We start from the raw sequence: 144179 nt of genomic DNA on the forward strand, positions 1-144179 counted from the left end.
CATTATTGATTTTTTTAACATATATATATATATATATATATATATATATATGTATGTATGTATATATATATATATACAACTTTATAAATGACAAAATAATTAAATAATATTTTTGTATACATTTTTATAGTTTTCTTTGTCTTTTTTTCCAAAGTACTGTAAATTAAATAATACTAAAAACAGATAGAAACTACAGTCTCTGGTCATCCAAGTCATTAGGTGGCGCTGTTAAGTTAACGTAAGGCCGCCTGAGACTGCTTTCTTCGGTACTGCAGACACGCAATTACGCTGTGGACGCATCATAACTGCGGGTGGGCGGGGCTCTACATCCGGGAACTGCCGCTGACCCCAGACGCGACCCAACAGGATCGCAAACATGACGGAGGTAAGCCAGAGAAATAAATATTCGATTAAATAAAATTTTGATTTGTTTATTCAATCAAATATGCGCATCGTTTAAGTGCTATAACCCGAATGTACTAAGTTGAGTTACAGCTGCTTGCATAGCTAGATAAAAGCCATTTCGCGGCACCAACATGTTTGGAAAACTTCGGATTTAGCTAACGTTAGCTGTGCTAGCCCTGACGACAGAAAGACGCAGCGTTAGCAGCGCTACTTCGCGGTTTTAGTTTAAGAATACGTAACTATTCGCACTCACGTTTCATATTACACTGGTACGACACGTTCACACGTTATGTTTTGGTCATTATTTTGCAGGCTCTTGATATCAATCGTAACTTAGACGCGGTAGTCAAATGTAATAAGGAGAATTAGCTTGCAACTTCTAATTTGAGTTAGCCAGGAAAGAGCTTAAACACGGCGAGCGCTCGCCTGTTGTGCTACGTAAATGTGAGTGCAGACCGTAAACAACACAGTAGAATAATCATTCACATCATATTGCTGCTGTCTGTGAAATATCTGCGCAGGAAGTGGTCACAGTTCTTCTTTGTTTCTTGTCTTGTTGAACTGCGGTCAGCTCTTTTTTAAATGGCTCAGGGTCGAGCGCGCTTTTTCTCAGCTCCCCTCTTATGTCCTCTTTCCCCTCGTTAAGTTTTATTCCAGTGTTTCCCCTCACTGCTTATATGAGTAGCCGTGTTATAAACACGACAAAACTACCTCAACAATTGTGTCGAGAGCAGATTTGTGCACAGCAGGACTATTTTTTATTTACACGTTCGTTTGTGGGTTCTGATATTTTAATTAGAGCCGCAGCTAACGATTATTTTCCCATTCGACCAATCGAGTAATCTTTTGGTCCATTAAATGTCAGAAAATGTTGACCAGTTTTCCCCACAAACACAAATTATTGAGGTTTAATGATTTATTTGTTTACATGAAGCAAATAAACCAGATACTATGCACTTTTAAGATGCTTAAAATGTTATAGCTCTAATTGTGATAGTATAGCTGTATGTGGTTCTTATGTTTACAACATATTTACGTTTTATTCTTATGTTTATTTGATCTCCTATTTTTCAGTTTTAGCTATTTTTGTTTTATAGTTCGCTATTATAAAATATCTATCTTTCTATCATTTCTGTATAACTTAATATCATATAGGTAAACCAGCCATTTGATGAAGATGTGCAGTATTTTGTCAAAATGATCTTATCTCATTTGTCTTAATGACAGCTTAGACCCAAAATCTGGCAAACAAATAAAGACCCCTTTATTGGTTCCTATTTTATGTGGTGATTAACAGTGTCTAATTGTACATGTGATGACATGTTTGCTTCTGAAGCGGTTCTTAAATTGAATTCTTACTCCCTTTTTTTTGTTTTCCAGCCCTCCCTGGAGAATTCGAGCCCAGGTACATATTGTTCTTACATTTGAAACATGTTCAAATAAATAAATAAAAAATGTTAAGCAAATGCCATAACAGTTTTCTTGTAGTTTGTTTAACTATTTGGGGTTCCACATAATGTTACAAAATTCTCAATAATTATAATTTAAAATCAAGGACATTTGGGGAATGCAGTAAAACACTAAGTCTTGGTGCTTTCTGATAATGCCCAAACATTTTGAATGAAAAGACACTTTAATTGATGGTGTATTCCCTGGATTTGTTCATAACACATGTTCCTTGTCATGTCTTTAATGAACATTAATGACATTTTAATAGTTTAAAGACTGTTTTTCCATTGACTGTATTACACATCTAAAGAGCATCTCTTACTAAGCTCATATAAGTCCATGTGCTCTTACCCAATGAGTATTCTAAGTTTACTGATCATTAGATTGGACACCTTACAGCCTATCTTTAAATTTTGGGCCTACTTTTTCTAGGAGGTTCAGCGGGTAAGGATGACCGTGATTTCGACCCATCGGCAGAAATGCTTGTTCATGACTTTGATGATGAGCGCACCCTGGAGGAAGAGGAACTGATGGAAGCATCGGATGAGACCAACGTCAATGAGATTGAAGATCTTGCACGGGTCCGTTTCAGGTTTTCAGCACGTCCGGGTTTGTCAGCCCCATGTCTTTTTCAGAGTTCATTGAGAAGTGTAATTTTTCCATTTGTAACAGGAGGGAGAGATGCCCATTCACGAGCTGCTGAGTCTGTACGGTTATGGCGGTGGATCGACAGCAGATGAGGACGAAGAGGAGGAAGAAGAGCCCGAGGAGGAAGAGGATGACGACGAGGAGGAGGATGAAGAAGAGGATCTCGACAACGATGAAAGTAGCAGAAGCACTGGCGAGTTGAAGAGGAATGAGGTGCGTTTGTGTTGACAATCGTGTTCTTTTGGAATCGTCATAATTTGTGTCGTGTTGACTCAAATGTTTGTGATCATGTGTTTTAGGGTAAGAGTGTTAAGATCTCTTCAGGACCTGAGTGTGAGACACAGGCAGCCCCTGAACCCCGCACACGCTCGGTCAGGTCCCTCGGCACAGCGGAACTTATTCGTGCTCAGAAGTTAATTTATTTTGAAAGTACGTTCCTCTTCTTTCCTTCTTTATTTCCCTTTTATATTGTATGTTTTGATACACGTTTCATGTATTTTCAGGCAATAATGATGCAGAGGAGGAGTCGGATGAAGATGAGGACTATGTTCCATCAGAGGACTGGAAAAAGGTATGCAAGAGCATCTTGTAATTTATCAGTCTTGAGCATGTGCTGTTACAGAGATAGGATTTTTACAATACTGCAATACGTGACAGCTTTGACATTGTTTGGATAAGAAATGCAAGAGACCGGGTACTGCACTCGTTATAATAACAGCAGAAAAGGCAGATATAGCTTGCGAAACGAGGAATGTGTGGACTGATCACACTACATGACCACATTATCCCCCTTTGTGCAAAGAGTACATTTATGCCACAAAAATAAATTGTAGCAGTAATGAAATGCCACCATATATCACCAGCTGCTGGCGCTTATCGTCAACTCGCGCCTACGTATCCTTCTGTGGTGTCATAGACTTTGGAGCCGCCCACTGCTTTTCCCAGCGAATGAACAGTCGATCAAAACATGTACATGCATATTTTCCTTTACCAAGTCTTTGAGAATTGGGTGGAACCATCTGTGATGCATTTATCGCACTCATCAGAGCTTGTCAGCAAGAAGAGCGAGATGTAGCAATTGGTCTCCGCGAGCGGATTAACAGGGGCACCACGTGAAGGTTTGCCACTCGCCCCCACATTTACGGCCCTGAAAATATACTCTGCAAGATAATATTATATTAGATTGAACTAACCTAAAATAAACCTTAAGGGAACAACCAGACATGTTTAGACCCATGTTAGATTATGTGTCATTGTAACCAGTTTAAACTGTGCATTTATTCCCTACAGGAAATTATGGTGGGTTCAATGTACCAGGCAGAAACCCCTGTTGGCCTGTGTAAATATAAAGAAAATGAAAAAGGTGAGATCGTTGTTCTGTTGATGTTACACAAGATTACACGAGGCAAAGAGATAGTAAACAAAGTATACAGTTGACATAACGTACATACGGATAATGCATTTTCTGCTGTTTGTGAATTTGACCTGCAGTTTATGAAAACGACGACCAGTTATTGTGGAACCCCGAGAGTCTACCTGAAGGCAAAGTAGTGGAGTTTTTGACGGAGGCGTCACGGCGAACAGGAGAGGAGAAGGGAGTGGATGCTATTCCAGAGGGATCTCACATCAAAGACAATGAACAAGTGAGACGAATGCACCTGTAATGTCTGTATATAAGGACATGTTATTCTCATTGTCATGAAATCACCTGAAAAGACCAACATATTAATACTTTATGGGGCTGTTTAATTTAGCAAAAGCCTGGTTGTGCCTTATAGCTTCAGAACAATTAGCAGTGATCAGCGTCGCGATGCAAGTGTTGTCATTGTTGCATTGAGACAGACTGGAGACTTAATATTTTAACATGTATGATTGTCTGTTTCCCTGCAGGCATTATATGAACTAGTAAAATGTGACTTTGACACAGAGGAAGCTTTAAGAAGACTCAGGTTTAATGTTAAAGCAGCCAGAGGTAAGACGACTCACACAGCTTTTCACATTTTCTCATCATGTTTTCACACTTGCATAATGACTGATGTGCTGTTCTTAACCACTATAATACAGATGTTACAGTAACGTTTATGTTATTTGTAACAGAGGAGCTGTCTGTCTGGACTGAGGAGGAATGTAGAAACTTTGAACAAGGACTAAAAGCTTATGGGAAAGATTTTCATTTAATACAGGCCAATAAGGTAAGACGATCAGCTCATTCAGATGAATATTGTTAACATTAAAGAATCTCGATGTGTTTGCTAGTGGCCATTTAAAACTTGATGCACGTTTAGACTCATCTTTATTTTACTATTCTTCTATGACTTTTGTCAATTTTTTGAAGTTGTGTTGAGTCATATCGTCAGATGATGGTAATAATGGTCATTTCATGTCTGCTGAATTAAATCTTTCAGGTGAGAACTAGGTCTGTAGGAGAATGTGTGGCCTTTTATTACATGTGGAAGAAGTCTGAGCGTTATGATTTCTTTGCACAGCAAACCAGACTTGGGAAAAGGAAATACAACCTTCACCCCGGTGTCACGTAAGTTTGATTGATTTTTATATTTTTATATGTACAGTTGTGAAAGATGTCTATTGTTAATGTGAAAACAATTGAACTCCTGTTTTGTGTTGGTGGACTGCTAAAGAAAATGAAGGGAACACTTCAATCACCACTGTGTCACTTTGTACGAGTTTGAATTCGGCCTTAAATGGGTTGGTGATTTTGGTTTTTATTGATGGATATTTATATGGCTTTATATTGTTGTCATAAAAATATTAAGCAAAGGTCTTTCGTTTAAATATGTAATTCATCACATTTTTGTGTGTGTGATTTAAGGGTTCCCTTATTTTTTTTTTTGTTGAACAGAATAGTTATATTTGTTGTTTGTAATTTCCCAGTTGAGTTTTACTAACACCATAACAGACTCATTTAATTTATGACATAAGTAAACCAGTTCTGTTCAGATATGCAGGTTTTTCTATAATTATAAGATTATGTTCAGTGCTGTCTAATATAATTACATCTTATGTCAGTGGATAAAGTAAAACTATTTGTATTCATATTGTGTCATAATTTATGATTAAAAGAACCTTGTTTAAGTAAACTAGCCACAGGGATGTAGCAGTAGTGAGGCCACAATTAAATCTTTAAAAATTTTTTTACGAAAAAGTCGTAGTTTCAGGTTTTGTCACGAAGGCTTTTTTTGTATTATTATTATTATTATTATTATTGATAACCCCTAACCCCGAAGTGAGAGCAGTCAGCTACTCTGTTCTCACTCTAAGTTCATGTTACTCTTCACTTAGACGCGTCTTCAGGTCATGAAAATGGACACCGATCAGTATTCAGCAGTACCGACGTAATTTAGTTTGTTCCAATACGTGCCGTTTCCTACCCTAACTGTAACGAACACCAATTTCACAGCGTACGTTGAAACGAGACACTCGTACAGCGTGACGCTTCCCGTATCACCGCATCAGGGGTTTGAGGTGATGTGTAACAGTCTGTGTCCTGCCATCATCAGAGACTACATGGACAGATTACTGGACGAGACAGAGAGCGCCACATCCAGCCGAGCAGCGTCGCCTCCTCCCACTACGTCCAGCAGCAGCGCCAGTCACTCAGAGAGGGAGGACAGCAGCAGTCAGAATGGTGAGCTGACGAGTGCTTTTAGAATGACACGCAAAGTTTTGAGACTTTAAAAGCTGCACAACCAATATGTAAAAAATAAAAATAGACAGTCTTCCAGGTTCCTCTTAAAGCCAAACAGGAAATGAGAATACCTTGAATATTCACTGGGATTCTCTATAAACGGCAAAGTTGTAACTGTAGTTTTTCATGCTACAGATTTTGTCATTTGTGGGACCTCAGTTTTCATCCCTCTTTTACAGGTATTGGAGGTCATAACCCAAGCAACCCAGGGGATGGCGCTCCGTTGCCCCCAGTAAATCAAGTCAAAGTTGAGTCGGCTCAGTCCAACGGTCCCTCCGTCCCTGTAGCAGAACCTCCTCCAGTTTCAGACAACAACTCCAACGGCTGCAGCCAACCCACAGCGCAGAGCCACGACAGAAACGGTTCTCTGGAGCCGCCGCTCGACCACAGAGAGACGGCGGTGACACACAGCGACAGGCCGGCCAAGGTGTGCAGGACGGAGGCCGAGCCTTTGGGCCAAAGTGAGGTGGAACCATCTAGAACTCCAGAGAACTGAAGGAGCCAGAGCCTGATGGTGTTCACTAATAAACGCTTATATGGGGTGGACTAAAATGTCCCTATGTCGGGCTGAAGAGCCCCTTTGCCCTGTGAGCGCAGCATCTCCTGAGAGCGAAGACTCACTCTAATGAGGTCAAAGGTTTGAAGAACGCAGCCGGTCGTCCAGAAGGGACAGCGTCTGTCCCTGTCACCCTAACCCATCCGTACACTGACTGTCTGCAAAGCTCATCCCAAAGTTCCACAGCTCCATTACAAGTACGAAACATCTCGTCTCTCATAGTTCCTATGATCTTATTCCCTTTTTCTGGAGACTTGCCAAGAATTTCCTTTTTTTCTATTTGTTCTCAATGGAAAAACAAATATATCAGCAGTGATATTTTTTTACACAAATAAATATTTATATTTTTTAAACAAAGGAAATCTATAATGGGTAATTACTGTTCAAGCCATTTGAGCATTTGATGAATCTGATGACACTTTTTAAGAAAAACAAAAACAATAACAATGTGCTCAAGTTATTGTCTTAAAGAGGCAATACAGGACAGATAGGCTGGTGCTGTCGCTGGCTCACTTTAGTTGCACTTTGTACGTTTTTCTCATGGTTGGTCGATCAGGAGTTTGTGACGAAAACCCAGCAGACTCGACATTCTCACTCCTTCATTTGTGAGCCGGCTCTGGCCCTGTATCATGGCTGTTAGTCTATGATGAATAAACCCATGGGTTTGTCTCCCTCAGCAGGTTTGTTTGTGTAAAGGAGCTGACATCAGTGATGTCCTGTATTATAATTCACGTAGAAGATCGCTGTATTTTTGGATTTTCATAGTCAGTGCTTTGCTCGCTTTGACGCTTTGTTTCTACTAGACAGAACGTTCATGGTTTTTAATGTAAAGTTTGTATAGATTTCTTACCTTGAGCAGTTGGTACATTTTTTTAAACGTAACTGTATGTTTATCTCTGTATTTTCTGGTCTTCCTCGTTGGCTTCGCTTATTTGTTGAGAAACTTTTTTTTTCCCTTTTTGCTTTTGCCTGAGATGGATGTAATAAAGTAGCCATTCCTCTTTCCCTCTCTGTTTGGCAGCACTTGTCATTCCTGTGTGACCCTTGCTCAGTCTTGTTGCAGAGCCTCTTCTGTGCATTAAAGAGACAAAAACAAAGTGTTGCTGCTTCGTTTCAACCAGTGTCCACTGTGTCTCCACAGTGAGTGGCTTCAGAGCAGTGAAAGACACCACGTTGTTTTGAAGCTCAACTCTTTTTACTTTGTACTCCTCAACATTCACACATTCAAGATACGTTTGTCTCCGATAATGTTGATCCATGTAGTTCTTCTCTCTCTTTTTAATCTCTGTTCTCTGTAAATGACGACATGAATAAAAATGAAGTATATTCCGAGACTGGCTATGAATGGAATAACATTGGCTATATTTAATAAATGTATTACTGAAGTTGCCATATTGTCGAGTCTTAATTCAGACTCTTGGTATCGTTTGGTTACACACACAAAAAAAAAAGCACTTAGTGACCAATCAAATAAGTTTTTAAAGCTATTTTATGCTAAAAGTGCTGCTTTAAATATGTAAAAAAAAAAGACCACAAAGAAGTTAGAGTGAAAGATATAAAAATATGTATTCATTTCTCAGATGTAAACGATTATAAAAGATTGTATGAGACAATATAAAATCATTTAAACAATTAAGGCACTTGATCACAATTGTAAGAAAGCTAAAATTAGTGTTTGTTTCATTATTAAAAATAGTGACAGGGTTGAGGATGTTCTTCTTAGGCGCAGAGTCGGAACTTCGATATTTACGCCTTTTCTGTTAAAATCAGCACAGGAAACAAACATGTTTAATCTGTACTCAAGTTAATATTATTATTATTTTGGTATTATTTTAACGCGTCTTACTTGTGTGCTCATGTGTGAACGTGATATAGGAGTACACCAGACTCCCAGCAATGCTGTGGAGGAGGGAGGGGAGGATTACATAATCTGATACCAGACAGAAAACAATTAAATTAAAGAGTCTCTCTTTACTTACCTGATGTTTAGACCAACGAAGTTAGTCCATGTAAAGATGTAATCTCCACCAAACACCATCCCGATATAGGTCACGACAACATTCTGCATCAATCGCACACACACACACAGAGACAGAATTTAGTTACATTCATGTGGCTGCATGCCCCTGAGGAGCCGGTGCAGTGTTTGTTTGAAATGACCCACCTTAATGCAGCCGATGATGGAGGTGGTGAGCGCTGAGTTGTACTGTGTGCACAGCATGATGGAGTACATGAGAACAAAGCTGTGCCACAGGTAAAAACAAGAAGAGTCAGACACTGATCGGTGTGGGATAACATAAAAAAAAAAAAACTGAGCTGAGTTACCCCATGACACAGGAGAGGACAAACTGGAGGAGGAACAAGTGATCAGACCAACCAGGATACTCCCAGCCCTGCAAAGCAGATCGTTATATTCAAAATACACTCACCTGCCACTTTATTAGCGACACCTGTTCTACTACATGTCTCATCAGCCAATCACAAGGCAGGAACTCAAACCAAGCATCAGAACAGTTTTTGTGCAACTTATTGTAACATTAATGCTTGTTTATTATAATGTGATATTGTATAAAACATCACTCCAAAACAAGTCCCTACACTAAAAATACATCACATCACATACTAAATTATACTAATAGTCTAGGCTCTAGATCTAGAAGCATTTTTTGGTACAAGTAAACCTGATTTTATGGCTGCCTTATTGTCCATTGGTATACTTTATTTGCATTTCAGGAGTGTCCCTTGATTCATAAAATGCCAAATGTACATTATTATGCTATTTGACTACTGTCATTATATTAATCATTTCTGGCATAATCATTGGGCATAAAAAAAAACATGATAAACACGGTGTCTATACCAAGGAAAATGACTTATGAATATGAACATTAGTAACCACAATTGACAAATCTTATTTTCAACTATAACTAATTAACAATTAAAGCATTTCCTTTAATGTATGAATTGATTTTTCAATATACATTTGGCATTTTGCACATTTTTATAATCCTTAACCTTTGAACTATTAATTAAGGGACACTCCTGACTCCTGGATTGCACATGAATGGTGTAAGGCACATGTGTCAAACTGAAGGCCCACCACGTCATTTTATGTGGCCCGCGAGTGATTAATTGGTCTTAAAAATCTGTGTTAAAATAGGTCTATGCTGCTTTAAGGCGTGTGTTGACCATAAACACCCACAAAGTGACGGCATCCTGCCACTAGATCGCAGTGTATCATTGTGTATGAATCATGAGACGAGTGAAATTAAAAAAGTAATAAATACAGAAAGTTATTTATCAATATGTTACGCAGTAGTTACCTTTATTTTACATTATATTTGGTTACATTTAGTAAAAAAAAATTGTGTATTGCAGTTACATCTGGCCCTTTGAGGTTAACTATTATGCTGATGTTGCCCTCAGTGAAAATGAGTTTGACACCCCTGGCACTGTAAGGTAAAATAATAGTGCCTGTCCAGAATTGACATTTAGGCAGCCGTTTTGTTTCTGCTTGAGAACAGGCCATGTCAAATACCTCAATTATGTATATGTTAAAAAAAAATCTGTCTCACCTTTTCCAAATCCCCAGAATAGTAAGCGTATGCCATGGTGGGTAAAATCATGATCAGAGCGTTGTAGTAGAGAAGACCGTATTTGCCCAGCTCCTGTGGAAACAGCAGTACATGATGATGATGATGATGATGATGATGATGATGATGATGATGATGATGATGATGATGAAGCGTCAGGCGGCGCTGCTCACCCTTGAGTCGAGCTTCTTCTTCACGTACGCTCCGTTGGCTGCTGTCAGCACGTTGTTCAGCATGATGAAAATGTATCCTTCGAGGTCAAAGGCTAAATCAGCGCTACACAACACACACACAAAAACAAGATGAGCGACAACGACAAACACACAACTTCCTGCCCAGTGTGGTTGTACGTCGCCGTTACCTGGCGGCGATAAAGGCGCCAAAGATCATCGTGAACACGGTTGCTTTAATAGACGTGGAGAAGGTCTTTCTGTGGACAAAATAAACGCTCGGTTTATTTAAATCATTACATGTGACAACGTGTTTTTGGGTAAAATGGAGTTTAACTCACTTCAGCAGGAGTCCCTCAAACAACATGGTGAGAAGAATACTGAACCTCCTCAGAACTGTAAACATAGGTAAACTAGAAAAGACATTTTTATTTTATTTTTTAATTATAATTATATATGATAATAATATAATAGTTGATATTAAAAATCGTCTCTCACTTGAGTCGCTGCGTCCCAAACAGTCCTGATATTTGATTCCCGACATACAGCAAAGGCAGCGGGAACATCTGAAGAGGAGATGAACGTGAAAGGTTATCATTTTAAATATGAGGAAATACATTCTGAGGGAATCATATTTAACCATTCACTTCCCCACCTTGCGTGGTATACTCAGATCCATGTCTGGAAACGAGATGATGCCCAACATCTTCCCCGTCCTCAGGACTACAACTGTGGCCAGCATCTGAGGAGAGGAGAGGAGAGGAGAGGAGAGGAGAGGAGAGGAGAGGAGAGGAGAGGAGAGGAAACACTGGAGCGTTTCAGCGTTTCTTTAAGTCCACAGACAGGAAGTATTTCCACTTACCTGACCAATTCCTACACATGTTGACGATGGAAATCTGTGTAGACAATGAGGGAAAATTACCGTGTGCAAATACGTATTACTTAGTAGACGACATGGTTCTATATTCCTCATTTTAACTCATACACACTCACACACAGACAGTGTAACATCAATGCAACCAAATCCACCGTTACACCGTTTTCTAGGGCTGTGTATTGGCAAGAATCTGTTGTGTGTCTGTTAGAAAATAACTTGAAAAGTAGCGGACAGATTTGGATGAAATATTCAGGAAATGTCTGCAACAGGACCAGGAACAAGTGATTACATTTTGGGTGTGATCCATAGAATTGATGAATCTTGTTTGGATTTAGAATAATTGAGGTTGTTGTTTACTTTTAGTTATTATTGCTTTGTTTAATGTGGTGTGTTTTCACTTATTCCCTGGTTATTTATGACGCTGAGATTGTTTTTTTTTTCTTATTTTTGTTTTGTTTTGTTTTTGTTTCATTGATAGAGTTGTCTTGCTTTTGTTTTATGATATACTGAGATTTCATTAGTGTTTGTTTTAATTGTTGTCGCTTCCTGTGAGGACCCCAGGAAGACTAGCGACCACTTTGTGGATGCTAATGGGGATCCAAATAAAGAGTAAAGATGCTATCACTATTTTTATAATTAATTTGTAGGCACTGAGCTGCCTTGGCGGAGGTCTGCGCTCTCCGAGTGCTTTTCTAGTTTTAACTGCAATGTATGCACTTTGGAGTGAAACATCTGTATTGGCAACGTGACACAGGGAACAGAGCACATACAAAGGACACAATGCATATATAAAATACAATGATGATGATGATTAACGAGATCATGTGACCTAATGTTTAAAAACAGACTGATGGGACGAATGACTATAAATAATCCATTTGATCAGAGGCAAACTTTGTTGACACAAGTCTTAAAGTCTGAGAGATGAGAGGATGCTGAGGGGTCTCCCAGGGTGACCTTTGCCCTCTGAGTGGCTCCTACAATAACTTAATATGTCCTAGGCTGTTGTTGTTGTTCACAAGGCTGAGGTTTCCAAACCAACGCATCACTGGGAAAGTTAAAAGTGACTCAATAAAAGACGAATGAGAAAATTTAAAAAATAACAGTCAAGAAGCATCTCTTTAGTTTTGGAGACATTAAGACGCAGGGAGTCCTCAGCATTTAAGGTCAAAGACAGATTCTTAAACAAATAATATTTACCTCTTGATACAGTGACGCAGCATTCAATTTTGCAAATATTTCAAAAATATTTATATTTTCTCTGATTTAATCTGCGCCCGTGTTGTACTATGTTCTGGTTAAACACTGTTTTCAATATAAATATTTGCACAGTTTTTGCCTTGTCTTGTGTAATAATATTCTTTATCTTTCATGTGTCACCATGACACAGCACATTTTTCAATAATCTAAACTATGCAACTCTTTTCAAAAAAGTCGACCTGACATGGACACACCTTCTGCACACTGTCAAAACACACAATCAGGATTATGTAAACTCACTCAAAACAATGAACTGCATATTCTACACAGTCTGAATAATGTACTGCACATATACAGTTTACTTGTTTACTCTACTTACGATAATAACACAACACCAGTGAAGAAGCAACACTGTTCTTACAAGTTTATACACTGAGAAAAGTAAAGTTATATATACTTGAGGTGGTCGCATTAAAGTAAATAAAACGAGCTGTTGCTTGCACTTTGCACCTTTACCTGTAGCTGGTGAGGACGCTTTTGTTCACAACGACGATGAGGAACGAGCTGATTCCGTACATCGCCGCCGCCAAGAGTTTGGTGAAAAGGGCAGAGGACGCGTCAGCTTCTCTGGAGCTTTCCTCCGCTGACAGCGCTCTGTCCTCGGCTCCATGGCGACGTTTCTGCAGCTGAGCCATCGAGCTTTCTGCCAAGCTTCCAAACGGAGGTCTTCGCGTCCTGCTGCTGCGCATGCGCACAAAGAGTCAACGACACACGGAAAGAGCAGTCGGCGAAGGCGGAAATGCAAAGGCGTGATTTATCTTGATACACATACACTCTACGATACTACCATTTCGACAATTTCTGGTTGTTTTGAGTTCTAATTACCATACAAAGTAATGCATTTCAATTACTTTTATGTATTTCCACAATATTCACACACACTGAAACAACGAGTCTAAAAACTCACCAAGGAAACGACAGCACAAGTTCACAAATTACTTTTTACGTATTTTACCGTTAATGTACGTCTCAGAGATGTCGGTGTATTAACAACACGTAGGCTATTAGCTTTTTACTATTAACAACAGTAAATCCCACCTCCATTAAAGTAGTAATATTTCTGTAATTTTTACACAAATATGGCTGAATTCAGCTCCATTATCCATGAAGCAGATTTTTTGGGGGGCAATTTCATAAAATAAAATGAATAAGTTCAACCATAGTACAATTTAAGTCAAGCTTGAATATCATTAAACTAATAATGATAACTACAAAAGAACATGAATGTAGCACAGCACTAGATATTGTCATCGAGTGATTGTGAGTTTCAAACTCAGAAGTGTGGACAGGTTTAACTCATGTACGCCACCTCCAGTCCAAACCCTTCTGGAACAATCAGTGTGGCCCTGAAATCAGTACATCAGCGTGTGGAAATCAACGAAGAGTCATCAGCATATTTGTTTACACCTTTAAAAATCACACTTTTGATTTTAAATACCCCCAACAGCCACTGGCAGAGTACATGTAACACCTCCAAATCAATTTATTAGAACAGGGATGTTTGCAGAGAAAGTTTTACGTCATGTGGTTCAACAAAGTCCTACAAAGAAAACCGCTCCAGCCGTCTGTGTCAGTGCATCACAGCACATGTAAAGCTTATAATTCACTCCTAATGTCTTCAGTGTAATCCCCAACCCACCCCCCACCCCCCACACCCACCGCCCCTGTCCCAAATGTAAATTCTACCCTTTCATAAGCGCTCACTGGAAACACTGACACAGGTGGCTAAAAGCAACATTACCTTACATTACATTCTGTAGCTTGTGATTGCTCCACAATGACTACCGGCATTTTTTTTTCAGACAAATTATGCATGGGTGCTGCTGCACTGATAAAATACTTAAAAAAAAAAATACAATAAAAACAATAAAACAGCAATTATGATTCACAGAAGGGGAAGTAAACAACTCTTAAGAGGACTGGTGCAGATATAACCGAGTGCTTTGAGATCTGAAAGATATCACAGATTCTCTAAGGGCTAGATATGTCCATGGTCTACCGATTATTCTCACCGCGGTTTCAACAATCACTTCTCAAAAGACAGAAGGAACTGCATCAGGTGAGAACTTGCCGTCTACCATTTGAGGGGGAAAAAAATTGCAAGTTCATAGCAGAGGAACACTTAAATCCTAAGTAACTAGCTGTCAAATTCATACATTCATCCTCACACGTTCACTTGCACGCACGCAAACACACGATCCTACCTAAACACAGCCATACTCAACAAGAAAATACAATATTCGCTTAGTGGTCCTTAAGTTACAAGTAGTACAGTCTTTATGACCTAGCAGGACCAGCCTAAAGATATACACTGGGCCCCAGGAAACCCTGAAAACTGAACTGAAAAAAATGGTAGCACATCTGGATCAGGGAATAGAAAGCATTACTAACCACTGGTCCACCAAAAAAAAGGCAAGCTATCAAAAACAAAAAAAACATAAGAGGCATTTACTTTCACTGCACAACAAGCAGAAAAATACCAAGCGTAAGTACTAAGCCTCTTTGCTGAGTTTCCCATCCTGAATTTGTGACTTGCAAAACGGATGGGTCGTCAGGATCGGACTAATTACACTTCAAATGGGTGTTAAGCCATATTTCAGATATCTAGTACAAGATTCCTATGTAGTGAAATACTACCACATCAGTGTGTATTACTGGAAAACAAAAGCTCCAGTAGAAAGTCTTTTTTTTTTAAAGATGACCCCATAATACTGCACTGAAGTCAAAGTGAAAAAAACATAACAAAAGCTTCAGGGGAAGAGATAACACACACTTCAACCTAATTCGCAGAAATGCATCAATTCAAGCAGCACAAAAAATATCAATGGAGTATGCATAATCTCTGAAAAAAAGTATGAAAACATCCCTGCTTTCATGTTCCTAAATACAAAACTTCAGTGTAACAAGAGGTCCTTTTTCTCTGCCATTTTTGTCTTTTCTTCTCCTTTAAAACAGGTAAAATTTAAGTCCTCTGTTGGTGCGGGTAGTATGGGATGACAGTCTCTCTTTTTTTTTTTTTTTGTCATTAAAATCTTTTTTTTTGTTTTCTTATATACTTGGAAGATGTGGTAAGCATGCAAGCCTCGTAGAGGAGGGGCCCGGAGGGGGCTGATGGGTGGGCTGGTGGTGGAAATGAGCCTTCAGGCCAGAGCTGGGAAAGCTTCAGGATCATCCACGTTAGGGACTGACGCTCCACTCACCTGGAGGAGAAACACAGGACACAGAAACATGGTTAACTGACCAATGGATCACACTGTGATCCACAGCTTCACAGGAACATTCAGGGTCATCTTATGGTTTTTATGACCTGCATTATGAAGAAGAAGAAGAAATTTCATGTCACAGCGGCAGGAAAATACACAACAAGAAAGCCGCTGCATCGGTGACGTGCGACATAACAATAAACATAATAAAATTATATACATATATATATATAAATAAATACAAATATATATACACATATCTATACATATACACACACAAATATATATATATACACATACGTACATACATATATACATACGTACATACATCTATACAAATAAAATATATAATATAATTATTAAGTGACAGAATTGATACATTTTGGAGTCATTAACCCTTCTGTCGTTGCTAACAGTCGCATACTTTTCATTACTGTAACTCCTGGACTGTTTGTGACATCTCGCAAATGTAAAAACTATGGACTGGCGTGGACACTAAGTCGCTCTATGTCAGCTGAGATTGGCAAAGCGCGCCCCCCACGACCCGCACATAGAGGATAAAGTGGAAGATGGATGGATGGAAGTATACCAGAATGCAGAGAAACAGCTTGAGTTTCTCTGCTTTGTGCTCATATACTTGTCATTACAGTCGCTCTCAGGACTTCCGCGGAACAACCGTCCAATCACAGACAAGTTTCACACATTTGTGACGTCAGGGTCAAACTGTACCGCACCTGTTTAACGGTTGAATAACTGCCGGATATTAAAGTGAAAATTATCTTGGAATAATAATGATTTTTTTTTTTTTACAATTTTACAGCCATAAAATCTAAATAAATCTGCCTGAAGGTCATAAGAGGGTTAAAGGACACCTTTCTCCCATGATCTCATGACCTGTAAGTTTCACATCACATTTTGCAGTGCAAAAACATTTTCTTCCTGTTGTCTTCTGATTGGTTGAGCCAGATAATGATAAATGTTTACAACACTGCATTTAAACTCATCGCATAACTATGCCCTGTTACGACACACATCTACATCATCACTGTTATGAGGTCAGTCTGTGAGTTTTCCATGACAGAGCATGTGCTCGGTGTTGTTATTTCAGGGCCTCTGTGATCCACCACAGGTTTTCCATGTCAGTGATTTTACAGCCAGTGTTTAGTCAGTGAGCTAAATCTAGAACGAGAGACACTAAACCCTTGTTGTCGTAGCATTTATTGTTACCTTTTCAGAGCGTCCTCCCCCGCGTGCCGTCCGGCTGCCTCCCCCACCGCGGCCTCCCCTGCCTCCACGTGCTCCCCCGCGCCCACGGCCAGGGCGGCCCAAGTCTCCGAAGTTGATCTCCAACTGAGATGTGATGTCATTGGCTGGTTTGCGGAAATGGTGGTCGGCGGACTCATCGGTAGGGCCGTGCGGCTGAGAACAGAAGATGGACACAGATATGTTCAATTATGTTCATCATGTGCGCTTTCATGGACGGTGTGAATGAAAGAGCTGCCGGCACCTTTTGGAGCACCAAGTTGGGGTCTGCTTCCGTTTCTGGGGCGTCAATCAAAGCACCAACAGGCCTCTGAAAGTTAGACACAGGAAGTATTAACACAGAAGTGTTGAGCCCCCATTGGAAAAATGTAGAAATGGAAGATATAGAACTGCAGTTGAAGATAGATAAGTGTCAGCATAACATTAGCAATGGGCAGTGTAATCGATTAATCGATTACTAAATTAATCGTCAACTGTTTTGATAATCAATGAATCGGTTTGAAGCTTTTTTTCATGATTAAAACAAGATTTCTGATTGTTTTAGCTTCTTGAATGTGAATATTTTCTGGTTTCATTTCCCCATAAGAAATCATTAAAACTGAATCATTTTGGTTTGTGAACAAAACAAGACATTCAACAAGATCATCATTTCCAGGTTTGACAAACACTGATCAACATTTTTTTTTAGCACTTTCTGACATTTTATGGACCAAACGATTAATCGTGAATATAATCAACAGATTAAACGATTATGAATATAATCGTTAGTTGCAGCTCTAGTGTAATGTAAAAAAGATTGCGAGTGAGAACTAAAGGAAGACACTCCTCCATTGTCTTTTGATTTTGTACTTCCAGGTCGGAGGTCAATGACGTCAAACCCAAAGTACATACGTTATATTGCTATATATATATATATATATATATACATATTTAATATAAGACATAGGTACTTCATGTACTTCAGTGACACAGATCTGATTTCTGTTTTCATGTCAAATCCAGACTAAAAAAGAGCCGCCAAATTTAAACACGGGTCCTTTTTTAGTCCAATCAGTTAAATCAGATTTCTGTCAAGCACAGAAGCCTCAAAGTGCACAAAAGAGCATCAGTTTCCAAAAGTTCATCTTCCCTTTTTTGTCATTGTGGTCCAATCCAAATGTGAATGATAATAATAAAAATGGGTGTAAACAAAGTGACAATAATAGCATTGAGTAAAGTGTTCTGTTGGGCATTAGAAGACAAACCTCTGCACTCACATCTTCACTCTTGGACTTGTGCAGCACGTATCCTTTCTTCCACTGGCTGTCGGCTCCCTCGTTGGGTTTACGGATGTTGAACTCCACCTTGGTGCGTGCCTTGTCCTGCATGGCCTTCCACTCGTCCAGGGTCATTTCTTTGGGGCCTTCGGTTTTCACTTCTTCGACCTCGTTCTCCCTGGAAAGCCAGCGCGCAGCAACAAAGCAAACGTAAACTTCAACCTGCAGATCCCTCTTAGCCCTACGCCTGCTCTCTAATCCCAACAGCATTGTGTACTGTAGCTTCACACAGTTCGTGTTAACCTCTAAATATCACTTTGGACAGGAGATGGATACTCACTTATTCTCAGAGCCAGCAGGTGCATTTTCCTCTCCCTCTGTGGTCGTTTCAGGAGCAGGAGTCTGTTCACTGGCCTCGCTGGGAACAAAGACATCAGGACACCTTGTCAGGGAGTTGCACCACCTCAGCTTAAATCTCACACAGGGAGTCTTATTTCCAGATAAACATATGGTGCTTTCACCTAAAAACAAACTCTCTGGGCAAGCAGCACCTTTCTAAACAGCCTCTAGATCTTTTTTTCTTTCTGCATTTCCAGAAACCACCAATATAGAATGTGCAGTAGACTTAGCGCAACTATAATTGGAACTGATCCCTAATCAATATCTCAGTGATGTCACAGATCCACGTTCCATACCCTGATGTTTTTACACATAGACCAGACTGATTGGATGCTGCCAGAGAAATACAGTACTGCACCCAAGCCACCATTAGATGTGCTGATTTAGCAAAGCTATAATGACCATACAGTAGACTCATTTCTCAATCACTTTATTGGAACACATCCAGAAAATACGGGAAAGCGGGGTCAGGTTGCGTGAATGGATGAAACGGTGAAAACTGGCTTGCTTTAGTGTGAATATCAGATGTGAACAGAGCTCTGATAATCTGTCGTCTCTCTGAGAGAACTTACCTCACTTCATCCTTCACGTTGCCCCAGTTGTGCGAGCCACTGCCACTGCGCTTCTCCTCGCTTTTCTGATTGCTGCAGCAAGAACACACACACACACACACTGATGTATAACACTACTAAAACACTTGTGCCCACAATGGGAGCAACTCTGAAAAACAGCAACAATCCACTAACATGTAGTGAAAAGTAGGTTAGTGTACAAGACCTTGGGGGGAAAAGTTTATTTTTTATATTGAGAAACATGTGAGGTGCCATTTAGGGCAAACTGGTGCTCAAACTAAGGTGCAATTATAGTATGAGTAAACTCAGTGAGTCTTAATTTATAAATCAAAACAAAGCATCGCTCAGTTTTAGAGACTCTGGGCCATAAAAAAATATATATCTCAACAATGTGTCTTTGAATAACAGTCAATTCTATTTTGGGACTCACTGGGCTGCTAAGGCCTCTCACTTCAGGACTGACTCACGATTTGTCACTGCCGCTGTGCCTCTCGAAATCTCGCTTCCCACGGGATTCAAAGTCTCCTCTGCCCATGCCCCGTCCTCTTCCACCACGCCCACCCCGGCCGCCACCACGCCCTCGCGGGGGCCGGTCTCCAGAAGGCCTGATGGAAAAAAAAGAAGAAAAAAAACTCAGTCAACCTTGGTATTAACCCAATCATGTGTGTGCAAATAATAATCTAATTTCTGACCATGTGATTTGGTTTTAGCCTGCACTACAATTATATACACACAACATCCTCCCTCATGTAGGGCCCTATGATTTCCGTGTTAACGGAATCGCGGACGGAATCGCGGAATTGGCCAATAAAAACGGAATCTAATGTTAAACGCAGAATTTCGCGGAAATTGACATAATGTGACTGAAATGCTGTCATCGTGAGGAGAAGGAACGTTTGTCTGGAGAAATTTTCCGGGGAACGCTCATTCGTGGCACCACCCGTGCATCTCGTCACAAACACTCACCCGGTCAGGGTTTCCCCCAGTGCGTGTTGCTTGTTTATTTACTTAATCTACACTTTTTTTTTCTACACCGCGGAACAAGTGCACTGCGCCCGCATGTAACCGGCGAGCGTCCCCTTGTCCAGGTGCCGATTGAAACTCAGTCACATACGCCATTATTACGGTTATATTGTTATTGTCAATAAAGATGTTATATTTAGGAATGCACCGATAATTCGGCGGCCGAAACACGGCGAGTAAACTGTGGAACATCACCTGTTAAATGCTGGAAAGTCTCTGCGCAAAAGTGAAACTTATGAACTCCCCGCGACTTTCACTTCACAGCAGAGAACATTCTCTCTCTTTGAACAGTTAACTAAAGAAATCGGCTCATCTGATGCATCTGTTATTCCCTTAATTGCAGAGTTGTAGGGGTAATATTGCGTGTAGAGAAATGATCCAGTCGGATACGGAGAAGCGGACGGAGCAGGAGAACAGTACAGCGCAGGGGCGGTGCGCAGAAATCCGTCTGCACCAGATGAGGGGGCACTACCACTTATTTATGTTAATTATTTTACTTTTAAATGTGACCAGCATTGCATGGCTTGTTTTAAGATTCACTGGCATTTACTTAATTAGGATTTAACTTAAGTCAAAACAATTGAACAATTGAGAAGTCAGTGGATTCAAGAAGAAAGTTGCATTTCAGTGGACATTTTATTCACTGACACAAATAGGACACATTCTATGGTGGTAAAGTAAGTATAAAAGGTAAAAAAACAGAATAAAAAAAAATAAAACGGAAAAAACGGAATTCTAAAAAATTAAAACGGAAAAAACGGAATTTGGAAAAAAATAAAACGGAATTTGGAAAAAAATAAAACGGATTTCATAGGGCCCTACTCATGCGAAACAAGGAAACAAATACCATATATATAAATATATAATGGGTTACTGAGTGGCATCACACTCCTGCCGCTGATCCAAGTGCTAGGGAATGCTAAATAGAGCTATTTTAAACCCTCCTTATCAAATTCACAACCTGTTAACTCTCTCCTCCTAAATCCTGTAGCATTCACCACATGCAGCAATCAACGATGAGTAAAGAGTGGTAGAAAGAAGAAGGAGATTCAATGGATTTACTTCCAAAAAAAACACATTAGGCTCAAAGGGCTTCAGACATGGAGGGAGATAATACTGGTCTAACATTTCTGTGATGGAGGAAGCTGAACTTGGGGGTAACTTAAAGCATACAACATGTTACACGTGGCACTCTTGTTTGAAGTCGAGGTATGATATTGCGATTAAGTGAGCTGAGATGATATCAGTAGCTGCAAACAGCTGCCAGACAGTCGCGTGATTGTCAGCACAATTAAACAAGATCGTCATCCTTCATCACAGATACGCACTTGTCTACGGAGAATTCTCCACCTCCCTCAGGCTTGTCCTCGGCAGGCTTCTCGAAGCGGCGCTCTCGAGGAGGTCTCCTGTCCGGCCTCTTGTCTGCAGATCGCCCTTCGCCCTGCCCGCCCTGGTGCTGGGAACCAGGCTGGCCCTGCTGGTCCGGTCGCCGACCCACTCGCCTGATTCCTGCGTATCAAAAGAGCAGGAAAATCTAGTAATTCTACTGCCATTTTAATCGTTACTGTTGACACCGTTTGCTGGAAAAGGATGTTATTTAAGAACGAATCGTCACCTCCTCTCAGCGGCTTTAACACCGGCTACTGCTTCACACTTGATTCACAGTGGGGTTGTTGTTTTTCTTCATAAATCCAGTTCTACTGTAATCAAACTATTCAAAATGAGGAGCTTTCAAAAGAGTCGTTTGTAAACCACGTTTTGGTGAAGCCATAAATAATATGTATATTTTCTAGTGCAGTGACAAAGGGTCAAAAGGGCAAGACTGGTCCATCAGTCACTGCTTTTCCTTCCATACACTTGTATTCGAAATGACAGGAAATAAATGTGAAAGACTGTTTTGTACTTTTGACGTTAAAAACATTGCATTTTGATGGCGCTTTTACGTTACGCTGCTTTTACATAAGGGACAACACAACAGCATCACATGAAAGATAAGTGTGTGTATCTATCTATATATATTTTAACCACTTCTTCATGTCTGATAACATCAAAAATATTGCGTAACTACTGATCTCACTGCAGTACAGTAGTTTTATAGCTTTGCCGACTGATGACACAAGCCATTTAAAAAAAAAAAAACAATAGGCTTCAACTGTGTAATAGATATATTCTACCCTCAACATTACACAGTGTAAGTTTAAGTGCCGTTGTCAGAGTTCCTAAACATTTTCCATTTCAAAATTCCATACTTTTCCAGACTCAAATTTCCCGACTTCTCTGAGGATTTTTCAGTCAATATTAAACATCTGAATACCAATTGTTAGATGCTTATTATGTAAATAAATGATTTAAAAATCCTTCACTCGAAAACTTGCATCGACCCATGACACTGTGGCGGCCGACAATAGGTGGCTGGCTCGACGACACGTATGGAAATAATAAATAAATGAGAATCACAGTCAGTAACAGTAACCATGGTAACACGACACCATTCTACAGCCAGATGGTTTCATATCATCTACAGGTAGGCTATGTTGTGTTAGGAACTTGTTTTGATTTCTATATATTAATATATTTAAAAGATGCCATATGTAAGAATGTGGCCAAAAACGGTTACTACATTCAAATTCAAAATACAGAGGTCTTTAGGGTTTCTTTTTCTGACATAACTGGCAACCTGTGGTTGTTTGGCAGCTGAGACTGACTGTAATGATTGGTAGATGGCAGTAGGTGGCGCCACATGCCAAAACATGATTTCAAAACATTAACATGATTTGCAGTCTGCAAAATATTTTTTTTAATGCAAATATTTTGTCTGTACTGTTGTTGTTGGTGAGTTCAGTTTGTTATATGAACATTATTCCTGAGTCTCTGTGACATAATAGGAGGATTTTATGGCCAGTTGCTTTAGATTTATTACATAATGCACCTTTAATTTTAGAAAGTGAGATAATAGCCTGAAACAACACAAACATTTTCCATACTTATCTAGACCCGGAAATTAATCAAATTAAATTCCATACTTGTCCATGCTGAGTAGGAACCCTGTGTTGTGACTGTTTGTTTACATTTTGACAGGATGATATTTGGGACTTTTTGGATCATATATTTTTCCTATAATCCTTTAATCATATAATTTTTTTCCCCAATATTTGATCTAGAGATTTTATTAGTATCAGCTCTTCTGTGACTAAGAGTAAAATAGGATAGAAATGACTAAAATGAACCTTTCAATTAAAGGTTAACGGAATAATGAAATAAGTGCCTAATAAGTGAACAATGTGCACAGGTATGTGTGCAGGTGAAAGCCCGTGGAGCTGCTGAAGCATCACCATCATCACCATCAAACGGCAGCAACAACATTACACCTTCCTAACTGGATGATCGTGGAAACATTTCTGCGACACAACACTGGCTCGTTTACACCTGAGCGTGACTGTGTCTCCCCTGCGCTGCTGCTGCTGCGAACACCTGCTCAGGCTGCTAACTGTCCGTCTCTCCTCCGTGTGTGAGGAGCATCCTCCGGTGTCCTCTAATAACAACAGGACAGGGTCCATGTTGACCTCACGCTGCGTTTGTTGAGCTAACTGCTAACAGACAGAAGCTGCACATAGTTCATGTGAAACAGAGGGGGAAATGAACGAGAGCGAGAGAAAAGGCGGGTTGTAAACAGCGTCTTACCCTCTTTCTTCAGGGGGACTGGAGGCTGCGACTCCTCCTTCTTGTCCAGCAGCGGGTTCTTCCTGTCCTTCTGTGACTCCTTCTTCGGCTGCTTGGCGGCTTGAGCCGCGGTCTTGGTGGAGCCAGCGGCGGCCCCCTCCTTCTTCTTGTTCTCGGCGGCTTTCAGGATCTCGAACGGGTCCGACTCATCGTCCAATAACTGGTCGAACCGGTTGGTTACGACGCAGCCGAAGCCTTCCTGTAGGTGTCCGGGCATGATGGCGCCCCTTCAGCGGGATTCACCTCCGATTCTACGAGGCTTGATGCGAACTGAATCGCTGGATGCTGCCACAAGATGGCTGGGAGAGTTGCACCTTCTCTTCCGGCGCAAACACCATCATCCGGGACATCGAGAGCGCGCACCAATGTGAGCACGCGGCGACTGTATTGTTGTTTATTTACATTACGTAACGTCAAGGTCTCGTGTTCTCTTAATCAGACTTCACTTCCGTATTTACTATTTTCAGTATGAATATATTATTAGATGTAAATACAATTATTGGCAGCATGTTTATTTCTTTTTTTTTAAACAGGCCATTCATAGCAGATATTATCATATTCTGACTCATCACAGCTGATGTTGATTCAGGTGTTGAGTCACTGACCATAAATAAGATTATCTGTTGTAATCTACACCACATTACTGGTATGAATCTCACATGACGGCAACATTACTGTTTGTTAACTATAAAAGAAAGTAAAACATCTGTTATTACATAACTATTCACGTACTGCACTAACCACTTTACTCAATCTTGTACCCATACTAGCCTACTAGTAGTAACACTGATACAGATTCATGTTCACATTTAAGGCAGTTTTGTCAATGACACACCTATTAGAGAGAAAATATAACGTATAATTCTAATAATAATAATTAGGGGCCTTTACGTTTGCATTTTAGTAGTTAAAACACAGTTGTAACTGACCACATTAACAATGGCTCAGTTCAGTTCATGTGAAACCTGAAACTGAGGAAGCTGTTACATACATTATGGAACGCATCCATAATGTGTTTGGCCCTGTGAGCGTCAACATGTTGTAAAGTTCTGTTGTTTACCTACAACTTGCAGTGTTTAGTTTACTTTATTAGGCTAATTGACAGGTTGTACAGGTCTATACCAGAGTTAGCTAAATAGATCATTTGCATCTGTGTTGTTAAAAGACAATAAAACACTTAAAGACAAAATAAACAATGTATGCAGGTAGTTCAAGTGACTGACCGATCATAAGACAACAACGCGTCCCTTTTATTAAAAATTACCGTGTTATCACATGATCAGTTTCATCAAATGCAGACTTTGACCAAGGTAGGTCAAAAGTATAGTCATTTCATTCGCACAGAGAGAAAACACACATAAAGTATTGTGAAGCATGTAATCACTGTTGCATCACAACCTGTACATTATCCATTTACTACAAAACACAGACTATCTCACTGTGTTCTCTCTCTCACTCAGTTTCCTTCGCACTTCTTTCTCCAGTTTAAGGAGTTCTGAATATAGGGCATCAGACATTTCCTCGTCCAGGTCCATCTGAAACAGAAATGCAGTATATTTATGTAAATTAAGTATAAGAAACACCAGAGTTCAGCAAAAAGTAGACTTCTCTTGTCACTCACTTGTTGAGACTTAGTGTAGTTTCTTCCAAGTCCTGATGTTAAACTGTGATACTTGGCCCTTGCATCGAGAGACTCTGGCTTTTGAAGAAACATCCAGTGCTGTGCAAAAAGACCAGGGGCCTCATGTAAAAAGGTTGCGTTCGCACAAAACTCAACTCAACTCAACTCAACTTTATTTATAGAGCGCTTTAGGCAGCTATAGCTGGTACAAAGTGCTTAACTGTACAATAACCTGGCGTACGTCTGTTTCCACGCTCACGTTCAGATGTATGAAACGTGAAATGAGCGCGGAAATGTGCGGTGCCCACGCCAACTGGCGTACGCCCGTTTCTACAGCTATTGTTCCTTTGGCGAAACTTAGTGGTGATGCTGTGAAACTGTTAATAATGTGAAAACAAGCAGTCATCAGAGTGATGTGCACATCAGAGACACACTTATGAACAATTAACAATAAGCCCCAGATCAGGGAAAACCATGCTTTACATTCCATTCATTGGAGCGATGTATAACTCTACAGTGTTTACTGATATCAACAAAAACAGCACATGCACCGACAACATACCAGTGCCTCTGATCCATTATATGGCGTGAGTGTGAAAGTGTTAGCGATGATCCTCATCTGTTTAGCACATCAGAAGAATATAATAAAGGATAATGAGACATTTCATACATATCCAATTATGTGTGACACAGACAAAGACAATGCATATATACATACTAAAACAAATACAGCACTCACCAACCACAAAATGGGCATGATGAGAGTCCAGAAGAAAGGGGGAAAGATTCCATAGGTTAGATTAGTCATCACTAGTCCTGGACATATCACAGAGGAGAACAGGCCCTGTCACAAGAGCAGAAAGAAAACTGTATAAAGGAAAGGTCATGTATAATAATTGGACAGATGTGGTTACAGCAGTGTGTGTGAGTGTGTGTGTGAGTGTGACAGACAAACCTCGCTGTTCTTGCGTCTGTTAAGTGCCAGGCTGAGCAGGTCTGAAGCGTACTTGGAGGAGCTGTAGGGCTCTGTCCCATTCCTGTGCTGCACGTCCTCTATGTTGAAGGCAGAGCTGGAGGCGTTACTCGAGGAGGTCCACACAATTCTAGAACTGTTTCCTGTCAGACACAGCAGAGGCTCCAGCTCCCTGATCTGGAACACGGAGATGTGAGAGATCAGACTGTTCACAATGTTGCCACAGTGTATTGCAATAAAAAATCATTATGTCATGCCACTTTATTGTAAGTTTAACATATCTAGATTTGGGATGTAAATGTGTGCCATGTGTCAGTGAGGTCTATACCAGAAGAAAATGACCAAAGAGGTTGGTGGCGAAAACTTCCTGCAGTTCGTCTGAGTTGAGACGATCCTGTTGTGTTATCAGTCCCTCTGCTGTCACTAATATGTGGATGGCATTTCTGTAGGGACAAGGTACAAAAAAATGAAAACCCGGCGTCGATTTGGTGATACATCGTTGTCCTTCCTCGTGCAGTGCGATAATAGATACGCCAGGGCAAATGTCGACATTTTAATTAAGAAACTAGAAAAGCACTCGGAGAGCGCAGACCTCCGCCAAGGCAGCTCAGCCCCCCCACCCAACACGGATCACGCCCAAAATTGAATCACTTGTTCCTGATCCCATTGTGGACATTTCCTGAAAATGACATCCAAATCCGTCCGTGATTTTTCGAGTCATGTTGCTGACAAACAAACAAACCATGGGGGAAATTAAAGCTATACTAAAGCTTTCTTGCATTTTTACACTTTAAAATTGTGCCTCGGAGGTGTTAATGTTCAAATGTTTACCAAGTGCTAGGGGCAAGAACAGTTAGTATAGCTTTAAGGCTCTAAAGTAAAAAGTCCCTTCCAGTTTTACTTGCTGGATGTCTTAACTGCTCAAATTAATGATACATTATTCACTTTGTTCTCCATGTTGTGAATAAATAGAGAAATCCTGCACTTTTAACATTTTTTCGCGGACGTCTTGTTTTCTTCAGTTCGACAGATATGATGTGTAGCTATATGATTGTCTGGCAGTATCATGGACCATGTCTTGTGTACAGCCCTAAAACACAGAAAGGAAAACTTACTTGGAGAACAGTCCCTTGAAAAAAGCTTTAAAATCAACTCGTGGATTTGGCATGATTCCTGCATTTAGATAGAGAAAGTCAATCCTGTTGTACCTGTAAAAGCACACAAATATGGCGCAAACATTAAACGGTTTTAATATCATACTCCCAGATACTGAAGACAGAAGCGAAGAAAGAGGTCAAAGTTCAAGAGTCACAAAGCTCCCTCACCTGGCCTTGACCTCATGAGCAGCAGTGAGCACCGACTGCACAGAGCCCACGTCCAGTTGCAGCAGGTCCACATGTGCACCGGGGTGTGAGGCGAGCAGGGCGGAGCGCGCGGCCTCAGCCCGCTGCTGGTTCCTGCAGGCCAGACACAGATGGAGCTGACTGTCCTCAGTCAGTAGCCTCTCACATAACGCCTGGCCAATTCCACTGCAGACACACACAGAGAAACACAGTCATTCAACTATTTTTTTTTTAAAGTTATTTACAGCATTTTATTTTTTCTATTTATTTATATTGTCTTATAATGTGGGTTTTTTACAATGTAAGGTTAATTTGTTTGTTTGTATGGGTTTTTACAAGTTATTTACAGTATTTTATTGTTCTTTACATTTATATTTTCACATACTTTATTTATCTCTCAGTTCCTACAACAATATAAAGAGAAAATTAGAATTTTTTGGCATATTTACGAATGGTAATTAACCATGATTAATCGTGATTAATCCACAGCTACCCTGTGATTAATCTGTAAAAATTTTAATCTTTTGACAGCCCTTATATATATACATGTATATATATACATATACATATATATACATATATATATATATATACATATACATACATATACATATACATACATATATATACATATACATATACATATATATACATATACATACATATATATACATATATACATATATATATACACATATACATATATACATATAAATACATATATATACACATACATATATACATATATATACACATACATATATATACACACATATATATATACACATATATGTACACATACATATATATAAATATATATACACATACATATATATATATATACATACATATATACATATACATATATACACATATATATATACATACATATATATATATATATAAACATATATATATATACACATTAATGATATTCATGAAACACAGAGCTTACACACACGTTCATTTCCTCCACTCTAACGCTAACGTCGTGACAAAGCGAACGTCTTTACGTTATTAGCGCGTGATTACGTGGACTCACCTGTTGGCTCCGGTGACGATGACCACTCTCTGCATGTTTGACCACAGCTGTAGACGAACTCAGCGGCAGAATAACTTCAGAGACCCCGGTAAGAGTTTCTCTCCACATCAACGCCCCGCCCACCGGACTGCGGTCAGAGCTCAGCAGCCTATGTGCGCGAACCTGCCGAGCGTGGTGTGAATGGATGTCAGCGAACAGCCGACCAATCAGCGTCCACAGCGGCGAGAGAGGCGGTCCAAATGGCAAAAAGTGACAAATATTACATTAATATTATTATTAAAATATAATTATTAAGGAGTTTAAACTTAAAACTTATTTCAAAACAATTATGGGTAACTATTGATCATGTAACAGCTAGTATAGATACACACAATTCTAGACTTCCTGGTCAACACAAACATTTTGGGTTGAATTTTCAGAAAGAGTAAACCGATAAACAATTGTGCATCTAAATTATGACAACCCACAATTTGAAAAAATAGATACAATTCAGTTTGTAACATATATATATACATACATATATTCAAAGCTTCTGGGCAGTCAGTGGTAAAACATTAACTTTTACTTACATAGCTCTTTAATTTCACTAATCTTTAAAAAAATTAAACAGTTAATTTATTTTTGTAAAGTATGCCAGTAAGATTATTGGTCAAAAATAAAAAATCTCATCATGCGTTTGTTAAAAATAAAGCAAAAACAGATGATGAAAAGTGCTGCATGTTCGTTTATATCCAGTATGTGACAAACAAAGCTTGACACACTGTAAATGTTCATTTTTTCTTTAATTTACAAAGCTCTTTGGTGTAACTCATTCTTTTAAAAATCTTTAACAATAAGGTTAACTTACATCTGCAAACATGTTTGTTAAATAGGTCAGGATATATAAAACATTCTCATCCAGAAAACAATCTTTAAAGGTTCATTTATGCTAAAAAAACAATGCAAAAACAGAAATGCTCACAAGGGGGACATTCTTTTATAAATGTGCAATAGAAGTTAATGTTTATTTACATGTACTCATTTAGTAGGCACTTTTAACCAAGGCCACATATACTGTATATATGAAAAAATTAAATAAATCACATCTGTGTTTCAAAATCTAGGGATTACTTTTAAGTACTCTATAAATAAATATAAAAATGTAATTAATAAATATACAGAAGTGTAAATACACTGATTGAAGTGTGCTAATCTGCATGGTATCTACAATAAAAGGCTCATTCAAGTGTACACGCTCTCCATTTACCGCAACATTTTAGCAAGCAAGTATTAACAATAAAATTTGAGAAGTGAGAAATTCTGTCACATCTACTATGCCAGACTCTCCATCAGCTGAACGTGGATCTCGTGAAAGCTTGGCCTCTCCTTGGCGTTCCTCCTCCAGCAGCTCAGCATCAGATCAGTGTAGACTCTTTCAGGACAACATGGCGGCTTTGGCAGGTACACCTGTGAGGAAGCACCGTGACACACAGATGTAAGTAAAGTCCTCTGTGCTCAATTAACCACACTCTGGATGCTTACCTGTTTGCCCTGGTCCCTGAAGAACTCCCCCGTGTTTTCAATGACCTGCTCATCAGAGAGCTGGGAGTACGGCTGCTCCTTACACAGAGTCAGAATCTCCCACAGAGTCACACCAAATGCCCACACATCACTGGCCATGGTGAACTTACCCTGAGAAAGCAGATAACGTAATACGCGTCAGTGTTATCAGCAGTAATGACGTCCTCTCGCTCCACACGGCACTCACCAGTAGGATGCTCTCCCAGGACATCCAGCGAATGGGCAGCACAGCCCGGCCTTGAATCCTGTAGTAGTCTCCTCTGTACAGATTTCGACTCATGCCGAAATCGGCTATCTTGATTGTGTAGTTCTTACCCACCAGGCAATTGCGAGTGGCCAGGTCACGGTGGACAAAGTTGAGGGAGGACAAGTACTTCATGCCAGATGCAATCTGCACAGCCATCCTAATAAGTTTACTGCCGCTGAGAACACAAATGAACAGAAGCCATAAGTAGTGCATACATCTGTTTCACTACTTACAGAATAAAATGTACGACAAAGGGATCACATCAGGAACTCTGACTCATTACAGACCTTCAAATCACTGATCAAGACCCACCTGTTTAAAGTGGCATTCCCAAAGCTTTCACTACTATCTGCCCAAACTAAAGAGCACCAGAGGGAAGATAAGTACTGTAGTTAACCCTCCTAATGTTGCTTTTTGTATTTGATCTTTAGAATCCTTTAAAGAGCCCATATTATACCCCATTACCCTAAGTTAAACTAATCCCTGATGCCTTAATGAACATGTCTGTGTCATGCTTTAGTCAAAATATCATAAGGATGAAGCACAATAGCAGTTCAATAACCCTGCCAAAACAGCCCTTTTCAGAACGCTCGGTTTTGTGCCTGGTCATTTACATGTGAATGAGACCCAGGTAAAAACACACCCACTGCTTCCAGGGGAGTGTCGACGCCGGCACTCTCATGTTACCATGACAACAGTTGAACGCGAACCAAGAAGAAGAAGCCACAGTAGAAGTTGTATGTAGACTGCAACAGGACGTGTCAGAATGGTTAGTTATGATCTCTATTTGAACTTTTCTTAAAAATTTTTGTGTTTGTACGTCGGTTAAAAACAGTCGCGGACTTAATACTGTGATCGCTGGCGGCTGTTTGTGTAACTCACTGCTTATAAAACTCTGGATTTGTTTGAGTAACGAGCATGCTACTCCCGTGTTCTCCACACCAGCGGGAATGTAATGGCACCCTTTTTTATTCTCAGCTCTAAACTCAACTTTATTTATAGAGTTTTTTTTTCATTACATGCTGTGTTTTGGGCAATACTGAAATGTTTTGGTTTTATCTCTGATTGAAATCAGATGTAAAGATCTGAGCCTACCTGACCATACTGTCTTCCTCCTCTTGTTCCGTCTGGTCTTGGTCAGCGTTCTGCTTCAGCCTGAGGTTGCACAGGAACTGGTTCAGGTCTCCGTTCTCCATGTACTCAGTGATCATGCACAGAGGGTCCGTGTCCACACACACGGCCAGCAGACGGACAATGTTGGGGTCTCTGAGACGGGACATGATGCGGATCTCCTTCAGAAAGTCATTCCTGCAGCACAGGAGTAAAATGACAACACAGATGGTCAAGTTGCCTTAAATGTGTTGAACAAAAAAAACTAGTCGTTTTTACCTTGCGTTCTTATTGGCATCTTCTCGCAAGGTTTTGACGGCAACGAGCAGAGGTGACTCATTGTTTCCCTCTATAGACATATCCTCACCCAAAAAGTCCTGCATGCCCTCTGCCTCACACAAGTGCACCTGAATAGAGACACATTTCATCGGTCCATCAACTTGACACCACTTGGAACCGGCTGTTTAATATCGCTAAGTGTTTCAGCATGCTCTGTATAGTTACTGCAGTTCACGCTCTGGTGCTTTTTATCACAGCAATTCCTATCATTTATTTTTTTTAATGGAAATATATGAAGAAACATGAACATAACTATGGCAAAGGAGAACAAACGATCAATTTAATAACGTCACTGTGTGTATTTCTAGGTGATAAAATGAATGCCAACAGAGATGAGAGCTAAAACAAAACTGCATATACTTCTCCAAACTGGCCCTCTCCCAGTTTCTCCTTGAAGGTGAGCTTGTGTCTGGGAAACTCTTTCATGGATGAATCTGTGCCAGCAAACAGATTCATGTTGACAGCTGTGATGGAATGGCTGCTGCCGTCTGAGGACTCCTGCAGGCTAATGATGTCTGCCTCTGCATAGTGGGGGGCACTGTCTGAACCACCTGTTAAGGTGCCTGCTCCTAATTGAACCACACAGAAATAATCAAACAGGAGCGACGGCGCTGGCAGCTACGCAACACAAGAAAGACTTCCCTTTGGTTACCATCTTACCAGCGTTCTCTGTGGCCTGAGCAAACTCGGGCAGCTTTCGGATGAGACGTGAAGGCTCCTGGTAGTCAGCGCACAGGGGGAAGATTCTCTCATAGGTGGAGTTGGAGGTTGAGCTGTCGTCAGTGGACAGGGACGAGTGGTGGAAGGAGAAGGCCTGGGTTTGGACAGCGAGACGAGCTGTGAGTTCATCGTCCAGCATGCGCCGAGAGGCCTAAGAAAACATGCAGATGTTGAGGTCTGCTGTCCAAATTGTTGGGCAAACAGAATAACACTATCATTACTAATAATAACTTTATATTAGAAGATAAACTAAACACGCAAAAGTTGAGACGAAATAAAACAGACAAGACCAACAGATGGAGTTAAAAAAGAAGAATACTGAAAAAGATGTCTGAGGTCATAATAGGGGGATTGTCATGTGGGGTAAAGTAAGTAGCAATTATGTGAAGGAAAAAAAATCTTCAATCTCCAACTGAATTTTTGTTAAACATTTTACCAAAAGAAAAAACAAAAATACAATATGGGGTAACACTTTGTATTAAGAAATACATATTCACAATTAACTAGGTGCTTACTAAAATGCATACAAGTAGCATACTAGCCCTTTATTATTAAATATTAAGCACGCTATTTAGGAAAAATCTTAATTCATATCATAATAGAGGGAGAATAAGGTCTGGTAGTATAAGGTGTTAATACGTGCTTAATGATTACTAACAAATGGCTAGTATGCTACTTATGTTAGTAGGCACCTAGTTAATGATGAATATGTGTTCCTTAAGATAGATAAAGTGTCACCTCAGTTTGTCCTACGAGTGGTTTTTATAAGGCCTACATTACATGAACAAGGGTGTATGTAACATGAATACAAAAATAACACAATATAATAGGAGATCACACTGTATTACTCTATGACACAGTATTTTATCCGCAAGAAATACAATCACCGCACACATAAAAGCAATGGCCTTGGGTTTTAAGGTCAAATCATCTTTTAACAGAATTTTGTGCACGACTCAGCTGTACCACCGTGCTGCCATCGCCTCATGTGCAAATTTACATACAGTACTTTCCCAACACAGTCCTCTCCCCTCACCTTCTCAAGCATCTTTTGCCACACCTGCCGCCACAGGATGATGACTATGATCGTCAGAAGGATGGCTATGATTGCCACCAAGCAGCCAATCAGTATCCTGGTGTTGCTGTCATCCACTTTATGAGTGGGATCATCCCCTGTCAGCAGGACAGGAGAATTTGGACAGATTTAATTGAATGAAATGCATCACAGTTATCACTCATGATATACCACAAAATAACATTGATTTTCACAAACACCAGATGTCATTTCACACATTATCACTAGGGGGCAGTTTTAACCCAAAAATCTAGATTTTACTCAAGCAACCTTTTAAAACACAAAATATAATACATAAGAGATCAGAGTTGGAAGCATGAAACTAAACCAGTTTTGTAAAAACAATGAAAAACCTTCTGAACATCTAAAAAAAATGTGTTGAGATAAGATTAAAGTAGAGTATATTAAATAACATAAAGATTATATAAGATAAACTTCATATACATATATATAGTTATTTTTGTGTGTTACTGAAGATTATAGTCATTCCATGTTTTATTTACTGCCACATCACTTCCCAGCAGCCTCGCATTCTTGCGTCTGCCAGATTTTTCAGATTTTTTTTTTTCCCCAAACACTGCCTCTCTGTCACTTCACCAAAACTACAGCCACTGCAGAGAGAAATAAAAACATCAGAAGGTTTTGACGCTGACCTGGGAGTATGTTTGTGGGATGTCCATGTTTGCGAGGAGTCAGCGATGTATTGTACACCGCCGAACCTGCGAGTGAAAGAAACGAGTTTCTGACGTCAAAACGAGGAAAAACAAGGTCAAACTATAAACGCGTTGGCAGTGAGTTAAAACCCAGCCACCCTCACTTGTCTTGCTTTTACCTGACTGAAAGGCCACTTCACTAAACAGCATCCAAAGGTCACCGAAGTGGAAGCGGCATTTGATGGCAGTGGCTGTGCGGTCTCCGAGGGGAACGGTGACAAAGCGGGCAATTTGGCTTACACGGTCAGCGGTGGGCCGAAAGGTCACCGGGTCAGTCTCCCACTCTGATCCTGACCGAAAGTAACAGGTGGCCTGTTTGAATATCCTCACCCCGCGGCTAAACAAGTTGTTGCAGTGAACCTGAGCGAGTGATTAAAAAAAAAAAATGATTTCAGAAGTACTGCATCATACAAGGAAGATGGAAATTTTTCTCGCAGACAAGATCTGAAGGAAAGATGATGTAAGAAAGTGTAGTGATGACTAAAATGTCCTGCTGTGCTGTCAAAAACAGGATCTTTTCTCTGGCTGTAGTTCAGCCAAATACTTGAGAAAACACTGGCAGATTCCCAGTGTAAACACACTCACATAGTCAGAAAACATGTATAAATGGAGTTCCATTTAGTTTCAGGTTGTATGCAGGACACATTGTTCAAAGACATATTTTCTTCCTTTGGCTATAACTGACATCTCCAGAAATCTCCTATTTACATCCAAATCTGTCTTTTCTGTTTTTTGAGTCATGCAGACAAACAGACAAATGTGGCCCAAAAAACCCTCCTTGGCTGCAGGTAATTACACACAATTTCCACGCTGCTATGCTATTTTGCATCATTCTACATTCCGTGCCTCCATCAAGATTCGCTGCAGCCTCGTAACCCAGAAGCAGGCCCTCTGCATGACATTAGCTCAGACATATTTCACTGTTCGCTGAAATACCCAGTACAGTTTTCCCCCTGGAGTCCTTACCTTCATGGAAGTAAAGTTTCGGACGTGGTCGAAGTCAAAGATGATCTCCACATAACCTTTGGTGAAGCTCTTGTTGCTCCAGCCCACATAGTCGTAGCCAGGCCACATATTGTAGATGTGGCTGTGGAGGAAATCATCCAGACCCCAGGTGCCATCTGTCAGCTGGCCAAGGCCCTTTGTCAGTCTGAGGGATAGATTAAAAAACTCCATTTATTTAATCGTTTCATTTAGAGAAATTATCAAATCAGTTCAAGCTCCACACAATTCTCTCTCCAGCTACACAAAGGAGGTGATTCGAGGCAACATTGCTGCAGACAGTTTGGAGTATGAGTATAATAAATAAAAACAATATATATTCAATATATTCAGTTAGCTTAGTAGAACATTACTGCAGAAAGGTTTTGTTTTGTCTTCAGAGCCGGTAATAGATCCCAACCTTTCAGCTGAAGCTCCATCGTACACGGAATCATTAAAGTAGACATCCAGGCCTCTGTAGATCATTTGGTGACCGTCTGGAATACTATAAGACATCAGGCCATCTGTCCATAAAGGACACGTCCAATATTGTTATTACTTTTAATTGAAGTTTTTGAAGAGACATTGCTTTAAAAGTGACAACCAACCCAGCCATTCACAGCCGTAGAGCTCCACTCTCATACACACGATCATGGAGTGATCGGTCACAGGCATGAAGCGGACAAAACGAGCAATGATGGGAGGCTCCAGATCCTTCAGCACCACGTCATATGCGTTCCTGTTCCCCTCGATTACCTGGCAGAAGAGAGGCAGATGACATCAGACCGACTGATCAGTGGTAGATATGAAACCATATGAGTGAGCATGGTGTCAAGTGGAGTAGAGCTGCAACTAACGATTATTTTCGTAATCGATTAATCTGTCGATTATTTTCTCGATTAATCGATGAATCGTTTGGTCCATAAAATGTCAGAAAATGTTAAAAAAACGTTGATCAGTGTTTGTCAAAGCTGAAAATTATGATACTCTCGGAAGTCTTGTTTTGTCCACAAACCAAAATGATACAGTTTTAATGATTTCTTTGTTTATGTGGAGCAAAGAAACCTAGAAAATATTCACATTTAAGAAGCTAAAACAATCAGAAATCTTGTTTTACTGATGAAAAAAGCTTCAAACCGATTATCAAAATAGTTGGCGATTAATTTAATAATCGATTCATCGATTAATCGTTTCAGCTCTAAAGTGGAGTTACTGAACACCACAATGGCTGCGTGTCACCAGCTTGAATATGTGGCACGTTACATCAATTATCAAACCAATTTGGAGCCCTCTAATTTATGATCACGCTTCCCAATTCTGACACATCTTGCTGCAGACAAAGTTTGGTGTCTAAAATGCAAAGATTATATCCCTCATCTCACCTTTCCTTCCCAGATGGCATCAAAACTCAAACTCTTTTGGTGGTCCAAAATGGCGACCTCTGGTAATGCTCTGCAGATTTTCTCATAGTATTTTTAAAAATAAGTTAATGATTCTTGCCCCAGGCCTACTTAACTTTGTCCCTTCCGATTGCGTCCACCTATCAGAGTTTCCTCACTGCCGGTTTCCTCACTGCCGCTCCCCCTCCCTCACACACTTGTTTCCTCATTATCCTGACCAGGAGTTAAACCTTCCTGTCCCACCTGCTGCCGGCCAGACTTGTTCCTGGCACCTTTTCTCTACCAGCCCAACATGAGAAGACTCAAATTTGCACTCATGAGCAGGACATCGGAAAAAGTGAAATCATTTTTGTTACGACAGTTATGACACTGTAGTCTGTAAATAAACATTGAACTGAACAAAACAAATATGTCTGGGTTTCGTTAAGAGTTTACCCTACCACTCAAAAGGTTAGGGTCACTTAGAAACGTCCTTATTTTGAAGGAAAAGCATTTTTTATCAATACACTTTATGCTTATTAGAAAACCCTTGAGTAATTATGTTAGCACAGCGGAAAACAGTTTTGCTGGTTCTTTGATGAAAGCAAAATTATAATTTTGAATAGAAATCATTATTTATTATCTTGTCAATGTCTTGACTATATTTTCTATTCATTTTGCAACTCTTTTGATGAATAAAAGTGTGACTTTTAATGGAAAACAAAACAATTGTATAGGTGACCCCAATCTTTTGAACAGTAGTGTATAATGAGTGCTAATGTGTTGATTCATAAACACTCAATCAAGGGGATGACCTGTCTGAAAACATCTATAAAACAGTTGTCTAAATCTTTAAGCCCATCTGTGCACCTGATACAGTACATAAAGATGCAGTGGATGACATTTTGAACATGTTTGTATATGTGAATAATTGTATGCAATTGCTGTAAAAATAAAAAAAAGGAATTTCATACTCTTTCACTGCTTACCTGCCTTCCCTTCCTATCCTGCCATCCCACCCAGTTCTTGCCGTCACGGCTGTACTTGATCATGTATCGCTGTGCAAACTCATTTCCCATCCCATCAGCATGGCGACCTTGGGTGCCCACCAGTGTGATGAAGTGCAGTGAGCGCAGGTCCACCTGCAGATACTCTTTGAGGCCGTCTGGCTCTGACATGATGTCAGGACACCAGGCCCCGTCGCCGTCTCCGTTGTCAAAGTCAAGTCTGCCGAGGTGAAAAGACATGAGAGGAGACAGTGGGTTTAAATATAGGAGGAAGAAAGAGGGAGAGGAGGATATAAATTCAAATCATGACATTGTTAATTATGTTGAGCAAAGAAAATTAATAGAAAACGTATATCAAACATGCCTGCCAAATCTTGCAGCCGTTGACTCAGACCACTGACTGGAGGCAGAGATGTCCTCATCCTGAATCTGCCCACCCGTCATACCAAGAGGATAGCGACATATTTCTGTACAACACATATTTGGATAGATTATGATTATTATTTTTAGTGTGTAAAACCTGTTCACCTTCGTCCTGTACGTGATAATCTTAATTGTGTGTATTCAGGATGCGAAGGAGGTGAGTGTAAAGGGTTCTGGGTTCTGGGCTCATCCCCCCCCCCCCCAGTCCCCTTCCTGCAGCACCACAAACCATCCAAAGCAAAACAGAGGCATCACTGTGTAGGTGCCAGTCTAAGCAAAATAAAGAGGGAGGGGTCTCTGAGCTGCCTGTGCTTTTCATAATTTATACTGGAGACACGTGAGAGAAGTTTTTAAACTTTAAAATAGTCGGGCATCTCAAAGCTACAGTTTAATCTGATACATATGTGACAACAGAAGCTATATTTTTGTGACTTTGCAGCTCTTTGCTGCATCTGCGTCCACAGCGTTAGTGTTTACTCTCACCACCTGGTAATTAAGGGGCGTCTGTTTTATTCACCTTCCCACTGAACTCCCTGACATGCAGCAGAACAAATAAGTCTTTTACTGTGGAAATATTCTAAATGGAAAAGTCGGATGTGTGTACACACTTGCATTTGGTACCTCTCTGGACCTTTTCAGGACCAGTCGTCCTCATGGAGACTTGGTCCTAATGAGGCAGAACCCCATTTTTGAGGAACTCAAAATTTAAGGTCAGGGCTAAGATTTGTATTGTGGTTGGGGTTAAGGTTAGCGCTGGTTCCAAAATGAATGGAAGTCAATGTGAAGGATAGCTGCGTGAACATGTATGTGTGCAATATGCAGCTACGCCTACAAAGTTTTACAACTTTCCCCCCTACATATGCCCCCCGCTAGTGAAAGGTCTGCTTGTTCAGAGGATATTTGCAGTCTGACCATTAGGTAAACCACACACACGCGCACTTACACGCACACACCCATTAAGCCCACCCACCTAAAATTGATTTCTTTCTCCATCTTGTCAACACACCTATCCCCAGGAAAATCAAGATGTTATTTTAAGCTTCAGTATGACATAGCCACATGGACTGCCTCATACTTGAGGCTCTGGTCACACACTGAAAACCAAATTCAGCCCTGTCCCCCACCGTGGATGCATTAGTTGCACGTGAAATGAATATATACATGAAGGCATACATAATTTCACATGAATGTAGATGATGAATATCTACCTGGGTTGACTTGAGCTCTCGCAGCAGCAGCCAGCAGGATAAAGAAGACACCATGTGTGATCAGTTTAACCTCCATATCCTTTTCAAGGAGCTGAACATTTCAGGACAGTTGTACAGATTGGTGAGATCAACATTGGCCAAAGTGAAGTATCATTAAAGTGTTCATATAACAAAACAAAAAAGTTTTCCACTTTCTATGCTGTGCTTTATAGTAATATTTACCGTATTAGTTTATCAGTAATCACATACACAAACAGTGAAAGGTGTGAGCCAAAAACAGAGTAGACCGCATACAAATAAGAAATGATTAAAGTAATTCAAAATACTGAAATACATTAAACCTGAATCCAATCATATATTTAAAAACGGTTCCATTTCAGTGAATATCTCCAAAGCCTGCGAAGACGTGACAGTCTCAGTGACCATAATCCACGTGGTGTGCCTTCCAAAAAGATAATTGGGGATAGAGTGCACTATTTTGCGGTGCACTTCCTGAGAACGCATTGTAACACATTTCATGCTATATATGATGCTTACTAAAATGTAGTCAAATGAAGTACTAGAAATATAATAAGTGGCCTTGTGAACCTAACAGATGCATCCATTCTCTATAAGTCAATCTACTTAGAGTCGGCTTCCTTGTGTGATATCACTTTCCATACTGAGGCGAGTTCAAACTTTGACACAAACTTTCCTACAAATCAACATGTCACTGGGACAAACGCGGATTTGACTTACTTTCACCAAGTTCCTCTCTCCTTATTACGAAACCATCTGTGTCGGGGAATATTCCACATCTACTGTGAGCTGATGCATTCACAACTGCAAGACGCTGACCTCTTCCTCTGAAAAGCTTTCTGGGAATGGAAAGAAGAGTGGGAGAGAGAGGAGGAGAGAGTGAACGAAAGAGAGAGAGGGAGGGAGGAAACGACGCCTGCTTTAACAGTCTTCCTGGCTGAAGAAAAGAAGCAGAGAAAATAACACGTTTGGGATTTTGAGGTGATGCCAAAATCCCAGAATTCCACCTGATCCACAAATGGTTTCAATTATGGTAGCTGAGCCTGGCAGCTTCCTCCATGAGCTGCTAAAAAAAACAGGGAGTTCATTTTACTGCAGGGAAGAACCTGCTAATTACTGAAGGAGACATGACGTTTGAGGGGGAAAAAAAGAAAACAAAGAAGTGATCATTTGATACAGACAGGAGTCGTCATGCCTTAGACAAAAAGCAAAATAGACGCATGTGGTAAAAACAAAAGGCAGAACCTTGCTGTGATTACCAGAAATGTCGCTTAAATGTTGAAAACAAAGGCCGAGGTCAATGTATTTGCTGAAGGAAATGAACAATAAACATTTTTTTCTGACTATTCAAGTCACATTACAAAATGCATTAGGTCAAATACATTTTAAAACCACTTCACTGCATCTTTTTACAGTGTGTCTGTGGTAATGTCCGTAAAAGCGACTTTATAATATATAAATAGGTAATATTATAGGAAAACATTTATTTTAGTGAAGCTACAAGACAGACAAAATATGTATCCCCTTCTGCAGTAGAACAGTAAGGTTAAACAACCAGGCGAGTAACATTACTGCAAACATCAAATGCTTTGTAACGAAGAGTGTAGTGCATCAAAATTAGTCACATTATCATAGTCCGAGGGAATTTTTTTGGAAACGGTAACGGAAACATGAGTGCAATTTTTTTTATATAAAACTCAACTTTATATAGCCACTGTTTCATGATAGGTCTTGAAGTTTTATTTGAATTTTTGTGCCGTTGTAGAAGCTGGCGACTCTAATTTTGCATTTCCATGCAGAACTTGGTGCTATTGAGAAAACTTCAATATCCCATCAGTACAATAATTCTTCTGCCACCGACTATTCTTACCTTCTCATATATTAGCCGTCAGGCTGTGCTTGTCATCAAATGCTGCTCATTTTTAACTTAATCTGCAGTGTGAAACTGTGCACCACCCCTCCTGTCAGCTCAACCCTCTTGCGGGTTCCTGGCAGTCACATAGATCATTCTTTGCCTTTCGGCTCAGCAGAAACGCAGTTATAGCTGAAAAGATGTGGCTCTTTCTGATCAAGTCTTCATGCCAAGAACGGCACTTAAATATCTTTTTATAGCCCTTAGATACCTAGGGTCAACGCAAACCTCTTAATACAATCAAGTGGGCTTTCAGAGTGCAAAGGTCACACTCTCTACCATTAACTGGGACAGTAATAAAACCTTCAAGGGTCTTGAGACAACTAGGAAATCTGGCAATATAAAAGTAAAAAATTGTGATTACAGCACTAAAATATTTTGCTGGGCTCTGATTCTTAAAGTCCAACATCTGAAAAAAGTTAGCACACTTTAGTATAAAGTAAATATGAATTAAACAAAAAAGTGAGTACCTTCTGAAAGACATCCCTTGGCAAAGAGGTGTCATCTTGCCCAAGGTCCTCTCTGCAGCCATAGGACTTGACTTCTCCAGGTCATGTGTCCAACTTGTAATCATCTGCAGGAATCTGTTGCAGCCTTCATCACCTCTTCAAAAAAAAGAAGGTAGAATTTGATAAGTCACAAGAAAATAGGTAAACTAATGACAAAAAAAAATTTCTGGGCCAAATCCAGTTTAGAGCTAGACAAGAATTTGTGTAACGCTGATAATCTGCCTAAGCTAATATTTTTCTATTTATTATACAAACATATTTTATGGATGATCGCAAAATGACCTCAGGGACTCTTAAGGGTTAAATATTTAACACAAGAACAAACAAATCTTTCCATTGAGTGCAACAGTGAGCCAACATGGTGTACAGCGGCCATTTTAACTAGCTTTTAGTAATTGGTGCGAACTGATAATTTTTGGACTGACAATATAATACGACGCTGAAGTTAGCATCCGATTTGCCAGCCTCCGATTCGGCACTTAAGGGGAAAGTTAAGGGGAAATAAACTTGATGCGCAGTGCGACTGTTTGTACACTGGTTGTCTGTTTTTTGTGACACTTCTTGATGTGAAAACATTTTAGACATGTTAGGTAAGACATTAACCTTGCATGACATCCACTGTTGTATTTGTGAAGCTTTTATTTAATTTGTGAAAATTCTAAAGGGGAGATTTCACCGTTTTTGTTTTATACTCAGACCTCATTAGAACAGGTCCTGAGCCAAAACCACTGTACCTAGACTTCTAAAATCTGGACTAGATTAATCTACAGACTCTGAAGATTCATAAAAACACACTCTCTGATTTGTGAAACCTTTATTCTATTTGTGAAAATGCAATAAAGGCTCATTTCAACGTTTTTTCAGCATATAGACCACTTTGGACCAGGTCCTGATCCAAAACCACTGTACCTAGACTTCTCAAATCTGGACTAGATTAATCTACAGACCCTGAAGATTCATAAAAACACACTCTCTGATTTGTGAAACCTTGAAACCTTTATTATATTCATGAAAATTAATAAAAGTATAATTTCAGTAAATGGTATGACTTTTTAGCCATGGTGTCTTCTGACAGGATCAAATACATGCTCAATGTTATGCTGCCAGAGGTACATCAACAGCTGTTTGACTTAAATGTATGGAGTTATATACATGAAGGACAGTATTCCTATTACTTGTGCATAAGAGAAGTGTTGGTAGTAAAGATTTGTGTACTTTTCTGTTTTCTGAAGATCAAATACGTATAATGTCAATCTTTATCCTTCTGCTTAAATGTATAGTGCGGTACCTATTCAGATAACTTACAAAGTGTGTTATTATTATTGTATTATAACACATTTTTCTATAATAAATAATGGTGTGCGCTAATAAAACTAATTTAACAAAAGGAAAGGTGAAATAGAAGGGGAAAAGTAAAATGAGCAAAGGAAAATAGGACAACACCAGAGCCAATGAAGTGAGAGAACCAGTTATGTGTTGTGACAGTAAGATAAAGGAAAACTTGAAATGTTGCCTTTATTGCATTTTCACAAATAGAATAAAGGTTTCACAAATCAGAGACTGTATTTTTATGAATCTTCAGGGTCTGTAGATTAATCTAGTCCAGATTTGAGAAGTCTAGGCACAGTGGTTTTGGATCAGGACCTGGTCCAAAGTGGTCTATATGCTGAATAAACGTTGAATTGAGCCTTTATTGCATTTTCACAAATAGAATAAAGGTTTCACAAACCAGAGGGTGTGTTTTTATGAAACTTCAGGGTCTGTAGATTAATCTAGTCCAGATTTGAGAAGTCTAGGTACAGTGGTTTTGGCTCAGGACCTGTTCTAATGAGGTCTGAGTATAAAACAAAAACGGTGAAATCTCCCCTTTAGAATTTTCATAAATTAAATAAAAGCTTCACAAATACAACAGTGCATGTCATGCAAGGTTAATGTCTTACCTAACATGTCTAAAATGTTTTCACATCAAGAAGTGTCACAAAAAACAGACAACCAGTGTACAAACAGTCGCACTGCGCATCAAGTTTATTTCCCCTTACCTTTCCCCTTAAGTGCCGAATCGGAGGCTGGCGAATCGGATGCTAACTTCAGCGTCGTCAATATAATTGAGATTTGAGAAACGGCATCATTTAACATTTTATGGACAAAGCGTGAAACTAAATCATATATAGATTCATATTACATTGAGACAAAGCTGAAATTGTTAATTGCAAATAATCAAACATTCAGGTAGAATCGAGTCGACAATGAGGCAAACCTTGGCTAATAGCTACTGACCATGGGCTAATTTTCAGAAAGTAATTAAGCTAACATTTAGCCAAAAACGACCCTGTAAAGAAGCATAGCTTGAGCTAAAGCCTAACCTGAACAAATAAGCAAATATTCAGGTAGAATTGAGTTAACAATGAGGAACAGCTTGTCTAATACTGACCATAGGCTAATTTTGAGTAAATAATTAAGCTAACATTTAGCCACAATTGACCTTGTAATGAAGCACAGCTCGAGCTAAAGCTGAAATACAACATTAAGGTAGAACTTAGTTGACAATGAGGCACAACTTGGCTAACATTGAGCTAAGCTTGAGCAGTTAATTAAACCAACATGACATAGCTTAGCTAGCAGAGTCACCCTCAAGATAATTTGACAAAAGTTACTCACCATTCCAGACACGTCCTTAAACTGAACCCGATCGAATCTGCCATCTTTAATTTCCGAGTCATTCTTTTTATACCACTTTTCGGCGTCTGCCGTCACGCCGCGGTAGTTTATTTTGTTAATTTCCCTCCTGTTGAAAGACTTTTCTTCGTTTCACGGCTCGTTTAAATGGGCCTTCTATTCCAAATAATGGCACTGACCGAGGTTGTCTGGAGCAAGAGAAAGAAGAAGAGGTGTGTGATCAGGTGTGTTGTGTTGTGTCACCTTTTTACATGCCATATCCACAACATATTCACATTTTCCTCCTTTACCTCCATGTTTTCATTTATGTTCATGTCTGTATTTATAAAATACATCACACATCATTATACTTTAATTTCTTTGCCATCTTTAGCAAGATAAAAAGGAGAAAGACACTTTCTATGTGCTTTTATTTTGATAATAACAATAATAATAATGATAATATCCTTTTATTTCCTGACATAGTTGTGACAATATCTTTATTCATTCTTTTTTTTCCATGTTTAGTTTTTTAAGTTAAAACTTTAAAATGACTAATTTCCAGGTTTTTTTGCGACCTCTAGCTTTTATTTTGAAATCTCTGGGGCTCTTTGTTAGTGCGGACAAACACAGAAACTGCCTTTTATTTTGAAAGTAACAGGATAACGTTAACGTTTGAAGATTGCAGGAATCTGTAGTGATTTTCATACCTGGAGGATGATGCAGCCTTGACTTTTGAGACACAGCTCGTTTCTCAAGCAGTTATAAATACTAACGAGGAAAGCAATTTCCAAAAAGGTCAGCCCAGAAAGCAGCAGAGCGCCATCATTATTCTCTTGGAAAATATTTTGGTTTAAATCGCCACACATACACACACAGCACCACACTACAGAGAAAGAGAAAGGGCATTTAATTCCACAAGGAGAAACTGTCGATGTACAGTAAGTGCACTTTCATTTTCAGTACACGCCATGTGAACAGCCATTATCTTGACAGGAAAAGCAGAGATTGACTGAGAGATGTGGATAGACTGATGCAGAAGACAGACTGAGAGAGTGGAACAGTTGGAAACAGGTAATGAGCTTCAGGGAAGAGCAAGTGAGAGGAAGGCCTGGATGAGATGAGGGATGTTTCCCAATTCAACAAATTCACATAGTTGGATCAAAGTGGAGCTGATTTGACAGCTGGCTGCAGAAATATGAAGTCCAGAAGTTTCCAAAAAGCCTCCGTCTTCCCTGGTCGGGTTTTTCAGGACATCAAAACAATTCCTCTGCACGGTGGAGGGACAGTAATGCAGCAGTTTATCGCTGCCGCAGTACAGCGTTCATAAATAACATTTATAAGCAGCAGAGACACGGCTGTAGCAGCACCTGCACACAGAGAGACGGTCCTTTCTGAGACACAATCACACCAAATCAGAATAAAATGTCTTCAGTACCACAAAAGGATGAATGAAAACACATTTTAAATGTCTAATAATGAAAAAATATATATGTATAAATGCACTGAAAATGCACAGGGAATCAAACTATGACAGATGTACATTTTTAAACCCATGTGTAATTGAGTATCACAGCGAGCACAGCAAGGATTTCATTTTCCACAACAATTTTGTGAGCACATCCAGACAGGTCTTCGATTTTCAACAGATAACTATCATTAAAATGTCCTCATAAGCACAGACACAACCACAGTGTAAAAGGTCCAGCAAGTGGCGACGGCACCAAGCGTGTGAGAAGTACAACAATCAACACACATATCAATAAGCAGCAGAAGGAGCGACACAACCTGAAACACCAGTGTTTAATCGAGCAGACAAAAATGTGCAAAATCCTTGTCCAACAGAAGTTTGTCTAGTGATGTCCAGATTTAGTCATTGCCTGGATTTGCAAATATGCCTTCAGAAATGTATTTGGTTTGTGATCGAGTCAAGTAGCACAAAGTAAGCACTTGACAGATGTTAGCACATAAACCCCCACGTAACGATGGTGAACATGATAACCGAGGGTTTGACAACAATAAGCTCAATTTAGTAAATCCTCATATCTTACAGTGTCTCTTATAAGTCATTTATTTAACATGCGCTTCATTATGAATCACTTTACAAGTGTAGATTTCATCAGATGCTTGTTTTTGTGAAAGTAGTTGTGTTTAGTAATTCTATTTTCATATTTACTTTAATGCATGAGGACGGAAGGTGAGTTTTTTTTAATAATTAATATTATTTTGCTCATAATGATATTCAAGTGTATACATACACTACCTTTCAAAAGTTTGGGGTCACTTAGAAATGTCCTGATTTTTGAAGGAAACACTTTTTTTTCAATGAATATAAAATTAAATTAATCAGAAAAACACTCTATACATTGTTAATGTGGTAAACGACTATTCTATCTGCAAACGTCTGGTTTTTAATGGAATATGTACATAGGTGTATAGAGGCCCATTTCCAGTGTTCTAATGGTTTATTGTGTTTGCTAATGACGTTAGAAGGCTATTGGATGATTAGAAAACCCTTGTGCAATGATGTTAGCACAGCTGAAAACAGTTTTGCTGGTTCTTTGATGAAGAACTATTCATTTTGCAACTCTTTTGATGAATAAAAGTTTTTTTTTGTATAAAATTGTATAGGTGACCCCAAACTTTTGAACGGTAGTGTAACTATAGAAAGCACCCAGGCAACCTTCACCATGACGGCACATCGCCACCAAAATCTGATCGTTTCTTCCTTGGGCCATAACCTGATGAGAACATTTCACATATATAGTCATTCATTTATTCATTCACTACAGAAGCTCATTATTCATCTCTCTTTCTCGCACTCAAAAACAGACACAGTGGGAAAATGTTTTATCTGCCCAAGGGGAGCCCTGCAGAACCACTGCTTTAACAAGACTCTTATAAGTGGGACATCTGCTCTATGTGAAGAAAGTCAAAAGTTAGATTACTGGTGAGTAAGTACTCTATTCATAATTTATGCCATCAAATGATACTGAATATTTATGTCTCGATACATGGTTTGTGTGTGCAGAAATCCTGTTTCCCATACAGGATGGGGGGGCATTTGCATCAGAGTGCAGCTTTGACAGCACCACTACACGGCCATCTCATCCCCTAAGCAGTCTGACAGACTCTCTGCATTCAGCACGTTTGAGAGGCGAGCAGCACTGTCGGCTCCGAGGCCCTCGCCCTGCCCCCAGCTGTCCCGATCATCGCTTTCGTCTGTGTTCGACTCGTACTCCGATCCGATCCCGGACTCCCTAAACCGAAGCAGCTCCAGAGCTCCAAGGACCTGCTCCCCCAGCAGCGAGATCTCATCCGGGGCTCCGTAGCTGGGAGTCTCCCCCATGTCCTGGCCTTGCTCCTGGCTGTCCGGCCCTCGAGAGGCGAAGCGGAAACACTCGAGGCGAACTCCACTGCCGCTGAGCCCCAGAGGGCTGTTGTCGTAGCCCGTGGTGTCAGGAGAGCAGGGCCCGGGGAGGGCGGAGACCCAGGCACTGTCACTGATCTGGAGCTGGGACTGAGCAGCTAAAGGGCCTGATGAAGACGAAGGGGTGAGGGGTTCACGAGGAGGAGGCTTGGCGCGGAACGTGATCTCTAGAAGACTGTCCTGGGAGCCCACTGAAGACGAAACAAAAAAGAAAGTTAGAGAAACATACGTAGGATGAAACACATTTAAATATCCAACATATTTACACTACCGTTCAAAAGTTTGGGGTCACATAGAAATGTCCTTATTTTTGAAGGAAAAGCACTTTTTTTCAGAAATCCACTCTATACATTGTTAATGTGGTAAACGACTATTCTAGCTGCGAACGTCTGGTTTTTAATGGAATATGTACATAGGTGTATAGAGGCCCATTTCCAGCAACCATCTCTCCAGTGTTCTAATGGTACATTGTGTTTGCTAATCACGTTAGAAGGCTATTGTATGATTAGAAAACCCTTGAAAACCCTTGTGCAGTGATGTCGTCTTTGACCAAAAAAAATCATTATTTCTAATCTTGTCAATGTCTTGACTATATTTTCTATTCATTTTGCAACTCTTTTGATGGATAAAAGTGTGACATTTAATGGAAAACCCAAAAACCCCCGAACTTTTGAACGGTAGTGTATATACACGTTAGACATCAATAAATCAATCTTTAACAACAACTACACAAGCCAAATTAAATATGAGATACATGGCTTAACAAATGTATTTGATGACCTGTCTTAAAAAACGTGAAAACAAATATTTTGGAAATCTTTCGAACCTGATTCAAATGAGTGGGCTGCTGTCGGGCTTTTGCAGAGCTTGACTGACGAGCTGACTGTTTAAAACCAGGTGTGTTGGAGCAGGGAAACATCTAAGACATGGAGGACACGGGTCCCCGAGGACAAGGATTGGGAAATGCTGCTCTAAATTGACGACAAGGTGTGAGTGTGAGAGTGAATGGTTGTCTGTCTCTGTACGTTTTTGCCCTGTAACGTCCAAGCGACCTGTCCAGGGTGTACCCCACCCTTTGCCATGTCACGCTAGGATTAGCTCCAGCTCCCCCGCAACCCTCATGTGCAGTATAAAGTTGTAGAAAGAGGACGGGAGAATGCATGACTATACGACAGCGTTCGGTCTCCTCCTGCTCTGCTAAATGCAGGGAGAGGGGAACAGAGAGCGGCAGTGAATCCTCTGAGAAGGCTGCCACCAGATAATTAATTGTGTGTCACACAGGTGGATGAGAAAAGGGGGCATAATGAAAAGGGGGGGATAAGAAAGGCTAAGAATAATTAAAGAGAGAAGAAGGGAGGGCCATACAGTGGTGTATCTGGGACTCTCTGTGTGGAATTTGTATGTTCTCCCTGTAAATGTGTTTTCTCCAGGTTTTCCAAAAACACTGTAGATTGATTGGATGGATAGATGGATGGATGGATACTGGAAATGAAAAAGCCGAGAAGTAAGCCAAGAATAAAAGGCGCATCCCCACTCACTCGACGTTAACTGTCCAGAGGCTTTGAGCTCCAGTTCCTGGATCTGTTTTACCAGCAGGGAAATGTGTTGCAGCAGGTCAGTGTTCTGCTGCAGCAGCCTCTGCACTCGGGCCTGGGCTTCGCCCCGTGCACGCGCCTCCACTGACAGCTGCTCCTGGAGCACATGAGCCTGAACAGACGCCAGGCGAGAGCACATTTTATTTATCATAATTACAAAGATCAACTGCGATGAGATGAATACAGAACCATACCTGTGCTGCAGCTGCGAGCGCCTGCTGCTCCTGCTGCTGCAGTTGTTTCTGCAGGAGCTGGACGTGATGCTCTGCAGAGCGCGGAGCATCTGCCGCTAACTGAGCCGACACAGAGGAGCCGAGGACGGGGGAACTCAGCAGTAGAGAAGGATCATCTGACACCTACAGCAGATATGAGAGCAGAGAGGGCCTTAATACACACAACTGCATGAACAAAATTTGTCTGGAGTGAGTGAAAATATCAGACACAGGGGTTAAGAAGAGTTTAGAGCCAGAGGAGTTTGTCCATGAGTTATTCTGTTGTGACTGGCACAATATATCTCAAACCCTGACTTGATATATGCTAATATATGATTGGCACAAGCTGGTGCTATTAGATGATATTAAAAAACTAACAACAAAACCCAAATAAGAACACTTGAGTATGTAAGAAAAAAGTAACATTAACAACTGCATGAAAAAAATACTCTGTTGGCAAAGTTACAGGCGAGTCAGCACCTCTATAAACCAAATTCAATAAAGCACAAACTACAACCTTCATGAAGGAGAATTTACTGCAGGATTGTTAGATTAGACTGAACCATAATAAACTGCCAAATAACTGCTTTTTCACCTTTTACAACAAATTAGATATTTTGCTTTTAGAAAACTAAAATAATCAAGTACAACCGTCCTCTTTTTCTTATTCACTTCAGTTCAGAACTTATTTTGTTCCTCAAGGTGAAATTTGTCATAGAGTTGGAGATCTAAAAACACAATATACAAGCACATAGGACAACCAAACAGATAGAACAATGATGCGTTTAATGTCAAAGGTGAATACAAATATCTCATCTAACAAAGTGGCTTCATCGATCTAACTGTAGAGATGTGTTTCCATGTGGATTCAGCCGCTGTTCTATATAAACACATCTGCACAGGCTGCTGGTTTTTACTTAATGACCATAATGTGAAGTATAACCAGAGGTGGAAAGTAACGAAATACATTTACTCAAGTTACTGTATTGAATACTTTTTTTTGTGTATTTTGCATTTTTTTTAAGTACAATTTAAAATCAGGATTTTGTATTTTACTTGAGTACGTATTGACTCAAGTATTGTACTTAGTTACTTTATAAATCCTATCCGTTACTGAGTAAAAATAAAAATTTTGCACAATGAAGACATACAGGGGGAAAATATACACCAGAACCAGATGAATGATGATGTGATTAACACCAGCACTGGCGCCAAAAGTGACGTAATATCCTGTATCTGCATTGTACTTTTACTTGAGTACAATATTGTAGTACTTTTTCCACGGCTGAGAGTATAACTCAGACAGCTATGTGTTTGAGGAGCTGCCATGAAAGACTTGGCTTAACTGCGATCAATATTGTCGTCATTATTGCTAACCTTGAAGGACATTTGACCCTCTCAGAACTCACAGGAGATTCAGAAAGTGCATGTGAGATCTGAACCGATGAAAGAATGTTATTTTTATTTGTGCAGAACTGAAGTGAAAAAATACCAAAAAAACAAAACTAATTTCCCTATCATTTAACTATAATATAATTGAATATAGTATTAATTAAATTCAAAGTAATTATCTCCTCACAGGAACGACACTCTTGTCCCCTCTTGAGTAATAAAGCCAATGGTGCTGGAAAATGACTCGACAACCACTTGTTGATCTGCTGTTGTTGTTCAACCTTTAAAGACGTCGTGGACTCATTTCCACTCCTCTGTTTTATTCTTATTTAATATTCACTTTTGAAACCTGACCCGTCGGCCATGCAGAACTAGTTCAGATGTTTGTTTGGTCAGACGAAACTATTTAATCGATGACTTTGGAACTCGTTTGTTGTGTCCAGCTTGGGTGCAATAGAAAAAAAATCTATTGGTTGCTTAATTTCAGAGCTGAAAAACGTTGCTGCAACTAATTTGATCATCACTTAAAGTGCACTCCACCTATTGAGCAATGCACTTACATTAAACTGTGGGATTTAGAATACGGAGGTTAAACAGGAATGGTTGTAATCTGTGCATTAGAGTAAAATATATCTTTCCTACGTTTCCCATAATGCAATTCTGTCTGGATTATATGTATGTCTTACTCCACATCTCTTGTTTGAGAGCAAGACTGCAGATACCACTAATCATTTTCCTTAAGAAAAATATTTGCAGTATTCTCTTTAAAATATATTCTGTTTTTGAACCATTACAAATCAAAACAAAAAAATTAAAGAGCCTTTGATGAGAATTAATTGACCAAGAAACTGTCCTCCACTTTATTTATCTGTCATATATTGAGTGGCTTCATGTCTGCAGTTTATATTAAACCTCTGGTTTCTAATAGTCAGGAAAAAAATAAAAAAAGTCTGGCTTTTTATCAGGAACACAGAAACAATCAAGGACAATTATTGTACCTTCCCAGCATTACTGAGCTCCTCGTCTTTCTTGCTCTTCTCAGGGTCAGATGAAGAGACGCACTCGATGCTCTCCTCTGTGGTGGCTTCAAGGTCAGCCTCCTCTTCTTTGAGGAGCCTCTTCTTTGCTGTGGATCGAGCAGACACACACAGCAAACTGTATTTCTTTTTCATGCCGTTTTCACAGTTCTGTTTAGAAACGGCGTCAGCGGCAGCAGCAGCAGCAGCAGCAGAGGGTTTCAGACCAAAACCAATCTGCAGCTGCAGCATAGGAAACGTGTCCCTTTGTGGATAATGATAACATGTTTTTTTTTTCTCCCCTCATTTTGATTGTGCTCAAAAGGTTTGTTTCTGCAGGAGTTCAGTTTATTGTCATGTGCATGAGCAGTACAAAAGGAGAGGAAAGTGAGTTTGTGTGTGTGTGTGTGTGTGATAGAGGGAGAACGGGCAGGGGAGATATGAGAGAGAGGGGGAGGGGAGGGGACTGGATATATGGATGCAATTTTGTTGATTTGTGTGCAAGTGCGTGTAGGTAAGCATGAGTCACCTGGTGCTGCCTCGCACTCCTCACCCTTCCCCTCCTCGTCCTCCTGGTCATGGTTTTTCTGCTGCAGGGTCAGCTGGTGACACACATCAAACGCCTGACCCACCGTCCGCACAATCCTCATGGCCTGAGACTGTGGAGGAGGACACAGAGACAAAGAGCGTCTGTGTGCGTGTCTGTGTGTGTTGGGGAGAGCAGGAGCAGCAGGAGCACGGGCGGGGGGGATGATGCAAAACGACGGAACGCAGTCGGGGAGAAAATGAGGTAGCAAAGTAAGGTGGAAGGAAGGAAACGTGTGCACACAGGTATGACAGAAATGACAGAGGCAGGGACATGAATGTCAGGGTGTTTCAGTCAGAAGACACGGTCCAGTGTGGGGCTTTACTCGTACGTCTGCTCCGCTCACATTCTGCTGTCAGAGAGACGGATTGGTTTATTTCAAGGGCAAGACATTTTTGATGGTGGAGGAAGTGAGGATTAAGCTCCATGTTATTGCAGGAGGCCCCCGGTGGGTGTGGAACGTCAGGTCATCAATCAGGGGCAGTTTCATTGAGTAAGAAGTCCCCAAAAAAATAGTTATGAGATGTAGAGCTGAAACGATTAATTGGATTATTCATCGATTACTAAATTAATCGTCAACTATTTTGATAACTGATAATCGGTTTGAAGCTTTTTTTCATGATTGAAACAAGATTTCTGATTGTTTTAGCTTCTTAAATGTGAATATTTTCTTTGTGTATTTGCTCCACATAACAAAGAAATCATTAAAACTGAATCATTTTGGATTGCGGACAAAACAAGACATTCAAGAACTTGTCATGTCCAGGTTTGACAAACTGATCAAGGTTTTTTTTTTTTTTCATTTTCTGACATTTTCTGGACCAAATGATTAATCGAGAAAATAAAAAGTTGAGTTGTCTTTTCAACTGAATTAGGACCATTTTGCACCGCTGAATCCAAAAATGACATACATTTTTCTCAATCAGGTCAGGTTTTTAAGCTAATTTGATTTTGAAAAATCCGAGCTTCTGACTAAATTGATTAAATTTTTGTAACATTATCAGTTGATTTTCGTTAATATTTCTCATCCAATAAAGGTTTTAAGAGAAAAAACAAATAGTTTTCTAACAGATTTTCTAACAGATGGAGCAGAATACGCCAGGCTTATTTTTGTAAGATCTTCTCATCAAAGCCATTTCATTCACTTGTAATTGTTGTTCATTGCAAGAAATATAAAATAACTTTGCATCATATGACGTAAAAACACCCGTACATGTAAACAAAAAACGTTAAAAAACAAATGTGTAGCTTTGTTCAGAAAGTTGACCTGATTGAGCAAAACCAATGTGATTTTTGGATTCAGCACATTGAAATGATCCTAAATCAGCTAAAAACTAAAACAATACATGTGAACAAAAGCTTAGAAGATCTAGTGTGTTAATTTGAAGTGCACTGCACATGTATGAATATAAGAAGATTTCTTTAAAAAGCATCATCTTATTTCCTCACTTCCTCACTGTCATTTAAGAAAATCACTTTCAAGCCTAACTAAATCCAATGAGGATTAAATCTCAATAAAAGTGAGTATTTCCGTTTTAAATATGTAACGGCAACAGAAGCAGCATTGAAATCCATTTACTGCCTCCAAGGATTCAGTCAATATGTCAAGGTTAGTGACGCTTCAAAGTATTCAATCATGTGAGATGGCAAAAGAAATAAAGACGTGAAAAATATATTATTTTGCTCCGCCGACACAAAATGGAATCCAGTTTTAAACTGTCATGAAAAAAAAAAACAGCCTTCCCAAGGCCAAACAGAAAATAGTCTGTTAGCGTACAGAGCCGACATCAAAACCCCCATTGTGCCGCACCGAGCCATGATGAAAATAAATCAAATCTCATGGTATCAGCTCGTCCATCTCCTCCTACTCAGCACACATGCTTGGTCTGCAGCACCCAGATAAGTCTCCACATCCTCGGGTAGGCACTGAGGATCCACCGACTGTGTCAATGCACATGTGAGGGGGGGGGGGGGGGGGGGGGGGGTGGGTTTGTGCCGACTGAAAGAAAAAAACCCTCTTCCCACCACAATGATTAGTATGCAGTTTCACTAAGTCACCATCTGTCTGGTATCCATAGTGAAGAGATGGGCGTAAACCTCGCTCATGCCTCACGCATGTCTTTGTCGGAGAAGAATGCAATGTTCCTTCTTGATCTGCGGATACGTCAGGTTAATTGGCACATGTGTGCGTGGGTCTAAACGCTTGTATATCTGTGAGGTAATGCAAAAGCTACCGTTTCAAGAGAACTGAAAACAGAATCCAGCGACTGACACTGCAGCCCACATGTGTTTGCAGTCTACATATCCTTTAAAGCTGGAGATACTATGAGGTTTGTAAATAGGGTTTATGACAGAAATGTACACTACCGTTCAAAAGTTTGGGGTCACCTATACAATTTGTTTGTTTTCCATTAAAGCTGACATTTTTATTCATCAAAAGAGTTGCAAAATGAATAGAAAATATAGTCAAGATTAGAAATAATGCCCTTGCCCTTCAAACTTTAATAATTGCAAAAGGGTTTTCAAGGGTTTTCTAATCATCCAATAGCCTTCTAACGCGATTAGCATTAGAACACTGGAAATGGGCCTCTATACACCTATGTACACATTCCAAAAAAAACCAGACGTTTGCAGCTAGAATAGTCGTTTACCACATTAACAATGTAAAAAAGTGTATTTCTGATTAATTTAATGTTATATTCATTGAAAAAAAGAGCTTTTCCTTCAAAAATAAGCACATTTCTAAGTGACCCCAAACTTTTGAACGGTAGTGTATAATATTCATTCATAAAATGACCACGATGTGATAAGAAATTGAGTAAATAAGTTAGACTGAAATCCCCACCAACTATTAAAATAGCTCATATCGTCCACCCCGAGGTTGTTAGTGGATATTTATAATATATATTGTTTTTACAGCCCATTATTCTTGCCTTGTTGTCTCCACTCATAGCTAAAAAGACTCAAGGATATTACAGCGCCTGGCCAAGAAATGATTCAATCCTCTTAATTTGTCATTCATTGTCTAATGCTTCATCCTCCACCTGAGGCTTGCAGAACTGGTGGAGCCAATCACAGGTGACGCACGGCAGAAGGCGGGGTCACAGGTCACCAGACATTCACAGGACCAACACATGGAGGCGAAGAATCGTTCACACCTACGTTCAGTCTAGAGAAGGGGTCTCAAATTCAAATGGCCTTGGGGGTCACGGAGCATCGTCTGGCCAGTAGGGGGCAGGTGAAGTGAAAATTAAATTCCATCATGATATCGCTAGGACAAGTGACAAAGTGTCATATATAGTTCACGATGCAAAAATGGATTTATGATGCAAAGTTGATCTCTTACTTAAAAAAAACAAACTCCATGATAAATTTAGATTAAGTGGTGGGCCACATGAACTGGGCAGAAGGGCCACATGTGGTCCACGGGTCGCCAGTTTGAGACCTCTGATCAAGAGTGTCCAATTAAACTCCTCCCTGCTGCCCCGATTACTTGATTTTTTTTTTACGGCGTCAAGGTTAACGTACGTTAACGCATGACGCGTTTCCATGGCGACTGACTGGAAAAAGACACGCGTGACGTCAAGTGACTCCGGATTGTTAATGAGTCTCTAAAGCAGGGGTCACCAACCTTTTTGAGATGAGAGCTACCTTAAGGGTAAAGAATAATATGGAGGGCTACCACATTAAAAAAAAATTTTTGTTTACCATTTAAATGATTAATATTATGCATTAAACTGCATACACATTAATTCCAGTGCTTACTCCTAACGATTATCAGTTTTTATAAACAATATCAAAGATATTTTACTGAGCGATCATACGGATACATGCAAGTGAGGTGAAGGGAAGTGAGCCCGCGGGCACCGTATTGTCTGCCTGCGGGCTACCAGGCGCCCGCGGGCACCACGTTGGTGACCCCTGCTCTAAAGTAACGCTAAACTTTAAAAACAGAGGCACACATACACAGTTAACAGGTACGCTGGTTATATGTAGTGCTTCTCTTTTCGTTTAATTAACAGACCGCTCCAGTTGGACTGTAGGCACGCTAACTGCTAAAAGGAACTAATGCAGCTAACGGAGTTAACTGCTAAACGGTGCCTGGACTCCGGTGTCGCATCAACGTAAACATGACGTCACGCGCGTCTTTTTTTCCAGTCAGTCGTCATGGAAACGCATCATGCGCTAACGTGCGTTAACCTAGTGCACAGCACAACAGATTTGTCAAAATATCAGTTGCCTCTTAATCGTTTAATCTACGAGACTCTGAAGTATTTACCTGAATCAATATCTTCTGTATGACATGATTGCCCTCTTGACTTTTTAACACGCTAACATCAGCACATCAGCGTGATTACTTATTACTCAGATCGAGGCATTGCCGTTTTCACTTCTTCATGAAATTGAAACCCACCTTCCTCTTTGACTTGAACACATTACAGCGGAACGCGTTGCTCTGTCCGTCTCTGGCGATGTAGCTGAAGATCTTCAGGTCTTGAGCGTCGTGTGAGACATAAAAGATCCTGTTGGAGACACAAGACATGAGCTCCATCAGGGTTTTTGTTAGAAGAAGATAAGCTCTCCGTTTCAGGTGTGTTCATACCTGTGGATGGGATCCTGTGTCACCAAAAAGGTGCTGTCGTCCCATGAAGAGCCTTTTCTCTGGTGCGACACAGAAACACATGAGCGTTTGTGAAGGAGGAGAAACACTTAATTCAAAGTGTAAATTCAGATTGATTCACATTTTTACAGACCTTCTTCTTTTTGCGTAAAATCACTTTGACGTAATCGGTGGACACGACGATGTTGACTTTCTTTTTCTTTATGTTCTTCAGCTTGAATTCATACTGTGGGGTGGAGAAAAGAAGAGAATTCATCTATCTATAAAGCAAGTTGTGTCTGTGTGTGTGTGCGTGTGTCTGTGACGGGCATATCTCACTGACCATTGGTCAGATTGCCCTAAAATGTTGGATATGGGTTGAGCATGGCGTGATGGTGTGCATCCTTGATTTTTTCTTGTTTTTTGGAATAATTTTTTTTCCGCTGATTTTTCACGCTACACCAGGCAGCGCGTCAGGATTGTTTCACAAGTTTTTTATTTATTCTTCTGCGTTCAACTCAGCATGAGACTCTGCTCTTGTTTTAGTGTTTTATTGTTTTCATTGTTTAAACATTTTTATTGTTTTATAGTTTTATTGTTTTTTATTTGTTTAAACATTGTTATTTTTTTTTATTTTATTGTTTAAACATTGTTATTGTTTTATTGTTTATTTATATATATATATATATTTTTTTTTTGTTTGTTTTATTGTTTTTATTTTGTCTCCTATGTTTAATGTGCCATGTTTTATTTATTGTACTGTTAAGCACTTTGTACCAGCTATAGCTGCCTAAAGCGCTCTATAAATAAAGTTGAGTTGAGTTGAGAAGTTGGTGTCTATTCACCAATACGCGAGCACATATTTATTTAGCATTAGCATGCTACTACTTTGCAGCTAACTTGGCGAACCTGTTGTGGCTGACAGTCACAAAACAGCTAGCTACGCTAATGCTAATAGAAAATGTAAACATTTGCGTTGTGCCTAATGAGGTTGCACAGTGTTTGTATTACGTTAGCCTTTTATGATGCATTACCATAAGTTAAAACCCTTCTTCAGCTCCCACTACAGGAATAAATACTTCCTAGTATCAACACTAGTATCAACAAAAAAAGTAGTTCATGTATACTGCCGTTCAAAAGTTTGGGGTCACCTTTACAATTTTTTGTGTTTTCCATTAAAAGTCACACTGTTATTCATCAAAAGAGTTGCAAAATGAATAGAAAATATAGTCAAGACATTGACAAGATTAGAAATAATTACTTTGCTTTCGTCAAAGAACCAGCAAAACTGTTTTCCGCTGTGCTATAATCATTGCACATGGGTTTTCAAGGGTTTTCTAATCATCCAATAGCCTTCTAACGCGATTAGCAAACACAATGTACCATTAGAACACTGTAAATGGGCCTCTATACACCTATGTACATATTCCATTAAAAACCAGACGTTTGCAGCTAGAATAGTCGTTTACCACATTAACAATGTATAGAGTGTATTTCTGATTCATTTATATTATTCAATTTAGTTATATTCACTGAACAAATTTTTTTTTTTAATTTTCCTTATGTAAATAAAGACATTTCTAAGTGACCCAAAACTTATGAACAGTAGTGTAAATTATGACTCTAGGTTCTTACAAGTAAAGGAATATATTGAAAAAAGAGGGGAAAAAAATCTTCAGGAGACCAAGACGTTCTTTTTCCTCAGGGGAAATCTGCAATTGAGTAAACACGGAGAAACTGTCAGTTTGGATGCTGTTGAAGCGTTCAAAGGCAAACTTTGGTGGAGGGGAGGCAGACATGTGTGGGACACTCTCATAACTCTCCATGATTAATGCCAACGCCTGAGCCCTCTGCAGCCTCCACTGCAGACACAGACTCCAAACACCCGGGCCATGCAGAGATCTAAGAGCGAGCAGGATTTATCTGAAATAACACGGTGCCCACGTCAGATGATTTATCGATCAGTTAAAGTTCTGCCAAATCACCGGTCCACCATTACCCTTCTCTCTGTGACAGACGAGGACATTTTTCTGTCATCTCTTAACAACAAAGCTCCACCGCCTTTTATTTTCGGGCTTGATTGTCGGCGTCTACTCGTGCTAACTGACATTTCAGAATTAAAGGGAAGGCTCATATGGTGATTTCAGAGCGAACGAATGAGAAACAGTTTGTCTGTGACCTTAAGCAGAAACGCCTCAGTGAGGACCCCCACTTAATATTCCCTCGCTCTAATCACGTTCATCTGTCTTACTGTCGTGTGGGAGTGTTGTCCGCAATGTAAGCGTCTGAGGTAGATGGATGCTCAGGTGAAGGACGCAGCTCTATTAATGTGTCTCTTTATGTGTTTGTAATGCAGCTCCGTCTGAACCGAGAGCCGAGCGTCATCCATCTCCACTCCGCTCTGCTGTCAGGAACACAGGAACCATTCATACCGCAGTTCCGTGCACATCCGCCTCAGCGACGCAGACTAATACCGACCTCGATCACATCGACTGCCACGGGGTGTGTTAATGAATTCACCTCTGAGCTGATCTTTAAGGACTTTACAGTAAATTGAATGAGTTAGAGTTAGAATATTTACAGTTTGGCGCCATCAGAAGCAGAAACTCTTAATTACAGCTGGGTTCCTTTACAGCAGGGGTGTCAAACTCATTTTCACTGAGGGCCACATCAGCATAAATGTACCCTCAAAGGGCCAGATGTAATTGTCATAGAGAGTAAATGTTACTAAATGTAACCAAATATAATGTTAAATAAAGGTAACTACTCTGTAACATATTGCTAAATAACTTTCTGTATTTATTACTTATTCAATTTCACTCGTCGCATGATACATATATGATACAGTGCGATCTAGAGGCGGTGCTGTCACTTTGCTGGTAACGCAATCACCATGCATTGTGGGAAATGTAGTTTATGGACAACGCACTCCTTAAAGCAGCATAGACCTATTTTAACACAGATTTTTAAGACCAATTAATCACTCACGGGCCACATAATATGACATGGCGGGCCACATCTGGCCCCCGGGCCTTGAGTTTGACACGTGCTTTGCAGACTTGCTTTTATGTTATTGCCTCACTGTTTATTTTATTTATTCCTACATTTGTCTCTTAACACGTTTCTTTAATATTCCATTATCCCCATCTATAGTTTTGAATGTTGCTCTAAACCAGGAGTCTCTGGTGAAAACCAACTTTTTGAGAAAAAGACATGGAAATAATAACATTTATGATGATATTTCACATAATTTCTCATTAAAAGCGATTGTTTTGATATGGAAAAAAAAAAGTTGGCATATTTATGATGCAAAAACGTACAGAAAAAACTCATTTAGAGCTGCAACTAATTTCATTTTAGAAATCGATTCATCAGTCTTTTATTTTCTCGATTAATAGTTAATATCATCCATAAAATGTCAGAAAATGTTAAAAAACGTTGATCCGTGTTTGTCAAACCTGGAAATGACGATGTTCTTGAACATCTCGTTTTGTCCACGAACCAAAATGATTCAGTTGTAATGATTTCTTTGTTATGTGGAGCTAAGACACAAAATTTAGTATCAATTATCGGTTAATCGATTAATCCGTTCAGCTCTAAACTCATTATATCATACCAAGTTGATATTAAGTGGGGGGCCACATGCAATTGATTTGTGGGCTGCCAGTTTGAGACCACTGCTCTAAACCCTTAGAGAAAAACACTTTGCTACTGCAGATACAAAGATTCAAAGGTGAAAGGAGCATAAAACAAGCTTTTTTTTGTTGCTTTGGGAGGGTATAATTGTTTTAATTAATAATAAATAAGCTGCGGTGTGACGTGAGCGCCTTCTACTCAAAACCTGCAAGCAAGCACTAACAGAAAGGATGGTAAATATCTGACAAATTAATTAAAAAACAATCAATAAAACGCAGTTAAATGAAATCCCCATCCTGCGCTTTATACTCCAAGCATCGGGATTATGTTCTTAAGTTTGGCCTGACCTCCTCCTCCTCCTCACTGACAGAATAACTTCAGACGTCAGATTAACGAACAGCTAAATCCTCTCCCGTCAGTCAGTGAGTGAGTGAGTGAGTAACGCTGCACTGATGTGGAACGACAAGACAATCGCAGTGTTTTTCAGAGGCTTTGTCTGCTCTGAATGAAAAGGAGGCTCCAGAGATTGTGGTTTGTCTAAGGCAGGAGGTCTGAAACCTTTACTATGTCCCCTCTCCACCCAGAGAAAACTAATCTGGAGCCACAGAAGAAAGAAATCATACAGTATAATAATTTATACTGATATAATGATAGTTTGTTCATTGCTTGTTTATAGCCAACCTTTTATAAAGTGGATAAATACTTTGAAATAAAAACACAGAATTATGTAGAACTCGTCCTTCCATCGTTTGTGGAAAGTAATGAAAGTAAAAGTCATCCCCACTCTGGAATAAATAAAGCAATATTGGAATTTTATGTCGTTCATATGTATACAATGCATAGTGTGTTAAGGTAAATTATGGCATCAAAACGATCCAGTTTGTATAAGATAATGTGATTTTTAAATAAACTGATGCCAATGATGTGATCACACAAAGGCAAACTTAAGACAAAAGTTAACATTTATTCATTCAAAACTAATAAAAACTTACTTACTGTACAAACAAATGACGTGCATAAATAAAAGCTTAGGCTAGCTGCCTTTTTCTCCCAGAATTTTTCCCTCCATCCCTAGTAGTTCATGCTTAAAATAGATATTAATAATAATGATAATATAATGATAATGATAATAAAAATAAACTTTTCAAAGCTGCAGGAGGAGCCACATTTCAGCTCTAGAGCCTCTAATTTTACAGTATCACATATAAACCTGCATGCTGCCTTATGAGTCCGCCTGTGATCTAAACCACACCTGACAGCACAATGAATCTGCCGAGTGTGTGGTTTCACCCAGACTGCTGATTTATGTGAAAGGAGGATGTCGAGGTGAGTAAGTGTCCGATGAAACAGAGACAGAGAGAGAAAGAGGGGATAATGGTGCACCTGTTACATATTTCAGTGTCTTACTCTGATTCTCCTCATTGCGGCGACGATCTCCATTCGACTGCCGGGTCGACCCACCTCCAAACTGCCGATGTACTGCAAAAAAAAATGAAAAGACACAGTGAGGAATTTAATAAAAGGAGGTAACTTTACTTTGTCACGTATTATCCTGGCAGTTCGTTTGAAACCGAGGCTGTTTCTTTATATTCTCGTGGACTACATGTTCCCCTTGAACATTTCTGTTCACAGAGTGTGGTTTTCCATTCTCTCTGAGAGATCAAAGAGATTCAAAGTGAAGTCATTCTCAGAAATTATAAAATCGACTACATAGAATTTGTGAAGCATCAGTTTCATATACACTGCTCTTTACAATGGATCATAATAAAAGATTTGCAAAGGAATAATACTTTGAGATATTCAAATGAATGCCAGAAGATTAAAGGCACCATATGTAAGAATGTGGCCAAAAACACTTACTACACCTTGTAGGTTTTCTACGCCATTGTAGCTCAGATGTAACTGGCAACCCGTGGTTGCTCGGTAGCTGAGACTCTACTGACTGCAATGATTAGTAGACGGCAGTAGGTGGCGCCACATGATTTCAAAACAAAAACATGATTTGCAGTCTGCAAAAGATTTTTTTTTAATGCAAATATTTTGTCTGTACTGTTGTTGTTGGTGAGTTCAGTTTGTTATATGAACATTATTCCTGAGTCTCTGTGACATATTAGGAGGATTTTATGACCAGTTGCTTTAGATTTATTACATAATGCACCTTTAAAGAATGATTTTGGCTCCTGGGTGAGAGTTGAAGACACTGGTGAATTTGTCATAAGGTAAATTAGACACTCTGTGAGAATGAATGGTGATGTGTGGCCCTGTGATGGACTGGCAATCTGAGCCCCTGTGACCCTCATGTGGAGGATAAAGCTAGAGAAACGTCATGCTGAGCATTTGTGTGTGTGCAAAATACATTAACCTACTCCAATATGAGCATCTGTTATACTGCAATAAATAAATATTGTGAGTTAATTATTGCCCAGCCCTGTCTGTGCCTCCACTGTAGAATAAAAGGGGAGCTGCAGCCAATCAACAGCTGCTTTCCAGATGGTCAAGTTAATCAATTCATTATGTAGATTGACCATAAAATGTCAGAGAATAATGAAAAGCTGACACATTTACTTGGGGTTTTTGTTGCATCAGACAACAGCCTGTATATTTACTCAGATAAATGCAGAAAACATTATTATAAAGAGACATTTACAGTTGAATGTTTTTGCTTAAATCAGACATTTTAGTCATGCAAAGTTGACCAAACTTGAACACCGTCATCAGCCCACAGTGGTGAACGGTGCTCCAGTCCTTTCATCACAAACTACACAAGCTCCATCCTTACCTTTGCCTCAAAAGACACCCCATGACTGAACACCTCGTCGTTGTGCATGGGGATCCTCAAGTCGTGCGCGTCGTCTACTAAATTGTACTTGGTCACACCTGGCATGGCTTTAACGATGTCTGGTGTTTCTCTCCGGCTTTTGTTTTACGACTGCGCTAGAGAGACCTGCAGATAGTAGTAGTAAAAACGTCCATCTCCTCCTCCTCCTCCTCCTCCAGCGCCGCCGCTTCCGTCGCCTTCTTCCCCCGCTCTGTCACCGCCGGAGAGTCCTCGTCATGCGGGTTGTTGCTCCGCCCGGTCGCGGCGAGTTGTTCGGTTAGTGCGTCTCCAACTGGCTTGTTGATTAGTGATCAGTGTGTGTGTGTGTGTGTGTGTGTGTGTGTGTGTGTGTGTGTGTGTGTGTGTGTGTGTGTGAGCGCGGTCAGTGCAGCGACGCAGAGAGAGGACGCGCTGACGCCGGCGCTGCCGCCCGCCGGGGTCCCGATGACGCACGGATCTCCAAACACGTCTCTGCTTCTTCTTCTTCTTTTTTGTTTTGTTTGTTTTGTTTTAGTCGAAGCGCAGAGGCATAACTCTTTAAATTGATCTCTCTGGTGCACTGATTAATATTCACCGTCACGTGATCGTCCACTTATAAAACCTTTACACGGGCTGTGTTGAGCTCACGGATGGGAATCGTGTAGATTATGTGCACACAGCAGCAGGAGGAGGAGCAGCAGCGCCATCTGGTGTTTACTAGTGAGACATCATCATCTCTCTAAACCAGAGGTCTGCAACCTTTAGTATTAAATTTTAAAAAATGACCCATAAAATGAAGATAACATCATGTATAACGTTCTGTATATCGATACAATAACTATATGTTTGATGCATTTATGACAATTAAGAGCTGCAAAAAGAAAAAAATTCATTACTGTTGTGGTGTAGTCTGCAAAGTATATCCACTACAAAAAGGCTAGGATTTCAGTATAACCACTTAAAAATGGGCATTCATACGTATCAACTGTTTTTTTTTTTTTTTTGACAGAAAGTATACTCATGCAATTTGCTTTTCCAAATAAAGAGTAGAGATGACTGTCGTTTTCATTAAAAACACTAAATATAATAAAATATAGCATGTGCATACTCTTTTTGTAGGTTATTGTGCTGCTGGTCTGGCAACCCATGCTGACAGTATACCAAGGCTATTCAACTTAAGACCCGGGGGCCAGATCCGGCCCTTCAAGCAATTTGGACGGGCCGGTGGCCCATTAACCCATAACTAATGAATGTATTATTAAAGAGCCAAAACAAAAATGTAGCGTTGACTATTTCTGGCACTTTGCAACACTTTGTGATACTTTTTGATACTTTTTGGCAAATACTAGTACAGCTGTAATTCCACGCAGCCTATGTATGTACCAGAATATTTTGCACTACGTGCCAACTGTACCAATTGTACCTGAATATTATTGGTACTGTTACTTATATTTCTGCAAAAATAGCCTATTGTAACCATTGCACCTTAATGTTGTTTATATTGTTACCTTTAATTTTGTAAGAGCCAATTGTTACTGTTCTACACAAATGTTTTTGGTTTTGTTACTTACCTTTTTTGCACAAAACTAGCAGCCATTTCAATAAATAGGTGCTAAATAATGTATAACATTTTCTATCTATTTGTATCCGTTTACTGCACATGCAACACAAAATAGCAGTACAGGGGTTGACCGGCCCACTGACTGGACAGCCTTCAGAAAAAGCTGCCCTGCAGTAAACCCACTACAGTAGACCACACACTACACCACTGGCTGCAACTCTTATGAAGTGATTAACCCACTTTTAAATAAATAAATAAATAAATAAATAAATAAATAAATAAATAAATAAATAAATGTGTGTATGCTTCAGAAAACCTGCTGGCTTAATTATGTGTATCCAAAGATGCACAAGGTTTTCGATATCACATTTGACGTTAGACATAGGGTAGGACGTGACACATTTAGCGCCTCGATCTCCAGAAAAAGAAGCACTTATTTGCAAAGAAATAATGGAAATAAAATAAAGATAAACATAGCTCCAGATCGGTATTATAATATTTTATATTTTACAAATAAAAAACATCATGCAGTCACAGCATTAACTTTGGCTTAAATTAACATTACTAGGCAATTGCTTTATTTTCTCGGTTTCGCTGCTTCAATGCAGCATAATCTCACAAATGTGAGGTTTTCTGATGACGATTAACACGCAAAAATGTATTTGTGCGTACATGCATGCACATCTGAGAAGGCAGTCAGTCACGTTCAGAGACAAAACACTTTGAATGTGAATGTGAACCGTCAGATCTGATAAATTAAGAATCAGATTTGAACAATGTGGAGTTCTGAATAACAACTATCACATATTTGTTTTCTGAACACAGTATGGAAGTGATTTTACTCGCACACAGCAGTTAAAATGGCCCTTTTTCATAGATATGAATAGAAACTATTTGTGAAACTAATAGCTGGTCTGGAACTCAGCTATTAGTTTTGTGATTATTTACACAGGTGTTTTTCTCTGACCTTTAAAAATTGCTGTTGCAAAAAAAGGTGCATTTGACATACGTTCAAACTGTTTATACGTCTGTGTTTTTAAAATAAGACATCGCAAATATATATATTATATGATTGCTTTTGTCTGCATGTATTTAAACCCCTTTTTAAATGAAAAATAAAAATAAAATGAGCTGTATTTCCCCTAAAGTTTGAAGTGAAACCTGAATGACAAAAATGTCAGTAATGCTTTGTTTCCAGCAGGGGGCAATAGAGCTCTATGTATTTTTTATAGCCAACTGTATAACTGCTAATCCTGTGTGTGTTCTCCCTCAGACACTCAGCATGAATGACACAGGCTCGCTCCATTACTGTCTAAATGAACAGAGTGCTCTGTTACATAAAAAAAAAACTTAACTTCTTGGGATAAAAACGTCTGGCCACTGTTTTTCTGGAACAAGGTGTTCTCTGAGATCATACTCAAAGAAAGCAATAATAAAAAAATGTCACATTTAGAGTAGCTTGACATCCAGTTCCTGCACCCTGAAACACTTGTGTGCCCTGATCGACCTCTTCTAAGAGGACGTGCCAGCTTCTTCAAACCACAACGGTTGTTGCATCATTTGGAAACAAGAATAATAAGAAGAAGCAGAGATGAATTTTAATTGTAAGATGGATTAAATGCATCAGATTCTGCAGTTTTAACGATAAACATCAGATTACTCGTTCATTTACCGTACAGCTGTTCTCTAAAAATGTTGAACTGTCTCATTAATGAGCAAGTTGGCCTTAGTTGAAACTTTTTGCTCATATTTATGCTGTTGTCATATTCAGCTCTCCGTGGCTTTAAGTCCTCAATTAAATAAGCCGCTTAAAAGGGTGACTCCAAGATCTTTGACCCCGATGCTATTAGCTGTGCACTTAATTATTCTCTGGTTAATGTTTGGAGAAACAGTAAACAAAGCTCACAAGGAAGCAAACAGTCCGGTTAGTTTGTGATTTACTAGTTTAAATTCCTGAGAGAATGTGGGAAAAGGGTTGCAGTACTGTGACTGTGAAAAAGGGATAAAGGAACTTTTATTTATCACCAGATTTTCTTTAAGGCAATTAAAAAAACTGAGTTTAATTTTATACAAACATAGGCAGTATAGGAAGGAGAAACAGAGGGCCAGTAACAAAAGCTCACGCACCTGAATACACTTTAACTTACACTACCGTTCAAAAGTTTGGGGTCAACTATACAATTCTGTTTGTGTTTTCCATTAAAAATCACACTTTTATTCATCTCAAGAGTTGCAAAATGAATGGAAAATATAGTCAAGGCATTGACTAGATTAGAAATAATGACAGCAAAACTGTTTTCAACTGTGCTAACATCATTGCACAAGGGTTTTCAAGGGGTTTCTCATCATCCAATAGCCTTCTAACGTGATTAGCAAACACAATGTACCATTGGAAATGGGCCTCTATACACCTTTGTACATATTCCATTAAAAACCAGACGTTTGCAGCTGGAATAGTCATTTACCACATTAACAATGTATAGAGAGATTAATTTAATGTTATATTCATTGACAAAAAGTGCTTTTTCCTTAAAAAAATAATAACAATAATTTTAAAGTGACCCCAAACGTTTGTGTAGGCTACATCCAGTGTGCGAAATATCCATTAATAATCCGGGCGTCTCCATCTCCCATTTGTTGCGCAATACTGTGTCACCACCCCAGGTGCCACCCTGCAGTATTGGCTATCTTCCCTGTCAGATGTGGGCTTGTGTGGGCCTTTCCCACAGCGCCATTAATTAAAACATTAAAAATACACAATTAGAAATAAAATAATTGACATGTTGTCTGCTTAAAAAGGATAAAAAAAGAATGCAAAGTGTATTATGTATGTAGATCAAATATGTAAAACTGAAATTACAAAAATCTTTAGGAAAAAAACATGCTTTCCAATTACACTGTAACATGTTTAGACCCCCCTCAAATATTGCATGTGAAGCTTTCAGGGGGTCTTGAATGTTAATCAGGGGGGTCAAACCTCCCCAGACCCCCCTGTATTCTGCACAGTGGCTGCATCACTGAGTGAAGTCACACTGTACGTATGCCCTGGCTTTGCATCAGTTCCTGGAAGTTTACAATAATAGCAAACACATGTGACTTTACCTCAGTGACGTGAGTCACCCTTACTCGCTTTATACGACTTGAATCCCCGCTGCCTTCACGTGGCATGGTTCGTTAAAAGGACGTACAGCAGATGCTGCGAGAACAACACCGGTGGACCGATATCCACACATCTCACAGCGTACTCTGAATAGCATCAGCGTAATCAGAATACGTGTGCCTGCTGTCCTCTTTTAAACACTCGGACGTGGAGGAGATAATTTGCAGTTAATTTATTTTTTCCCCCACGTTCGGTCAAACCAAATGAACCCAAAATGGATTTCAGTCCATGTGGTATAATTGAGTATTGTGGCAAAAAAAATAAAATAATGTTGGGCTTGTTCCCTTGGTAACATGTGGTAACCATGACTGCAGCTCTATACCACGTTCAAGCACCAACGGAGACTACAATAACTATTACTCATGCAGCAAATATGTTTTAATAGGAGTCTGCCGGCCCACTTCTGCATTATCCTCCCACCTTTATGACATGTAATGCTGCCTAATTAAACTGATCCATGCTTCAGACTAAAGTTAAACCTCTTCCATGGCAACTCATCTGGGTGTGCGTTCTGCATACAATAAGAACGTCATGAGCCCGCACGTTAACACGCCTGTGTGATGAAATTATATACTGTACATGATCGTCTTGCTCATTATTTTATGTATATAAAGTTTTTCATGACCTCAGAATGAGCCTTTTTTTTGGTCCATCGTGACAAATATCTTCTCAGTTTCTTGACCATTAAACGTTTCCACACTGAAACCTCAATACGCAGATTATAATCCTGTCTTCAAGCCAGCCAGTTAAAATAAATTATTGTAAAATCACAGAAATTGCCAGAGACATTTATACTCAACAAAAATACAAACGCACAAACTTGAAATGGTGAATAAAAATAGAATGTCATGACATTTGCTCAGATTCTTGATGCATTTGTTTTGCTCAAACCCAGTAGTCCAGTGTCACTTGACCACTCCTACTGACTACAATCTCAGATAGAGTCATGGAGCATGGCAGAGTGGTGGTCAACATGCGTGACCAGAGGTACACAGACACTCCCTATGGTCTGGTCAATAAAAGGGCACACCAAAATGTGGACTTTGGTCACTTGTCAATATGCCACAGATGTCACAAATCATGAGGGAGCGTGCCATTGTCATGCTGAGTGCTGGGTTGAGCGCCGGTGTAGCGCTCTGCGTGAGGCTAATGGTGGACACACACGTTATTGAAGTTTGTGAACTTGGATCATCGACCTCTATTGTGTTCTTCCTGCTGTTACTCCAGGAATTTTGTTTTGAAATTGATCCTAATGCTCACAAATGAAAGCCACTTTATTGATAAAGCTGTGCTGTTATTTTTATAGGATAGTTACTCTGTTTTGTCACATAATAACTACAAGTTTTCCTGGAAGACTACAAGTGAGGTTGACACAGGGTCAAAGGTCGGGTCACATTCACACCTACTGTCAATTTAGAACAGGGGTCTGAAACTCAAATGACCTTGGGGCCAATGAGCGTTTAATGCCGGTCAATTGAAGGGGGGGGGGGGAATTTCACGGAATTTTTAATTTTTCACAATAGTTCACAATAATAAATGTATTTATCATGCAAAATGAAAGTACTTCATTATAACTTGACTTACCTTGTTTTCTCTTCTCTTTCAATTCTCTGTTACACTGTAAAAAAGAAAAATGTGAGAAAACTAAAAAAAAATCAAGGCAAATTACACTGTGAGAAATAAGGGTTCCAAAAGTGTTCTTCTACAAGGGCTGAGGTTCTACCTGGAACCATTTGTTTTTCAAGGGTTCAAAGGAACCATTTTAATCCAGAGAACCATTTAAAACCCATTTCCTGAATAAAGGGGTTTAAAAGGGTTCTTAAAAACAATTTTTTTTTTTTAATGCAGGCCTTTGTACACACATTCATTTATCTCTAACAATGAATTATGGGATAGTAACATGGATAAAAGTGTATGTACATGCACTGTAAAAAGAAAAGTCACTCTGGTGCAACTCTAACATACAAGTTTGTCTGACAAAATAGTATTAGTTGTTAGAAATTTTGAGTTTTCTCAACTTTTTTTTACAGTGTTGTGATTCTATTCCTCATCAGTCCTGCGACTAAGTATTTACCGAAGTGTGTGCCCATTTTTCTCAAACACTGCAGCTAATTTTACTTTTTAATAGCGTCCTTGAAATGTTTCTGTTTTTGTTAAATTAAAGGTAAACAATCTCTTTGATGGAGTATGATTATGGTCATCTAACATGTAGACGGTGCTAAAAAGGAGTTCGAGTGTCTCATTATCTTGTTTTGACTGGAAAAAATGACATAAAACAACAAAAAAAAAGCACAGGAAATGAGTCCGAAGTCATGTCACGCTCTTGCGCGGTGACTTGCACGGCGCTTGGTGTGACTCAGCTGTAATTTACGTTTTTCAAATGCTTCTGTCCGTCCAGCTGTAGACAGTTACACACATCACACATAAATTCCTCCCAGTGTTAGATTAGAGTTGGAAAACAAACGCCAGAAGCTCTGTAATTGATGTTCACAAGTTTTTTCTTTTTTAATGAAATTCTTTCTTTATGCTGTTCTGAAATGTTATTCCCTCATTGAGACAATTTTCCAATAGGCATAAAGATAATTAAATCAGGTTCTATGGTGTGTGTGTGTGTGTGTGTGTGTGTATGGATTTTCAGAGAGAGAGAATTTCTTAAAGTTTTATTGATTAGAAAATGAATCTGTGTTTGATGATGAAAGAACTGGAGAAAGATTTCCTAGGTTGTCACGGAATTCTTCTTTTTGTTGTCTTTTGATGTGACGTTTTTATTTTTATTAGGATCTTTTTACCCTGGTTAAATAAATAACATTTTGTCAAATACTACTTACTAACATGCATAAAAGTAGCATACTAGCCCTTTATTAGTAAATGTTAAGCACGTATTAACACCTTATGTTGGAAAAATCTTAATTCATGTCGTAATAGAGGTAGAATAAGCTTATGTAGAATAAGGTGTTAATATGTGCTTAATGATTACTAATAAAGCGCTAGTATGAAATTTATATGTATATTAGTTAGCATCTACTTAAAGGTGAATATGTGTTCCCTAATCTAAAGTGTTACCCACATTTTAAATAACATCTGTTTGCGTTTTTGTCTCAATGTGCAAAAACAAAAATGGAAACTACTTCCAGGTGAAACGATGTCAAACTCTCTCCTCTCTGGTGACAAAGACGCTGATTCGCCGGCTTCCTGCGAGCAGCGCGGGTGAAATTACCGTAATAACCGCATGCTGGATTTGACGTGCAACTTCTCAGCTTTAAGAAATCGTTGCACGAAAGCACAAACCGTTGCATAATAACAGCATTGCAGTACGGTAATGCAAAACTGTAGTCTGCGATACGCCCTGTGTTAAGGGGTCAAAAATGTATGTCCTGTGGTATTTCTTTGATATATAGACACAACTTATCTTGCATACCCATATATGATTACCTTATATAGAATAATAAATCTCATGTTTGGGCCTGAATAGTTTATTTTATTTTCCAAAGTTTGATGCTATCAGCTAACATAGATGGAGAGGGGTCGTACCTGTTCCCCATTTTTCCCAACAAAGGTCCTATGTTCCCTGGTCACAAAGCGGGGAACATAGGACCTGGGGAACATAGGTACGGCCCTGGTGGAGACATGGATAAACTGCCCTAACAGAATGCTGCAAATACAAATACAGTATGTGTAACGTCAGTTGCTGCAGCAAAAAAGTGACAATTACAAGTTGAAGTCTAATTCTTCTGCGAGGAAAGACAATTTGCAGGGTCTTGTCACTCACTGTCTGTCCAGGCTGAGAAGCAGAGCCACTCCTCATCATCCAGGGATGAGAGCACAAGGTGGAGGTGAGAGATAAAACCTGGAGTGGTAAGAGTGGCGTTAATGACTTTGCCCTCATCTCCTTTAGGGAGCGAGTGTTTGAACAGCAGGAGAGCAGCTGACGAGGGCTGCAGCGATGGACGGCGTTAGAATGGACGGATTACAAAAGAAGGGTGGGGAGGCTGCTGTGACTCACAGGTCGAGTGGCTGCCGCGGTAGTAAACAAAAGTGTCAGTGGAAGTGCTCAGTAGGTGGCTGCTGTCTCCATGACAACTCACCCTCTCAAAGCTCAGTTGCTTCTTAGAAAAACGAGCACATTCTTTTTGGACAAATAAACACTAAGTGGATTTCAAAGCTGTACGTGGGTTATCTGCGCTGTGGGTTTCCCATCTATAATATCCATTTCAAACCCCCAAAATCTAGCATTCCAATCAAACTTATAACTGAACCTAAGGAATAATTAAACATTTAGTTCTCTTTCGGAGACAATAAGTGTGCAGTTTATTCAATACTGGTTGCGTAGTTTATGAAAGAGTGAGTCACAGGTATGAAAGGAAGCATTTGACGACTTTTTTAAATTATGAACGAGTCTTTGAAAAGAATGCTCCAGTCCCTGAAGTGGGACACACACTGTACTGTACTGTGTAAAGATGGATCACATAACAGCTCCTCAAAGGTGAAGCCACACCATCACCATGTGCCCTCTAGTAGGAAATACATCGTAAATCCTGCTCAGTGTATGGTTACTGTGTTATAGGTTAACTCTAATGTATGTTTGTTCAATGTGTGTTACTGCCACTGGATGCTTGAATTTCCTTCAGGATCAATAAAGTATCTATCTATCTATCTATCTATCTATCTATCTATCTATCTATCTATCTATCTATCTATCTATCTATCTATCTATCTATCTATCTATCTATCTATCTATCTATCTATCTATCTATCTATCTAAATTATATTATTATATTTATTATAATTTACTACATTATATAGTACCTCAAGTCTTTAAGCAAACAAATGCTTGACAAAAACTTATTTGATGTATCTGATGTGTGTTTATTCTCTCTCTCTCTCTCTCTCTCTCTCTCTCTCTCTCTCTCTCTCTCTCTCTCTCACGCACACGCACACGCACACACACACACACACACACACACACACACACACACACACACACACACACACACACACACACACACACACACACTAAACCCAATTCTAACACTAACCCCAAACGAAATGTCCCCAAAAGGTCAACAACTATCTCACAAAGATAGGTTTGTAAATTTTTTGGAAGTACACACACACACGCACGCACATTATGGTTTCCACAACTTCAGCGGACATTGCATTGACTTACATGCATTTCCTGGAGACTTACTCTAACCTAAACCATAATTACTACTGGCCTAATCCTAATCCTAATCCTAACCTCAACCCAACCTTAAAACATGTCTTCTTATAGGGACTTGCTTTTTGTCCCCATAAGAAAGACAAGTCCCCATAATGTGACTGTGTAAACAGATGTAGGTCCCGACAACAGGAATAATACCTGCACACACACACACACACACACACACACACACACACACACACACACACACACACACACACACACACACACACACACACACACACACACACACACACACTGTAACTTTGGAGAGCAGTCATTCTTCTGCCACCTCCTTGTGAAGTGGAACGTCTGAGTTAGCAGCAGCGGGAACAGTGAACATGAGCGAGTGTTTGTGCCTCTGTCCTCACTGAACACATCCACCTTTCACACGTGTGTGAATTTTCCACGGGAAAACAAAGAAAGAAAGAAAGAAAGAAAGAAAGGAAAATAGTAGTCTGAAAAATCTTTTATTCACAGCACTTAGTTTCACATACAGTACTTCAGATAAAATCATACAAAATACGAAGCAGCTTTCACCGACTTGTTGCACAGCACAGATTCACATCATCAGCAATAACTTAATAAATAAAGAATAAATAAACATTTCAATGCTATGGAGAGACATGTTCTCCTGGTGGTAGTGTTGTTGTGTGGAATTCATTCGTGTCTACGATCTGTATACGTTATTCCACTGTTGCTTCTGTCTCTTTCGGCGCGAGACGTCTCAGTCTGCTTCAGTGTCTTCTCCACGACGTCAGGGTCCTCCAGCTTCTAGCTTGGATGCTACGTAGAAACTCTGAACGCCAAACCGTGTCCACGTGAAACTCCTCGGACCGAGGTCTGACCTGTTCCAGTCTGCTGCGCGTCACAAAGCTTAATTTGACAAATCTGCTGCTTGCAGGGAAGTATTTTTTGTTTTTTTTTACCCGGTCTTGGACTTTCTGCTGAGCTCCAGGTAAAACGGGGACTTGAGGAAACGAGGGTAAGAATCTTTCTCCATCAGAGTGTAGATTTTGGATTTGGCCAGGTCAAAACAGGACTGGCCGAGACGCTCCATGTTCTCCTGTGTGATGGACTTGGTCACATGGTCCAGGTTCACCTGTGGAGACACGAGACGATTAGACGATCTGCACTTTACTTTGGCGAGGCGAGACGGAAGAAACCAACACAGCCAACGAACTCTTAGACGCGTTACCTCTCGTGGTGCATCCAGCCTGACGAACTCATCGTAAATCTTCTTGGCCTTCGCGGCCAGTTTGGAAGGTTTAGTTGCGCGATAGTCCTCGCATGCCAAGTAGAAGGCGATGTTCTCCTCGCTGAACTCTGACACGAGGAACGCTCTGAACAGGCACAGTCCATCTGGAAAACAGACAAAAAAAAAACCGTGGAGATTAACATCTGGTCGTCTTGAAACAGAATGATTGCATGATATATTTCACGTTGCGTGTGCAGTAGGAGGTTGTTCGTACTTTGGCAGGACAGCAACTTCTCAAAGGACTCTTTCCATTTCAGAGGTTCGTTGATATTTAACCTGCAACAGGAAAGCGTGAAAGTGAGAAAAATCACTTCAAATCATGTGTCTTTAATTCTACAGACAGACTTAAATAGACACTTCCTCTTACCTCTGTTTGTTGCATTTCTTTGACTGTCCAGTCAAACTTCCAAACAGAGCTTTCAGCTCCTTTGCCCTGCAGATACAAAAAAAAAGGACATATGTTATAGAAAGAAATGCACTGTTTAAATATAAGTGTGCAATCTGCAAGAATAAGACAACTAAACAAAGAGAGAAGTGATCTCACCTCTCCAGGCAGGTGATGGGCAGTGAGTCTAATCCTCTGCACATGATGAATAATTCCAAAGATGCTTGACGAGTGTTTGTAAAGTATGTTACAGTGCAGTTCCTTCCTCCCTCCTTGTTGATGGTGCGTTAGCTCGCAGCTGTTCTGCCTTTTTTCCTGTGGGAGAGCGACCTTTTATAGGACGGTCCACACTGTGACATCACCGCTCTGGGCCAATCGAACGCGACGTGTGGGAGTGTGGGAGGATGATGGGAGATTTTTCCCTCAGACGACTTCCTCGCCTCTCAACGGCACATGTGAGAGTTACAGTGACTAAACTACTTCCTCAGAACTCAATCATCTCTGCCCCCCATCCCCCACCCCCTCCTGAAAAGTTAACTCCGTGTTGTCTTTTCAGTAAGACCACATCATTCACATGAAGGAGAATAAAAAAATCCCCTACAGTGAGAATGTTTTGACAACTCTTGCTTTTAATACTAGACTAACTTGCATTAAAATGATGGGACGGGGAATTTTAAAGTGTCCCACATGAGTGACAGTTTGTTACGCCATTTTTAAGCTTGAGAAGCATCTGAAGCTTTAATAAAACATGTTAAACATTTTCTAATGTCTTTATGTCAGGTGCATAACAACTGTAGACAACAAACACATTAAAAAAAGGAAACAATAACTCTGAACAAATAAGATGTCAAACTGGCGGCTCGTGGGCCACATGCGGCCCCCAAATCGACTACATGTGACCCACCACTTAATATCCTAAAACATAGCCTGCAACGTCGTCTTCCTTTACCGATGTCCACATTATTATTTACTTAATTTAAAGGTGCATTATGTAATAAATCTAAAGCAACTGGACATAAAATCCTCCTAATATGTCACAGGAATAATGTTCATATAACAAACTGAACTCACCAACAACAAGAGTACAGACAAAATATTTGCATAAAAAAAAATATTTTGCAGACTGCAAATCATGTTTTGGCATGTGGCGCCACCTACCGCTGTCTGCCAATAATTGCAGTCAGTAGAGTCTCAGCTGCCGGGCAACCACGGGTTGCCAGTTAAGTCAGAAAACGTAACCTTAAAGACCTCGGTATTTTGATTTTGAACTGAACTGTTTCTGTCCACATTCTTACGTATGGCACCTTTAAGCTTTACTTCTGTTTAAAAAAAATAATATATATATGTATATGTTTTTATTGTGAAGTACCCATCATTGCACATTAAAACAGGTGCTTTTACTATGAAATTCAGTTTATTTCCTCATTTAGAAAGGCCCCCTTCTTGACCAGGCTGGACACCCAATGGCCCCCCAGGTTATTTGAGTTTGAGACAATGGTTCAATTATATACAATATTATAGACTATGTAGATCCATGATTTATACAGGATAGCAGCACTGGCTAAGATTAGATTCTAATTCATGAAAAATTCATCCTGTGGGCCGGATTGGACGCTCTGGTGGGCTGGTTCTGGTCTGCAGGCCGTACTTTTGACACCCCTGATCCAAACAGACCCAACAGCACTTACACGGTCATTCAAATTAATCAGTCTAAAGCGGTTATGGAGAGCCTCTCCGTCGTCTCCGGCTGCATGAAATATTTTTTAAATGTTCGTCACTCCGTCAAGGGACAGTGGAGACGGCAAGGGCTGTGATTGGTCCTCTAAAATCATCATTTCGGGAATTACTATTCCGGGTTTCCGGCTACTAGCACGAAGACGCATTCGAGATGAATCCAATTGAAAAACGCCTAGCTGAAGAAGTGAGGAAATACCAAAACCTCTATGTTACCTCCTAAAAATAGTACAAGGACGCGCAGTTGACAAGTAATTCTTGGTAATTCCACCAACACTGAGTGTGTAAAGAGATGGAAATTCTGATATGTTGGGAAATTGTATTGCGTGTCCGGCACCATGACAGAGAACTATAAGGACTCCAGGGGTCTCTGTGGTTACGCAGTTGTAGAAGTGTAATCACCACCTAAGGGTATTTTGTGGAAATAAGACTAATAATACAACTGCCTGATTAAACATATTCATTTCTCGAGTTGTTAAGACCTGTTAAGACCTTTTTAAAAAATAATACAAGTTTTGTGAACTTCCATGGAGATGGAGGGTCTTCAGGAAGCGCTTGCACAATTTCAGTCTGGATAATCATTCCGGTCCGTCTTATGACCAAACACATTATCGCTAAACGTACCCTCGGTGAGGAGAAAACTATTGTTCATTCAAATCACAAGGATCTAAATTTAGAACAGACTCAGAGTCAGCCAGCGGTAAACTCGGCTAATTGGTTCTTTCTTGTGAAGTTCACAGGAAAAGCACAGGAAAGACCTGGTATACTGTATAGTACTGTTTTCCATCTCACTGGTTGTTCCGTCAGACACACTGGTTTCCGGATGCCACCGGTCCAGATTAATAATCTTCTCTCCAGCCTCGGGTCTCAGAGGTCAGACAGGGAGAAAGGAACTTCCTGGAGGGAAACTGCAGGGAATCTGATTACAATACACGCAATACAACTGTTAATTAAGATGAGATAGGGTTTAGTTAAGAGAATCCATCATTACTCCTACTAAAGATAAATTCACTGTGTCACAGCAGCTCTGGGTATCAGATGTATCTTTGATCATTTTACTTTACAGCAGGGGTGTCAAACTCATTTTCACTGAGGGCCACATCAGCATAATGGTTACCTTCAAAGGGCCAGATGTAACTGTCATACAGAATAAATGTAACTAAATGTAGCAAAATATAATGTAAAATAAAGGTAACTACTCTGTAACATATTGCTAAATAACTTCCTGTATTTATTACTTATTCAATTTCACTCGTCGCGTGATGCATATACAATGATACTTTTGCGGGTAACTCAATCGCCATGCATTGTGGGAAATGTAGTTCATGGTCAACGCACGCCTTAAAGCAGCATAGACCTATTTAAAAAAAGATTTTTAAGACCAATTAATCACTCCCGGGCCACATAAAATGACGTAGCGTGCCACATCTGGCCCCCGGGCCTTGAGTTTGACACATGCTTTACAGCTTTTCAAAATGAAATACTTATTCTGTCACGTACTTTCTGCTTTTGAATTCTCATGACATTGAACTACCAATGTTTTTTCTCCTGCCATTCTCTCTGCTGAAGCCCTGCCCACTAACCCTGAGTGCTTTTTTTTTCCTTGCTTCTGCTCGCCCTGCGCATGGTTCTGTAACACAACATAATTGTGATCGACGTTGTTATATCACCATATTTCTCGTTATTACCTAACAGCAGACGATCTTGACACAGTTCTCACAAAAAGGGGCCGTGGGCAGGAGCAGATTATTCTGCAGACTCGGCTCTGAAATGACACAAACGTTACAAAATGGACGCACAATGGATTCATTGAAAGGCAAATGAGAAAACTGAAATTTAAAAAACAGGGGTTAGATGTTATAACAACACAAAGAGATGAACACTGGTCAACATTTTGGCTCTCGGGTCATAAACCGTGTCCCAAAAAACTGGGTCACCCGAACAACACGAAGCTGTCGTTTCATTTCCAGACGCTCATTTGCTCCTCGCCATTCATCGCTCGCAGTCGGCAATTTCGCTCCAGCCGAGTCTTTTTTTTCCCACAAAGAAAAGGCGCGGCGTGAAAATATGATGAGGTGCATTTGAGGAACACAATAATACAGCATATTTATGAAATCAGGGGAACTGTGTCTTGTCAAGCTGTCTCTCTGTGACAGAGAATTATACTTTTATAAGTATAATTTACATTAAATTATCAGTTGAATATAGATTTTACAAGGCTAACTGGTATTTTATCCTGGATCCTGTCAAAATGTTGGTGGTAAACTTTTTTTTTCACATTATTATTATTGGTTATTATTGGTTTTCACCAGAAAATGACACAAATATGAAGTTACCCATGGCAACTAGTGGATGCATTTTGCAGCTAAATCAATCACACAAGAATTGGTGTCGTACGGACCATAAACAGAAATGAACACCGGTCATTTTTCTGCAAATGCCGCTTCCTACCTGTTGGATGTGTTAAAAGTATTTGTGCATGTTCATGTCATGCTGGTCCTTGCAGGTGTGTTAAAGCTCACATAGAGTGGTCCTGTTGCACATATATGCTAGTTATGGAGGTCTACTTACATACATTAACTTGTTTTTATGGTCAAAAACCTCCTAGTTGCTGTGAATGAGCCGATAGAAATCTCTCCTTACTGACGCTCTCCTCAGCCGAGCTGTTTCAGACTGAAATCTCACACCATGAAAACAGACTGTGTTGTGATTGGCCAGCCAGCGTAGCGCCTTCCCAACTGTCTTGTGATTGGCCAATACCCGGAAGTGACATAATTTGCACACCAGCTCTCAGAAGCGCAGCTCCCCCCCTCTGGAACGGTGGCTGCACTGCTACTCATTATCAAAACATTGTTTTAACAATGTTTAAAAATAGTTTCGTCAAGATTCCCCGTTGCAGTCACTTTTATGACTTTGACCCGGAGTCCGACCCGGAGTCAGAAGACACTGTCGCTCGTGAAACACCTCCACAACGGACGTTATTCTTCTTCTATGGTTCATTGTACGCAACCGGATGTGTTTGTACTGCAGTGAAAGATACACTGTAGGTGAAGCAGAAAATTGTCTCAGGTCCCTCATTTGGCCCCAGAACAGCTGATTATATGAGTTAATGACAACAATGTTGTCAGAATAAAAACAAATGTTGCTATATACAAACCCTCAGGGAGGAGAAAACTATGCGTGCATGGCAATTAATGTTGTAGCTTAGGTGAAGCATGAATAGCGCTTTGTGAAAACGTGCTAACTATATCTAACATCAAACATAGCTTATGTTGCTCCAAAGTAGCTGAAAATGAGCGATTGTTGACTGAAACTGGGGAATCGCTTTAGCTCCACTGGGACATTAAGAGCTACAACTTTCTATTTTCAAATTGCCTTAACTTTACTGGCAGAGTTTGCCAAGAAAATAAAACCTTGTTGGTGGAAGAAGTCTCTGTTTCATTCTTCACCAGCAGCAGCAGCAGCAGCAGCAGCAGCAGCAGTAGAGAACACTGTGCACTAAAGTTTCCCTAACATGAAGAACTGCTGCCATTCATATTTGGCCTCTAAAGTAAAATATGAATCATAAAAAGGAGAAAAGTGATGCAGCGTGTATAAGACACCCTTGCAACTTCCTCTCCCATGGGCGCTGTTATGAATTTCCCTGAATATGAAATTCAGTCCCCAGGGCCGGACTTGCCTTTGGCCAGCCTGAGGTAACACTTATGACATGCCGGCCTGAAGTGTACTAGTGGTGCTCAGTACTTGCTCTTCCAAATATCTGTGCAGGGCCAACACATGGAGACAACACGTTAACTCACTCACACACACATTCACACCTATGGGCAATTTAGATGAAGAAAATGAAGAGCTGCAGTGTGAGGCAGAGATGCAGTTGAAGATCTTCAGCACCATGTTCAAGCAATTTCTCTGGAACTGAACTACTGATCTATTAAATTCATATATTTGACCTAATTGTCTTTATGTGCTTTGTTTAAAATATAATGTCGAATTATGCATTTTGTTTATTTATGAACGTCAGGACCGACTCTACTTCCGGCCTGAAGTCAAACGCTGCTTTCTGGAAGTGTCGCTCTCATGCAGGGAATCCACAACACAGGGGAATTCCCACAGTCTGACCATTTCCCAGCTGATGTGACCCCAGTCTCTACCTGGACCAGTTCCAAAAACATAAAAAAAAGAAGTTTTTCCCCCTCTCTGTCAATTCTCCTCCCTTCTCGCTGCCACAGACATTTGCTTCTATAAAGTTCTTTTTTTATCCAGTCAGCAGCATATCTCAATGTCAAATAAAGCAAAAGCACGGTAACACTTTAGATTAGGGAACACATATTCACCATTAACTAGGTGCTTACTAACATGCATATAAGTAGCTAACTAGCCCTTTATTAGTAAATATTAAGCACATATTAACACCTTATGTAGGAAAGATCTTAATTCATGTCGTAATAGAGGTAGAATAAGGTTATGTAGAATAAGGTGTTAATACGTGCTTATTGATAACTAATAAAGGGCTAGTATGCGACTATATGTTAGTAAGCACCTAGTTAATGGTGAATATGTGTTCCCTAATCTTAAGTGTTACCAAAAGCACTATTTTCTGAAGGAGAGTTTGAGTAGCACCACCTGGCAGCAAACAGATAATCTGCATATTCAGCTACAAAGCAGGTGGTCGCTTTCCTAATGCATCCAAAAGAAAGGAGCCTGTGGCCAACAGTCACCTGACCTCTGCCAGACTGTCTTACTGTATCTCTGCATCTCTGTATCTCTGTTTCATCAAATGTCAACATGGCCTTCAGGCATCTGGAGAGGCAGCAGCAGTGACAATGACAGTGAACCCAGAGCCTCTCTGTGTGTGTCTCAGTCATTTGCCAACAACTACGGCTGAATGTACACTGCCGTTCAAAAGTTTGGGGTCACTTAGAAATTATAACTTTGATCTATTATAACTTGTTTTTGAAGGAAAAGCACTTTTTTTTCAATGAATATAACATTAAATGAATCAGAAATACACTCTATACATTGTTAATGTGTTAAAAGATGATTCTTTTTAATGGAATATGTACATAGGTGTATAGAGGCCCATCTCCAGTGTTCTAATGGTACATTGTGTTTGCTAATGGCGTTAGAAGGCTATTGGATGATTAGAAAACCCTTGAAAACCCTTGTGCAATGATATTAGCACAGCGGAAAACAGTTTTGCTGGTTCTTTGACGAAAGCCAAGTTATTATTTTGAATTAAAAAAATCATTATTTCTACTCTTGTCAATGTCTTGACTATATTTTCTAGTCATTTTGCAACTCGTTTGATGAATAAAAGTTGTGACTTTTAATGGAAAACAAAACAATTGTATAGGTGACCCCAAACTTTTGAACGGTAGTGCATCTTTAATTATGACGCATTGGTGTTATCTAACACAAGCATGACTTATTTTTCATAATCTTAATTTGCAAGTCGACAGAGTCAAACTGAAATCAACTCGCTGAGCTCAGTTGTTATAGCTGCAGTCGGCGATCTCGTGTCCTCAGAGTCTCTTCTTGGAAAAGCAAATGTCTACCAGAAAAAAAGGTCTAATTTTTTCTCAAGAATACTCTGCAGGAGGCAAAATTGTTTGCACTTGATGACACCACGACAAATGCACCAGCAGGAGGCTGGGTACAGATCCTGCAGCAAGCAAGTAAAAATGGGAGGGGTATGTGAAGAAGCTGCTTTATGGGAAGTCACAGATTCTACTAATGTACTTTCTCTTATTCTGAAATATGGCCGTCTTATGATGGGGTGTGTGGGAACAGAAGGTTAACGAGGTGCCAGTAAACAAGACATAAATGTCACATCATCGTGATGAGGGCACTGGGGTCTCTTCCATATTCAGCATTTATTATATTCGTTTACCCGACCTGACAGGCGAGATGTGTAATGTTCTTTTCAAGAAACAAGGGACAAACTGAGCAGACAGGGGGAGTCGTAAATATATACATGCACAACACTCATTTTTTTGCTTACATTTTCTAAAGCTGGCATGATTATCAGGAAAACAACATAGGAAGTGGCTCACAGCACCTCCAGATATTCCACATTTGAAAATGCTTTTGAACTGCTAGAGGTTTAATCTGGAACAGAAACACTGTGTTACTCATACTAAGAACTGCTTCATGGTTTATATATATATATATATATATATATATATATGTATATATATAACAAACCTGAATAAAGTGAAAATAAATGAAACTACACAGACTAAAAAGTAAAGAAAAGTTCAAGGTTCATTATGACAAAAAATGCTATTTCGTGCACTCATCATAAGCAGATTTTGACCGACCAAAACATTAACTGGCATTTGATTAAATAGCAACCCACTGACTTCCTGTCTTACCTTCCTTTGTGGAATTTGAAGTCTCAAATTAAATGTTGGTGTCGCTGGTTGCCAGGTTTGTACGCAAGGCCGCAAACGCAGACACTCAGTGTTTTCAAAAACAAATTGGAACTCCTGAATATTTGAGAAAATGTAAATATTCCTTCAGTCAAGTCATTTTGAATCATTTTACTCTATTCTAAGCCGAGTCGAGTCTTTTACCAACGTTGGTCCATCAAGTCATCAAATGTGTGACTTAAGTCAGACTGACCTTGAATCCTCCACCTCTGCTGCTCACTAATACAGGTTTTAACAAATTTGTGAACCAAATTTGAGAGAAATAAGCATTTTGTTTGCTTTAATTTGTGGGAAAAAACATAAAATCCTATGACTTTGGATAAAAGTGGTGCTTAATTTATAAATTCAAGTTTTCTAATAAGCAAAAAGGTTATTAGACATTCTTTAGGGAGCGAATGAGGAAGTCAATGAAACGGTTTGTCTACGAAAAACAACCTACTGTATCACTAACAGTGTCACCCCCCCCCCTTCTTTCCATTACAGCAAAGTGAGTGATTAAATGTTTGTCTGCTTTTAAGCACTTGGGTTATTTTGTGTGATGGATATTCTGGGACAGGTCTGTTGAAAATATCTGGGCAAACACATCTGCTGAGAACACCGTCTGCTCGGCAACACTCGAGTCTCCCCCCTTGAGCTCTTCCTAGAACTTGACAGTGAATGTGGATCGTTAGAATAAAGGCGGGATTATACAATCGCACAGCACATTAAAAGGTCCAGTGTGCAAAATGTACGGCGGTTTATTGGCAGAATTTGAAAACACTACCCAAGAGTATGTTATGTATGTATGGATGATGGTTTTTTGTGGCCTTAGAATAAGCCTTTTATATGCACTTAAGGCAAAGGCCTTCCTTCTACAAACCTGTTGCATTTTATATACAATAATATCAATAAAAATAGTAATAATAATACAGGAAAAAAGACAGATCAGAACACAAACACTAACAAACAAACAGTCAGGTGGCAAAACCTGCAGCATCAAGTGTCACTTCAACAGCCAAACAACAGTATATGAAATCAAACATGGTTACTTTAAGTTATTTCTCTACATTTAAAGATTGTGCAATTATAACAGTCAGATCATTTATTACAGGCTTTGGTATTATCGGTTAAAACGATAAAAATCAGTTGCGGTCAATTGCAGCAGATCCTGCAAATTTCTTTTTTTAAAGCTGCAGTGTGTAACTTTGAATGTTAACTGTTACACGTGTTCAAATTACAAATGAGTTTGTGCAAGACATTACATACAACTATACGCAGCAGCGCTATTATTTCAGACACCAAGAATTGGGAATTTAGCTTCTCACAAAGGTCTGCTATTTAAACATGTGGTTATTATGATGATTTCACACGCGCTGTTGCAGGAAGCCAGCAAGAGGAGAGATTTGGAAAAACACTTGAAGATACAGTAGTTTGCATTTTTTTGGTCTATTCTGTTTTTACATTGAGACAAATGCTCAAACAAATGTGTTTAATGTGTTCTAATAGGAATCAGGAATAATGATCATGTAACAAACTGAACTCACCAACAACAACAGTACAGCCAAAATATTAGCATTAAAAAAAATCTTTTGCAGACTGCAAATCATGTTTATGTTTTGAAATCATGTTTTGGCATGTTGCGCCACCTACCGCCATCTACCAATCATTGCTGCCTAGCAACCGCGGGTTGCCAGTTACGTCTGAGCTACAATGGCAAGAGAAAACGAAACCTAAAAGACCTCGGTATTTTGAATTTGAGTGTAGTAACCGTTTTTGGCCACATTCTTACATATGGCGCCTTTAATTCATGTCGTAATAGAGGTAGAATAAGGTTATGTAGAATAAGGTGTTAATACGTGCTTAATGATGACTAATAAAGGGCTAGTATGCTACTTATATATGTTAGTAAGCACCTAGTTAATGGTGAATCTTAAGTGTTACCAAATCCTGTTAATACACTATTTTTCAGTAAATTGTAAATAACTGCTGGATATTGAAACTTATTCTGGGAAAAATCGCTGACTCACAGGACATTTTCTGGCCCTTTTGTGGTTAAAATAAGCAAAAACGTCCAGAGGATTAGGTGTTCAAGTGTTTAACAACTGTCTGACTACAAGTCTGCATGTGCCACAAAGCTCCAGATAAAAACAACACATAACTTAGCAAAGCACTGCATAAAGTCAAAGTCTTTTGCAAAACAGACGACTCAACTCTGTTGCAGAGTCTCTATCTGTGAGCGTATGTAACTGAGGAAGTGCAAGGGAGAGAAACTTAAGTCTACACTGTCGGGTTTATGTGGTGGGCTTTGATTTATTTTTAATGCTGTGTGTGCACAAGGCCTCTCACAGTAAGAGATCCGTTATTTTTGCCCCATCTCTTCCTTATGACACGCCAGCTGGCAATCTCTGCATGCATATAACACGGGGAACAGCTCAGTTCTCATGGCAAGCCAATAGATAAGCATACACAGAGATGTTCAGACACATGAATAATTTGAACCTCTCTATGGAACTTTTTTTTTTTGCTCATCCCTTCACTAACTGCAGATTAAAGCTGAAATCATCCAATGTTACGACAACACTACGAATGATCTGTGGGTTTCTGCGAGACCTTGGTGGCTGTTTTTGTTTTATTATTCTTCTGTAATCACTTGTTTTAAAAGGCACAAAGAAAGTATTCACTTCAAGGTTAATGGAGAAGCATCGTGGAAAATGTGCGCAGGTTTGAATCAGTCAGACGGGGCAGATTTCATGGATGTGGACGCTTAGCTGGGATACTGAGGTACAAGAAACAATGTGGTAAATATACAGAGTCTTCAGTGGTCAGCGGTCTGAAAAGACACTTTTGCTCTTTACGTGAATGCAATCCACCTTTAAAGGTGCATTATGTAATAAATCTAATGCAACTGGCCATAAAATCCTCCTAATATGTCACAGAGACTCAGGAATAATGTTCATATAACAAACTGAACTCACCAACAACAACAGCACAGACAAAATATTTGCATTAAAAACAATATTTTGCAGACTGCAAATCATGTTTATGTTTTGAAATCTTGTTTCGGCATGTGGCGCCACCTACCGCCGTCTACCAATCATTGCAGTCAGTAGAGTCTCAGCTGCCGAGCAACCACGGATTGGCGGTTACGTCAGAAAACAAAACTTAAAAAACCTTGGTATCTTGAATTTGAATGTAGTAACTGTTTTTGGCCACATTCTTATTATGGCACCTTTAAGTCACTGCAACAATGCACTTACAGTATACTGTAAATAACCTGCTTCTTTATGACGTTTTGTACGTTTGAATGCGCTGTAAAATCCATAAAGCACCTTTGACAATATTTAAAAGAAAACTTAATTGTTACTCGTATTAAAATAGTAATTATTCTTCAGATGATCACAGCAAATGTACTGTAATTAAGTGCAACATTCACATATCTGTACTTTTACTCCACTATATTTCCTCTAACTATCTTTGTCACTCGTTACTACCGATATAAAATCAGAAGAAGAAGAGTTGGTCATGGTCTGTATTTAAACTACAGTTTTGTCATTCACACGCTTCAACATGGGGTTAAGTGTCTTGCTCAAGGACACATGTAGACTAGCAGAGAGAGGAATTGAACCCACAACCCTCTAGTTGAAGGACAATCCTGAAACCTCACAGTCAAGTAATATTATATATATATATATATATATATATATATATATATATATATATATATACATATATATATAATAAAAAAAAAGTGACTTCAACTTCTACCAAAGTCATTTTCTGGTAAGATAATTTTAAGGTACCAGCCTTATAGTGACATTTGAGACATTTGATGTTACATTATTTAAACATATACAGGTTTAAATATCAATAAGTGATCAAATACAATACCATCATTTTCCAGGCTAAACCAACTATGTAGTCATTTAGGTTTTGGATTTACTGCAGAGCTGCAAATGTGTAGATGTGTAGTGAAAAAAAATAAATAATAATAACGTAAACTAATAATTACCTTAGTGAAGATATATTGTAGCTCATTGAACAGGAGTTTAGCCTCCACCTCACAATCCCAGTATCAACATTAGTGACAGAGCAGAGCTAATATTATGAAGTGTAACCTTTACACAGCCGTTTTGTGAGATCCCAATTAAAACAAAGGGCAAACAAATACAGGGACCTTGTGAATGAGATGGTTAGAAAACACTGAAGATAGTGGGCGACACAATAATGTAATTAAAATGATAAGTGCCTCTGATTTGCTTCCAACGTGGCTGGATTCTTTCGGAAATATACTCCCACTTGTGTTGGGAGGTTGGAGTGGAGGTGGTGGAAAAGGTACAGGTCGCTCATTAAAGAGCATGATGACAGTTTCACATTGTGCTTTATTCTATTGAAACCACAGCCCACACTGTACAGCAGACTCTCAGTAGTAGCTCAAGGTCACCGAGTGCCAGCGTGAAATGTCAACGCTCACAGCAAAACAGTGCTCAGCTTCCTTTAAGACTGAGACACCGACGATCTAAATCGGCAGCGGCTCACAGAAGAAGAAACATCCATCCATCCATCATATTTTTCCTCCACTGGAGGGTGCTGTGTCTATCTCACCTGACATAGGGCGATAGACGGGGTACACCGTGGACTGTTCGCCAGTCCATCGCAGGGACACATATAGAGACAAACAACCATTCACACAAACACACACGCATGCACATATTAGCCCTGAAAGTCTGATGACTTTGCAACAAGATTTTAAAATCAGCACAGGCAATTATTGGGGGTGTTGGTTCAACTCATACTTCATATCTGCATACAGATGGAAGTAATGGGATTAAATGTGTAACCTTATAATTTAAAACGGATGAGATGTTTCACAAAAACTCACAAAAATTGAGTTTTGGAGTGCAAAAACATGCAGATTTGTGGATACGGCAAGTTGGACACTCTAAATTGACCATAGTTGTGAGCATGGATGGTTGTTTGTCTCTATGTGTCCCTGTGATGGACACATAGAGACACCCTCATGCGGAGGGTAAAGCGGTAGAAGAAGGATGGAGGGATGTTGTTGGAGAGAAAATGTTACTTCGCTTCATTTCTAAAAATATTAAACATGCCATAAAAACTTGAAGAGTCATATTTTAAAAACTATCACTCGATTAAAGGGTTAATATATTTGGGAATCTGACCTTGAATTTCTCTATACAACAAAGATGGGAAATATTTTTTTTTTTCTCTCTCTTTTATGGCGTTATACATTCCTCATTAAAGCTTTTAAAAACCGACATCCTTTAATTTAGAATGATTAAGACAGCGAAGATCAACAAACTTCCCATATTGCCACATCCCATGATGCTCAGCGTATCACATGGTCATGTGTGGGAAAGTTGTGCTCCTCTGGGAGGAATCACATTCATCATTTGTCACATGGGTGGCAATATTTATATATATATATATATATTTTTTTTTTTTATCTAAAAGATTCAATATTGTGAAATCTGACAGGAACTGCTTTCCCTCGTGAGATGAGAGCATTTTTGAAATCACTGTGGGTTTGTTGTGGAATTACAAAAAAATACTGTGGTACAACTGTACAACCACAACTGTGGTACTTAATGCACTGGAAAACTAAATTGCCGCTCAAATACACTAAGATAAGATAAGTTCTACCAATATTATTCATCAGTACACATTGGTAATGTGTCACCTGTCAAGTGACGCTGGACAGATGTGGCCGTCGGTGGATGAGTGGTGGAATGAGTCATCTTTCAGCAGAAAGGTCAACCTTTCAATGTGAATGCTGCAGTGATGCAAATAGATGCGCTGTATCAATGTGTGTAATTGGGGGAATGGCAAAACTGTAGCGTACGGCAGATGTCAGTGGTCCAGACCATTTCCCATCATCTGATTATGCGTCTGTATTTTGAATTTGAATGTAGTAACCGTTTTATGCCACATTCTTACATATGACACCTTTAAAATCGGATTGTATTTGTGAAATTTGGAAATATGTCACAAGTTTGCTTAGCTCGTTTTTATGAAGAAAAAGAAAAAGTTATTGCTACTTTATTTCACTACTAAAATTGCAATATAAAATCAATCATAACTTTGACTCAACAACACATACGAAGACCATACCAGGCACAGATCTAGTACTAAAGGGGTGACCCTTAGGTTTTTAAGGGTTTTGCTTCTCACAGACACATACAAGAACACACACAGACCCACACACGCAAATTATATCAAAACATGAGATACATGAATCTCTGATTCAATCTCGGGACATGCCAAGGACTGAGGACTGGGGTGCCCCTGAGGACAAATTCACTATCGCTAATTGCAAAACATGACTAATTCTAATTCTGCACACAACAATCTGATTACTTTCCACCTCCCGAGAGAAAGAAATCAGTTTCCCATGAACAGGAAGCTCATTCCATTCATTCATGGCCCTCGAACAGACGGCTGATTGTGCTGAAGGCAGAGCTCTGTTCCTCCAGCAGATGTCAGCCCAGCCACATCTGTCGCTTGTAATCACTGTCACTTCCTGTCAGCCCCAGCAGCACGCCCCTCTCTCTCTCTCTCTCTCTCTCTCTCTCTCTCTCTCTCTCTCTCTCTCTCTCTCTCTCTCTCTCTCTCTCTCTCTCTCTCTCTCTCTCTCTCTCTCTCTCTCTCATGAATGCACCACTTCTTAATTTTCCATTTACGGAACAATAACCTGTCAACTCAGTCTTTTTAAATTCAGGGGGAATTATTAAAAAAAACAACAGCAACAACACAACGCAACTGAAGAAAAATAAAGAAGGCTGTGATTTCCCGTTGAGCCAGTGATGGAGACTTAAAAAGCAAATTGCATTCGCTCCTAACGGCTGCTCTGAGCTAATCATTGGGCACCGAGCACAAATGAAGCATTAAATTCAAGGCCTGAGACACACTTAGTGCTCTTTGCGTCATATATAATAGGACTGAGCGTGCACGACTGTCTGCGAGCGCCTGAATGTGTCTTAATTTTAATACATAAACTCATTTTTTTGGCAGATATGCCCGATGAATAGAAACAAGCAAGATGATGCTGTTTTTGTTTTTGCCAATCAATTTATATATCCAGCAGAAGTCCCTGGATACTTTCTTACTGCCTTTGTCTTCCATCTCCCCCCAAAGGGCCACATTATCCTGTGTTTTTTTTCCCACCGCCGACAACAGAGAACGTGTTTGCGGTGCTTTCATGTGTTATCCGCCTGGTGCAGCTGTGCATGTGTAGGTATATTTGATCATGTATGCCAGCAATTAGCTTGAAATATATTCTATGTAACTCAACTGCTGTTTCTCTCTCCTCTCCTCTGAATACTTGAACAAAAAGCCAAGGTGAACGCGACGCCGGCACAAGCAATTTCATTGAAGGAATGCATTTTAGCGAGGGGAAGTTTAATATGTCTTTTACTATAAGGTAGCCTTCTTCTAGACCTATTTTGTCTACAGGGGAGTGTGATTGTGACCTAATGGGAATGGATGATGGCCTTAAGAGCACATGTCTGGAGATGATAGCTTGAATCAGTATTCTCTCCTTCGATGAGAAGTGGAAATAAGAGTTGCAGTTAAGGCAAAAGTGATGTCTGTTCCCTGGTCTGTGAAATGGCCCAATGTCCCCAGCCGATCCACGGTTTGATTGTTATAAATCTTTAGGTATTGTATAATCTTGGCACACCCATTAGTGATGATTGCGATTGTGTGAGGATAATATATATATATATATATGTATATAACTTCCAAGGCAATACTTTACATTTACAGGCTGAACTACAGTATATAACCAGATCATGTTACTTCATAGTTTGCCTTCATGAACCTTTATGCACCGATCAGCCACAACATTAAGACAGAGAACTGTTTTTAATGTGGTCGATGATCGGTGTAATTTCAGAAATGGATATGAAAGCCATTGAAGTGATGGTAGTACGCTTCAAATGGTCTGATAGTCTTTTCACTAAAGGAGCTATTTGGTACGCTGTGCGCTTCTTACCTTTAGCTCCGACATTTTTCATCGGGCGACAATAAACCTTTTTGCTTCTCACGTAGCGATAGTGAATCAATTCATGCGCAGTGTGGAGCACGTCGGTTTACACGTTACGTTTTCATAATTGATATACGTGTTTGCTAAGAAATCTGACAATCCGACTAAAGAGGCTTTTATTTTTCATCGCCCTCCATAAAAGTAATGTGTGCAAGCAGCAGTTAATGTTGGAGCAGGTACAATATTCATGACCGGGCTGTTGTCCTGGGAGCTTTGTGTGTTTTCAGCATATGTGTAGGAGCATTTTCATGAGAAAGACTGAATATTTTAAGTAACATGCAGCCTGCTTTCAGTAGCTGAGGCTCCGGCAGCTAACAGCAGTTAGCATTTGGATAAGCCATCATTTCTTCACATTGCCGTCATATATTGTATACAATATATCCACTGGACACGTAAATCCTCTGAGGTTGGAAGTTTGTGTAGAACTCTGTGCTGCACTGTGCAGCCAAGAATAGAACACAACACAACTCTTCCGGATACTATTGCCGGGGTCATCCCTATGTTCCCCGGGTCCTATGTTCCCCGATTTCGAAAATGACAAAATTAAAAAATTAAAATGACACCGTGCATTACTTTTCGTAGCTTTCAGTACGGATCTTTCATGGAAATTATGGTGGAAAGAATAATCCCTATGTTATTGGACCCGTACTGGAAAGGAACATAGGTATGCTCCCCTATTGCCCTCGCCTGCACTCTCGCGTTTTTTAGGGACACAGCGGAGCTCCGTGGACCACAAAAACATGACTGGGTCATCTTTTTTCACACTTTGCCTACTCATAGGGCCTCCAGAGTCCCAAATATAAGCATTAAAATGATTAAAAAGTTGAATATAATATGAAACAATATTCCAGTGTTCAAGTCTTGAGGAATTACCATGTTGGACCATGTGACATGACGGCCTATTGCAGCCTCTAATCTGTCTTTATTACATATTAAAAAGTGTAGCTTTATATAGACAGACGGCTCTTCAATTATTTGTCTCCTTCCACACATTTTGCAGCACCCCCACCTAGAGTTCTTGGAGTTTGATCATTATAAAATATTTTATCATTGTTGAGCGTCATTAACCATCTGCCATATAGCAGTAATAAAACTTACATAATAGTTCGCTCACCCCTTAAGTAATTCACCAAGTCTTGAGTTGCCAAATTAGCATATGGTAACGGTCCTCGTGGAGGCGCCAACCCAAACGTGAGCCCGTTAACTGCAGCGCAGCTTGAAGATGAAAACTCTGGAGAGCTTTAACAACCGCAGTGGTGAAGCTAAATGCACGTGCCTTCGACTCACTGGGGTGTCTGCAATCGCTAAGGACAGGCTGCTTAGGACGAACAAGGGCAGCACGAAGGAAACAGAGCTTTAAAAAAGCAAACTGTAATCTCCTTATACTCCACGGGAGAGCTAACATGGCTCATCGAGACAGAAATGAAGACTTACTGTAAGCCTGTAGCCGATCACGTTTCACATCTCGCCGATAGAGGACAACATAGAGTCATGATTTCACTTCAAACTTCAAGTGAACGGGTTGTTACCAGCAGAGCTGGTTGATGAGCTGATCGTTTGAATCAGGTGTGTTGGAGCAGGGAAACATCTGCAACATGCAGGGCAGTGAGTCCCCAGGATCAGGATTGGGAAACACTGATCTAGGAGACAGAGCAATGAACAGGATAGCAGGTAATCCTGAGAGCGGGGTTGGGAAGAAGAAGAAGAAAAACAAATAAAACTGTCAAACAGGATTGCTGTTTTTAATTAAAAAAATTAAGTATTTGTATGCAACTGCCACTGTTGTAAAAAAGCAGAGCAGGAAAGCGAAACACTGTACACCGGATTGTGCCAAAATGTCATTTTCCTGTCACTCGACTTTGCAATTCTTCACAGCTAATGTTTAATGTTCTCATCGCTCCCATCAGCATCTGCTTAACCCGACAATTCATGCACTTATCCGTGCAAACAGCAAGTGTAAATGAGTAACTGGTGATCCTAGTGACGCATTTAGCCTCGAGAACAGAGATTTGCATCACTGGTGGATGGCTGCGTGGATTACAAATGAACGTGTTCTCAACTCAGTAAAACAACTCAATAAAATATGACGTGCTGCTTCTCTGAGGGCAGAAATGAATGCGGCGTTTGTCATGTTGGATATAATGTAAAAACAAAAATGTAATGGAAATTAAATGAGTATCAGGATACTGTAAAATTGCAAAAATGTTCTACATGAGATATGACAAGATAATATGAGATTTTCTACACTACAGTTTCAGTGGAATGTTTACTGCAACATCACTGTGTCAGTAGAGTCTCAGCTGCAGAGCAACCACGGGTTGCCAGTTACATCAGAAAACGAAACCTAAAAGATCTCTGTATTTTGAATTTGAATGTATATACCGTTTTTGGCCACACTCATACGGCACCTTTAATCTTTGAGATTACAGTAGGATTGCAGGAGAAGACCGAGCCGTATGACCGTACGTTTCTTGCCTCACGGGCCTTTGCTGATTGGTCAAATTCAAGATTCAAGATTCAAGATTCAAAGTGTTTATTGCCATATTCACAGTAAAGAAACACGTTTCCCTGTATGAATGAATGAAATTCTTACTTTGCTGTCCCCTCAAAAAATACCAGCATAAAGTAGAAAATAAATGGTCTTAAAATATATATATATATATAGTATAACTATACATAAAGAAAAATAAGAAATATAAAAAAAAAAAAAGAGTGCTTTCTGTGACATAGCTGTATCTGTGGCAGGGTGAAATCCACCTCTTCTCTTCTCTAGGGCCACTGAAAGACACGAGAGGAGACAAGGTCAAAAGGTCACGTTTGAGTCATTCAGTCAGGATGACTCAAATGCGCAACATCGCTCGGTTTCGACCATAAGGTAAACGCTCGTTCCTGAGGCTTTTGTTCTCTGCAATGTTTTCGTTTCGCTTCCTGTCATCTTCTTCAAATGAAAACACCACAGACACAGAGCAAAGTAAATACTTTCATAGTTTCACTTCACCGTGCCATACATTCACAGACGTTCAGACTCAAAGCCCTTTATCACTAAAGCCTTTGTGAAAAGGGAAAAAAACAACATAGATCTCAGTGACAAACTATAATCATGGAAATCAGTGTAAAATAATAATAATAATAAAAAAAAGACAAAACACAGACTGCAGCCAACACACGTGACCTTTAGTTCATGACACTGTGAGTGTAAAAATGCATTTTGTGAGGCATTTACTTTGTCTGTTCAATCCCTCAGTGTGGAATCAGTTAGTGTCGGGTGGCACATACAACAACCTCTGTGAAATTCAGAAGATTTGTCTCAATTTCCCCATCAAAGTTGTGTTAGCGTCAGCGTGATCCTGTTAGAGGACGTCTCTGAGCGGAGATGAATTCACTGAGCCGTGGAGAGTGGGATCTGACAGCAGCCCCGAGTGGGGAGTGGGAACAGCAATGCGAGCGGATGGAAGGGTGCGAGTTATAGCGGCGTAATAGACACCTGAATTAAGAATAATGAATCCACGGAGGAGGGCAGACACCTCTTTCATCTTCAGGCAGATTTGAACTGCTCTTTCATCATCATCTAAGAAATGTGCATGCTTAGAGCGCAGATGCATTTAGCTGCAGGGAAGAAACACACACACTTCTCTTTCAAAGAATATACTCTCTCTTTTCTTTTTCTTTTTTTTCCCCCTCCTGCAGCGTTTGGAGGGAGAGTGAGTGAGGAGTCATTAAAGACAATGACACACACCCGCTGAAAGGAGCGCGGGCAGGTGACAATTATTTACCCCGTAATTAGGCTTGTTATTTTGTCTGATGAATGTGAATGGAAATTGAGGGCGAGGGCTCTGAATGGCAGGCGTACAATGCAAAGCAACAAGGGCACAGAAGTGTTTGTCTCGCATCAAGGTGACAGAAAGCAACGAGAGGAGCTCCAGTTTAGTTCAAAGCACAATATATTCGGAGTTTTATTCCGTCATTAGTCTGTCACATCAAGTCAGTTATATTAGTATACAGGCATGTTACGGCGGTAGGTCAGAATCAGAATCAAGTTTATTGCCAGGGAGGCTTGTGCCTCCGAGGAATTTGCATTGGTAACTGATGCAGTTGTGGTACAGAAAAACAGAGGTTAAATATGAAATATTCTGCAACTTTTGTCCTGTTATACGTCCAGACTGAGGGGACACTCACTAATGTAAACAGGAAGTGAAATCCATCCATCTTCTACCGCTTTATCGTCCACATGAGGGTCGCTGTGCTAATCTCAGCTGACATCTGACATAGATCGATGGGCGGCGTACATCCTGGACAGTTAGTCCAGTCCATCACAGGGACACACAAAGACAAACAACCACACACTCTCACATTTCACACCTACGGTCAATTTGGAGTGTCCAGTTTTGCCTAATCCCCACAGTGCAGGTTTTTGGACTGTGGGAGGAAACAGGAAGTGAAATCCAGATGAAAACAGGTCGCGAAATCAAGAGATCAGAAAGACAAGACAACACAACAGAGTATATCACATAAAAATAATAATAAAAAAGAGTGAGCTGAGATTTCTTGCTGAGGTTCAGCTGAGGTCCTTTTAATTTTTAAAAGGACACAACAAATTATAATCTAACGAGCCAGTAAGAACTGGCTCAGCCTCCAAACGTTCTGAACAGAGTGCTGTCATGGAACATTCATCCATTCATTCATTCATTCATCGTCTACCACTTTATCCATGAGGGTCGTAGGGGAGCTGGAGCCAATCCCAGCTGATAAAGGGTGAAAGGCGGGGTCAGCCTGGATGGGGTCAGCCTGGATGGGGTCAGCCTGGATGGGGTCAGCCTGGATGGGGTCAGCCTGCATGGGTTGCCAGTCCATCGCAGGACAAACACACAACGACAAACAGCTCAGATTAGAGATTCCATGAACATTCAAACTCCACATAGAAAGGCAGCAATGGAACAATTACTATTAAAATTACATTTAAGTCTACATAGGACGTGCCTGCTGAATAATATTTAGTGGTCAGGTTGTTTGTTCCTCTTCTTAAATGTAAGTAACAATGTCCACACACTCACACACTATTTACATGATTATCTTTTTTTAAATTTATGCTGCCTACATCTTGAACGACGACATTGTCCGTCCAGTTTTATGAATCGCTGCACTTTTGTGTTTGCTCATATTTGACAGAGAGCAGAGAGAGCTTCCCCACATAAGCCCCGCGATGGTTTTTTTTCCCTCTGAATTTTTCCTGCACAGTGTGTGTCTTTTGTTGTTGTTGTTGTTGTTGATTCACTGTGCTTTTGTTGTTTTGTTGTACAAAATCAACCTAACCAAAACAATCTTGCCTTACGCGTATGGAGACATGAGATATCAAAGAGTGTGTGAACACAATGTCTAAGTCTATGAATAAAGTAAAAAAAAAAAAAAAAACAAGCACGGGGGACAGGTGCTGTCATCAAATCACTGACAAACTGAACAAAGCATTATTTGCAGCAGGTGTGAGGCTGGGGCAACAGGAAGCGCAGTCAGTCCGTCACTCATTCACATTCAGACAGACACAAGGACAAAGGAAACTATCACCCTGGCGTCATAACTGGTCCTCATTAAACACTCATGGTTCCCAGAGGATGAATCCCAGCCATCGTGTTCACCCCTGAGCTTCTTTTGATGTCTCCAAACATACATGAGCATCAAACTCCTTATTAAGAAAAAAATAAAAGAGTTGTTTACCCGTCTTCTCTTGTGGCACAACGGGGCATTGTTGACACTTGTTGTTTTGTTTGAGCCGAACTGAAATACGATGCAGTATTCATGTGTGATACCCACAAAATAAGAGTTTTGTTGAGATATTATTTCTTTGTGTTTCCTTTCCTCTGAGGGTCACTTTTTGGTTTATAATATTTGTATTGTATATTGTATGTCAGGATAAGAAATTACAGAGATTGACATGCTGTTGCACAAAATGGACAGAAGGTGGCAGCACTGACCAGCAGCGTCACCGGGACTGCAGAATAGTGCGTCGCGGATGTGCGGCTCATATCCGGATGAATGGAGAACGAGCAACAGTCCTACGTCACTAATTTCTTATATTTTCAGGTCAGTGACTCACTTTTTATGTGACTACAGATGTTCACAAAGTAACATGATCCCCGGTGATATGTGGTCCTTGAGTTGAAAGTGTCTTAAGTGTGTAAATATGTAAGTGTCACTGTACGTGACTTTGGGAAAAAATGGCGTCCGGCGCCGCAGTCAATTTACTGTCGTTTGTTTCTGTTGGAATTTGTGGGTTATTACTGGATGTATGATAATCAGTTGTGTGTGTTATGTTGTCTGAGCTTTTTAAGCTAAAGCTAATGACCTTTGTCAAGGGCGCACTTGGATCGGTAACAATGATATAGTTCGAGTTCATGGGTTATAGCAGCAAGCAATGAGTCAACCATTTTGATTATTTCAGGTGTGCATATGTGAAATAGTTTAACTGCAAACCGCGGTAACTGACTCGAATGGTTTCCACAAAACGGGCAAAAAACGTTTAAATCATTAACCTCCATACAAACAACACAACACCACTCACTCCGTACAGTGTTTTCAAAACAAACCGCATACTCAATCACTTCCGGGTCAGATCCAGCTTTTGGTACATCCCCTTTCCGTTAGGATTTTTTTCTTTGTAAATTTGTTTCAGAGTTTGTAAAAGTGTTTAAGAGTTTGTAAAAGTGTTTAAATTTTTGTAGTTTTGTTTTGCACTTACCAGCCACCGTAGAGAAGTGAATACATGATTAATGATAGGCAGATGACTGTTTGTTTTTAAAGGGATTTTTTTTTTATTCTTGATTAAGAATTCTTCTTGCTAAGTTTATTTTGTAAGTTTGTGGGTATGACCAGTGCTTCAATGCAGGAAAAATAACAGAAATAATTCATGATTGCAGTGAAAACAACAGAAAAAAAAATAAATATAATCTGGATGAATGGAGAATGAGCAACAGGTGTCCTGTGTCACTGATTTCTTTTTTATATTTTCAGAGCACTTCCATCACAGGATTATCAATATCTCTTCACATGCATTACTCAAATAAATGAACGTATGTCCTGATGAACGGGCCATATTTTCCATTATTCCACTGCGATTGTTTAATGATCAAATACCTGTAAAGCAAAATTACATTTCCCTGAGCCTCAGCTGTGTGTATGTGAATGTAGGTCAAAGCACAACGAACATTAACACATCAAAGAAGTATTTTTTAGAACTTAAGTTAATTTTTGTGTCAATATTATTCGTGCAAATTTGATGGCTGGAACATGTGTGTTTATTCTTTTCCCTTCTTTTATCTCATCCCTTTGAATTTACCTGAAGGAGTTTCATAAAATCCAGCAACGTGTTTTACTTTCCCCTCAGGATTGAACATTGTGAGCATCTACAAATGCACCTTTGTAGTAATTTATGCCACATCTCTTCATTCCAACTCGCATCTTTCAGCTGGTTTTGTATGTAATGGTGCCACCTCTAATTACCCATTTCCATAAAATTGTGTAGATGTGTGTGGGGCGTGATCCAAGGATGAACCCATTAAATTTGCAGTAGGAAGGATTGCTAGAGGAATAGCTGATTGTTGAGTTTCAGGTCGTTAAAAATACTCACATTCTGGCATTGAGGCTCTCTCTCTCTCTCTGTTTTTTTTTTTTTCTTTGCAGCAAAGATCATTGTTTTATATATTTTTTTGCTGTATGTTTTTAACAAAGGCAGTTGTTTCACATACTGAAGTTGTGATCTTTCTACTGAAGAGAGCTGTATGCAGAGTAGTATTGAATTAGATTTGGGTCAATATTTTCAAACAACACTTTTCACTATTCAAACAAAAAAAACAACTTTGGCTGGTTTTGTCCATTATGCTGTAGAAACGTATTGTACCAGAACAAATACCAAAGTGTTACTCTTTATTTTAAAGTGATTATACACTTAAATATATGTATCTCTAACAATAAACCCTCATAAATATTCCACACTGGACCTTTAAGTTAGTTAGTTAGTTAGTTTATTGTCTTGAGGAATTTTTTTTTCACAGTTTCTTCACATTTGCATGTCTCACTTTGCAAAAGATAACTTTGCATGTTTTGTTGCAGGATATTTATAAGGTTAAACATCTACTTTATAGTCTCTCTGTGCTTCACATCCTGGTTTGTCAATTTCAGCGTGTGTGTGTGTGTGGGGGTGTGTCGGTGTGTCGGTGTGTTCCAGGTATTACTCATGTTTACACAGTCACATTTTGTGGACCAAAAAAGGGGGTCCTCATAATATAAATAATTACATTTTAAGGAGAAGACGTGCTGTAGGTTAGGTTGGGTTACGGGTCAGGGATTAGGCCAGAAGTAGTTATGGTCAAGGTTAGAGTAAGTCTCCAGGAAATGAATGTAAGTCAATGTGATGTCCTCTAAAGTCATGGAAACCAGACCGTGTGTGTGAGAGAGATTCAGCGTGCAGTGTTGAAGTAAAGCTCGGTGACCTAACTTGGTCCACAAGCAAAATACATAATGTGCACGAACCAACAGGATTTCGGTGGTGTGTGTATGTTTGCTTTTCTGTGGCTGTCTCTGCGTTATCCGGTGTGTGTATATTTGTTTGTCTGCATTGACTCTGAAACGACTGCAGGTGAAGTCGTGGACATGAAATTTATGCAGGATCTATGTTTATTTAGCTTTATTTATTTATTTACCATGACCCAGTTAAATTGAAATCTTGGCTGCTGCTGCTGCGAGACAATCTCAATCTTAATTCGAAGAGACAGCGCAGGGCAGGAAGACACAACTTTCAAGAGACATTGAGGTAGGCTGTTGAATTTCCTCCTGAGGTACTGGCTGAGTCACTGGCTTTGTCATCAGCGAGGTGACTTCTCTCATGAGACTCATGTGAATCATCGCGTAATGTGAACAATCATCACGCCGCGTCTCTGTCTGCTCGGGTATTCAGCAGGTGAACGGCGTTCAGAGACGGCTGCTGCATGGTTACAGGTGTCATTAAGTCCACTTCCAGCCGAGGTCTTTTCCAAGCTAGGTTCGACCACTTTTTCCTCAATAATTGACAGCAGAATTCCTGCCTGTGAGATTGCTGTTTGGCCAGTTATGGCAGTCTGTGCACTCCAACAGTCCCCACAGGCTGAAAGTGCTGATACCAAATGCTTTTTTTTATTTTTTTTATCAGAGAACTTATTCTCTCGTAATCACAAACCAGTCTCCAGATGCCTTGTGTGTGCGCGTGTGTGAGTCAGCCCCAGTTTGATTAATGTGATTGGGGAGTTCTATAAGGGCTTCCAGGCCTAGAGGTGTCAAACAATGGTGCTGAATAAATGAACAGAACTAATTGTTTGTTTATGATTTGAAATATTAATAACGGTGAATATATGAGGATGAAATCACCATTTGGGACAAAATATGCACTGCGGCGGGTGTAGCTTCACACAATCATTAACGATAACGGTAGCGGCCTCATTTCACAAATGTTGAGGCTACATTAGTTGGACTTTCATGTAATTAAATTATTCCCCGAAGAAATAGAGACTGTGTCTGTTTATCTGTTTATAATTAAAGTAGCGTGCATAATTTTTATTTTGGTGTGATGGCAGCAAAGATAGAGGCCGCCGCTAACGAGACGTGAAATAGTCTCCAAGAGTTTACTGCACGTCTTTGACTCTCTCTTTCACACAGGAAAACAATGGCCATTAACATGTCGCATGTACACGGCCATGGGGATCATGGAGGCGAGGGAGAGCGGCGCTGACGGTAATCCGTAAGTATGATTGCACTTCAAGGATCCTCATATTCAAAGATGACATGAATTCCCCAGCCACTGATTAGTGGACTATTATATAGTATGTTCAGCTGTGGAGCCACTTAGAGGGAGCATCGGTTTCCACACACGCGGTAAAATAATGAGCACAGAGAACGAACGCTTCTCGTCAATGGCATCTTTTGTACCTGGAAATCCAAACCGCACTTTGGTGCTCTGCTGGGTCTCATCGGGATTCCTGCTGCCTGCCCCTACAGTGCTGCTGCACGCTTTAAGAGGATGATGCCAAATAAGTCGACTAAATCCCATCTCCCCAGTGGTGCAAACCCTAGGCAAAGTTTTTGTTTATGTTGTTGCTTTATCAGTGATCTGGAAAGCATTGTAAATCCTTTGCAACTCCCGCTTTCATCTCCATAAAACACCTCGATCCTCACTGCATTGTTGGCGCTGCGGCAAATAATGAGAGAGTGGAGAAGTTGCAACCTTCTGGTTGCATTGCTTTGTGAGTGTGTGTGTGTGTGTGTGTGTGGGGGGGGTCTGTGCCAGCAGCACTCATTAGAAGAATACTTTATGTAAATCCAAAAGGCTATCTTGTTGTTAATCTCGAAGCGACCCTCGACGTTTTACTGTGCACCGCACGGCTCTCAAAATGAAATAAGACGACAATGTTGATTGCGGCTGATACGGAGAGAGAGAAAATAGCCAGGTCTGAATTATTCTGAATCATCTAATCACTAACTTCATTTTGTTTTATCGCACAATGGGCAATCTTCCGGAGCAGCAAAACAAACCAATATATTTGTCAGCGGATGTATGTGGTGAACACTTTGTGGAGAGGTGTTTTATAGCAGCGACTGATGTTTTGGTTTTACTGCTTACATGATTAAGACTCCTCCGTGGCCACATTTGACGTTCTCCACAACCTGAAATGATATGTTGTTTTTCTGCTGTTGACATCAGTCATGGTTTTAATACGAGTTATCGCTCACTGAAATGCGTTATGTATCTCAAACTTTCCGCCGGGGTTGTCAGTCCGCACTGACAGAATTCTGTCATTCAATCAGTCGTGGTTATTATGAGTGCTGAAAGATGGCATGCAGCTCAGCCTGATTGAGAGGATTTTCCACCCTGTCTAAAGTAAAGTCCTGCGGGGAAAGACTGAATATTTCCTTATTTTGCCATGAAATGAGGCACATTTCACAGATTAATTACTTACATTCTGACTGTAGTCCAAAAATGTCCATACTGCATTCAAAAGCCATCAATCCAACTCAGGAAACAAAACTGGGAGATCATACGGATTCAGCTTAGAGAAATTAGATTAGGTTTAAATATCTTTAAATGCCTTGACAACATATTCAAACGCTGGCGTCCAATCATTTTAGTTTCCAAGTGTCATTATTACATTGCCGGATTGGCATCACATTATTTGATGTTTACGACTGGGAGAACAGAGGCCCACTTTAAATTTTTCAAACTGACACGTCCTTATGCTAATTTAATGTGGTTTGAAAAGCTCTCAGTAGACGATGTTTAGAAACGAAAGGGAGGAAAAAAAGCTGCAAGCTCACGTCTCCTTTAGAGAGAGACAGATTTCTTATATTGGTAGCTATGGATGTCCAATTAGGACACAAAGCAAGCAAACGCATCTAATCTGCAGCCACTTTGCCAAACAAAGGGATAATGATTTTAAGATACAAATACAGTGACTAATAGCCACTTTCTGTTGGTCTACACCGAGTACCCAAGGAAAGGCTTCCTCCGGGCTTTTAAATCAACCTGTCTGAGCTGTTATGATGTATCGTCAGCTATTATCCCTGATGCCTCCCAAAGGGTCGTCCTCTCCATAAACTCTTCCCCTTCATTGAACCCCTGCCACCCATTGCCAGCATGCTTGTTAAACAGACACACACATTAGTCTAACTCATGTTCCCTCTGAGACCTGCAAGATTGCCAACGCCAAAGCTCCTGCTTATTTCTCAGCTTCTGACCCGTGTGTGTGTGTGTGTGTCTGTGCATAAGATGTGGCTTGACCTGAGATAAGCATGTGTAAATTTTCTTTATCCTTTTTTTTAATGTGGAAAAATCAACCCAGAATTCATTAGTGGAGGAACCAGGGCACTTTCTCTAATAAAAAAATGTTATCAGTAAAGAAGAAACACTGTGGTGAAAAAAATAGAACGTTGTTGTTAGAGAAGTGCATGTTGGTGGTAGAATTAGGGTTAAACTTATATATGTGTGTATATATATATATATATATATATGTATGTATATATATATATATATATATATATATATATATATATATATATATACATGTGTGTGTGTGTATACATACATATATATATATATATATATATATATATATATATATATACATACATATGTGTGTGTGTATACACATGTATATATGTGTATATGTATACATACTTACAGGCTTAGTTGCAGGACAGAATTGCAGTGGAGAATGCTTTTAATACAAAGAGAATGCTCATGGTCATCATCATCATTAACAGACCAAATGCTTTACAATTAGTGAGGAAAATAAACAGAGCAAACCACTTACTGTTCCAGTCACATTCGTGCTAATGTCGTTCTCATTTCTATTCTCATTCAGTTCCATATTACAAAGTTCCAATTCTCTCTGTCCTTGAAAAACACATTCGTTCGTCGTTGGTGTCACAGCAGTTTATTCGCTTTGATTTGAGTGTTTGGCTTCATCCGTAGCCTCCGCACTTCTCTGTTTGCCGGTCATCCAGGGATCGGTCACAGTCTGAAGCAACAATTCTGGTGTCTGCAGAAAAGCCACTCACTGTTCACCTGCCAGGCTGCGAGTGATACACACTACAGTCAAATAGTCCCCCCCCCCCAACACAGTCACAGGATCATAAGTTCTGCAAACCAAAATAAAGTGACTTATTTAAAGGTCTACAGACGAACATATCGACGTAATCGTGTTTTAATCACTTGTGGTGCTTTTGCTTTTGGCTAAAAATAATTGTGATGCAGCAACTCAGGCTCTGTCAAGCACCAAACACTGTCAGTCTACAAGTGGAAACGTAACGTAAATGAAGCTAAAGGTGCTAAAGGACACCAGCTATGTACTGAATGTTGCTTCATGTTCAAAAATGTTATCCATTTAAGCTAATATGATGGTCTTACTTTGTAGTTTATTTTATGGTTTCATCTTGCCTTTGTATTGATGGAGGTCATTTTTTGTTGCTTCTTCCCTCATATTATTAATCCTCAATGTCCAAGATTGCTGTGTTTAGATGTTCCGATGTGTCTGTGTAGTAGTTTCTTTGGAATGTAACAGTATATTTATGTAATTACTTTCTTCTGGAAGATGCTAATGCAGTACCTCTCAAAGTGCTTGTCCATTAACCTCTGGCAGAAATGCACTTAGGTGTGCTGCTTTCCGAGTCTCTGTATACCGATAATAAGCAGAGATTTTTTTCTTAAGAAGCAGGTGTATGCCTTTTAAACCATGACTACTCTTAACAACTATCTCCTTAATGCTTTCCTCTTATTTTCACAAGGTCATACTTGCCCCTGTTGTAATGTACGCTGGACTACTCCCATTTGCATTTTCACACCCAGATGCTGAAAATGTGCTCGTTTTATAATTATAGGTATTAACGCTTTACCGGGACATGATCCGGACTCACTCTCTTCCTCACACGCAGCACTTTCCCTGTAGTGAATTAAAATGTACTGTTTACGACAGTAGATTTTGACATATTAAATATTACTGCTGCAAAAGCTTTACTTCCAGCACATGAATTGTAAAAATAACATGTTAAATCAGAGCAAAAGCAAATGGAAAAGGAAAGAATGCAAAAGGGAGCTTGGTATGATGATGCTGTGTTAGTTTGATATATGACAACTCAGTAAAAAAAGATAGCTTCGATACAACACAGCAATGCTTACTGGTCAGTGAGTCAATGCTTAAGCATAAATGTAGATTAGTCATGAAATCAACTTCAAATGTAAAGTATGCATTTTTTCTGCATGGTTCATGGCTGTTTGCCTAAACAAGACTTCAAGCTTTGTATGAGAATAGACTTGCGGGATTTGAAGAAACACAGGTCATAAGAGAGTGACAGATTTCTGTCGCCCAAACAGCTGACTGTCATTAGTTTACTTCTACTCATACCATACCATTATGGAAAATTAAACTTGTTGGGGCCAGTTATTTTGGTACTATTCCTAATGGAAACACAAAAAATACATACCGTACTGAACCGAACCATTCCACTCTGTGGAGCTTAAGACAGCACCTAAGGTTTAATGAGGCAAAACATTGAACGGTGTGGCCCAGGTGTTAGTAAGTTAATGGGAGGAACATGGGAGGAGGGAGCCATATTTGCCTCAACCCAAAAAATTTGCAAAAACCCAATTCCCGCATAATCCAACCTTAATTGTTGTTGAGCTACTCTGTGCCACATAAACCCATTTAACCTAATACCACTGTAACACTGCACCATTATTCATGTTACAGTCATTTAAACGACAGTACGGTGAGGTCAGTGGCATGCACAGCACCTCGCCATAGAGTCAAAACTGCATCAATAACCTCTTCACATTCATCCTGAGCGATAACATCAGAGCAAATCGTGTCCGGCTTTAATCTCCCGAGGAACGTGTCTGATGAATCTCGATGAAGCTCCATCGTTTGCTACTGCACTCTTTAGATTCTAGTCTAATCAAAGCTTTGCCGTGCTGCTACCCTGCGGCTCCACTGTTGACAGCCCTTGGGGGATTAAAGCTGATTTCCCTTTAAGTCAGAGTCACTCGTGTGAGGGCCCAACTTGCTCTGCCGCAGGGAGAGAGTGGGATCCTTGTCCCTAAAACCTAGCTTACTGTTGTGCGATGCTAAGCATGTCCCTGCAGTTCCCCAGCTCATCTATCACGGTAAGTGTGAATGGCGGATGGGGACGACAGAGGAAGGCTCCTCCCGACCCTCCCCGTTCTCACTATACACTTAGTAATCTCTGCCAAGGCTGTTCCCTCAACAGAGAATGGAGACCTTGTGTTCAGAGGCTCCAGATGGGCAAAAACGACACCGCTCACACAACTATGACTCGCCAATGAGATCAACGAAAACACCCAAGATAAAGACTCCATGTATGTCATAGTTTTAAGATGTACATAGAAGATTTAAGACTCCAACAATCCTTTTATCCCAGCAAATTCATATTATAACCACACCTACACTATGTCAAACTCAAAAATAACTGAGGATCTTTAAAATATGCAACATTCAACCTTTTGTAAATAAGTTCAGATGTCTTGAGCAGAAGTGGACATCACACTTTTCCCTCTGTGTGATCAGGCCTCTGTCTGAGTAGCCAGTCTGCCCTTTGCATTCAAATGGTGTTGTTTACCACGTTAATGAGATGGGTTGATTTAAAACACTCTCCGTCATATCCGCGACCAGTTAACTGCAGCTTTTGTGAAACCTCTGACGTCAGCATGTCCTGACATGACTTCCCACGTCACGAATTATGAGCACAACACAGCGAGTATAAAAGGTGCAAGACGGGGACGAAAAGTAGTTCAATCCTCCAGTTTTACTAACAAAGAAAGCCGTTCTCCTCTGGACTGTGTGTGTGCACCAGGGCTGAACAATTGATCATTTTCCAATCGAAGTCGTAATTTGAAACAAAGCAATAAAAAAAATTGCAAAGACTGCAACTTAATAGTTCAGTTATTTGATTCTTTGTTGTATACCAATTAAAAATGCAGAGGACGAGTTAATATTTTGATAGTATTTCATGTGGTAATGCTCCATCTGGTTTTAAATCAGTCATATAGCAAATATACTTGATTATTGCCCATGTAGGAATATGTTGGCAAATCTTATTTTCAATGATAATAATTAAAAAAAAACTACACTAAAATTATGAAAACATCACATTTAATTGCACACAGTGTACAGTATGTACAGCATAGCTTTCAATATCATTCTATACACTTGACACAAATGGATCCAACTGACAGAGGATACAGGTTCGTCTGTGGCAAGAACCTTAGTAGAAAACATCAAACAATGGCCATTAACTACACAGTTTATTTGCCTCGTACTCCACGTAGTTTGGTTGTCTGACACTGAAAGCTTGCAGGGCAGTGAGTATCCTGGCCACATCTGCCGTGGACAGTTTGAGTCTGTGACGGAGCAGACAGGTGAACAGGTCCATGTGCGAGCCCCCTGGAGGCGAGAGGCGGTTAACCCTGTAGCGCAGCTCCACCAGCTGCAGCAGGGCCGAGTCCTGTGATCCCTGAGTGTACGGGTAGTCGATCTGCAGAATCAGGTCCTGGATTGCCTCTGGGTCAAAGTGCACACTGTATCCAAACAGCTGCATGCTGTTGATTTTCATGTAGCCGACGTTGCTCGACGGCTCCGTCTCTTCCACAGGCTCGTAGTACGCCGTTGTGTTTTTGGTCCCTCCGGTCGCTCCAACAGAGTCTCTCAAACGACTTCTCAGGTAGAAATGAACAGTCTCAAAAAAGCTCTTCCATCTGTTTCCAAGAGTTAACGTCCAATTAAAGCAGTCCAAAGGGATATCCAGCTTGGTCCGCTCCCAGTCTGGGTATCCATGCTGGCCGATCGGCATTGTCCAGCTCTCTGAATGGCTTCCCCCGAAGGGGTTGACAAACAGAGAGAGTGCTGGCTCCAGAGTGCTGTTCCGAGTGAGGCAAAACTGGAGAGAGATTCCAAGAAGAATATGAACACGATTGGACTTCACCCGGTTGCTCTTGAGGGTCAGCAGCATTCTTTTTCTCCAAGACGGGTCAAACCACGTGTTAATGCGCACGTCATTGCTCACAAACACAGCATGCAAAGAAAGACGTGGGTCTTGCCGCTGAAGCAGGTAGCGCAACTCGAGATCGTGCAGATCTCTGTCGCTCTCTAAGCCCAGGTAAGGGTCTGTGGGGTCGGGCACTGCAGGCCGGCAGGCTCCCTGGGTCAGGGTGAAGCCGGAGTTACAGCTGGAGCATCGTGTACGGTTCTCTGTGGAGCAGGAGGCACAGCGGACGCCTTCGCCCACAAAGCAGGGAATAACGCCCTGGCAAGGAGGGTGGTTGTAGAGGCAGGAGCAGCTATAGCTCTCGTCACTGTAAATGCCAACCTGGTTGTTCTCACTGCAGTATAAAATTGAGAGGGCGTAGTTCAACCAGAAGTGCAGAGATCTGAAGAAGAAAGAAGAGCATTGTTTAACACTTGGGGTTTATTCTACATAGTATGTTTTTGTAATAATTCTGTAATGAAGATAGCAATAATAAAATATTTGAGCCAAACTCTGACTCTGACAATCCTCCCTGATGCAGATGGGAGACACATTGACTCCTTTTGGGCTTTGTATAATTTTGGCCTTGTATCTTCAAAGAAAAGAGTCAATGTCTGTATAATTTCCCTTTTGTCAGACACGTTGCCTCAACTCAAACATACTCGTACAGCTAGAGTTGGTAAGTCTGGAAAACGTAGAGTGAAATAGCATCAGATAAATCTGTGAAAGTTATCGTCTGTCGTGGAACTGTGAAGTTTGGCTGCACGTCCTCTGCCATTTTTCCATGAATCACTTACTAATCTCCAATTATTGTGCTTCAGCGGTGTACGTCCCTGTGGCTTATTAAAAATACTTGGTCATGTGCAGTGAGCCCAGGCAGCGTGTGTGTGTGCAGGCGTACAGCTTTGTCAGTGATGGACACGTTTGCCAGCAAATCATTCCATGCTGTGAGTGAAATTGTTGGTTATTTTTCTTGCAGTATAGAAACTTTTTTCTTTTCTTTTTTCAGACGTCTTAATGGAGACATGTTATAACTTATTTCTCCAGGTTAACCTACCCTGGTGTCCTAATGAACATGTCTGTGACATGTTTTGGTCAAAATACCTTAAGGATGAAGCACCACAGCAGTTCAATCACCCTTCCAAAACAGCCCTGTTCAGAACGCTCTGTTTTGAGTGCCTGTCTCTTTAAATGCAAATGAGACACAGGAAACTACGTCAGCGTCACTGAGGCTGCGGCAGCTAACAGCAGTTAGCATTTGGAAAAGCCATCATTTGCAGACTCTAGCTGGCACATTGCCGTCATATAAGTTTGTGTAGAACTCTGTGCTGCACTGTGTAGCCAAGAATAGAACGCTTTGTGGACTTCCGCTCCTCCGGATACTATTGGACTTTTTTCACACTTTGCCGACTCATAGGGCATCCAGAGTCCCAAATATAAGTATTAAAACGATTAAAAAGTTGATTTTGCATAATCTGTCTCCTTTAAATCACTGATGTCATTGGGACGTCAAAGGGGATTTAAACAAATAAAGAAAATGTAGTAATAATATGAAAATTAAAAATGAATTAAAAAAAAGCTAATGAATAAAACTTAGAATGACTTGCACACTGATGGATTTTGTCATTTAATTAATTTCCCTGCCAGAAATAGCTATCAACATTGAGTGTTGATGAGAGAGATGTAAATCTAAGTGAAGTAGACTTCTGATAGGCTGCAGATATAAAGCTTCCAGGTGGGAGTGCTGCTGAAACAGCAGCTGTAACAGTAAAATAAATACTGGACTGTATGGAAGCAAAGAGTATTAATGTTATGTCCACAGACGCTTTAATCCCTGCATGTGGATTTTGAAGATGCACTTTAAATCTGCAGATGGTTAAAAATGACAGTTTGGCCAAACGTGGTCCTATTTGTTTCTGGAACAGAGACGTATGTTTGCACCCGTCAGCACTTTTCACCTCACTCCAAATGTCTTTTTTCCACAAGAGTCTTCTAATAACATTGTCTCACTCTGCTGCTTCTCCCACTGCCAGCTGCATAAATCATTTTCATAATTATGAGTTTTTGGGGAGCACCTTGGGTGAAAAGCCTGCAGTATAGATGCTTCTCCCTGTTGTTGGTTGGGACGTTACCTTGGCCTCTGCAGGACTATTCTGGGCTGTTTCCGGCACCTCTTGCTGAGGCTGAAGAGCTTGTTAGTGGTGCGGCGAGCTTTGGTGAAAAGCTGGTTGCTCCGAGTCTCCAGCTGCCTGTAGCGCTGGAGCAGCCTGGCATCTGTCCTCCACAAGTGTTCCACGGCAGATGTGTTTAGACCGTACTGGGTTGGCAGTTTCCCAACGAAGCTTTGGAAGTCATCTGGTGGGGGAATGAGAACATGAATAAGTAAAGTCTAACTCAGCAAACGGCACAAGAAGAGCAACGAGAATGAAAACACGTTTTGTAAGTTTGATTTTCTTTAGAGGGAAGAAGATTGCCGACCTCAACATATTCATCCATATTTTATGTAAAAAACATGTACAGTAGGACGTTCACCACCTTCAAAAAACGACAAGGCTTGATGGCAGAATGGCTTCAACCAAGTTGCTCTTGCTGATGTGAAGGCAGCATGTGAATGGGTACGATGATGAATGGATGTGTGATAGAAAAGAAAGATGATGTACTGCATCAGCATGTGTGAATGGGTGAATGGAAGTGGTCTTCAAGACTAAATTCAGACCATTTACCCGTCTGTAATTACATATGAGTAGTAGTTTGATCGTGATGAAACTCAGGTTGAGAACAATTTTAAGCTACGCACGTATTTGCCCAGTAACACAGGGCATGAATATGTCAGTCAGAGTCTGATAACTTGGGTTATCCACCGAAGCTGAGGACACTGTTCGCATTAATGGAGCAGATTTAAACACAGTATGTCAGCAGTCGGTACCAACCAGGACAGACACCATCCCAGTGACCTCAATAAGAGCATGAAAACCTGGGATCATGCTGGACAACACAAACTGCAAGTTTGGTCCCAAAGTCAGCTGTTAACAGACTTTGCTGTTAGTTGTGATGTAGCACGGCGAATGTGCAAAAACCCTCGTTTCTTCGGGCCTCAACGAGGACGAGAGAAAATAAAATGATTAATTTTTTTATTAATTAACCAATATTGATCAATGTGGAAATGTATATCTTTACCACTCAGTCATATGTGAGTAACACTTGCTGCTTCTGCCTTCAACAATGTGAAAGTAAAGTCGGTTTCTATGAGAAACAAGTGATAAAAAAAAAAAAAAAAAATCTGACATTTGACATTTTTAGATGCAGGGGGAAAACTTTTTTTTTTACTTTGACACATTTGAGTTCCACCTCCCAGTCATTCAGACTCACGGCTGTCGTGTGTCCATACGTGACAGCTGTACACTTCCTGTCACTGAAATTAAAATCCCAAAATAAACACAAACCTGAAATATCAACACTGCAGCAGCCTGTGCCAAAGATGTGCTTCTGTGCATAGACTTTCTTTCCTACATCCAAAAGGAAAGATACTATAATCTCACATATTTACTGCAAACGTCTGCACAGAGTGCTGTGTACACGCCTGTTCAGACCGTTAATTCATGGCATAATATATTTGTAGTACAACAGCTACAAAAATCAACATTTACAGCTCTCAACATTTTCAGCAAATATTTTATCCAAACAACAAAAGTAAATGTTACAACACGCTCTTGTCTTCTCTTCCTCTTTCAAAATCACAGGCAATAAACATAAACCGAACATAAAAACAAATGAATGTAGTCTTCTGGTTTCCTCTCTGAATAATTGAATAGCAACTATTTGAAGTCTACGGGAAAATTAACCTACTTTCTGATTGATTTAGAGCGTCCACGTAAGACGCTTAAAACAATGAAACCACCATCCTGATCTACCTGGCTTGTTTCAAGTTTTCTTTGATAAGAAACATTATCAATTTTGAAAATAATTTTCCATTTAAAACACAATAGATATTTAAGCATGGCACATTGACAGCTTCTAACATCCAGCAGGAGTCTGGTTGCCAGGTGACGTCTCTGAACCGGAGTTTGCAAAATGTGAAACTGAAAATCCGAGCTCTCAAAAAACTCTTACGCCACTTTTCCACTACCCAGCCCTGGCACGGCTCGACTCGATAGCAATTCCATTTGCCATGGTACTTCTTTTTAGTACCTGCTCTGATGAGATTATACTACGATTATATAGACTGCCGAGCACTGATTGGCAGAGTGTCGTCACTGGAAGAGTCATGAGGATAACGCCTGACACCAGAATCAAAGCGAACACTTAAAGGCGCCATATGTAAGAATGTGGCCCAAAACGGTTACGACACTCAAATTCAAAATACTGAGGTCTTTTAGGTTTCGTTTTCTCCGCCATTGTAGCTCAGACATAACTGGCAACCAGTGGTTGCTCGGCAGCTGAGACTCTACTGACTGCAATGATTGGTAGACGGCGGTAGATGGCGCCACATGCCAAAACATGATTTCAAAACATAAACATGATTTGCAGTCCGCAAAAGATTTTTTTTAATGCCAATATTTGGCTGTACTGTTGTTGTTGGTGAGTTCAGTTTGTTATATGAATATTATTCCTGAGTCTCTGTGACATATTAGGAGGATTTTATGGCCAGTTGATTTAGATTTATTACATAATTCACCTTTAAATATCCTGAAAACACGTGTTAATCTGCAACAGGAAATGTCATCATTTAGCAGTATGTGTGTGTCGTGTATAAACCAAAGTCATGGCAGTTTAATGCAGCGGTGCAGTGATGACTCCACCCATGTTGAGGAGGTACTATATTGTCATGGAAAAGCAACCAAACCGAGTAGAGTCGAGCCGTGCTGGTAGCATGTAGTGGAAAAGCAGCATCAGTAAAGAAGCATAGTTTTCCTCAATTGTTGAACGGTGTCTTTGAATCCTCTTTCTGTTGGTTACTCACCTCACTTTTGTTGAAAGCAGACAAACGGATGTTATTAATAGAGCTGTGTGTTCTCATGCACCGTGGCCCTGAGCGTCTTGAGAGCATCAGAAAACTCACTTCAAGTGACAGAGTGACTGACAGGTCTCCAGGTTCAGAGTCAAGCAGCTGCCAGTGTTTGACATTTGAGATTTAGTTTAGAACATAAACAAGATATGCTGTTTTAGTTCATTGTTTTTTCATGGTTCCTTCTTCTAAGGTAAAATATCACCCAAATCCTGCATGAATCCAAATCTATGAGAGATACTGTATTTCAAAAGCCAATGTTCTCGTTTTTTTTTTTTTTGGAACACACCATTCCAGCTGACATTTTTAAAGTCTCATTTTGTAGGGTCACTCGCTCACTCACCAGATTCCTCAAACTCCTGGTTGCTTAGCATCCACGAGTCTCTGATGTGCAGCAGGTTTTTTTGCAGTGTGTCCAGGTCAGAGTGAGGACAGTTGCACTGAGGGAAGTCCACGCTGCACTCACACCAGCAGTCGCTGTTCCGGCAAACAAACTGTCCTTCGGATTTACAGCCGATGTATCCGAGAGCTGCCTGAATGAAGTGGCTTTGTAAATACTTGGGTAGGATGACCTGCAGTCCTGAGGAGCATGAAAAACAGGAACATTTATTTTTTTAAATTGAGTCATATTTGTGTCCAATGTTCTGAAAAAAAAGAGTCTTTTTGCACTAACGAATGGAGCCGAAGCGGCTGAATGCCAAAAAGTAGTCAGAATAATTTTTTTGTTCAAGGAATAAATATTTCAATACGAGATATGCTGTGCTAGTCACAATTTAACACATATGCAGCTACTGTTGTATAAAAGCTTGAGGTCTAATTGTCATTCAATAAATGAGTGTATTTCAACTTGTACTCCTTTAGAGAGCAAAGACAGAGACAAAATATAGGCCTTGACCTGAAATCCACCCATCTTTAAATCTTAAAGCTCTGTAGCAGCATCAGCAGCCAGCCACATGTATATGAGTCCAAAAAACATTTTACCTTGTAAATTAACTTTATTTTCTGGACTGTGAACCAGCACAGAGCTGACCGTGTCCAGATTGTCATAGTTGCTGCATCCGAGAGGTCCAGTTCTGGTTTCTGTCACCTGCAAGTTTGTAAAAGGAGAAACACAGAGGAATATATTAATATACTGGTGATTGATTTGTGTGTGTGTGTGTGTGTGTGTGTGTGTGTGTGTGTCTTCTTGTGAGACTCAGCTTGGTTATTGTTATGTTTTGTGTTCACTTCAGTGATATTTGTATATTTATGTATGTATATGTATATATGTGTGTGTATATATATTATGTGTATGTATATGCATATATAAATGTATGTATGTATGTGTATATATGTATATGTGTATATTTATATGTATATGCTTATATTTATATGTATATATGTGTGTGTGTATATGTATGTTTGTATATACATGTATGTATGTGTATATATATATATATATATATATATATGTTTATATGTATGTATGTATATATGTATATGTGTATGTATGTATGTATATATATATGTGTATATATGTATGTATATAAAAGGGGGGTTTTATTTTTCAAATAATATGCTCTTAATTGGAAGACGAAAACACAACTTATTTGATTTCTGAAAGTCATTTATCTTGGCGTCAAAGCTCGGGACATAAAGTCGCTGTGCATTTGCACACATTTATGCTCGGAATCCGCCGTGTTACAGAGTGAAAGCCAGGCACCATATGTGATTTTTAATGAATGAGTGTGTCGCAGGTGCTGCTTTACATCCTACATAAAATAACGCTGTAACCAACCACACACACCAACCCTCTTTCTCTTGCTTTCATCTTCAATCTGCCTGAACCCCATGCACAAACCATGCTAAGTGGCAAATGAATGGAAACCAGCCTGGTTGAGAATTAATGGAATAATATATTTAATCCATCAAGTTGATGCATAACCAGAAGAATGTTTCAGTTTGGCGTGGAGTGGGGGTGGGTTTGAAGGGGGGGACTTGTCTTCATCACTGGCTACTCACCTCAGAATCTACACTTGCCCCTTGCACTGATTAATGCATACACTCTAATAGGCACTTCAGATGATAAAATGGATGATTGGTGTTTTAAACTAAAGAATGCACGACGGCTGCTGCTGCTGCCGCACTGCTCCTTCAAGCTTGTTAGTGGGGAGATGAAATTTTAAAAAACCCCTTTATGTTGTAATGTTGTTTTGTTGCTGCAAAAAAAAGAAAAAAAAGAAGAAGAAGTAGAAGCTCAATTTTGCCTCCAAGAGGTGGTTAGGAAAGACGTGTTTGATTATCTGGCTACAAAAAACATTTATTTCACAGACTCTGATAGAAATCAAATGAGGGAAAAGAGAGCGAAAAAGCAGGAGAGATGGATTTGTCTTGTTGTGCCACTGCAGCTGTAACGCGGGCGCTTGTTGGAGTGCGGCCATTTCTCTAAGCATATTTTGTTTTTTCTTAATCCAACCTGATTAAATAAGTTCAGGAAATGCATTCCTTAAGCAGGTATCAAAGTGTGTGTTGGTGCAGGTTATCAACTTGAGGGTATATTTATTCACAAATTTGAAAAAATGCGGTCGTCGCAAAGGAACATTTACATTATTTTGAACTTTAAGCATTTATTTACTTCGAGCTCATCATATTCGAGCGACTGTAAAGCTGTGGGGAAGGCAGACCAACACTGATTGTGCGGCATTCTTTAGCAGTAGAAAGAGCAAGTTCAATTTAGTATGCATTGATGTAGAGACAATAACAGTGACAAGGCTCATTCTGCTTAATGCAAATAATTACATTTCTAACGCCTTAAGAAATGGTTTTATTGCCTTTTTCTGGTTTACCCATTTCAGTTCAAAGTGGCTTCTGTTAAGCCGTCACTTCCACGTCCTTTGGTACTGGAATGATCTTTAGTCTAAACTCACACTTGTGGCTATTATGCCTCTGAATTAGTACATACAGAGAGTTGCAAATGCCTCAATTAACTGATAAATGACGACGACTGAGTGCTGCCTCATACTATGTTTTATTTGTCGTTAATGTGGTCGTTTTTGATTCGGTCTCAATTGTTAAAGAGATTTTAATCTCAAATATGTGACATCCTTTAAACAGCATGTGCGGTTGAGGCACAGTGAGGTGAGAGTATATATTAAAGGTCCCATATTATGCAAAATCAACTTTTTAATCATTTTAATCCTTGTATTTGGGACTCTGGAGGCCCTACCAGTCGCCAAAGTGATGATGACTTCTGCGCTCCTTGGGACGTCACAATGCGCCAAATTCCTGGAATTGTTGTTTTGCGGAGCTCCGCTTTGTCCGTAAAACACGCAAGAGTGCTGGCGAAGGCAACGTTATCCGAAAACCGGAAGTTCGCGAAAAGTTCTATTCTTGGCTCCACAGTGCAGCACAGAGTTCTACACAAACTTTCATCCTCAGAGGATTTATCTGTCCAGTGGATACATGTTATATAGGACGGCAATGTGCCTGCTAGAGCCGACAAATGGTCACTTTTCCAAATGCTAACTGCTGTTAGCTCCCAGTAGCCTCTGTGGCTGATGTCATTTCCTGTCCCTTAAGTTCCCTTTTACTTTTATTTTGTTTTGTTAAAGAGATACTATTAAACAGAGCGTTCTGAACAGGGCTGTTTTGGCAGAGTGATTGAACTGCTGTGGTGCTTCATCCTTATGGTATTTTGACCAAAGCATGTCACAGACATGTTCAATAGGACACCAGGGATCTAGTTTAACTTGGAGAAATAGGATATAATATGGGACATTTAAATGGTAAATGGTCTGTATTTATATAGCACTTTTCTAGTATTGATGACCAAACAAACATGTTCAGTAACCTCAACTGAACCAGCTCCATCCATGTTGATGTGCAAACACTTGAAGTTCATAACCCACAGCACTTTAAGGACAACTGTGTTTGTCTTCCGACAGAGTTCTGCCGTCTTTACTGACGTCTACATACCCGTATAGCGGTGGATGCAATCTGCAGGTGGTGCAGTTTGCGCAGAGTGCTCTCTCTGTCTGTGAAGTAGGAAGCAGCCAGTTGGTGAAGGGCTTCCAGTGTCACTGTTCCTGTCGTGTTGGAGTTCCTGTTGCTGCTCTGGTTGCCCTCGGCCCCCGAGGACAGAGACTCCTGACTGAGCTGCCTTTTGTCCACAAATATGGTCAAGGACTCCTCCCCTGGTGCAGAAGATATGACAGCTTCATTAGCTCCAAATGCAGCGGCGATAATCACCTTTCATTAGTATCTTCTCTGATCAGATATACAAGCACAGCAGTGATTAAGTGCTAAAGGGGAAAGTGATGGTTGGGATGATTGGAGGAAAAGGCACGGGCAAAGATCTCTGCATCTATTAAAACTCACCAGGGGCAAATTCTGGATCATTGATCGCGTTCCCTTAATTATTTTCATCATCTAAATTGCATTTGCCAAAAACTAAAAAGCTTCAGGTCAGCACAGCTTCACTGCAAGACAAATGTACTGTACAACTGGTAACATGTCCAATAACTACACAATGTAGACAAAACGATTCATTAAGTCTTTTCACACATTGAACAAGTTTAATTATTTAGTGTAAAAAAACCCCTGTAACCTTGAAAACTAATGTTCTTTTTTGGATTAGCTGATGAAATCTCTGGGGAAACATTACCGGAGAATAAATACACATCGCTCGTTACGTTTATATGACATTATAAAAGATGGAATGACTGTGTTAGTCCTACTAAAAATTGACTTTAAAAATACAAGTACATTTTTTTTACCAGATTAACTTTCTCAAAGTTGGACCGAGATACTGCAATTGGGAGTGGATTAATGATGGCGGGGACTGGATACACTCAGACTGGACATGTCTGCACATGCTCCATAGTTCCTGTCCACTGTGCCAGAAACCCAGTGAACAAAGGAAATGACTCCATCTGTCTTCTCTATGATGGAACTCTGGCGGTGACATTTTTTGATTTTAATGTTTATTTTCTTGTCTTTCGGCTGCTCCCTCTCTAGGGGTCGCCACAGCGGATTATCCGCAGTCTTACACTGGATGGCCTGTCTGACACAATCCTCCCATTTATCCAGGCTTGTGGCTGGCACAACGAGTCCACTAGATGTTGCTTCCCTGTGGCTATGGTCAATTTGTCCAATTAAGAATAAGCAATGACCCGGTGGGGACCCGAGAATCTCGGCCGCTTGGCTTTGGGTTGTTGGTCTTTAGTTCTTTGTGCTCAACATGCTAACATGTTTGTTTTTGGTCAGGGAATGTGATAAAAGATACCCACACATCACTTATTCTTATAACGTACTGTATTGTTTGCTATAGGGATGTATTAAACAGAGAAAATTAAGTCAACTGCACACTAAACCAGAGCAATTAGAGTTTTTGTAACTCTGATTTAGAAAAATTATAACATTTGTGTGGAGCATGTGCTGGCAAAAAAGAAAATCAGATTACAAGCTGTCGGAATTAGGTTTGCTTTGAGGCTCAGCGTCGTCTACTGTACCTCCCAGAGTGGCAGAAAGGAGGAGGTGGGTGCCATATTTCTTGATTAGGCTCTCGGTAATCGCCTGGAGGGTTGGCCGCCGCCCCAGCTGCCGGATGGTGTGCATGAAGTCGGGGTCGAGGAGCAGAGCCAAACCACGGCTGCCACCGAAACTGTCTCGCTTCTCCACTGCCAGACTGTTGACCTTCCATCGACCAAACTCCCTGGCAACACACACACACACACACACACACACACACACACACACACACACACACACACACACACACACACACACACACACACACGGACAATGACTGTTAATAAATGATGTACCTTTTTTCCACCGAGGGAGGACGAGATAAGTGTGGGCTTTGGGTCAGGTTATTGTTGGTAATTTATGCATTAGACAACATGGAAATGGTTTTTGCTTAAAGAATATACGACTTCTGCTCTGGATACACCTGTTGTTGTCCACACTGCTCTGGCGTATTAAAAGAAGTTTGAAAATGCTGCTGTTACGTAACGATCAACTGTGAACAAAAAAGATCTACTTATACTTGTTTTCTGTTTCACTTTTGCTTGCGGATGTGCTCCTTTTTTCAAATGAGCTCTTAACGTGGAAATTGCAGAAGCTCCGTCTTTGGGTTACGGGAGCTCCTGATTTGAGACTCATCATTTCTGCCCACTGAGCTTGTCACAGCTTTAAATAACTATCGCTAAAGCAGAATTATTATCGCATTGCAACACTGCGAGTCCCACAGCTACGGAAAGGTGCACAGCCTAAAGGAAGTCCCAGATCATCACTTATAATTATTCCTTATCCAGTGCACTTTGGACACGTCTTAACTCCTCTAGATCCCCAGAAGCTCTCTGTGTGCTTTTTTCCCACTCCCTCCATAGATCAGCTGATATCTACCTCTCCTACAGTGCTGCTCTGTGCACTTCCCTCAACTTGTGGGAGGCAATCAAATCACTGCCACGAGAGCAACGATCGACACAGAAATAATTGGGGAACCAAACCAGTGCAGAGTGTGTCATTACAGCCAATCATCATAACGAGGGGACAGCCTCAGGGTTCTGTCCCTGGTGGACAGATGGGAGCTGCGGATCCAGCCTGGGGTTTAGCTTTCAGCTATTCCATCACAAAGCACTTATGGCAAACAGGGAGAGAGGGTTTTCTGTGTGGAGAAAGTGCTCATCTAAACATGTAGGTTTACCGTCGTGTCGCGTGAGCAGCAACTGTGATCAAATAAAGCGCCGGAGAGGAAAGAAAGCTAAGAGCTGCAGCGATTATGAACAAATAAGAGGTCTGAACACACGCTGCTGCATGACTGATGGAGTTATAGCTACTGTGGAGGTCAATGGGGCAGAAAAGCTATTTAAGCCCCCAGGCTACTTAAGACGCACAAAGAAAATGATGAAGCATCTGCACACATGGAGACGTACATGACAATAATGCTTTCAAATCGATCTAGCTGAATAAATGCAGCATATTCAGCGACTTAACACGAACGCCACGTGACTTAAACATCGTTCCAGGCAGCTTTTTTAGTAACAGTATTTTACAAACAAGGAGGTTTGAGTGAACTGGTTAATATATTACAGCAAGCAAATACTGGACCACTTGTCTCTGAACTAACTCTCAATATTTGCTTCACAGCAGTAGATTAAAATGTGTGATAAATTCAAATGGAAACCATGTGACTTTTTCAATCTTATTCTTTATCGATCCAAACAGGTGCAGGAAAGAAAATAATTCTTAATCCATAATTGCTTTGAATTAGAAATGTGAGCAGGTAGATGACGTCGTTGCATCCACTGCTTTTAATTTTTATTCATTTTTAATAGATTTTTGGAAATTAATGCCCGGTCAGGTGGACAGTAGGGACATTTATGTGGCATGTTTTTTAATGCAGGTGTCACTCAGGGATAAACACGACACACATGGACTCAACTGATTTATAGATGCAAGCCATCAAGTTTTTTTTTTTTCACTTTGTCAGACCCTTGGCAAAGTTCAGCACAGAAAGAAACATAATCCTACAAGCCCAAGGCATCGATAAACCACAGAAGGCTGCGGGGACAGCAAATCATATCTCCAGGCAGTGGCTTTTGACAGAATCAGACACAAACACGCATCTATATGGTTTATTTCATACTCATTTACATGAGTGAAAGACACTGCAGCCTGCAGCTCACAGTTGCAACAAAGGAGGAAAACAAGAACAACGCCTTGTGAGGGATATTTAGACGGATGCCTCAGCAGATAAGTGAAACACTGGAGACCCAATACTGAGAGGATGTAACTGTCCACACTGTCCTGAGGTGAACTCCAGCTGCTGGGGCCATGTGATGCCGCAGCAACAACAGAAAAACCCGAAACCTTGAAACAAAAACTCCCCCCTCAAGCGACGTCTGAGGCTATGATGAGTGTTCAAAGACATGAGCGAGGGGGCAAATGTAGTCGTGCTACAGCGGTTATTTCAGATTCGGCTCCTCAGATTGCGACTAATACGGCGCAGGTGTTTTACCTGTGAGGGCAATCTCTGAGGTTTTCATTCCAAACACTACAGCATCTGCTTCTCCTGATTAGTTCCTCTCTGCACAAAGTGTTCATCAGTGAAATGATCAGCTGAGCATGTGCATGTGTGGAATGAAATGCTGGATTTTCATCAGGAGGAATTACAATTAAGATTCCCTGTATGTTTAGCCTCGGATGCATGGAATGTTTCTTTTTTTAATAACCTTTTATAAAAGAGTTTGTTGTTTTCTAATTTGGAAACACACTGAGCTAATTTCCACACTCATTTGAGGAGCATAAATCACTCTTTGTTTGTCTGACGTTTATGTTATTGTGATAATAGTTGTAACAGAATCTCCTGTGACACAGAATAAAACTAATCAGCTCTAATTACCCAATATTTAGTATTGTTTTTAATCTTGGGAATACTTTTTGGTCCCACCACCTGAAACTCACGAGAAACACACTAATCATGATGCATACCTTTATGACGTGACTCACCTGTAGATCTTGTATCTGGTGCTGAATCCATGCTGGTATCTCTCCGCAGCCTCCGTGAACTCCAGGGATTGGTGGAATGGCCCTTTATCCGACAAGAGCCAGTCCAGGGAGCCCGGGGCTGCAGCTGCGGGTCCAGAGATCCAGCAGCAGCAGCACAGCCACAGACAGAGAGCGGCCCCCTCCCATAGCAGAGACAGCCGCTTATGACTGATCCTCTGACAGCTCATGCTGCACCCAGAGACTCCTCATCCTCTCCAGACTGAGGTGATGGCACCACAGAAGACACACACACACTAGTTAAATGCTGCACATGTATTCAGGCTGTAAAAGTGTAAAAAAAAATAAAATCATTGAGTCCAGACCAAAGTGCACTCACCCGATTCTGCGACGTGGACCAAACGGCGCGAGAACAACAACTTAAACTCTCCCGATGTTGCGAGACCTGCCAATCAAACGATGTTTCATGTTCCGAGATCCGACCAAATCCATCAGCGTGAGCTGTCTTTTAAGGCGCTGCTCCAACTTCACGTCCGCCCGTCCGCAACTTTGTTTCGGCTGAAGATCATCCAGCAGCCTCGTCCGCGCCTCCGCGCGCTCTGCGGTGACAAGTTGCAGCAGCGAATTCGGCGCAAAAACAAAGAGAGAGGGGGAGCTGTCGTCTGTTTGTTTGTTTGTTTGTGTTTCACGACAGTTTGCATCCGTAATGTTGCATCACTGCCTCCCTTTTTCTTTTCTTTGGATATTTTCTTCTCCACCTGCCTGTCCTTTCCGGGGCGCGTGTCCGTGCTTTCGTGCGTGCGTGCGTGCGCACAGAGATATTTCCAGAGGTTAAACGCAAAATGTGGATTTCTCCATTCCGTTTGACATTCCTTTTAGCACACCGCGTGCTCCTTGAAGTGGCTGTTAAAGAAATGACATAAATGTGGTTAAATGGTAGCTGTTAGTGTCCCCTCTGTCTGCTGAGTGAGCTGCTGGGTGAATGAATGAGCGCGTGCTGCATCACAGTGAGCCACTTCTTTTTTTTTTTTTTTTTTTCAAGTGAGAAAGCACGAGGGCGAGCAAGTGCACCCTGATTAGGGTGATGTGCATCCCACAGTCTGTGTGGATTTGTGCTGTGCATCAAGGATGTTGATCCTTCACCATTTACCTCGACATAATTCATCCTCATTACCACAGTGTCTCTCTGTCAAAGTGCCACGTTAAAAGTGTTAAAAAGAGCTTGATAAAAGGCTAATTATCCGCCAGTGTTAACCCCCCTTTTCACATTTGTTGTCCTGTTGTGCCACAGCCTCAAAGCATGTGACTAAATGACCCACTCCTCACTTTATGGCAGCCACTCTGCTGGATTCTTACACATCCGTGTGATTCAACTCCTCCCGTGCACAAACGCACGAATACTAAATTATGCAAAAGGCAATATTTGACCAGTAAACGTTGAACACTCGACATTTCAGTGATGGGTGAGGAGGACACAGGTGTGGGAGCAGATGTGTACAACAGCTCGACACATTAAGACAAAAGCTGGGTGATGATGCAAAGGAGTAAAGTTTGCTGTTATATACAAGCCTTTAAATGACAGCGGAGAAGAAACCAGGCTGTGTGTGGCTCCACGTTAGTTCAATATTGGATATAGGCGTGGATGTAAGTGGTTGCAAAATGAACTTCAGATTTGCAATTTGACTGCAATCCGTTTTTGAACCTGCAACACGTTCACCTCTTTGTGCACTAATCTCAGAAGACTGCTTCCTTTTGTGTCTCTCTCTCTGCTTTATTTTGAAGTTCTCCTGTTCTTCCTGTAGGTGCTTGTGTTTCTCCCACTTTGCTGCCGTCTCTGCTCACTCCCCCTCCCTTCCCCGTTCTCTTGATGAGCCTCATCCCGTTCACCTGCCTCTGATCTGCCACACCTGATTTCTGTTCTCCACTCACCTTCCTCCCTACTTAAGCCTGCCCTTGCCTGTGTTTCTTTGTCAGATTGCCTCTCTGTTCTGTGTGTAGCTTTCCGTGAGTTAATCTGTCTCCCAGCCCTGATTCTGGATTACTAGTTTTTCTGTGGATTTATCTGCCTGCCTGTTTTTCCTGACTGCCCTTTTTTTTTTATCTGCGACCTGTCTGCCTGCCTGTGCCCCGACTTGTCTCGTTAGACCAACCTGTCAAATAAATCCTGCCTTTTTTGAACCTCGAAACTCCCGACCTCATGACAGCCAGAGCTCATGCTCAAGCTTGCTAAATCCAACGAGACAGTTGCAGCAACGTTATGGCAGAAAAGTTGCCAACAACAAACGCTTGTTTTTGGAAAGCTACTGCCAAGAAAAAGGCTGATGCAGAGCGATCCAAGACCAGAGTGAACACCAGTGCTACTGCGTGTGGACGATGGCAATAACTGAAAGCCCAGACAGGGATTTTTTTTTACTCCACAGGTAGGTTCACTTTCTGTCTTTGTGAACTTTGTCAATTGAACAAGTATCCAAAAAAAGTTAGCGTCAATGAAAACTACCGAAAGTTCGTGAATCTGTGTGCGTTGAACTTTCCTGTGCTCTGGAGGCATCACTTCGGAGGGAAGTCTGAAGAAAGGGGCTTGGACTTTTTCATTCAAAATGTGGCCCTGCTCTAACTGTTTTTCCAGGATCTCCAATTCTACCTTTAAAGATCCCATATTATGCAAAATCAACTTTTTAATCATTTAAATCCCTACATTTGGGACTCTGGAGGCCCTACCAGCCAAAATGTGAAAAAAGATGACTCACTCATGTTTTTGTGGTCCACCTCTGTCTAAGTACAGGAGATGAAACCCGCAGTTGTTGACTTTTGCGCTCCTCGGGACGCCACAAGACGCTAAATTCCTGGAATTGTTGTCTCGCGGAGCTCCGATTTGTCCCTAAAACATGCGAGAGTGCTGGCGAGGGCAACGGCAGTGGATCCACAGTGCAGCACAGAGTTCTACACAAACAGAGGATATATCTGTCCAGTAGATACATGTTATATATGACAGCAATGTGCCTGCTAGAGCCTGCAAATGATCACTTTTCCAAATGCTAACTGCTGTTAGCTCACAGTAGCCTCTGTGGCTGATGTCATTTCCTGTCCCTTAAGTTTCGTTTTACTTTTTTGGTTGATTGAACTGCTGTGGTGCTTCATCCTTATGGTATTTTGACCAAAGCATGTCACAGACATGTTCATGAGGACACCAGGGAACTAGTTTAACTTGGAGAAATAGGATATAATTAAATGGGACCTTTAACTCTTCAGGAATTTTTTTTACCGACGATATGATGAAGTAACCTAATTTTCCCATAGACATCCATTCAAACTGAGTTTTTCTTGTTGAATCGCCCCCTAGTGGATAACTGCTACTCCCTCCGTCCTAGCTACGTCCATTTTGTGACCTTCAGTCTAAAAATGCAATTGTCCTCTAGACCACTGTTGGATTTCAGAAAGTTCCATCCAGTTAGGCTTGGATGACTTTCCTGTACCAAATGTCTGACATTTTTTCGACATCTCTTCTTGACTGCTGTCATCACTCTTCTCCATTGTTGTTTTGCTTTGCTGCACTGTCTGTGATGACAATGCTCAGGAAAAAAAAAGAAGCCAGATGGGATTCCTATAAGACATTATAGGATTTAGAATTGAAGATTGTATCCACACGGCCCTCAAAACAATCCGATTTCATGTCATTACAGCCTTGTAACGTAGTCAGTCGGTGTGTTTTGGGGTCAAGGTTTAGAGCAAATTCATCACTAAAATGCTATTACCTCTTTAGTGATTCCCGCAGTAAAAAAAAAAGAATTCCTAAATCAAAAGTTGTCCGATGTTTGTGCTGTAACACTTTGCCAGGAGAGTCCTTTGTCTTCTTCTTGCAAGGTATCAATTGTCATCACGCTTGTCATCTAGACTGACAAATGCCTCCTGGTGTTAAATGGGCTGTGAGGAGAGTGTCTGTTATCCGTGATGGAGTTGAATCCATAGTCTGCTTCTATCGATCCTCTTTTTTACTTTAACGATATTTGGCAAGTGCCCATTGGGATGCCAGGGGACTTTTCTCTTTTTTTTCTTTTTTTTACCTCTTTCATGCTGAAATTAATAGAGTCTATTCAATAACAGGGGGTCACATCTTCCGTGCCTATAGTTGTAGTCACCATCCGTGCTGCCAACTCTGACAGATGCCCAGATTTTTACATTAAAAGCAGAAGCCAGTTTTTGTGGTCGTCTTCCAACAGGAGGATTTATTTGCCTCTCCTGTGTCAGATCTTTGAGTTTCAGTTCATCTGTATTGATACATGTGCCCGGTCTCGGAGGTCAGCTGATCAGCTGCTCCTACAGTTAACAACGTCTAAACGGAAGCTCAGAGGGCACAGAGCTCTTTCTGTTGCTGCGTCACTGCATGTGAGACATGCCACTTCACTGTCCACTTTTAAAATATCTTAACCCTTTAACACAGGGTTTCTCACTCCTGGTCCTGGGGAGCCACTGTCCTGCATGTTTTAGGCGTTGTAGCACCTACGCCTCAAAGTGTCCTATGTTTTATTCTAACCATAAAAGGGCCAGAAAATGTGCTTTTGCCCATTTTTCAAGAATAACATTCAATATCTGGCAGTTATTCACAATTTACTACATGTTAAAATAGTGTTTTAACAATTTAAAATGAAGAAAACACTGCCGTTGTACAAGTATGGCATAACGGTATACTGTATAACATGTTTAAAATAACATTTGTTTGAGTCTTTGGCTTAATGTCCAAAAACACAAAACTATGTACAGTACAGGCATTTTTCCAAGTCTGTTCTCTCTGGTGCAAAAGACGCTGATTCTCCGGCTTCCTGCAACAGCGCAAGTGCAATTACCGTAATAACGACACTTTGGCTTTGACGTGCCACTTTTCAGGCTTCAGAAACAGTTGGAATTTCTCCGATAGCATAAACCGTTGCATAATTATGGTAAAGCAAAATGTGCTTTTGTAAACATGTCGTTTGCGATAAAGGCCTACAACTAATTTGGACTCTTTGGAGATGTTTTTTCTATCTTTTTTATTGTATGACTATTGTCCATTAGGTCTTATGTTTTTATTTTATCTCTGATATCTTGCTGCACTTTGTTCCAGCTGTTGTCGTTTTTAAAGTGCTTTATAAATAAAGTTGGATTGGACAAGAAGCCTGTGTTTGCTTGAGAAACAAAAGGAAAGGCATGAAATAGTACATGTTGTAATTCACATTGAGATAGAATAGAAGAAAAGAAGGAGGCTGAATGAGCTTCTCCCTCGAGGATGCAGACTGTTACAGTCTCTGGCAATCTGGGTCTTTGTCGTCTGTGTGCTGTAATTGAAAAGTTTCTCTTCCCTTCCTTTCCACATTCTTTGGCTTCCTTGCACTCACTCTTTATCTCACGCCCGTAAACTTCTCCTCCGTCACACCAACACGCAGTCGCCTCTTTTGCTTCGTATCTCTATTTAAATTCTCTGTCATCTCTTGTTTGACTCGTTCTATTCCCCGCCGTCGCTCCTCCTCGGGTACCTGCTGAGCCTCGGGGCGACCGCGGCCGACTCTGATCATTCACGCCTCAAACATCCATCTGCTGAATCGACAGATGAGAGCGAAGGCAAGGAAAATAAATCTAAATTGTCTGTGAAAGAGCTCGACACACGACTGTGGTGTTAATACGCCTGAACACAACAAATACCTCATGACATTATGATTTCCTCCCACATTTAGGGGAAGAAAGGTTCCACCTCTACGTTGTTGACATGAAGGCTTTGGCACGAGGCCGCCTGTGACAACATGCGCGTCCAGTTTGGCATTATATCAGTGGAAAGGACGTAAGAAAATGATGAATTAGGCTCAAAAGCTCTGGCGTCGCTCAGACTTCTGCGCTCTTTGTGTTTCAGCCGATAACACACAGTGGGGCTGCAGACACGTGGTAATTACTTCCTCTGCACCTTTTATTGTGAAGGGGTGAATTGCATTTGATGTGCAGCGTGTGGAACAGATCATGGCCACGTATGCCGCGCCGCCGTGTGCCCCATTGTTCTTTGGAAGTCTCTCCAAGAAGGGAAAGGCGATGCAAGTTGGCAGGTGGTGAATGTGAAAGAGCAAACAAAACAGAACAGATGATGATGAGGTCTCAGCTTTTGCTAATTACATTTAACCCTGGAGTGTAGACAGCGTTTGGACTAAAACCTCGCTGGTATGAGTAATTGAACAGGCTTTATAGAAAAGATGTTCGGAAACGAAACGGCAACCACGTTTTCACGAGGGGGGGGGAGAGGCTGAAGCACATTAGCAATAATTTCTGCACATTAAACCTCATCTCAGTGAAGAGATTTATTAAATAAATGACTTTGGTTTGATTAGCTTGCCTTTTGTTTTTCAGCAAATTAGAGAAAGCAGAAATAATTTGTCAGCTCCGCGGTTCCTCTCATTGTGAGATGGGGGAGTAAACAACGTGTGGATGGATGGATGTGAAAGAGAAATAGTGCTATTTTCCGAGCGCTGCAGAGTCCGCCTGGCCAGGAGTCTTTGGTTATTCAGGTCAGGGAACACACATGTCCAATGCTTTGTCGATGCTCGGGCTCCTTTGGTGTTTCCGCTATTTTTGCTTCTTCTTTGTACACGTCCTTTCATTCTGGAGTCGCACTGGAGCATGGCAGAGCTGACCTAGAATACTGAGAGCCTGTCACTCAATAGGAAACAAACATCTGTGCAGAGTAATCAAACGGCAGCGCCACTCAGCCGGTTAAAACACTTCTCGATTCATTCAGTCAACTCACAATAACAATGTTAATCAATGCACTTGCCGACGACCACCGGTGCCTATAAATATCATATATGACAAACTGCACTTCACGGCCCTTCCGCGTAATTACATGTCACAGACCAATCTATTACTTATGAGGACTCCTAATGAAGTGCTTATTTAATTTGATTTAAAAACACACACACACACACACACTGTGAGCTGCATATGTCAATCACTTCAATTCAAAGACATGCTATATGTTTAAACTGAATTCCATTTAGTGTTGAATAAGTTATGATGTCATATCCTTATTTTTTTCTTCTTTTAGAACATGATTTTTATTTAATTATTTTGCATATTGGTTTATGTTTTTGTTCATATAATAATAACGTATAGGGCTTCTTCTTCTTTTTAACCCAGGCCTCAACATACTTCACATCAATCAATGTGAATTATTTCCATTTTTAAGTTATAATTTGAACCTGCATAATCTAATCTACATTTTAGTCCACATCATCTCTTTGTTAGCCCACAGTTTTTCTGTGATACAGCAACATTTGTCACATTCAGCTCACATTGACTCACTCCGTCTGATGCTGAGCAGACTCTCTCCTCACTCACTGTTGTTTTAAAATGTAAAACGGCCAAGGCAACGTTACAACTGCTGTTCAAACAAACACTTCTTTCCACTTCCAATTCTTCCAATGGCTGATTTTCTATGGACGTGATGCTCACAGTGTTGACTTAGTGATTCCTGCTAAAGCACAGAATGTAGTGCTGTAGTTGGCTATATATCCAGACTTTTCTAGTTTTTATCTGTGTAGTAATACATCCTACTGTGTATTTGTACAAACACAGTGCTTATTTAACAGCATTGGTCATTATCAAAAACATATTGTATGTTTTATGTAATTGTTAATATATGATAATAATAATACATTGAATTTAAGGGTGCCCTTCTGAGCACTCAAGGTCACCTTACAGTACAAGATTAAAAGACACAATAAAGACAAATAAAATACAGGTGATATAAATATATATCTCAAAGCTAAAAAATATAGAAGCTCTTTAACAAAAATATATTTTTAATGTTAAAATTATTATTATTGTTCATTATTGCATGCAATTATTGCATTCCTGCACAGAAACTTTAATTGTATTGGTTGAATGTCAAATTTCTGACTAAATGTGTTAAACACTGTAAGTATGTATATATGTGTGTTTATATATGTATGTATGTATGTATTAATACATGCTTAAAGGTGCATTATGTAATAAATCTAAAGCAACTGGCCATACAATCCTCCTAATATGTCTCAGGAATAATGTTCATATAACAAACTGAACTCACCAACAACAACAGTACAGCCAAAATATTTGCATTAAAAAAAATCTTTTGCCGACTGCAAATCATGTTTATGTTTTGAACTCATGTTTTGGCATGTGGCGCCACCTACCGCCGTCTACCAATCATTGCAGTCAGTAGAGTCTCAGCTGCAGAGCAACCACGGGTCGCTAGTTACGTCAGAAAACGAAACCTAAAAGACCTCGGTATTTTGAATTTGAATGTAGTAACTGTTTTTGGCCACATTTTTTACATATGGCAACTTTAATGATCACTAATAAAGGGCTAACATGCTACTTATATATGAGTAAGCACCTAGTTAATGGTGAATATGTGTTAATCTAAAATGTTCTCTATGTATCTTTATTATTTTGATCAGTTAACAACAGAGTCACACTTTCATTTCACTGCTTGCACGATGCATGAATAAATCTTTGAATCACAGGCATGACTCCACAGTTATGCCATTCACACAGCAGTAACAGAGGTGTTCAGTACCACACTGATCATCTCCATTCCTTGCAGTTTTGTTGACCTCCTCTCTTTTCCCCATCAATTAAACAATTAACTTAATCAAAAATCACCATTATTATCAAAGGGAGGTAAATTGGCAACACAGGAAGTGGGGCCTGGTTACCCAGAGACGACTGAACCCGTTTTGAAGGAGTATAAATGAAACGTGTTGCGACTCTGTGAATGTGGAAAGTGCGGAGGAGCCTTTCCTCCCACAGAGCTGATTATGCTTGAGTTAATTCACGAGAGGCTCTCGTCTCTGGATGATGGACTGGTGACCTGTCCATGCTGAACCCTGCCTCCTGCCTCCTGCATCAGCTGGGATTGGCTCCAGCTTCCCTCATAACCCTCAGAGAAGTAGAAAATGGATGAATTAAATTTATGTAAATTGAGGTCTCTCACTGTAATGTCCATTTAGTCAGCAAAGTTCAAGAGGGGGATATCGTCCCTTTTGTGCTCACACTTTTCGTGCCAGCTTTTTTAATACGACCGTAACTGGAAAATGGTCGGTAGTTTTATTTTATTCAAGGATTAATGGAACATGTTTTTTTTTTTACTTGTACTTCCTTGCACCAAATAATGCATTTTAGTTTAGAGAAGATAACAAAAAACTGCCACATCCTGGTGAGCCATCACATCTCGTATATTCTTGTAATAGTCTGAAAAGGCACCGCTGAAAGAATAAATGGCTGTAGTCATTAAATGCTGAGGAGCAGTTTCTGTGAACTCAGATTTAAATTAAGGTTGATGTGTTATTGTTTGCTTTATGAAAGAAAAGCGTTGAATGTCCGCGTTTTTTTCCAAATACAAAGCGAAAACAAACACGCATTCACGAGTTCTCCTCGGGCAGAGATCATTTCTGGTTTTGACACAAGGACACTTCGAAGGTGCAACAGTCGATCTTTTCTTGAACTCCGCTATCAACCTTCAGTTTTTTTTTTGAGTGTCTGGAACAGTCGAGATAAAAGAGTAGACAGTGGAGACAACTGTGCATAATAACTATTCTTTCCTAATCAGCAACAAAAAGGTCTATCTTTTGACGCCTCTCGCTGCTGACACATTTGAACCCTGCTTGCTTGTTAGTTGACGAATTTCCAATCTTTCAAATAAGCATGGGTATGTTTTTCTGCAGTCTGCCGCATCGTTTCATTCATTCCAGAGAGCTTAAGAAAAATATGCACTTTGACATCGAGCTCAGATATTATTACTGTGAAGGATGGTTATTTAAACATTGTTTTGCTTCATATATTTATTTATATTTTATGTGACGATTGTCTGAAGTTACACATTTGTTGCCGTGTGTTGTCTAATCGGCGAGAGAAATAAACTGTATTTTAATTTGCTTAAATCAGTGAAAGTAAGTTGTGAAGACAGAAAAATGTTGACTGTGTTTGAATTTTTGAATGAAATCTTTTTTCATAATGACGCACAAAGGAATAAAACATTCAAGATGCATCAACGTCCAGATATTTTTCTGAAATAGTCCTAATTTCCAGATTATCAGTCAGTGTTAATCCATGTAAGATCACAGCAGGAAAGTCTCTGGATGATTCACAGCTTCATCTTCACTGTAACACATTATTTCATTAGCTGTGATGGAAACAAAACCACCAGGAACCTGTTGCACGAAGCTAGGATCAGGGATTAAGCCGGGATATGTCGGATATTCTGTCTGCATTTAGCCTCGAGTCATTTGCAAGAACAGTGGCTCATAAGTTACCATGGCGTTTTATTCTGTGCAGTACAGGGACTTGTAATCCTGCAAATCAATCCCTTCAGTCAGCTGTCACTCTAATCAGAAATATAAATGTTTTACGGTTATTCATGATCTTCTGGATATATTTTACCTATTATGTGACATGTAATTCAATGCCATTTTAATTCTGATAGTATATATATACGCTTACCTATAGCACCTTTAATCTTTGCAGCAGGTCCAATAGGAGGGATAGATGCATTAAGTTTATTTTTTTTATGTCCTTTATAGGCCAGTATTTTTTACTGGAGTTTGTAAAGAAGCACGGCAGAGACCATTATGAAAAAATAGGGGCATGTGTAGAACAACAATAAACACAGGAAATTTGGTGCAGATCCAGATTTTGTGAATCATATTAAGCATTTTTCTCTTTTAAGTGGGTGATCTTTAACCCGCCACTGGTTAAAACAAAAGCAGAAATGAATTTTACATTTATATGCCGGCAGAGTTCACGACAAAGCAGCGTGTGAGAGCCGTTTCTATTTATTGAATGTTTTCTATCAATGAATCCGCTCCCTTATAGAGATAATCTCATATACACTAGAAGCTATAAAAGTGTGTTGTGTGCTCTTTGTTTTATGTTTTCCTTTTGAAAGTTCAATTTGTTATGACTTGACCTTACTTGAGATAAGAAATCCATAGTGTGCTTTTTTCCCCCCTTCTTTTATCATTCAGTAATGTTGGTGTAAGTGCTGCATAAAAAAACACAAGTCTATATTGCATTAGCCCTCAACACTGACTTAACCTTGACAAAAATACAAGAACAAAGTGTATGCTTGTCACCGTGATGGATTATTGATATTAAGATTATTTTTCAACCTAATTGAAAAGCAGCAAAAAGTACATTTCACTCTAATAGTTGGTAAAGTGACTTCGCTGATCTGACTCAGTCCCTTCGTGTAACTTGTGTCTGGCAATTTTGTCATTTCAGAATGCTTCATTAATGTCTATAATAAGGTATTTAATAATAAAAAAGTAGCATTAGCGTATAAATCGGATTGTTGAGCTGATGAACTGACAAAGTAACACTTCTCTGGTGTTTCAGTTGAGCTGTTTTCAGCCGCTGAGTCTTTAACGGACATGAGAAATTCTAGAAAGTCTCCAGACTCTGTCCAAATGTGGCCGTCTGTAAGCAGCTGCAGTCAGACCACCACTGACAGGATTATTCAAGATATTCGAGTCACCTTAGGAACAAAGTCATCATTTATTTATTCCATAAGATGGATGTGGTAGATGCGCTATCTCGGGTGGGGTTCTTACGTTTTCCCAAGGACACCCGTCATAATCTGACATTCATCATGACATTGACTTTGCATATGCTTATTTCCATGTGTTGTCCTGGATGCTGTAAAAACTGAAAAACAAAAAAAACTCGCTTTTGTTGAGTTTTTACTCTCATTTAGTTTAATGTCTGAAGTGATAAAGCTGCGGCAGATCAAAACACAGTGAAGATCAGTTCAATACGTGCAGCGAAGGGATAGTTTTAGCATTTTTGAACATTAAGTTGTGTGACACAGACCTCAGGAGTAGAGTAGATGCAACGTTGTTAAAGGAGACATATTATGCAAAATCTACTTTTTTATTTTTTGGTCATTTTAATACTTATATTTGGGACTCTGGAGGCCCTATGAGTAGGCAAAGTGTGAAAAAAGATGACTCACTCATGTTTTAGTCATGTGTTCTATTCTTGACAGCACAGAGTTCTACACAAACTTCCAGCCTCAGAGGATTTACGTGTCTAGTGGATGTATTTTATATATGACGGCAATGTGACGGCTAGAGTCGGGAAAACTATCGCTTTTCCAAATGCTAACTGCTGTTAGTTGCCGGAGCCTCAGTGACGCTGACATAGTTTCCTGTGTCTCATTTGCATTTAAAGAGACAGACACTCAAAACCGAGCGTTTTGAACAGGGCTGTTTTGTCAGGGTGATTGAACTGCTGTGGTGCTTCATCCTTAAGGTATTTTGATCAAAGCATGTCACAGACATGTTCATGAGGACACCAGGGAACTAGGTTAACTTGGAGAAATATGGTATAATATGTCTACTTTAAATCATTTAATGAGGTTTCGGAGAGCTCTTAGTTCCGAGTGGAGGAAAGTAGTTCTGGAAGAGAGTTTGGGACACATAACTGATGGGGTTTAAAACCACAAACATGCACACTGCCCAACATATTGCACTAACAGTTTGGCACTAGTTTCTGGCCCGCATCACTACCACATGCAAGTCTCTCTACTCCTGGGGTCTGTCTCATACAACTTAATGTTAAAAATCTCCAAACTATGCCTTTAATTCTTTTTTTTTCTGGTTCTTTGTCTTCACTCTGACTTCTCCTTCCCCTTTTCAGTACCATCTGTGCCAGCGGCCACACGTTTTTCCGGGCTCCGTCTCGATTCAGTTATTAAAAGCATCCAGAAGTCTGAATACTTCCTCATTTGTTGTTCTGCCCGATGAGGCAGCATTTAATAATTTATTGCTAATTATATCATGAACCCCAAGCTGTGGGTTGTGGATTCCAATGGGGTCCCCAGGCTTTGTGAAGCTCCTCAAGCATTAGATTTGCTCATTGTGTATTTCTGTGTGAGCCTTGGTACAGGGGGAAAAGCTTTGCACAGATTTAGAGAATATGTAATTATTCCACAGTCATCGTCACATTAACACGTGAAAAGGAAAAATGATGAGTGTTTTGCCAGGTTTTTGCCATGTGGATACATCAAGTCTAATCCAAATGTCTATTTTCACTGTGGGCACAGCTGAAAATATGTTTTCTGAAACAAAGCCTGACCTTCAGCTTTCATTAGATTAGCCTGTGTTACTAATTTACTTGAGATGGGGATTTCACTCGCCAAAAGTTTCTGTGCACAAAAAAACTCACCGACTCATTATACCAGTGGAATATATAATATCAATTTATATTCTAGCTGCGAGGTCAGACTTATCCTGTATCCTGTGGCCGGACAAGACAGATGCAACCTTTTCCTCCTAATGATTTCATCGCCTCCTTTTATTGCAATGCTTTGCTTTGCTCGAGTTGCCGAATGGTGACGAGGTCTTGTTCCATGAAAAGTTTACGCACAGTGACAACACGGCTTTAGGGATGAGCTTCAGACTGAAATATCTACCAATAAAGAGGTTGCCATCATAATTTCCACAAACATTCGTCCAGAGGATGAAGTGGGGTAATTTCCCCCAACTCTTTTGCGTCGCTTCCAATTAAAACGTTTATGGATGAAGCAAAATTGTTGGATTTACACAAATGACACATTTTATTTTACCACTCATGACTCACATTATCAATGACTGAAAGTTGCAGTGCATAACGCATAATTGGTGATTTTTGTTGTTGATGATATTATTATTCTGCGTCTGTTTGGTCTTTGTGAACAGAAATGATTTCATTAAAGGATCAAAAGCGTCCGTGTGCCCATCTAACGTTCCGTTAAACGGCGTCATTCTTTTTCCGGGCACGGAAATGAATAACGCAGAAGACACGCCAACAGTTCATATAACTATGTCAGACCGGACAACAATGCCAGAGAACTTCAGACGAACTGAAACTGCTTAGCGCTGTTGTTAGCCACAACTGCCGGTAACGCGGCACATTGACGTCATGACGCTCGAACGTCGTAGCCGACGAATGTCGGACGTTTACAAACTACGTCATCACGCTCTTTGCGAGCAGTGCTGTGTTCAAGTCAGCTTAGGAAATCGCCTACTCTTCTACTCGGATAATGTTACAAGGATGCGTTCAAGTACCGATTCCAGGTACCGTTTGATTTGATGCAAATACTCGGTAGTACTGACCCAACCACCGGGCCGAACTGGAGCCACTGGCGGGCCGTATGTTTGACACCCCTGATTTAGACTGTCCAATTAACCTAATCCCCAAATCTGTTTTTGAACAACACAGGTCACCCACGTCTTCTTGCTGCAAAGGCAACAGAGCTAACCACTACACTTTATGATTTCTTTAGTAGATGCTTTCTAACATCATTCTGTGAAAAACTGACCTATTTACTAGAAATTAGCCTTTATCACCAAATACTGAGTGTATTTCCAGCAGCATAATGGTGCCATGTAAGGTTTCATATACGGCAGTGACTTACGCCACAGTGAACTTTGTTACTGATGTGATGAAATATTGTTTTTGTGTATTTAAAGACAGACATGACATTCAATCTGACCCTCTTGATGTCAAGATAATCTGCCCTGTCAGCTTTCATAAAGAACCAAGAAATACTGAAAAAGTCTTTTGGGCAACACTAAGCCCCTTACTTGAATTTTAAGGCTTTGCCCTTTTCAAGTGCTGATTTTCTTCCATTTCCTGTGCCTGTGTATATCTTTCCGCCTACTTATCGCTTCAACTTTGCCCCGGCCTCTCAGAACCCGTCTCAAAATGTTTTTAAGAAGGATGAAGCAATTTTGTCATAAACACCCTTACTTCACTTTCCGAGGCTTATTTGGAAACCTGAGAACATCTGAGCACAGACACAATGTTTTCTCTTTACCCACAGTTCCACCCGTCTGCAGTGTACTGTTCATTATATGGAAATGCTGTCGGTGTTACCTGCGAGTCTGTCCTCATTAACCTCTTCCACTGTTTGTCATTACAACTCTTCCACCACACAGGGCACCCGTGCCCTCGTTTTATTTATAGTACGATGGAGACACTGTGTATGATATTATTATTATTGTCGTCCAGTGGATAATGAAGCGTGTCTAATCCACAGAGAGAGAGAAAATGTGGTTGATACACTACTGTTCAAAAGTTTGGGGTCACTTAGAAATGTCCTTATTTTTGAAGGAAAATCACTTTTTTAATAGTAGAGTATAACATTAAATCAGAAATACACTCTATACATTGTTAATGTGGTAAACGACTATTCTAGCTGCAAAAGTCTGGTTTTTAATGGAATATGTACATAGGTGTATAGAGGCCCATTTCCAGCAACCATCTCTCCAGTGTTCTAATGGTACATTGTATTTGCTAATCGTGTTAGAAGGCTATTGGATGATTAGAAAACCCTTGAAAACCCTTGTGAAATGATGTTAGCACAGCTGAAAACAATTTTGCTGGTTCTTTGAGAAAAGCAAAGATTATTATTTTGAATAAAAATCCTTATTTCTAATCTTGTCAATGCGTTGACTATATTTTCTATTCATTTTGAAACTCTTTTGATGAATAAAAGTGTGACTTTTAATGAAAAACACCATATAACAAATTGTCATTTTGATCAGTCCTTGCTTCACCCATGTCAGTTGGTAGTCAGCTACTTTAGGCGCGACGTCCACATATTGCGGACCCTGGTATACTTGCACGTTAGGGTCCTGTAGCGTACCACTAGCTACATCAGGTTGCGATACAAGTCCGAACGCAGAGAATCGGACGCATTCCTACCAAAGAAGAAGAGAACAATGCTACAGCTCCCTCGGACACTTCAGGTTCGAGCGGCTCAAAATTAGTACTTTCTTTGGTTAAGGGTTCTGAGCAAAAATAAAGTGTGGAACGTGTGTAAAGTAAAGTGCAACAATTACTAAAAGATATTTATCAGGAAAAACGACTATAGCTTTACTTACTTACACTTTGTAAAGATATGCATTTGTATATGGTGCAATAAAATCTCACATTCTCAATTCATGCCAGCATCAACCAAGTGTATTATTCAACCAAGTATATGCACTCACCATGTTCATCGTGGACGAATCAAATTCCCCAAGGCACACAGTTATTCCAATGAGATCATAGGTTCTCCAAAAGATTACATCAATATAATAGGAACCTTTGTAATATGAGGATTCAATTATCTGACTGAATAATATGGAAAATCTTTGCAGAATTCTCACTGCCAACTCCTCTCGACATCAAGCATCGTTCTGTGCTTTTTAATATATTTCTTATAACGTTCTTGTGTTAATATTCATAACATAACCATCAATGTAGCCCTTATAGTCACGATACAAAGCATCAAACGGATCAAAACTGCGCTAGGTTGGAACAGATTCTGCACACACTTTCATGTTCCCCTGAAGATGAACCATTGCGCATGTAAAACTAGCTGCAAAATCAATTACAGTCCCATTAACCTCTGCTGGTGGCTACTAAACTTTTAGAGCTAATTAAAATGTAAAGGGTCTTGTGGTGGTTGAACGAGATCGCCTTACTGCTGAAAAAAAAAACCCTCAACATGTTAGCACTCACAAATTCACATTTTCTCACACAGTACTTTTGTTTCTTCTGTTCTATTCAATGAAGCTGATCACAGTGATTCTGTGATCGATGAACAGGGAAGGAGAAATTCTATATCAATCCAAGCATATTTAATTTACAGCCCAACGGTAAAGGGCTTCTTTTATATGTGAGAAAAGTTTTTTACTTATGTTTACAACCAGTACCCTGGTGTGGGAAAACAATTATGTGATATGGGTATGTCATAGGTCATATGTCAAATGACCTCATTCACTGTCGGTATCATCATTTGTTCTTGTTTGGTTTACTCGCTTTATAACTTTTTTTTTCATTACGCAGTCTCCCTGGGTTGTATCATTATACAGTATTTTATTTGTTTGAAGTTCGTACACAGCAGCGTTACAGCACCACCTACAGGACTGGCATATGTAGTACAGCATTTAAAGTCTTTTTACGTGTGGATAACAACATTCGTTGTTTGATGATGTTGTGTTTACGGAAACGTTTTTGAGAAAGGAAATGAAATGAAAATAGATTTATTGGCTGTGTATGTCTTAATCGTGAAAAGTCTGAAGGTGAGTCTTTTCCGTAGCTTTTGCTCTGGCCGATGCCAACGTGTCGTTTGTTTATTTACCGGCAACAGAGCTGCAGTGTATATGTCGTCTCCTTCTAAAAAAGAAATTTTGGTGCATGCGCAGAACGCCAAGTCCGACTCCAGTCCCACTAAGCTTATACTGTACATGCAGGCGTAATCGGACTACGAATTACATTATGCAGGTATGTTAGTCGGACTAAGATTAGCTTGATTTTAGTCGGATTAATGTGTTTACTTGACATAAAAAAAACTGAATTATTGATTAAAATGGGACTTTTACCATGCGCTTAAACACACTGAGTGTTCACTTGTTCAGGAAAGACTGTGGACTGGGTTAGCTGTGTAAATCAATATCCACCCCTGAGTCCTGTGCAGCACAATAAACTAAACGTAATTTACATTCACTGCATAACGTTTGTGTAAATTTAATTCACTGCTCGTGTGTTTTGATTTGTTTTGTGTGAGACACCTTTTAGCCCACAGGCCTCGGAGCTTCACACTCTGCTTGGGTTAATGAGTCATTATAACCTAAGCTGTGAAGTCTGGGTACGCATCAGCTGGGCTGTTTCCTCTGTGCATCAGCTGCATTTTAATGGACCCGTTCATTGTAGGACACAGTTTGATGTTCTCCAGCACACAAATGCAAAGTCTGAGGAGGCTCGGGAGTTTGCATTTACCTGTTTGAACTTTCACTCAATATGTTTGTTTTTTTTAGCAGCTGTGGTGAGGCATTGTTCAGTGCTGCTGCAGGAAATCCAGGCTGTTTTTCCACTTTTATCAGGAATGAGCAAAGATGTTTTTCTACGTCTGCGTTCTTGATAACTGACCTGAGATCATTGATTTCCCAGAGGCTTGTGCCGGCACACGTCTGAACTCCTTAAAGAGTGCAGTCACACAGAATTTTAATTTATTTACTTCTTGAAATTAAAGTGTCCAGGCATAATGTCGACCTCATGAGCGGCCTCTTTGGCTGCTAGTTAACGCTAATGTTTAACAGTGACCAGCATACAGATCAGCGGCTGGGAGTTGGAGTCCTGATGTGGCAAAGATTATTCTAATTTGAAAAACACATAAAGGCCCATTAGCGATGCTTCTATGTTTAAACGCAAAAGTGTGTAATTTCTGCCACTAGGGGGTCTCAACATTAAAGACATATTATTCAAAATCAACTTATTTATATTTGGGACTCTGGAAGTCCTATGAGTAGGCAAAGTGTGAAAAATATGACTCACTCATGCTTTTGTCGTCCGCCTCAGTCTAAGTACATGAGACAAAACACACAATGTTGACTTCCACACTCATTTGGACGTCACAATGACACATTCCTGGAATTGTTGTCTCGTGGAGCTCCGCTTTGTCCCTAAAGAAACACGAGCGTGCAGGCGAGGGCGATAGTATCTGGAAGAGCAGAAGTCCACAAAGTGTTCTATTCTTGGCTGCACAGTGCAGCACTGAGTTCCACGCAAACTTCCAGACTCCAAACTTCCAGACTCCAAACTTCCAAATGCTAACTACTGTTAGCTACCGCAGCCTCAGTGACGGTGACGTAGTTTCCTGTGTCTCATTTGCATTTAAAGAGATAGGCACTCAAAAGGAAGCATTCTGAACAGGGCTGTTTTGGAAGGGTGATTGAACTGCTGTGGTGCTTCATCCTTATGGTATTTTGACCAAAACATGTCACAGACATGTTCATTAGGACACCAGGGAACTAGGTTAACTTGAGAAATAGTGTATAATATGTCTACTTTAAAACAATAACAAAAGGACCTAGTTTGATGATGTCAGGAATGTACAGAAAATGGCAATTAGTGGTGGTGTTCCATTTGTGTCAAATACACAGAATAAAACGGAAATAAGAAAAACAAACACCGGCTCATTATAGAACTGAATATTTCCTTCCTCACTCTGACATTTCATCGTGGTTTGCCTCAGAAGTTGCAGCATAGACGGTGAAGCTTAGGTTTGTCAAGGTTAACTAAATTAAATGGTCCATTTCCTTGAATGGAAATATGAATTTCTAAAAATTTGCAAAGGTTTCGGCTAATGTTACTACACTACTCAACATAATATTGGTTTGAGCTTATTGTATAAATGTCACACATTATCTTCATGTAAAAAAAATGAATTGAGTCTTTTAAATCATTGCAACAGCTCACGATGACCCTGATTTTGACGGGTTTAATCATTAAGAAGAATAAATGCAGTGTCGAATCTGTAGTGAGGTTATAAACAGGAGTGAAGCAAAAAGTTTGTGGCTCTTTGTTTTAAAGCAGGGTGCTTTCATGAGTCCTCTGGGTTTTTAATATCACCCATTTTCATTGTGTCCTCCCTTTGTTTGTGTGTGTTTGTATTTTAATTGTGATTTTCTTCTGACTTTGCACCACAGCAATGTGTTTGTCTTTTTTTTTTTTTTTTTTTAGCTCTTGGCTGTTAGAGGGTGAGGGAGAGGAGAGGAGGCAGGCAGACACTCAGTGAGTGGGTCAGAAGGTGAAGGTGAGGACACCATCATTGATCCTTCTCTACTGGACCCTCAGGAGATCTGGAGTGGGTGAGGAGAGAGGGGGAGAGGGAGAGAAACAGGGAGATTGAAAGAGAGAGATACATGGTGAGAGAGAAAGAGGTAGAAGAGAGATATGATGAGAGAGGTAGAGGTATAAGAGAGAGAAAGGGGTAGAAGAGAGAGACATGGTGAGCGAGAAAGAGGTAGAAGAGAGAGAAAGAGGTAGAAGGGATATGATGAGAAAGAAAGAGGTAGAAGAGAGAAAGGTAGAAGGGATATGATGAGAAAGAAAGAGGTAGAAGAGGGAGACATGGTGAGAAAGAGGTAGAAGTGGTAGAAGAGAGACATGGTAAAAGAGAAAAAGGTAGAAGGGATATGATGCGAAAGAAAGAGGTAGAAGAGAGAGACATGACGAGAGAGAGAGGGGTAGAAGAGATATACAGGGAGAGGTAAAAGAGAGATGGAGTGAGAGAGAGAAAGAGAGATGGAGTGAGAGAGAGAGAAAGAGAGAGAGGTCATCATTGAGAATAGACGAATGCAGCTTTACTTTACAGAGTTTTCTAAGCGAGTGAAAATCCTGGAGGAGACACAGGATAAATATTAGTCCAGTAGAACGTGACAGACTTTTCTATGAAGCTGCAGTTTCAAGTGAGAGAAAACAATGAAATCCTCTTATCACAGGATTTTGCAGTTTACCACAGCTAATGACACGATTTCCAACTCCAAATCTGCAGTTAAAAGGAGGGAATGGTCAGCGTGGACTCATTAAGGTTATCCTCTCCTCAACAAACCTCTGGGTTTTGCCTCAAAGTCTCCATATCTGCTCTCAATTATATTAGACGTCCATTGACTAATACCTCATTAGGTCGGAGACAAACAGCGAGTGCTCATGTAAAAATACCAGCAGTCGAGCTCATTTGCATTCCAAAGGTTCCACACAAACGGTGACATGAAATGAGCGTTAGTGTAAGGCATGAGTCTCCATCACACACACACACACGCAGTGTGCAGATTAAAATGAGAACCATGAAAAACATTCCTCACAGCCGAGGATGAGACACAATCAATATCAACAGTGGTGGAGCGTAAAACTATGAGCGGGCAAAAGGAGAATGGAGAATAATTCAGCGGAGGAGCGTTCTCTCAAAAAACGACTTGCTCTTCATAACTTATCTTCTCAGCTGAATATTTATTTACTCGGCTGATCCAATGATGTGTGGAAACAGAATCTGTGACAGCTGTCACCCACTCATTAATAACGGCACACGGTTCCTTTATTAGTGGTGATAAATATCTGCGCGCATTTACTCCGCCGTTGTGCGATGAGGTGAGATTAGAACGGGGGGGGGGGGGGGGGGCAGTGACTGAATCTTGAAGACGTATCGCATAGTAAACAAGTAAACAACAACGAGCTACAGGTGATAAAAGACTCATGACATGGATGTGGACAGACGTTGTCCGTGAAGTGTTCTATTCTTGGCTGCACAGTGCAGCACAGAGTTCTACACAAACTTCCAGCCTCAGAGGATTTACGTGTCCAGTGGATACATGTTATATATGACGGCAATGTGCTGCCTAGAGTTGGCAAATGATGCTGTTAGCTGCCAGGGAACTAGGCTAACTTGTAGAAATAGTGTATAATATGCCTCCTTTAAAGATGGCCATTATTACAGTCTCAGAAATGTGGGACGATCATCCCCACAATTGTTTTTCTGCACACATTAACGGAACGATTGCTGTTTACCACATGGTGCATGCTAACGACATCGCCAACTTGCATCGCTGTTGATGACCCAGATGATGACTTGTGTTGTGTAGGTTTCAACATTACATAGCCTGCATGCATCACACTGATGTCTCCACTAATTTCCTTAGATCCGGGTTGCATTCTGGATTTTATAATGACTTTATAAGATTGCTGAAATCTCACAGGCTGTAGAAGGAATAAGTTGTAATCTGGCATTTACTTATCGTGTGTAACCAGCATCAATTACCAGATGACAATGATTTGTATAAAAGCAGAAAACAAAGAAATCCTTCCATCAGTCATCACTTAGAGTAGAAAGTAGAGCTGAACACTGCAATTTTCAAATCACAAGAGGCACAATATTCTTTTAGAGCCAAAATGTGTCAAAATATAAGTTTACATTAATTATTGTCTTGATCTATACACGTCTTATTCTTGAGACTGTAGAGAACATCATTGTTTCTCACAGATCTGCACAAATCTCATCATTTTAAATGTTTTTCCGAATGAAAAATAATCATGTAAAAATGACTGATATCGTGACTATAGCAATCAGATATTTATTCACCACTTAAAAGTGATACTGCTACTAGCTCTCTATCTTTACACTTAGCACATGCGGCACATAGCTACAACTAACAATGTCTTTCAGATAATAATCTATAATGATAAAACCTGCAGATAATTGGATTAAATTTCCTCCCAAAAGCGCTTTGTCTTTTTCCATTTTTAATGTTACTCACAATAATTACCATTTTTAAAAGTTGGAAACAATTCAATATACAATCCTGT

The 144179-nt window shown here is 40.1% G+C and overlaps 8 protein-coding genes across 10 annotated transcripts; 1 reads left to right on the forward strand and 7 right to left on the reverse strand.

Annotated features, from left to right (window-relative positions):
* Positions 1-354: 354 nt before the first annotated feature.
* Positions 355-8005, forward strand: mier1b (mesoderm induction early response 1b, transcriptional regulator). 2 transcript variants are annotated; one of them, XM_083890447.1, is made up of 13 exons: positions 355-385; positions 1786-1810; positions 2287-2435; positions 2527-2715; positions 2802-2931; positions 3006-3073; positions 3793-3865; positions 3994-4145; positions 4393-4474; positions 4600-4694; positions 4908-5035; positions 6021-6148; positions 6388-8005. In XM_083890447.1, exons 1-13 carry the CDS (start codon positions 377-379, stop codon positions 6702-6704), a joined length of 1545 nt encoding a protein of 514 aa, XP_083746573.1. In that variant the 5' UTR covers positions 355-376; the 3' UTR covers positions 6705-8005. The 2 variants fall into 2 exon arrangements, with proteins under 2 accessions (XP_083746573.1, XP_083746574.1); XM_083890448.1 differs by having other exon boundaries at positions 4989-5035.
* A 591-nt stretch (positions 8006-8596) lies between these two features.
* Positions 8597-13353, reverse strand: LOC310926789 (solute carrier family 35 member D2-like protein; the record flags this gene model as incomplete). Its single annotated transcript, XM_083888976.1, has 12 exons — positions 8597-8663; positions 8744-8826; positions 8929-9007; positions 9090-9157; positions 10340-10432; positions 10531-10633; positions 10719-10787; positions 10869-10940; positions 11026-11093; positions 11183-11269; positions 11390-11423; positions 13121-13353. 12 exons carry the CDS (start codon positions 13351-13353, stop codon positions 8597-8599), a joined length of 1056 nt encoding a protein of 351 aa, XP_083745102.1.
* Positions 13354-14336: 983 nt separating this feature from the next.
* serbp1b (SERPINE1 mRNA binding protein 1b) lies at positions 14337-24413 on the reverse strand. 2 transcript variants are annotated; one of them, XM_083890099.1, is made up of 9 exons: positions 24062-24413; positions 21709-21889; positions 19825-19962; positions 19358-19429; positions 18727-18804; positions 18375-18564; positions 17375-17440; positions 17095-17286; positions 14337-15864 (listed from the first exon to the last, which is right to left on the reverse strand). In XM_083890099.1, exons 1-9 carry the CDS (start codon positions 24315-24317, stop codon positions 15805-15807), a joined length of 1233 nt encoding a protein of 410 aa, XP_083746225.1. In that variant the 5' UTR covers positions 24318-24413; the 3' UTR covers positions 14337-15804. The 2 variants fall into 2 exon arrangements, with proteins under 2 accessions (XP_083746225.1, XP_083746224.1); XM_083890098.1 differs by having other exon boundaries at positions 18387-18564; positions 24062-24332.
* A 962-nt stretch (positions 24414-25375) lies between these two features.
* On the reverse strand, positions 25376-29137 carry LOC310927185 (3-keto-steroid reductase/17-beta-hydroxysteroid dehydrogenase 7-like). Its single transcript, XM_083889472.1, has 9 exons — positions 29080-29137; positions 28020-28223; positions 27810-27902; positions 27023-27137; positions 26677-26871; positions 26461-26565; positions 26284-26340; positions 25722-25820; positions 25376-25635 (listed from the first exon to the last, which is right to left on the reverse strand). The coding sequence occupies exons 1-9, from the start codon at positions 29112-29114 to the stop codon at positions 25531-25533; spliced, it is 1008 nt and encodes a 335-aa protein (XP_083745598.1). The 5' UTR covers positions 29115-29137; the 3' UTR covers positions 25376-25530.
* A 1253-nt stretch (positions 29138-30390) lies between these two features.
* Positions 30391-39917, reverse strand: ddr2b (discoidin domain receptor tyrosine kinase 2b; the record flags this gene model as incomplete). The annotated part of the gene is made up of 16 exons (XM_083890011.1): positions 30391-30525; positions 30601-30750; positions 30827-31061; positions 31982-32194; positions 32276-32403; positions 32696-32904; positions 32996-33206; positions 34092-34228; positions 34784-34849; positions 34963-35203; positions 35810-35993; positions 36246-36348; positions 36433-36580; positions 38193-38430; positions 38575-38677; positions 39842-39917. The coding sequence occupies 16 exons, from the start codon at positions 39915-39917 to the stop codon at positions 30391-30393; spliced, it is 2577 nt and encodes an 858-aa protein (XP_083746137.1).
* An 8112-nt stretch (positions 39918-48029) lies between these two features.
* Positions 48030-64286, reverse strand: LOC310927690 (carboxyl-terminal PDZ ligand of neuronal nitric oxide synthase protein-like; the record flags this gene model as incomplete). Its single annotated transcript, XM_083890061.1, has 10 exons — positions 48030-48556; positions 49904-50072; positions 50155-50316; positions 52563-52690; positions 53110-53239; positions 57581-57689; positions 57770-57828; positions 57921-58013; positions 62810-62881; positions 64182-64286. The coding sequence occupies 10 exons, from the start codon at positions 64284-64286 to the stop codon at positions 48030-48032; spliced, it is 1554 nt and encodes a 517-aa protein (XP_083746187.1).
* Positions 64287-75045: 10759 nt separating this feature from the next.
* Positions 75046-75966, reverse strand: rgs5b (regulator of G protein signaling 5b; the record flags this gene model as incomplete). The annotated part of the gene is made up of 5 exons (XM_083889869.1): positions 75046-75222; positions 75319-75482; positions 75593-75654; positions 75746-75811; positions 75923-75966. The coding sequence occupies 5 exons, from the start codon at positions 75964-75966 to the stop codon at positions 75046-75048; spliced, it is 513 nt and encodes a 170-aa protein (XP_083745995.1).
* Positions 75967-107788: 31822 nt separating this feature from the next.
* LOC310927700 (BMP/retinoic acid-inducible neural-specific protein 3-like) lies at positions 107789-122245 on the reverse strand (the record flags this gene model as incomplete). The annotated part of the gene is made up of 7 exons (XM_083890072.1): positions 107789-108923; positions 110653-110875; positions 113869-114105; positions 114507-114612; positions 117480-117697; positions 119015-119217; positions 122019-122245. 7 exons carry the CDS (start codon positions 122243-122245, stop codon positions 107789-107791), a joined length of 2349 nt encoding a protein of 782 aa, XP_083746198.1.
* Between the last annotated feature and the right edge of the window lie 21934 nt (positions 122246-144179).

Source organism: Microchirus variegatus, assembly GCF_963457635.1.
Source record: "Microchirus variegatus genome assembly, chromosome: 5".
Lineage (NCBI taxonomy): Eukaryota > Metazoa > Chordata > Actinopteri > Pleuronectiformes > Soleidae > Microchirus > Microchirus variegatus.

Coding starts and splice junctions, on each gene's coding strand:
- mier1b (XM_083890447.1), top strand. Junction 1,811..2,286: donor CCTGGAGAATTCGAGCCCAG/GTACATATTGTT, acceptor TACTTTTTCTAG/GAGGTTCAGCGGGTAAGGAT. Junction 2,436..2,526: donor AGATTGAAGATCTTGCACGG/GTCCGTTTCAGG, acceptor CATTTGTAACAG/GAGGGAGAGATGCCCATTCA.
- serbp1b (XM_083890099.1), bottom strand. CDS start 24,317: ATGCCCGGACACCTACAGGAAGGCTTCGGCTGCGTCGTAACCAACCGG. Junction 19,430..19,824: donor CACAGCGGCAGTGACAAATC/GTGAGTCAGTCC, acceptor TTCTTGCTGCAG/CAATCAGAAAAGCGAGGAGA. Junction 18,565..18,726: donor CCTGCTGGCTCTGAGAATAA/GTGAGTATCCAT, acceptor CTGGCTTTCCAG/GGAGAACGAGGTCGAAGAAG.
- LOC310927185 (XM_083889472.1), bottom strand. CDS start 29,114: ATGCAGAGAGTGGTCATCGTCACCGGAGCCAACAG. Junction 27,903..28,019: donor GCTCATGAGGTCAAGGCCAG/GTGAGGGAGCTT, acceptor GTGCTTTTACAG/GTACAACAGGATTGACTTTC. Junction 25,821..26,283: donor ATAATGGATCAGAGGCACTG/GTATGTTGTCGG, acceptor CTTTTTGCACAG/CACTGGATGTTTCTTCAAAA.